Raw genomic sequence first — 144,179 nt, 5'->3', positions numbered from 1 at the left:
ATCAGCAGAAAGATTGCAACTCACTTTATTGCAAGACTCACTTTATTGTGGGGGATCTGAAACCAAACCCATAGTATCTCTGGAGTATGCCCACACAGGGAATTGGATGCTTACAACATCGGTGGAGGAGAGGACGGACTCCAGGCTGCCCCCCAGGAATGACACACAGACCAACACCCAGATGGTATCTCAGCTCCTGACTCCAGGCTCCTACGGCCTTAGCCGCTACTCAGGGTCAGGGAAATGCCATTACCAGCGCTGGCTCCGCATCCGGCAGACCTACATCAGCAACATGGTGTAGCAACAGGTGATCCCCACCTTCACACCCACTGAACTCGATTCGGTTTGAGCCTTCTGCAAGCACATCTGAATGGCAGACTCTGATCATTCCCATATCTATAAGGATGTTTGAGGAGTGGATTTTACATTTCCAGCCTCTGCAATTCAGGAAGGCAAGAGGAGGATGGAGGGACAGCTGTGGAATGAGTCATCCTACTCTGTCAGTCTGCCTTCCCAGGGGACAGACATCTGCTGGAGCTGAGAAGCCCCCTTCAGATGGAGCCAATGATCAAGTCCTACTCCATTAGCACTCTGCGTGTAGCTCATCTATTGCTTCTATCTGCTACACAGTATCCCGTTGTATGAATCCACCACTTTTTACCTGTCCTCTCTGTCACTAATGGAAAACCAAGCTGCCTTTTGGACCTCCTTAGAAACTTGCCTAAGACTATGCTTGAACACTATGGACTTTTGAGCTCATATCACCTGGTTTTATTTTTATTCACTATGAAATAATAAGATATATATATTATTTTATATGTATGTATATACATACACACACATACGAGGGTGGAGAGAGAGAGAATATAGAATAACAATAAGTAACATTTATGGAGCATTTTACCATGAGTCAGACACTCTTCTAAATCCTCATAGGATTTTCATGTGGATTAACTCAGGCAACATTATAAGTACTTGACACTTTATACCAGGGACATAGTGGTGCTCAGTAAGTGACAGTTCTTATCACCAAGCAGTCGGTCAAGAGCCAGACAGCCAGGTTCGGCCTCTGTCTGACATATTCCAGAAGGCACTTCCCAGCAAGGCACCTCAGTTTGCCTCTGTGAGTCCACCCTACAGCCTATGCCACTTTGAGTCTAGCCTCTTAAACACAGGTGGCACTGATTCCTTTATGTCTCTAACTCCCCACAGGATTAGGATGCCTTTGAGGGAGCGGGTAGGTCTTATTCTTTTTCATACTCTAAACCGAACACCTAGCACAATGGCTGGCACATGTAGCATTCAATCCATGACTGCTGGGTGAAGATATTAATGTATAGGGGAATTTATGACTGTGCCTGAACCTTGTAAAAGGAAGACCCTGGTGGACATAGACTGCACTAGAATTACAGGAATATGGGCACACTGGCCTCTGAAGGTCAAAAAAGGGATATTTTGAAATATGACAGAGAATGTCATTCCCTTGGGGGCTATAGGGAGATACCAAAATTCAGGGTGCTTTCCTACATGCCCAGCAGAAGCCTAGTTGGGGGTGGGTAACAAGGGGAGGGCAGTGATTCCACAATGCAAAGGCAGACCTGCTGTTCTCAGAAATGAACATTTCCTAAGGGGCTTCTTCACAAATCAGTTGGCTATTCTATATATGCAGCAAGTCAGCATCCCCCAGTGTCCTCTATCATTTTGCCAGAGATTGATGGGTTCAAGGTCAATAACACAATTCTGCCCACTTGGATCTATTGTGCTCACCTTGTGGGCGAGTCAACTGATCCCTCTGAGCTTCTGTTGCCTGCCAGGCACTGGCAGACACGTCTACCTACAGCATTAACTTTAATCCTCTTTAACCATCCTATGGGTGGGTACTGTTGCTACTCACACTTATAGATGAGGCAACTGAGGCTTGAAGAGCCCGGGAAACTTACTTAAGACCTCTCACCTGAGCAGCGGAGGAACTGAGCTTTGAACCTAAGGCTGTCTGGCCACAGGGCAACAGCTAGCATCTTGTCCTTGTCCTTTTATAGCACCTCTCACAAATCTACATCATCAGCCATGTCATTTTTAGGTTATTATCTGCCTCCCTGGCCAGACCACACGCCCCTGGAAGACCAGGACATGCCTGCAGTGTTCACTGCTGTGTCCTTAGCACCAGTGCATGATGGGCCTGGATATAACAGAAGTCTATTTATGGTCATTGAAGGAACGTTTCCCTGAGTGAGTAAAATTCACAAGCATAAATGACATAGATCCTGCTCTACAGCATGTGGGGATGGTCACATACTCAGCCCCTTGTTGGCTCTTGCCAACTGCTACAATAATGTCCTTATTGTCACCACATTTCTGTGCACTTCCCCATCCTCCATATGGGATCAGTGTGATCTTTCTTATGACACATATCAGAGCACATCATTGTCCTGCTGAAAGTCATCACTAGTGTCCCATTCCCTGCAGGATACAGCCCATGTGACTGCTATACTTCTATCATGGCATCTGTGATACCGAATCCCCCTGCTGGTACCATGCCAGTCCCCTTCCATTAGCTGTGAGTTCCTTGAGGGCTGAGAGCTCACTGCTATTCACCTTTATCTTTGCAGCACATGGCAGGTTCTTGCAAATGCATGCTGGATGCACATACAAGGTAATGATTATGTACCTGGCTCTGGGGCCTAACTGCCTGGATTCCAGTCCTGACTCTACTGCTTCCTAGCTGTGTGAACCTACACAAATGACTTAACCTCTCTGTGTCCTCATTGTGCAATGGTAATGATAGCAGAATCTGCGTCAAAAACCATTGAGGGTAAGACACTCAGAAAAGTGCCTGGCACATAGTAGTATCATACAATATTAACTTGATTGATTAATTATAAAATATTTATTATGATGGTAAATGTCCTTTACAATAGGGGATCAAAAATAACTCACTGATGGTGTATGGAGTAGTAACACATTAACACTGCTGGAGGTGATGTAACAAGGCTTCTTGGAGGAAGTAGGAATTGAGTTGGTCACTGAAAGCTGTGTGGGCACTCAGTGAGTAGATGTGAGGAGGCACTAAAAGGACCAAGGAAGGACATTAGCGACCCAGGGAATAAGACTTGAGCAGATACAGGTGGGAGAAGAAATGGTGAGCATATTGCAGAAGGCTGTGGCTGAAGTTGAGTGTGTAGAAGCTTGTTCAGCAGGACACAGGCCTGAAAAAGTAGCTTGGGACCAAGCCTCTGGTGTGTCTATAGGCAGTGTGGAACTACTAAATGTTTTTTAATATGAAAGTAGGCTAATGAGATCATGGTTTAGGAAGACAACTCAAGTGATCACAAGAGAATAGGTTGAAATGGGAAGAGACTGGGTAGTAGGCTTGCAAACTCAGATGCCTACAGAGAGGGCAGGCAAGAAATTTATATGAATGAGGAGGAGTAGAGAAGCAAAAGGAAGCTGGCCACCTGAACCACAGATGCCTCCTTCTCATCAGTGTAGCAGTGTTGCTCAGTATCAGCCACTGTTGCAATATAGGTTGTGTGTCCAGCGTTACCAAATTTTTCTGTTTTTCAAAGAATGCCAGATGATATAGATTTTATGTAATTCTAACTTTTAATATGAATTTGTAAGTTAAAATGGCCCTCTTTTGTGTTCTTTGAGGAAAGTATAAGTTGTAATTATTCAGGAAGAAGTGATCAAGTTTTTACCTGCAACAATGGTAATATGTACAGAAGGTGGGAATAGACAACTCAGATCTGGTTGCGGTAGGGTTTGCTGACTAATTAAATGTAGGCAATGAATAGGAGACATGGAAAAGACTGATGTCTCCAGCCTAAATGACATAGGGTACACTGATGGTGTTCATGAAATGGAACAAGAATGGCTCTTGAGTCAGAGGAAACTGGTTCAAACTCAGCCCCATCACTGTGTGACATGGAGCATGTTACTTAACCTCTCAGAGCCTCCAGTTCTTCTCTATTATATGGGGTAATATTAATATATATCATAGAGTTGATTATAAAGATTAAATGAGATTGTGCATGTAGAGTGCTTGACAGTCTGGCACATAATAAGAGCTCAAATGTTTGTCAAATTTATTGCTAACATCTTTTCACTCAACTTCCAGTAAAAGCCTCCAGATTTTTATTTGGTGGTGTTTGCCCCTTCTCTTCCCCTTCCCCATCCAGAAGTATCATGTGACCCAGTCCTGGCCAATGAAAACACTGCATTCCTCTGGTGATAGCGATCTGTTCAGGGACCAGGTCAGGCAGTCTGGAAAGGGAGTCAACACAGTAAGCAGAGTTGAGAGATGAAAGAGAAACAGAGTCCTTCTGGAGTATTTCATTTCTTGCATCATGCCATACCTGAAATCACCTCTACATCTAGACTTTTCGATTAATTCCTCTTTAGGCTGTGTCATTTGGATTAGATTTTCTGACGTGTGTCACCAAAAGAATCTTAACTGACTTTGTTACTACAACCACTGTTAATATGATTTTTTAACTTAGATTGCTAATAACAGCATATCTTCATGGAGTTTAAAGTTGACAACCCTTGGGAAGGTTCTCTCTAAGCCTGGTCTCCTATGGATGAAGTCCTGTTCTTGAATGTGTCTTCGTGAGAGGGTGAACATCACACGTATCCAAGGCACCCTGAGAGGGCATCCCAAAGTGGGAACCTACCCTGTCACAACTCAGCAGCACCCACTGCATTTAAAGTTCAGAATCCCAATTTGAGGGTGAGGTAATGAGCAGTAGGGGAACTGCCTCTGTGATTTATGGGGTCCTTGTCTGGTTCCTAGAGGACAATCTTAGGCTGGACACTAGCTGGGGAAGCAGAAGGTAGGTGAGACCTACAGACTGGAGAGAACCCTGGGTGTGTGGACAAAGGCCCTTCACCTTGGCCCTCCATGGATATGCTGCCTGGGCCTTTCCAGCTCTACTGTCACATCTGGGGGTCATGTGTGGGATGCTCCACGTGCAGCAGGGCTCTGACTGGCACTGGGGAGATAGGGGTTTAGCCCTGTCTCCAAAACACACAAACTATCTAACCTAGGACCTGTTACTTACCTCTTCCTCCTTACTTTCCTTATCAGTATAACTTGGAGAACTTTAATAAAATACACCTAAAGCACTTAGCAATGTCTGAAACATAGTTCACTATTATCTAGGCAATTTTTTCTCTCCTCTTAAGTCACTTATCTGTAGAGTGAAGCTAAACTCTAGATAATCCATGAGGTTCCTTTTAGCTTGCAAATATTCCAAAACATTCTGACTCTTTAGTTTATTTAAAGTGGTAAAAAAAAATACTACAGAACCATAACCCTTCATACAAAATATTTGGTGCCAAATGCAATTCATAATTATTCAGAAATCTTTGTTGAATTCTGTAGTCTGATAATACTGCTTCATATCATGTATATAACAGAACACTCATGGTAGCACTCCTGTCTTGGTTTTAAAACAGATCCACAAATTGTTTGATATTCCTTTCTTCAAGAGATGGAATCAAAATTTCCTCTTTTTGTGTGTGGACTGAACTTGGTGACTCTCTTCTAAGCAACGGGACAAAGCAGAAGTAACAGTGTGATGCTTTGGAATCCAGGTCATAAAAAATGTTAGGCTTCCTCCTGCCAACAGCCAAAAGAGTGAGCTGTCTTGCAAGGGACCCCCTCAGCCAAGTCAAGCCTTCAAATGACGGCGGCCCCAGAGATATTTCAACTGTAATTTTCTGAGTCAAATCTATCCAGTTAAGCCATTTCTGAATTTCTGACCCACAGAAGCTATGCCATAATAAATGCTTGTTGTTTTAAGCCATTAAATATTGGGGTAATTTGTAATGTAACTATAGATAATTAATACAACCTTAGATCAAGCATATTGAAAATTTTGCAGTACAATGTATAAATATTCATAGCAAGTAGTTTAAATGACACCTGCAAATAACTTTACTTCAGTTCACTCAGAGCTGACTGTGAAACAAGTTGCCACTAACTAAGGACTTCGGGTTATTTTATTTTATGGTATTATGGAATTGTAGGTGAGGAATTCTGAACTGGGATTACATAATGCAAAGCACTTAGAGGACATTTTTCAGCCCCAGTTGTGCCTGTTAGACAACGCCAAGAATGGAGTTAATTCTCTTATAAAATGTATTAACAACAGCAAACTGCCTTCTTTACTGAACTGTGTAACTCAGCATGTTCGGACCTATTTTCACAGACTTTGCAGCCAGGGGGAGCCATAGAGATGACTTTGTCCACAGTCTTCCAAGGTGCGGTGAGGAGGTCACCCTCACCAGACCTGGGAAGCTTGGGGAAGGTGCCGGTGCTGCAGCTCCTGAGGCCGTACCCAGGCCCAGTGAGTCAGAACCTCAACCATGACCCTCGGAATCATATTAGCGTCATGGTGTAAGGTAGGTCAGTTAAACTCTTTAAACCCGAGTTTCTGTATCTATAAAATGAGGATAATGATACTACCTGTTCGTTAAGATTGTGGGGAGTATCAAAGAAAATGATGTAGCAAAGTGTCCAACACAGTGCCTGATAAAAATGATTTCTGAATTCAAGGATATAATCAAGGCTATACCTTGACTCAGGGGAGACCAGCCCCCGGAGAATGCCTAACACCGCCTTTGCTGCCATCTGAGGTGTCAGGGTGTACAAGAGCCTAAGTGTGATGATGATAATAACAACAACAATAACAACAACATGATTGTTAAATGTTTATGTGCCAGGTACTGATATAAGCACTTAGTTAAGTTTAACTAATTAAATTCTCAACAACAATCCTGTGAGGCATGTGCTCTTTTAAGACCTATTTTACCAAAGAGAACACTGAAGAACAGAAGCACAGAGCAGTTAAGTAACATGTATAGTTATCATTTCTAGGCAACAAAGCCAGGCTTTAAACACAGAAAAATCTAAGTAATTTGTAACAGTGAGCTTTACCTAAGTCTGCTCACCCTAAAATAAAAGAGAGGGGACCCAAATCCCTAAGTGTCCTCCTTTACTGATAAGTATAGGCTAGCTTGTCTCAAAGCTATAGCTGAAGGCTCAGATCCCAGAGAAGCTGTGGATCCTGGCAAAGCTGGTTCTCCAGTTCCCACCAGGGTATGTTTAGATGAAAAAGCCAGAAGCACTGGAGGGCACTGGGCCTGGGGCAGGTGGCTACTTTCTGGAGAAGCAGTTCTGGCAGGGAGCCTGGAGGGCCTCCAAGAACAGCTAAGCTTATTTCAGTTTGCCTGTGTGACCTCAGCATTAGAGCTTTCACAGAATCCATTCCCTCTGCCTGGAATTCTCTCTTGGGCTTCTTTATGCCTTGTGACCACAACCCTTTAAGGCCAATCATTTACATGTTCAGAGAGGCATTCTCTGATTATTCCATTCAAACTAAATGTCCTGTCCCATCTGCAGTCTCAATTATCCTCTGTAATAACCCACACTTTATTTCCTACTGACGCTTACCACAATTTGCAAATATTTTGGTTGTCTGTTATGTTTTCTGATTTTTCCCATTGCTCCAGGAGGAGTGAGATGTGCCTCATTCTTGCCCCTGTCTCTCCCCTATTTTAGGAACCATGACTCTCTCGCTCACCACCGTAAATTCCAGGGCCTGATTGTTCACAAGGTCTGGCATATAACTGATTGCATCAGGGCTTGTTGAAAGAGGGTGAATATGCAGAAAAACATGAGTGGATATATTGGCCTATCCCTCTCCCACTCACTCTGGCACCCACTCATCATCACTTCACTCCGCACCTTTCCCTCGGAAGGGAATTACTGAATTAAAACCCTTGAGCAAGGGACATACCTGCTCTGCACCTGTCACTGTCCTCAGCAGGGGATTTCTCCCACTCTCCACCCCCATACTTTATCACAAAGCGCCCACACCTCTTGGGAGAAAGACTGGACCAAGCACACGTGAGGATTATGAACAGAGTGGAGATAATACTACTTTTGTGTTTTTAAATGGAATCAGCTTTGGAGCTCCATAGTCTTCATTTCTAGAAAGGAAAATAAAATGTAATTAAATGATTCATACTACAGGGGGCAACGGCTTTCTTCAAGCCAGGATCAACATTATTAGTCACTACCACAATCTCTTTAAACCAATCCTTTAAATGATACCCAGGATTTGAACCAATTAATCCATAGCTGAAATCACAGCTGGAGACAAGAGACGGCAGCAAGAAAGCAACAAGGTCCCATCTCACATCCTAGCTGTAGACAATCCATACTCCTGTTGACTTTGGCAAGAAAAAAGCTGAAACAGTTGGACACTGAGGAGTAACTTTCCTGCTGAATGTGCCTCCCCCCACCCTCCAGGGCCCTAAGAATGTAAAACCAATAACTTGGAAAGACTTCAAATTGGCAAATAGTGCAGTTCTGTCACAAAATTAGGGTTGTCCGATCATTAAAACAGCAGACTTTTCCAAAAGGAGATTCCTAGAAATAAAATGTTGAGCACAGCACGTCATCAAAAAGCCTCCAAAGCAAGAATTTCCAGCTTGACAGAAACCATCGCTTAGTGTTCAAAGAGGAAAAAAAAACAAAAACCAGCATTAACCCAATTCCTTCTACTGTGTTGTTTCTGAGACTTGGAATTAATTATTCAGCTAAATAATTGCTCTGAGATTCATTCAACATGTTTTAGCTCTGTGATCCTGAGTAAGCTATTTGACCTCTCTGGTTCCCTATATCCTATAGAATGAAAATAATTGTAGTACTTGCCTCATGTTGTGTAAATATTAAATAAATTATAATATATGTAAGTGCTTAGTACAGTGTCTGACACGTAGTAAATGCTGACACTTATAAAAGTATTGAAAAACAATTTTTTTGCACATTTTACACAGCAACAGCAAATATGCTCACAGTGAAGCTCGCACATACCTCCATCTCTTTGTAGCCTAATGCCAGTTTGTTTTTTCACTTCTGTTCTAGAGCAACCTAAGGGCAAGGACTTGATCTCTTTCTCTGTGTACACCAGTGTCAGCAAATTATCTGGAAAACAAAAAGCATTCAATAAGTATTTGTAATGAATAAATAAAGGTATATTGCTCTGAGGTTATAAAATGAATAACATACAGTCCCTGTCTTTACTGAACTCATAGTCCAGTGATGGAGAAAGACACTAAGTAAAACCCCATCGTGTGATTGATTAGACTCTAAAAGAGCTATGAAAACATTGCTGTTAAAATTTGTTTAGCTTGGGGGAGTAAGAGGAGGTGATATATAAGCCAATCTTAAAGAGGAGAGATTTCACCAGATAAAGGTTGGATGGAAGGAGATGGCCTCTGAACTGAGTTTTGAAGGATGAGTAGGAGTTGGCCGGAAGAAGAGGGCAGAGAGAAGGAAGATGAAGTAGCATGTGCACTGCAGGATCTTGCATGGGGAAGATGTGTGTACTGTTTACATGTAAAAGAGAGCTTTTACCATCAGACTGAATAGTTCTTTAGGACCAGGGTCAGTGAGATTTTCCTATAAAGGACTAAATAGTAAATATTTTCAGTTTTTTGTCACAATTACACACTTTTGTCAATGTAGCAGGAACTCAACTATAGACAACATGTAAACAAATAGTGCAGGCAAATTTAACCCGAGGAGGACTGGATTTGATCCACGGGCCCTAGAGGCCAACTCCTACTACAGAACAAGAAAACTGCTCTCCTGGCTTCACAACAATACAGTGCACAAAGGTATCCAGCCCACAGGGCTTATGCTAGGAAGCCTTCCCATGATCAGACTTGCTTTTTTGGATGGGTTTTAAATGGCCATGTTACAAATTATCACAAAACTTACTGGCTTATGTCATCAATATTAGCCACAGTCTCTGTAGATAAGGAAGAGTTTGACTGGGCAGTCCTAGCTCAGGATCTCCTAGGAAGTTGTAGTCAAGATATCAACCCAGTGTAGCCCTCCTGAGGGCTATACTGGGGATGAAGAATCTACTTTCAAGGTGGTTCACTCACTTGGCCGACAGATGGGTGCTGGCATTGACAGAAGGCTTCAGTTCCTCCCTGCCTGGGCCCCTCCACGTGGCTGCTGGAGTGTCAGCAGCAGCAACACGGAAGCAATATGGTGGCTTCACAACATGGTGGCTGGCTACCCCAGAGCAAACAGTCCAAGAGACCAAAGTGGAAGCCATGGCCTAGCCCAGGAAGTTATACTCTGTCACTTTTGCTATAGTTTGCTGGTCATACAGACAAAACACAGATTCAGTGTGGTCACAGACACTATGTAAGATGTATATACCAGGAGGCAAGGATTACTGGAGGCTATGTTGAGGATGGCTACCACACTCTGTCTTCATAATCATGGTGAGATGTGCCTCATTCTTGTCCCTATGTCTTCCCTATTTTAATCAAATATTATAGTAGAAACTTCAAGAGAATCTGAATGTCCCAAACCCCTCATATTAATCATAAAAGACAATAAGAAGAGCTCTTGGTTACTATAGACACATCAAAAAGTTAAACAAACCCTTGCTACCTATGCTCTCCTGAAAAGCATAAGAGAGACTGGAATACAAACACAGGAAGCTCATTTTTGAAATTCTCCCTCAAGGAATTGGACAGAGTTATTAGTCACTCCCCACCAATAAATCGACCCCAGGCTTCCCTATTCCAACTTCCTCACTTGCCTAAAAGTGAGCTGCACTAGATAGCCAGTTACTTCACTCATTACCTTCCATAAATGAAGTAGAATCTAGAAACTGCTAAAAACTTTACCTAAAAACAATAGCTTACTGTGTTACCCAATGGGAGCTATTTAAGGAATCAGGATGAACGAACTTTGTTCCTACCAAGCTATTTGAGACTTGGGATTCTAATATTTTAAAATTGAAGAGACCTTGCCATGCTTTCTCCAACTTGATCTAGCTCCCCTTCTCCCAAAATCCCTGACCAACAAATCTTCCTGTTTCTGGTCACAAGGATCACAGGTCCTTCTGGACTAGGCAGGGGCTAGGAAGAAGCTAGGTGACATCTTTACAGAGTATCTCTTCACCTGGTATGTGGAGGCTCTGTGTTTTGTAGCTGAGGCAAAAAGGGTTTTGTTTATTTTGGCTGTCCAAGTGACAGGAAACAGTTGAGAAAAAAGTAAAGGTGACAAAGAGGGATAGTATGTCACATGATCCAGTTCCAACTGTTGGACTATCTCAGAAACTCTATAACCCAGAAGATGAAGGCCAGTAGCTAAGAGATAGCTTGTTGTTGAGACATAGTGGACTCTGGCCAAAAGTATTATTTCTTGGGGTTTCAGATGACAAACTGTGACACAGATGTGGGACCATCCTCCACAACTCTGCTCAGAACCCTGCAGCACACAAGCATCCTGAGGTCTAGGAACTAGAGTGCATTGCGAAGAAGCCCCTTGGTGCAGACACAGGTGTTCTCACAGCTTAGTGCAATCGGCAGAGGCAGGGGTGAGGCTGCCTGAATGGTGTTGAGAGCTGAGATGTCCCTGAGAAGGACACATAGTGCAGGACAGGTGCCTGTACCTTATCCACTCAATTGTCAGTGTAGGTAGGCACTGCATGCAGACTTCTGGAAGCAACCCAGGCACTTCTGGGTGAGGAAAGTAAAGTCCCATAATTTGACATGTAGAGGCCTACAGTCACATCTTGGGATATTAACATAAATATAGCCTCACTATAGCGGTTAAGACTATGGATTTTGGAGTCAGGCTACTACTGAGGTTTAAATCACAATGTGGCCCTGGGTAAGTTAATGAACCTTTCTGAGCTTTATTTGTCTCATTGATAAATGAGAGATAATAATACACTTAACTTAGAAAGTTGTTGTGAGTGTTGCAATAACTATATGTAAAATACTGACAACAGTGCCATGCATATAATAAGCACCATATAATTATTGAAAAAAATTTTTTTGCACTCACAAGTTGAGGATACCTGAAAAAATCCTGTTACACACATTTTCTAAGATGAAACTCACCTTTTCAACTGTGGAGCCTTGTGCATGTTGGAAAATTCCAGTTATTAAAATTTCTTTCTGTTGTTAAGGCAATTTGCCTCCCTGCAACTTCTCCACAATGGTTCCAATTTTTCTCTGAAATAATCCAAAATAAAGCTTTCCCATGCTAACAGCTCATTGAGACAACTGTCAGAATGGTCCTGAGGTTTTTTTTTTTTTCCATCAGCTAGGCAGCTCCAGGTCCTTCAACTATTCCCCAGAGAGCTCTCATCCCAGATGTGCGTCTCTACATGCAGTGCAGATCGTCAGTGTTGGGGAGTGAGGTGGACTCCAGCGGACAGCCTGGGACTGTCTCCAGGAGACCTTGCCCCCTCAAATAAACACATGTTCCACTGAGGGAAAATGTCAGATTAACCCAACCGTTTCAAATTAATTTTGTTTGGGAGAGGCAAGAGAAAAGGGATTTCCAAAGTGGGCCAAGGACTTTGTCAAAGCTGTTCCTCTAAGATAGAGATGGACAACTGGCTGGCCTGGAGGGAGGCCAGCTGGGAAGTTTACCCCGCTCATGGCCTGGAGCCAGCACTGACTCCTACTCTTAGGAGGTAAGAAGGAAAAGCTGGTTTCCTCAGTAAAGATAAGCATACAGTATGTGGTCAGGGGAAAAAAATAAAACTTCTTCCTGTACCTGGCACGGGCCCTAACTCTTGCCCCCAACTGAGGCAGAGGCCTCCCTCATTCCACTTTCACTGTAGAAGCCCTGTCTTTCCCTCACCTCCAGGGCATGAGGCTGTCAGATGTAAGCACAGCACATTTCCGGGTTTCACTTGCTGGGCTTTCTGAATCATTTTCATTTCAGGGTGGAAGTAGGGGAGGCAGGAGAGAGTGGAAAATGTCATTTTTGGTTTCAATCAGACTTTGTTTTCTGTAGAATGACAATTGAAACTCTCTTCAGTTGCTTTCTGTTTGGCAATATTTAATAAGGTTTAGACTCAAGGAAACTATTTTGGAAGTAAGATTTCCTCACTTCATTCATTAAAAAAATTATCCCTACTAAAAAAATAAGGCTTGCCCATCAAACATCAACCAAAATCCAAAATCAACTTTCATTAACAGTTAGTGGATTTCTTAACAGAATTTGTCAGAACTTTTTCTTTCTTTTCCAAATAATTATAATTATAGTTTACAAATTCCAAATTAACCACCGTATTATAAACATTTCTTCCATTGATATATACTTTATTTTTAAAATATATTTTGTTGATTATGCTATTATTACATTTGTCCCAATTTTTCCCCTTTGCTCCCCTCCAGCCATTAGCCCCACTCCCTCCAGAAATCCCTCGCCTTAGTTCATGTCCATGAGTAATGAATATAAGTTCTTTAGTTTCCCCATTTCCTATATTGTTCCTAACACCCCCTGTCTATTCTGTACCTGCCAATTTGTATTTCTTAATCCCTGCATCTTTTCCCCCTTTCTCCCCAAGCCCCTCCCAGCTGATAATGCTCCAAATGATCTCCACATCTATGATTCTGTTTCTGTTCTGCTTCTTTGCTTAGCTTGTTTTTTAGACCCAGTTCTTGATAGCTGTGAATTTATTTCCATTTTAATATTCATAGTTTTGACCTTCTTTTTCTTAAATGAGTCCCTTTAACATTTCACATAATAATGGCTTGGTGATGATAAACTCCTTTAGCTTTACCTTGTCTGGGGAGCACTTTATCTGCCCTTCCCTTCTAAATGATACCTTTGCTGGATAGAGTAATCTAGGTTGTAGGTTCTTTCCTTTTGTCACTTTGAATACTTCTTGTCAGCCCCTTCTAGCCTGCAGTTTCTTTTGAGAAATCAGCTGACAGTCTTAGGGGCACACCTTTGTAGGTAACTATCTGCTTTTCTCTTCCTACTTTTAAGATTCTCTCTTTATCTTTAACCTTTGGCATTTTAATGATGACATATCTTGGAGTGGGCCTCTTTACATCCATCTTGTTTGGGACTCACTGTGCTTCTTGAATTTGCATGTCTATTTCCTTCACCTATTAGGGAAGTTTTCTTTCATTATTTTTTCAAATAAGTTTTCAATTTCTTGCTCTTTCTCTTCCCTTTCTGGCACCCCAATGACTCAAATATTGGTACATTTGAAGTTATTCGAGAGGCTCCTTAGCCTATCCTTGTTTTTTTGGATTCTTTTTTTTCCTTCCTGTTCTGATTGAATGTTTTTTTTTCCCTTATGTTTCATATCATTGATTTGATTCTCAGCTTCATTCATTAATGTTGTTTCCTTGTAGATGGTTCTTTATTTCCATTAGTGCATGCTTTGATTCTGAGTGGATATTTTTTATGTTGTTGAGGTCCTCACTAAGTTTCTTGAGCATCCATCCTTATAATCAATGTTTTGAATTCTGCATCCGATAGATTGCTTCTCTCCATCTTGTTTAGTTCTTTTTCTGGAGTTTTGTTCTGTTCTTTAATTTAGGCCATATTTCTTTGTTTCCTCATTTTGGCAGCCTCCCTGTATTTGTTTCTATGTATTAGGTAGAGCTGCTTTGACTCCCTATCTTAGTAATGTGGCTTATTATAGAAAAGCACACCTGTAAGTTGAATGGAGTGGAGCCTTAGGTAATCAACAAGGTGGGACAACCCATGTGAACCAGGTTGATGGAGTCTCAGATATAGTGTTGCCACTCTGTGGATCTGTGTAGGGGAGGGCTCAGAAAGGGGAAAATGCTTCTGCCTAGCCTCTGGAGTTTTGGCTAGGAGGAAGCTGTCCCCTGGCACTCACCCTCATGCCAGATACTTCAATTTCTCCCCTCTGCCCTTTTAGCTGCTGCCCCAGTGCTGGAGCCCAGAAGCAGTGAGTCTGCATAAGTCCTAAGTTCATTGTGGGCCCTTTAAAAGGAGACTCCTGAGAATCCCTCAGTTTCTTCTGCCACCCCAACCCCCACTAGTTTTTACAGCTGGAAGTTATGGGGACTTATCTTTCTGATACTGGAACCCTGGACTGGGTGGTCTGGTGTGGGGCTGAGACTGCTCATTCCCAAGGTATCCCTCCCAATTTTTATTAAACACATGTGGGACCACCTATTTCACATCCCTATAACTCCGTGCATCTCTCCCCTTCCTACCCATCTGGATGAATGTGATTTCTTTAATTCCTTTGTTATTAGACTTCCATACAGCTCAGTTTTCTGACAATTCTGGATGATAGTTGTTTTGCAGTTTACTTGTAATTTTTGCTGTGGTTGTGCAAGGAGGCAAGCTGTGTTTACCTACATCATCTTGACCAGAGGTCCCATCAATATATACTTTATACAAATGTATTTTTAGCAGTTTTGTTAAGATATAATTCACATACTATAGAATGTACCTATTTAAAGTATAGAATTCAGTGGTGGTTTTTTTAGCATATACAGAGTTATGCAACCATCACCAATATCAATTTGAGAACATTTTCATATCCCAAAAAGAAATTTGTACCTTCTAGCAGTCACACTTCATCCCCATCCCAACCCTACTGCAGCCCTAGGGATCTACTAATTTACATTTTGTCTCTATAGAGTGGCCAATTCTGAATATTTCCTATAAATTGAATTATTACACAATATATGGGTTTTTTGTGACAGGTTTTTTTCACTTAGCAAAATAGTTTTAGGGCTCACTTATGTTATAATATTATCAATACTTTATTCTTTTTTATTGCCAAATAATATTCTGTTATATGGATATACTGCATTTTATTTATCAGTTTGTCAGTTGACAGACATTTGTGCTGTTCCCACTTTTTATGTATTTATGAATAATGTTGCTGTGAACATATGTGCAATTATATACCTAGGAGTGGAATTGCTGGATCATTATGATAACTCTATGTTTAACTTTTTGTAGAACTGCTATGCCATTTCCCAAATATGGCTGCACCATTTTACATCCCCTCCAGCAGCATATGAGGGTTCTAATTTCTCCACATCCTTGTCAGTATTTATTATTATCTGTCTTTTTGAGTATAACAATCTTAGGGGATATAAAATGATATCTCATTATGTTTTTGATTTGCATTTCCTTAATGGTTCATGATGTCAAGCATGTTCTTATATGTTTATTGGGCACCCTTACTCCTGCTTTGGGGAAATGTCTATTCAGAACCTTTGTCCATGTTTTAATTATATTACTTTTCTTTTTATTTTTTAAGTCAATATAAGTTCCTTATGTTTGAAAATTTTTACTCTTATTTTGTAGATTATCTTTTCACTGTTTTGATGGTGTTCCTTAAAGCAGAAAAGTTTGTAAATTTTATGAAGTCCCATTTGTCCATTTTTTCCTTTTGTTGCATGTGCTTTCAGTTTCATATCAAGTAGGCTTTGCCTAACTCAAGGTCAAAATATTTATTCTTATATATTCTTCTAAGAGCTCTAGAATTTTAGCTTTTACAGTTCAGCCTGTGGTGCATTTTGAGTTAATTTGGTGTATGGTATGAGGAAGGAGTCCAAATTTGTTCTTTTGCCTGTGGATATATATGTCTTTTTTAATGGTTGCAAAATATGCCTATTATTTGAAACTATTTTAATCTTTCTAATTTGGACCTGCTATAATAAATTCTATGAAAACTCTACATGTAGAATTAATTTTTTCAAATTAATAAAACCTAGAAAACTCTATATGTGGGTATGTAACAATCTAGAAATGGAATTATCAAGTCAAAGGGAATAAGCATTGATCTATGTCACTACATTGCTTTTTCAAATGTTTTTATTGATTTATACCCCTTCCAGCAGTATATAAGAAAGTCCCTCCTCCACCTTTTGCCATAATTGCAAAGAAATTATAACCACTTTTTAAATCCTTGCTAACTAGATTGGCAAATATTTTCCTTGCTAACTTTTTTCTAGTTGTATGTCTTACTCTGTTTTGTCCTATCCCACATTTATCTGTTTTTCTTGGCGTTTTGTTTAAACTTCTATGACCCTTTCTCAATTTTTGGCTCTTTATTATCCATCATCCTCCAGCACACTGATCAAAAATTTTTGCTGGATCATTTGAATCTTCTACATGCATGGTGAGAACTTACAAAATTTAAGTTAGATTTTTAAAAATGTTTTATCATATTTTTACCCATTGTTCCCACTGCTAGACGTGCTTGTCCTGAAAAACTTCTTATGACTGGCTCCTTCTTGTCATTTAGGCTCAATTCAAACTCAGACCACCCAAACTAAAAGAAAAGATCCTCCTCCCTCCAATTCATGCTGGTTACATGGCTTGGCTTTATAATCTCTCAGCTCTTGTCCATGTCTGAAATTCCCATGCTTCCTTATCAGTTTACTTGTCTCTCTTTCGCCTAAAGTAGATGCTACCTAAGTGTATGGACATTACCTGTCACATTCATTTTTGTGTCCCCAGTGCTTGGCACAGGAAATGTTCAATAAATATTTTTAAAATGACTAAACAAAGAAAAATTACATGATAAATAAAACATAGTCATAGATATTTGTTCCTCACGTTATGTAATAAATACATAAAGTTGAGTTTAAGTAGAATTTTTAAAAATTAAATTGAATCACCTATTCTATGATGAATGTAGTAGAGAAGTGTTTTTAGAATACCCACAATAAAGATCTCTCTAAGGATTCTTTAAAAATTAAATTGTAAGAGAAAAACTAAGCCATATTCCTTATGCTCTAGGGCTATGCTGTCCAATATGGTAGACACTATCCAACTGTGGCTATAGAACATGTCAAATGTGGCTAATTCAAATGGCTGTATTATGTAAGATTTTGAAAACTTTGTATGTAAAATATATTATTAATATTTTTTATATTTATTACATGTTAAAAGGATAAAATTTTGTATATATTGGATTAAATAAAATATTTTATTAAAGTTAATTTCACCTGTTTCTTTTTACTTCTTTAAATTGGCTACTAAAAAATGTTTAAAACATATTTGGCTTGCATTATATATCGAACAAACAGCTCTTCTCCAAGGTAACAGACAATTTAAAAGAAGTTCTATTGTAACTCTTTTTGACAATCAAATCTCTACCTATTAATTTACTTTTGGGGTGGGGGCAGAGTAAGAGGGTGGAACGAACACTGGCTTAGAAATAAGGCAGGATGGGTTTGGTCCCTGCTGTGCCAGACACTGTCAGTGTGACCAAGAGCAAGCCTCTTAGCTTCTCTGGACAGAAAGCTCCTCAGCTGCTCAAGGAAGGGTTGGAAATAAATGAGCTTTAAAGGCTCTCAGCACCAACGATTCATTCTTAACCTGTCTTAACTAATTTCTTTATCAGATTGGCTTAAAGCAAGGTGCAGCTACATAGCATAGATAGAGACCATCTTTCTTCAGAGAATCAAAGGCCTGGTACCATACCCAGGTTGCTTAAGTATGAAGACAGTATTTTGCCAGACAGGGTCTCTGGCAAAATGGAGAAGCAGGCAGAACATGTCTTTGTTGTTTTTTCAATACCCTTTCTGTCTTCCCCTCTTTGTCTTAAACTAAAAGAGAGGCTTTTTTCTCTTTTTCAAGGTACTGTTGACACTTAAACAACAGGGGTTTGAACTGCATTGGTTCACTTAAACACAGATTTTTTTTCCAAAAAATTCTGCACATGTATTTCCTCTTCTAGTTTTCTTATAACATTTTATGTTTTCTAGTTTACTTTATTATAAGAATACAGTATACAATACAGATAACATGCAAAATATGGGTTTTTTTAAATGAATTCAGCTTTATTTGTTCCCCATCAGCTAGTCCCTTTTTAAATTATTTTTATTGATTGATTTTGAGAGAGAGCGGGAGGGAGAGAGAAACACTGATTTGTTGTTCCATTTAATGATGTCTTCAATGGTTGCTTCTTGTATGTGCCCTGACGGGATCAAACCTGTCACCTTGGCATGTCAGAAACAACACTTTAACCAACTGAACTACGCAGAAAGGGCAAAATATGTGTTAAGCAACTGTTTAGGTCAACAGTGGGCTATTAGTAAAGTTTTTAGGGAAGTCAAAAGTTATATGTGGCTTTCAACCACACATTTTTTGAAGGTCAGCTGTACTTATGACTTCTACTTGGTACCTGCTTTTTCTGAGCACCATACCATTTTTGGCCCTTTGCTTTCTTCTGAAAACTTACCAGTCCTGGCTTCCACCCCTTCAAAGCTCTTCTGGTTGGCTCATAATTAACTTAAATGTGCAAATAATGTAGTTATGTCAGATAAAACATTATGTATGCATTACCTGGTTTTTTTAGTTCACATAAGTGCTGAGAGATAGTTATCAGTATCATCCATGAGATGGGAAACCCGAGGCACAGAGAGGTTAAGTACCTTGCCCAAAGCCAAATATTTAGAAATGATTGAGCTGGACTTTGACCCCAGGCCATCATACCCTAGAGCCACTAGAGTAGCTGGCTAATTTTGCTGGTCCATAAATCACAATGAAGTGAAATTGGGTGAATAGGGCCCAATGTTACTATTCTAATTTAAAAAGTGCACTTTAATAGTGACCTCAACCAAAAGTTGTGACTATTTCTGGGTACCATGACATGACTGGTATAAGGCAGAGAAACTCTTTTCTGAATCAGATGTCATTGCTTTCCCTTCCTCAAAGCCTGCTATTTCATTTTATATTGTATCTTGGCTAAACCTGTACAGACACAGAGTAAGTGCTCAAGAAATGTTGGTTTTCTTTCCCTGTTTCCCTGGGCCCCAGACAGATGTTCTTCCCTCATCAGTGTAGAACCTTAGCAATGGTCTATCAATTTCCTAATAGTATAATAATAACAGCTACCTCATGAGTCTACTGCCAGGCATTCAGCTGAGCAATTCACATACACTGCCTCATAAATTTATGTCAGTCTAACCACATGCCTGAGAAGTCAATCCTTAACACATAGTCAAATCTGGAAAGTTGATCCTTTTCACATATATCAGATCATGTTACTACTCTCCTGCTTAAACCCCCCAGTGGCTTCAAAACTATTTAGAGTAAAATGTAATGGCTTTATATGGGATATTGTTCCAGCCAACTTGATTTTTTTTACTGTTCTTTAAATAGGCACTTAAAGTATACCTCCCCACCTTAGGGTCCTTGCATCTGCTATTCCCCCCGCCCCCCACCTGGAATCTTCTTCTTCTTTTTAATCATCACCCAAGGATATTCTTATTGACTTTAGAGAGAGATGGAGTTGGGGGGGGGGGAAATATTGATGTGAGAAAGAAATATCGATGGGTTCCTTCCCTTATGTGTCCCAGCTGGGGCACCTGCAACCTAGGTATGTGCCCTGACCAGGAATCAAACCTGTAACCTTTTGGTGTACAAGTTGATGCTCTACCAAATGAGCCACACTGGCAAAAGTCATGCCTTTTCCTGTACACCAAAAGGGTGGCTGTTCCATTCCCTGTTAGAGCACATACTTAGGCTGTATACTCAATCCCAGCTGGGGCATGTATGGGAGGCAACCAATCGATGTTTCTCTCACCCCGCCCCGCTAAAATAAATAAATTTGTGTTTTTTAAAAAGGCATGGAAGAATACGTTTGTCTGTGACATAGTGTGGTCATTATAAATGCCTGGGAACGAGGTTCATCTAAAAGGCCATTATCCAGGCATTTTCTCAGAATGCTTACTGGGTCTTTTTATTTAGTCCAAGGTAACATAATCTTTTAGACATCCAGTATCTTGATCAACTGTAAGGCATTTGGGAAATTGAAGGCTGGATATTATCCTTTTTCATTCTTTTTAGCTTATAGTAAACAGAAAATGAAATACAATGTCCAAAATACATAAACCAGAAAGTACAAGTGCTAGAAAGCCCTTTAGGGAGCATCTGGTCTACCCCCTCATTTTCCAGCTAAGGAATGCAAGTCCCAGGGAGATGAATTTCTACGTATATAATAATTATGTTTGACATTTGGTTTCAAATTTAGCATGGAGATATGCCAAATGAGCCAAAAAGTCAAGAATATACAGCCAAAAAATTCCATATGTTTCCTTAGGAACTCAGAATCATGACATCAGTTTTCTTCTCAAGTCTCTAAAATCTGAGTCTCACTAAAAATGATCTCACACCTCAACAGGGAATAAATTTGTGGGACTGTTAACCTCACAGTGGCCAAATATTGGTACTTTTTGTGTATCTTAGACCGTATTTGAGTCAACCCGCTAATATTTGTTAAGCTGACCATGCACTACAGACATGAAGTCTTGGTCTTTAACTATGCAAGAATTCAAGTCCAAGGATGGTCCATGTGACTGCAGTGAGATCCTCTGCACAGAAACTTATTAACTTAGATGACCAGAGACAAGTCTAAACAATTTCTTTTCTTCTTTTTTTTTCCTATTCCATTGTTGCTTTATTCCCCACTGTTCTTTCGTTTCTTCCTTCCAGATAGTAAAATAAATATATATCTGAAGTGAAACAAAAAAACCTGGCCAGGTGGGACTCCATGGTTGCGGGTTTGATCCCCAGTCAGGGCACATACCTAGGTTGTGGTTTCATTCCTCGGCCAGGATAAGGATGGGAGGCAACCAATCATTGTTTCTCTCTCCCTCCCTCACTCTCCTCCCTACCCCCATCCATTTCCTCTCTCTTCCTCCCCATTTCTCTCTAAAACCAATAAACATACCCTTGGGTGAGGATTAAATAAATAAATAAATAAATATCTGGATAGAACAGTTAAGTATTGTCAACGTTACATCTATAATTCTAAATATCGGCAACACTTCCATGTGTGGTACTTAAAAGTCCATGGAGAACACAAGGTTTTTTTGTGAGAAATTTGGAACCTTAGATTGATCATCCACCAGAACCTTCTTCACATTTTCCCAGAGACCATACTGAGAAAGAATCTTAGTGTAGATAGCCAAAACCATAGTGCGGTAATTTGGGAATTGAGATCCTAAAAGTAAACTGCATCAGAATTTCACCTTGAGAGTGAAATCATGGTGAGGAAGGCACAAAGCTTTGGTACACATGTAATGGAAAAGCTCCTTGAGGCTTTGGAACCTGGCTACCTGGGTTAGAATCCTGTCTTTGTTACTTTAAGCAATCAGGTTACTCAAACTTCAGAGTCTCCTCTATAAAAATGGAAATAAAGATTCCTCCTCTGTAGGAAGATGATGAGGATCTTATAAAGATGGGGTAGAGGTCTTAGCATAGAGCCAGGCACATAGTGTGTCCTCGCTCAGCATAAGGCACGCTTGCCTGATGGCTTCCAACGCAATGCCACGGCAACCAGAACTAAAGAAGGAGTCAGAAAAAGTGGACCCTCTGTACTGAATCATCCACAGTCAGAGGGGCTCTGCTGGTAACCTCATGATAGGCTATTAACGGAACCCAGTCTGGGGCAAGGCACAGCCTGTGCACTGCTCTGGGCTAGGGAAGGTAGGACAGTGGCTGTCAGGATGCAAAGACACCTCTGTGGGCTGCCCTTACCCAGGCCACCCCCTCCTTCACCCCAGCATGTTGTCCAAGTGAAATCTGGTGAAAATGAGGAGTCTGGACCACCAAAGGAACAGGAGGAATGGAAGCCACAGGGGAGCAACCTGAAGTCTAAGGAGGGGGTTGTGTGGAGCCAGAGAAGTGATTCCTACATCCATTGCCCTAGTGTTGGGGGCAGGAAAGGAAAATGAAGCCAGAGCTGGTTCCTATGACAGGAAAGGGAACTCCCCAAGCTAGAGCCCTGGGGAAATCAGCTTAGGAAATTATGCAGGGCTTAATTTGTTAAACTGTTAGAAAAATAGAGATACTGGGATAGGAGTTCCAGGTACCTTGGGAGGGGATACAGTGGGAGGCACATCCTCTGCAAGGAGAGATTCAAACAAATACACTCCTTCTGTTGTCTGTTTTTCAGTGAAAAGGAAACACACACACACCCTCTGCTCCATAATAAGAGGTTTGGTCTGTGCCTCTCTTTGACTTCCTCACAAACAACCACAGGGAGCAGACAGACTCCTCAGATTACTCTTGACCTTGAGAGTTGACCCTAGAAATGCATTCTACTTCAAGATCTGTAAAAACAAAAAAACAAGGCAAGCCCAACAGTCTCTTGTGAAAGATGGTTTATTTCTGCTGGGGCCCCTGTTTTCCCCTCTCTAATTTATTGCCACTCCACAGTTAAGATAACTTTAATAAACACACACACACCACACGCCACACACACACACACACACAGACACACACATCAGATCATCCCTCTTTTAATTAAAACCTTTCACAGCTTCCCACTGTCCCAAGATTACAAGCCAAACAGCAAACTGTGGACAATAATGTCTCACATGAGCCAGCCTTGCCCACAACTCAGATCTCATCCCACACCATTCTCTGGTTGTTCATTACATTCTAGGTAACCTGGCCTCGTTCTTCTTCCAGGCTTGTTCCCACTTAGGGTCTTTGCATCAACTGTTCTCTCTGTTTGAAATGCTCTTCCTTCTGATTTCCACATGGCTGACTCCTTCTTGCCTTTCATGACCCACCCAAATGTCACTGTTTCAAGAAGACCTTCCTGATCCACTCAGTCTGAAGTAGCCTCCCCATCACTTGTCAGCACTTACCACTTTCTGGCATTTTTCTTGTGTACTCAGCAATTGATTGTTGTTGTTTGTCATTCCTAGAGGAATATAAGCTCCATAATCACAAGGCTTTAGCTGTCCTGTTCACCATGGTGTCCACAGAATCTAAAATCTTGCCTAACACATAGCAGAGATGAATACCTATTTGTAGAATCTTTTATCTCCCTCCTTTTATCATGGCTAAGAACAGAGGGTTGCTATCATTCCAGTGACTACAGCTTAAGGTTTTTTTTTTCCCTGAGGATTAAATGACGTCAGCATCACGCCTGGCACATTAAAAACACTCAAGCAATGTTATCCCAGTCTCATTACTATCACTATCATAATTAAAATTTCTTCTTTGCCTCTGCCTCCTGCCCTTTTCTTCTTACCCTCCCGTTTCACTCCCATCTGATTAGTTTTACTCTCCTTGCTTCATTTATATGAGGTGAAGTTGGAAGCTTGCCAGGTCTTACCGGGGGTAGTACAGAGTTCCGACTGGATAGAACCAGCTCAGTGCAAGTTGGAGAGGAGCTGAGAGCTTTGCAGGCTGCCTGGGGACCTTGCACACCAGCCTGTTGGCTTTGGGCTCTGACTGCTGTCCACTGGTGAACCTCTAAAGCTATTGAGGGCAGGTGACAGCTCAGAGGTGAAACCCTGACCTGGATGGGTTTCAGTGATACCCACCTGTGCTTTTATTTATTAGATGCTTAAGATGCCAGATTTTATTTTGGTCGTCATCAACTCAGGGTTTACTATAATCCCTTCGGTTTTTTAGTTTTCTCATTCAAGGTCTCAGGCATCCAGAGAGGCAATCCCTGGAAAGGATCACGAGTAAGTCTTGGCCTGGTTCCCTGTGTGGAAGATGTGTGGAGTGAGCGTAAACAGAGGAAGCTGCCTAGGTCCTCTAACTATGGTTCTGCAACCCAGACAAACTGATATTATGAGACCTTTTCCTTGCTTCTCCTCAGATATATCTCAGGCCCCAGTTGTGGGGAATTTTTATCTGAAGAAATCCAATTTATTTCAGGATGATTAATGCCAATCACATACCAGATTCTCAAATATTTGCTGGAAGAATTTATGAGTGACTGAATGAAGGAACTTAGAAATGGATATGACTAGAGCCCTTGCTGCTATGAGAGATGGGCATGTCTGGAATAACCAGAGTAACTTTATAAAGTCACTATGCCAGACACTGTACTAGATGCTGAGGATACAGGGATGAGCAAGGCAGGCCCGGTTCCTGCTCTCTTGGAGCTCAAAGTCAGTGTACAGGTGAGGATGAGGCAGTGTGATAGGCACTGCAGCCAGAGGGAAAATACAGGGTGATTGATCTGGAAGCACATGGGAGAGGACTCTTAACCCAGACCTGAAGCACCAGGCTTGGAGAGGATTTCTTGTAGGACAACATGATGCCCCAGGTGAGGCTTGAAGGGCAAGTGAGTCAGCCAGGTGTCAGGAAGGGAGTCAAGGTTAAAGTATATCAGGCAAAGCCAGGAGCATGTGCAAAAGATAAAAGATGGGAGAGGGCACAGTGCTCTGCAGGAACTGAAGAGCAGTTGGGTAGGGCTCCATTGCCAGAGGTTCTGATTTAATTGGCATTGGATAGAGTCCAGCCTTGGGTATATTTTAAAAGCTTCCCAGGTGACTTTAATGTGTAGCCAGGGGTAAAAGCCACTGGACCAGAATATGGGATGAAAGGGAGGGAGTGGTAAGAGGTAAGGCTAGAGATGTGAGCTCAGCGAGATCACTCAGAGCCTGGAAGATGGTGTCAAGGAACTTGAGTTTTCTTCTCTGAGCCCTGGGAAGCTATTTAAACACTTAAGCAAGGGAACAAGTGGCATGTTCAGGCTTGCAGACTTCAGAGCACCTCTGTTTTGGAACAGGGGGCAGGAACAGAAGTAAGAAAACCAGTTGGAAGGCTCTTGCAATAATTCAGGCAAAAAGATAATCACAGCCTGAAGTAGGCAAGTGACAGCAGGAATGGAGAGAAGTAGATGAATTTAGGAGATATTTAGAAAGGAGAACTGCTAGAGCTTAAAGAAAGGTTGGAGGTGGGGAGGAGATGTCAGGGACCATCCCTTTGTTTTCGAATTTTAGACATTTGGGTGGCTGGAGTGTCATTGACACTTTCCCTGGAGGGGAAGCCAGGAGAGGAGCAGCTGGTTTGTGGATTCATGGGTGAGGACAACCTGGCACCTGTTGAGTTGGAGGTGCCAGTGGGACATTCAAGTGAGATGAGCCATAAACAGGTGGTAGCTTAAACCTAAGGTACATCATCTATGTTGAAGATAGAGATTTAAAAGTCATCAGAAAAGAATGGGCATGAATGATATATCACAGAGGAGAGTGTGGAGTGCAAAGATGAAAATTTATTCACAAAATTTTGAAGGTTCTTCTCTTCCTCCAGGTAGGCAGCCTTAAACCCATTAAGCGTAATTAGACTAAATGGTGATATGACTGACCTAGCTAGTCAAATATGTGAGCTGGCTCACCCTACTCAACATGAACTACTGCTACAGACCTATATTCAGCCTGTCGCTCTCAGTGCAATTATATCAAGTCGATCTGCAATGAGAAGAGGCTGGCAGTTGTGCCTTGCACCTATGGAGCTCGGCTGCAGGAAGCAGCTCCAAATTCTAGGCTCTGCTCAGAGGTTTCTAAATCAAGTGGTAGTTATGTGTTAGACATCCTGAGGTATTTTAAAGAAAGTAAGTCTGCATCATCTAAGGATGGGAACATTCAACAACTAATTCAACACAAAAGTCTGGGAAGAATTTGCTGTGAAGGAAAGCATGGGTAGGTAGCCAGAAATGCTCTTATTCTAGGTGCTGGGCAATTATGATTCTGTTTTAGGATTTCAGTCTGCATGGATCTAAGTTGCCCTGTTGTGCCCTCAGATTCTAGAATCAACCTTTGTTGTATTGTAAATAATAACAACAAAGCACTTTGACATTAACAGTTTACTCCTTGCAACAAGCCTATAAAGTAAATAAGGCAAACATTAACCCCATTTTAGAGATGAGGAAACTGAGACTGTAGCTAATTAGCTTGCTCATGTTGCAGAAAATATAAATGGGGCTGAGGGGCTAATGCAGTTTCTCACTCCAAATCTACTCGAACTCCCCAAACCTTTCCAGTGCTCCACCTCTTTTAAAAAGGCCTTTCAAACCCCCTCCAGAGAAGAGGGGCTAGGAAGAGGATTTGAAAAGAAGTTTAGTAAGTACCTTCTGTGATTACTGTGTTTGTGACTTTTTCCTTGGCTCTTAATCTCATCCAAACATAAATTGCACATGACCAATATGAAAAAGTTTAAAGAAAGTTGTCATGAGTGAGCAGAGCAGTCAGGGAACCCAATTCCAGATGAATTATAGACCCTTAGAACTGGAAGGGACCAATGGGTCATCTACTTTAACTCCTAAATTTACAGATGGGAGAAAGTGAGGGCACGAGGGGAATGTAACTCATGCATGCTTACCTGGCCAACAGCGGCAAACGGGAGACCAGGTCCTAGCCTGCTGATGGACACCTAAATGGCAGTGTAAGATAACCTTAGACTCAGAGCACTAAAACAAACAAACAAAACCACAAATATCTGGGGAATAAAGAGCTGGCCTAAACAAAACCATACACACTCTGCTCTGTATTGCCCTTTTCTTTTTTTCTTTCTTTTTTTAAAGATTTCATTCGTTTATTTTTAGAGAGAGGGGAAGTGGGGGAAAAGAGAGGGAGAGAAACATCTCTTGGTTGCTTCTCCCACGCCCCCAACCAGGGACCTGGCCTGCAACCCAGGCACATGCCGTGATTGGGAATTGAACTGGCAACCTTTCAATTTGTGGAACGATGCCCAACCCACTGAGCCATACCAGTCAGGGCTCCCTTTTTCTTATGAATACATTTTTCATAGGACCTGATTGAGGCAGTTAATTAGGAAAATTATTACTCTCTTTCTCTTGTCTTTTACTAAAGTTATGGATGTAGGTGGAAGTGCATAGAATATAAAGTAGATAACACTGGGAAATTGCTTTATAAGATTCAGGTTGGTGACAATGGGGTTGTTGGTTTTACCAGCATATTATTCAGTAGTCACTAGAATTAACTATAATAATAGCTTGCATTTGTACAGTAAATTCTAATTTACAAAGGGCTTTTATGACATTATCTCATTTGATCCCACTGACAACCCTGTATGGTAAGCAAGGCAGGTACAATTATCCCATTTTATGGATGAGAAAACTGAGAGTTGGAGAAGTAAAATGACTTGACCAAGCAATTCAGTTATAAAAGCCTGGACTAGAAACCAGGTGTTCCTACTTAGAGAACTTTGCAAAGGTCACACAGTTAAGTAAGACTTGAATCCCAGTGAAGCATCCAGCACTTATGCTTTTGACCACCATGTTCTACTATTCGTTCAACAGACATTTAATGAGAGAGAGTGTCTTGTTTTCTTAGTTCCCTGCTCATTATAAATATAATCCACGTGCTCTTGCTGAGTCAGGCACTCATTAATGAAAGCATGCTCAGTAAAGGCTTCCAAAACCCTCTCCATACATCAGTAAACACAAGCCTGTGGCCTAATTCCAGAGTCCCCATAAGCACTAATCGCAGGGAAGATGAACCAAGAGGAACCTGACACGTAGTCCCAAGACAAACTCAGCCTTCAGGCTTTGGGCTCATGAGAAACTGGTGTGCTACATTTCCAGCCTGGGTCGAACTGGAAGCGAGGAAGCCAGATAAAGACTCTTTTCCTCAGGAGTCTTCTGTGTTGTCTTCTATCTTCCCCTTTTAGCATTTTTTTTTTTCCCTTAAAAACTATTAGCAGCTGTTGGCTAGTCTTGACATTGCCCAGCCTTAGGAGAGCATGTCACAAAGTACAAAAGGCCTCCTTGGGGCTGAACCCTGGGACAGGCAGCTCATCCAGACGGCTCCATAAATAGCACTAGTGATACGTGAAAGGGAGGTAGGTCAGGAAAACACGCTGACTCTCCTTGGTGATTGTAAACTAGTGAGTCTAAATGATGAGTCTTAGAAAAAAGAAAATTCCTATTATAAACGCGCAGGTCTAACACCGAGGAGTTAAAGAAAAAAATTGGTTCATGAATTGTTTAGGGCTTTCTGTTCCTTGTTCCTTCATTCCTGTTTCTTTCTGTCAGTCCTTGACTAACATGCCTTTTCCATCCTGTCTATCAGATGATATTGTATAAGCATTCAGACTGAGTTTTTCTAACTATTTATAGAAGGCAGTTTTGCTGCTTTAGCTGCTGCAAGAACTAAAGTTTTGTTCCGGGTTATGTTAAGCATGAAAAACTTAAAAAATGTCCTTGTTCTCCAATGTTCCTACCCCTCTCCTGTCCCACCATGTCAAAGAAGCCTCTCTGAGTAAGAGTTCCTTCTTCTATGTCTTTTTGTAATTAAACAATTTTTTTTAATTGCAAAATCAGTTCATATCAGATACAAGTTTCAAACCGTATACCTAGAAATGTACAGCTAGAAATGTAAAAGTACCTCGAAGTCTTTAGCCCAAGATAACAACTGTTAACAGTTACTGCATTTTTTAGTTTGGCGGCTTTTGCAATGATTCATGGGAAAGGTAGATTACTGAGAGTAGGTCTGTATGGAAAAGAGGAAAAAAACATACAAAAGTGTTTCAAAGCAAAATCACCAGGAGGTGGGAAAAAAGGAAGGTGAAGAAAATTAACCCATCTTTCAGCCTGAATGATTAGAATGAAGGCATCTCACTGAATAACCCAACGGACTCAGTCTGAAGAAAAGAAAGAGCAAAGATGTTTAGTCTGTTAGGCCTGGTGGTCATCTTATGTCAATTATTATCATCATTCTAGGAGCGGCAGTTATACATGCTTAGAAGCCTACAGTTAGCATTCCAGATGTGCTCTTTAGTATACCCAGCTCAGACCACTGCAGCATCTTAACAGGAATTAAAAGCTAAGGAGGGAGGAGAAAAGACTGACTCATCTATTTGAGGAAGCTAACATTTTCAGTTATCACCTCCAAGCAGTTGCACAGAACATTTTAGCTCTGGAGTTCAAATTTTCTGTAAACATACCCATAATCTTCTCAAATTTAAACACTCTCTAATTAATGCAAAATTAGCTTCAACAAAATATAACGTGAGCCAAACAAACATCTTAAGGCTCAGGGTAAGATGTAGACTGTTTCTAAGTTAGAAATGTGAGTCCTGCCGGCCTACTTTGGGAATACATTATCTAATAATTAACTGTAGACCCAGTCAAGCTTTTGATCTTGTCACTCTTGCCATTGTTAATGGTGCTGATACTAAATGTTGTGTTATAACCAGGAAAATTCCCATTTTAGGACCTTGACAAACAGATCTCATTTGTGTTTCCCTTCTTAACCCAGTATCCTGACAGCATACATTATTAAGTAGGCCGTACGTACTAATACCAGTTCTTATGAACCTTCAATGAGGCCAACGAGGACAGTCAGCCTTTAGCCCTGCTGACTTCAGAGTGGAAGGGTAATTGTAGCTGTCCTGCAGCTTTAGTCTCAGAAGCTCCTCCTCCCTGGGATTGCCCCTCCAGTGAGGTTTTCCCAGGGAGTGATGATTGCTGCATCTGTACTTCTTTTTCATTATCAGAAAAGAAATGTAAGAGTGCAGAGATAATATTGTTGCTGCTACTTCATTATTTTATTTAATTTTACCTACCGTTTTAGGTATTTAATGTTGTTTTAGCTAAAACAAGGCTTAAATTTTCTCAGCATAGCCCCAAGGGATAGAATAAGCATGGAGGAAAGTTAAAGAAAAAGAAAAGGGGGCAAGTTTTAGCATTTCTAAAGGCACCAAGCAAAGACTGAAAAAGTAGCCTCAGGACTACTCTGTTCCCTGTCTCTAACAGGAGCCCAGAGGCCAGCCCAGCCGCAGCAGCTCCCAGTCAGCCCCTGTATTACGATAATAAATAACTCATATTCTGCAGAGTACTGTTGCCAGTGTTTGGGGGATATTGTGTTCTGAATAAGCTGCAGAGAAACTAAGTTAAGCTATGATGTTCTGTGGGTTAGGTATATTAAATGTGTTTTTGACTTACAATATTTTCAACTTACAATGGGGGGTTATTGGGCCATTGTAAATCCAAGGAGAATTTGAGTAGCATGATGTTGTGTTAGGATGTTGTCATCTGAATGGAAAGGCCTGAGGTAAAGTCAGTTGTGACTTAGGCAACTCTAGCTAGTTGACCATCTAGAGAGTTTACTTACCAGACAGTGGAATTAATTAGGTATAGTCAACAAGATTTCCAGGAACAGTTATAATTGAACTACAAGTATATCAAGATATGGTCAACCACTAAGAGACTAACTTACCAAGCTCATGAGAGACATACACACATACACTGAAGAGCCACTTACTCTTTCCATTGAGAAATATAACTAGACAGAAATATAATTAGACAGCATATTGGATATGTCGACCAGTCAACTGTACTATCAATTGTGAAGAAAAAGAACAAGATTTAAACATATCTATAAATCCTGGAAATATATTGTCAAGACACTATAGTTAAGGATTTTATCCTACTTTTAGTTTTATAGGAATAAACCCAGCCTTATCGCATATAAGATTTTTACATATTATGTAAGAGTTTAGCATACTCACCCTTTGGAACATGTTTCCAACTTTTGGCTTTAACTAGTTTTCAAAACTAGGTATGACTTGATGTGGTTAGTAGATATGCTTGTTTCAGAAGGGGCAAACTTACAGGCTCTCTTACATCATTTCCTTATTTACTGAGATTATGCCTTACATTTTGTTTCTCAATAATGTTCTCAGAGTTCTGAGTTGAGTCAATTGTGGGAAAAACTGGCAGCTCACTCCTGCACTGACTAAAGCGTATCCAGTTATTGAATGGAAAGCTGTACTACGTGACCTTTATGGTCCTTCTGAACTCTGGTTTTATGGTACTATGAATCTATTAATAGGGGAATAAAGAAAGGGGTGGGAAAAGTTGGATAGTTGAGGCAGAGGAATAAGGAGAGGACTGATTTTAATTAACTAAAGAAATTGTTTTTGCTGAGTGCAGAGATATGAAATTATGTGTGTTGAATTTTCTCTACTTTCATTTTCATAAACAAATACCATTTTCATTTTTAGAAATTTATTTAAAAGTACTTAAAAAAGGTAGTTTGAGAAAAGGTATTTAGACGTTTTACATGTAATATAATTAACATGTGAGGTAATAGTTTGCTATTTTTAAGAAGTTTTCTGTGTGTTCTGTTTTGTTTCTGTTTCTGTTTTCTTTTTATGCCTTCTTTGAGTTACTTCACAATTTTTGAGAATTCCATTTTGATTATTTGCAGTGTTTTTGAGTATAATTTTTTGTATAGCATTTCAGTGCTTAAGATATATAACATATCTACTGGTTTCATCACCTTACCAATTTGAATTATATGAGTGATTGAATTTTAAATGAAATTCTTTTCAAAGTCTTTAACATTTAACTATAAGACATCACCTCTGGTACTTGAGAACCTCTTGATGTCATTCAGGTCTAGATTTCAGACCTTCTTCATGTCTCCAGAGGTGCCTGCCTGTGAAATCCAGGCTGTCGCTGCCATAAGAAAAAGAGTTCACTAAAATGTTTACCTAAAAATTTACCAATTGTCCATGCTGATGAGCAAAGGGATAGACTAGATTATTAAAATCCAAATTGAATTTTAAAAATTCCAAATTTTAGGTATATATGCTAAACTTTCAAGAGTTAAACCTGTTAAACTTTCAAGAGCAAAAATTAAAAATAGTAAAATTGCATTATTCAAATTTCAACTGATGATTTTCTTCTTTTGCTAATATTTAATATAAAGGGAGAAATGGGTCATAAATAACTCACATTGGGTTATCAGGCTGTGGGTACTTTGAGTGAGGCAATATGAATTGGCAGTTTGGCCTTGTAGATGTCAAGACTTAGATATCAAGTGGAGACGTAGGATTGAATCCCAACTTTACTGCCATGTGACATTAAATAAACTACTTAACTTTTTGAATACCTTATTTTTTAATTTATAAAACATGGTCAATCACTTTTCCTGCAAAAGATTGTCATGAGGATTAATAACATGTAATATATGTAAAGTCCTAGCCTAGAGAAGGTGATCAAAAAAATGAGTTTCCTTGCTATGTTTCTGTTGATTTTCACAGAGAAAAACCAAACAATTGTACTTAAGTACATTAGTTTCCTAACTAGGCCTTGCTCGTCAAACAATGTTTGTATTTGTTGATATCATTTTGACATCTAAGCACAAGGTGACTATCAGAGAACAGGAAGGTATGCTAGATTATTAATATTTTGGCAGCATTAATGAAGGTCTTTCTTAGAGAGCTTTAACCAAAACATTTATTGATCACTGACTTATGTGATGAGTGGGGAGTGGGCACTTTGACATCTGAGATCATGGCTTCCTTTCACAGCACTCACCATGCTATGTCTGAGATCCACAGAGATGAAGAGTCAGGGAAAAAGAGAGCTGACCTGAAAATTTATTCTGGGATTCAGATTGGAGTTGTCTAGGTAACTTATTAACCTTGAAGAATTTACTTAGCTTCTTTATACCTCAGTTTCCTCATCTATTAAATGGAACTAGACCAGTCTTTAGGAAGTTGTGAGGGTGAATTAGGTCATGCCCATAAAACACTTGAAATCTCTGAAAGGAAAGCTTTTACAAACCTATAAATGACATAATTAAATGTCATTATCACCATTATTATGGAAACTTCAGAGTTGGGAATATGTATTTGTTACAAAGAATGTGAATCTGAAGACTTCTATGGGGCATATCCTTACCTACTTCCACAGAAGTACTTTTGCTTGTAGAACTGGCATTTTATTGCCAGCAAAAAAAAAAAAAAAAAAGTGTATCTGGGAAGTCCCCTGAACCATCACCCCTCTTTTTCAAAATGATTAGGGGTCCCATGGGAGTGTCTTGAGTGGAACTAGAAAGATTTTCACCTACCTATATCTTTCACTGTAACACAATACTTTCTTTAATAATATGAAAGACTAATGGTAATAGCAGTACCCAGTGTATCCCAGGTACTGTGCTAAGAGGCTAAGAGTTTATCTATATTATCATGCCATTTAAATCTTACAACAACATAACATACTTCGTTCTTATATTTTCTTTAGTCTCTACTCAAATGGCACCTACTTAGGGAAGCTTTTTAGACTGCCCTATATCAAAGAGTTACCTGCTCCCTCACCCCAAGTCCTTTTACCTGGCTTCATTTTTCTCCATAGTCAACCATTTGACTAGTCATCACCTGACACAATTATGTTTCTTGGTATATTCTCTCTCTCTCCCAATAGAATGCAAAGTGTGTAAGGGCAGGATTTTGTTATCTATCCCCAACATCTAATACAGTGCCTGGCACAAGGATGGGTGCTCAAAAAATATTTGTGAGCAAATTAATGACTCCATGGGTTAGGTAAGATTATACCATTTTACTGATGATGAAATAGAAGCTTCTTGATTTGCCCATGGCCACAATAAATGACAGAGCCAGGACTGGAAACAAAGTCTATGTGAGTCTAGTGTGATCGCTAACCATTGACCTACCCCACTGCCTTTGGGGACTATCACAAAGATGATACATTATTTCTGTGGCATGTTTCTGTCAGAAGAGTCATGAGGGCAATAGAAACAAAATAAAGGCAAGGGATGTGTCTAAAGTATCAGGTAAGCTGGGGTAAATAATTAGATTCTAGTAAATTGTCTGTTTCTCCCTTTTTAACACCCTACATGTCTAAAAAAGATACATAAATCAACTTCCTCAGGTCTAACTAAGAAGGCCTATAGTTTCAGGGGCCTCACATGTCTCCCCTCCTTTGTCTACCTTCTATAACCTCTCCATCAGTTTGCTGGAGCCACAAGTTCCTAAAAGAAAAAGAGAAATAACATTTATTAAGCATTTAAAATGCATTGCCACTGCTTTAGGCATGCTACGTTCTTTGTTTGTACTACACACCGATTTATAGGCAGTGCGTATTTTAAATCGACATTTTATAGATGAGAAAACTGAGATGAGAAACATTTTAGGCTCAAGGAGGCTAAATACCTTCTCCAAGGTGTCTCAGCATGACTTCCAAGTCCATGTTCTCTATTTGTATGGATTAATGAAGACAGAAACTAGGATAAACCCACTGGGATTTTCTGACTAAGATCTCATTTAATCTACTTGGACATTAATAGCAAATACCAGTTACTGAGTATGATGAATAATTAAGATTGCAGGGATTGCAACCTCAGTGCAAAATGACAAGATCGGTACCTCCAGACTTGTTATGTCCTCATTGTCCTCTATACTTGTCCTCTGTTGTCCTCTATACTTGATCCTTGGATACTCTTTGTGAGAAAGACCAGGGTCTGGGGCTGGACCTTCTATACTCTTGAGCCTTTACTCTTTCCAGGTAGATGCTCATGACTAGGATAGAAGATGTTGGTTAAAAATAGGTTATACTAGGAGTATGGTGGAGTCAGCCTGTGAGAAAATGGCTCTGAATCTGGAAGACAAAAGGGAAGAAATGTTGAGGGAAGGCAGCCCTGAAGAAGGAGCCAGGGACAGGACTGGAATTGGACCTTACACTTTCCTCCCCACTCTCTACTTTCTTCCCCATCTCTTCTCTTAATCCCTTCCTCCCCCATTCCCTTGACCACCACCTCATATACTTTTTGTACCACCCTCTACCCAACTCCCACCATTCCCACTGCCCACTTACCTCTCTATCCCCTACCTTTCCTTGTAAAAGTACACCCTCAAACAGGAACAGGCTCTGGGGGAAGTACAAATGCCAAATAAACATAGGAAAACCTGCCAACCTTTCTGGAAACTTGGGAAATGGAAATTGAAAACAAAGCTAACAAACTTGGAACAGATTTTAAACAGAGGAGGGGATATGGTCAGAACATTTTTTTTGAACACATATCTTTGTTTGACTGGATATTTTAATGCAATGTGTAATTCTTTGAATACACCTCCCAAACAACAGAATTTAAAACCTGAAAGTTTTTTTTAAATATACCAACAAACAGACTGATGTTTTGGTATTTTAAAATAACATGATATCCTTGTATATGGAAAACTAGTTTTGCAATTACCAGCTAGCTTTCTTTTTTCCTTATTTGAAGGATTTCTTTGACTTTGGCATCTTATAGAAGGAAAAAAAATGAAACGATCAATGATGAAAAAGCAAAGGGCAAGGTACATTCTAACACAAATGACTTATAGTTTGTTAAGAATTATTGGAACATATTTATATATGCATAAATTTCATTTAATATGAAGACATACCTTTAGAGTGGTTCTGTGGTTAACTACATAGCTCAGAAATCTTTTGAAAAGTTCTACACGATAAAAGTTGGTGTGTTTTGTTTTGTTTCGCAACTCATTCCTGGTAAGACCTAACCTGACCTGAATTCATTTAGTGGCAAAACCTGAACTGAACTCACATGTTATGTGACTATTTATAGTCTTTATTTCCCACTTAGTATGAATATTCATACATTTTGCTTTAGAAATAATGTTTAATTACAATTAGGGGCCTGCTGTATACCCCACCAAAATGTTATATAATATATTTTATATGCACTTATTATTATTCTTAAATATGAAAAGTCCTGAATTCTGAAAACCTCTGGTTCCAAAGGTTTGGAATAAAGAATTGAGTACCACTTTTCTTGAGGCCGGTATAAATAGCTGTATTAAAAAGGTTTATCTTAGAGTCATTGAGTCCAACATCTTCCTCTTTTAAAAGGTGAAAACTCCTGTCTATAGAGGAAGTTCTTCCAAACATACAAATAATACCTCATAAAGCTAGGCCCAGCATAGCCAAATTGTATTCTCTGTTTCTGGAGAAATTCAGCCAGGGAGTGGCACTTATGCTCTCCTGGACTAAACCGTCTATTTTCTCTGTCATGACTCTGAATCTGGCTTTCATCTACCTTCTCTCAGAGGCTGAGAGAAGCACAAGCCATGTATGGTTTTTGAGAATCTTGGTATTTTTAAAAAATGTTTAAATAGGGTTACAAAAATTGTGGTTATGCTTATGTTAAGAGGTTTTTAGTAAGAGTGTTGTTAATGTATGATAAAAGCAATATATTTTTGCTATACACAAAATAATTACAGGATTGTCTTACTAATTTATTAATATTATTAAAAATACTAATTGATAAAACATTACAGGTAGTATTGTTCAGGAGTGAAAAGCACATTTAGAAGTGTGTAATGAACATGACCTCCACTCAAGTCTGTAAGTCTATCTCTAAGACATCCAACTATATAAAATTACTTGGAGATAACATCAAAAGTCTTCACTGGAGGGCTTTAAACAGGAGGCCTAGGACCTGTGTTAGGTCTCCTGGACTGTCCTTGAATTGTATACTTTTATGTTGTAAAGCTCATCTGCCAACTGCACAGAACTCTCAGGCTTTGAAGCTGCTCAAAGTTGGGTCTTTCAAGCATGGATTTTCCCTGAAAGTATATATTTCTGTTGCTGAATTTATATTATTCTTATGTTTTGTTTCTGTACCTAATAGTTATAGAAAAGACCCACATACATCAGGAACAATGACTCTCCCTTCAGTTAAAACCCCTCTGAAGGCTCTAGAATGTCAGCTACTCTTCTCAGTCCTATGGTGAAAGGACAGGCTAGTAGGGGTCCATGTGTCTAAATAAAGCCTCTTGAAAAAAGGCTGTCTTCTGAGCCAAGAACTGCCCGGAAGACTCTCCTCTTACTCAAAAACCTTTTCCTCTTTGGTTGTTTCCTGCCTCTCACTGTAATTGTCTCCCTGGTGGAGGAACCACCTGCTCTGGTTCTCTGGGGGATGGACAGAATCAACTGACCTGGGTTTTTCTCTTTAAATACTTGAAGCCTATTCTATATGGGTTATTATTCACTCTCTGCAAGCAAGGAGACCGAGGTTGAGGGAAGTTATATAATTTGCCCAAGGTCTCATTGCTAACAAATAACACAGCAATGACATCAAAATCTATACTTTATTCCACTATATTAGATAGGCCAGGTGGCCTATTCCTTCTGACTTGCATGAGGAGTTTGCACCAATTGTTGAATCAGTTACAAATTACTCAACTCCACTATTCTGTCACCCACATTTCTCTCCCTTTCCCTCAAAGAATTCATGAAATGCTTTTCTAAATGTCTTGAATTCTTAATAAAATTTATGGTAATTCCATAAAAATATGATTAATTCATAACACAAGTATTTCTGGATTACCCTGCTGTGTACCTAGCAAGCCCTCCGTCTACCATGATTTATTCCAAGTGAATTAATATGGGAGCCTAGTGATCAATTCTTCTTCTCAATAACTCATAAACTATTCCTTTAACTTGCTATTCTAAGAATCTAGCCCAGGATGCACATTGAAGTAACTAAGTTTGTAGAATCCAACTTTTTCACTTTTTTAGAAAATCAAACTATACACCTCCCAGAAAACTTTCTCATTCTCCTTGAGACCTCAGAGAGATAACCAAAGTGGTTCAGCTCCCTCACTTTTAACATCTTTTTATTGCTCCAACAAATCTAATTGCAGAATACAACTTTATGCATATTTTGTTTGACTTTTTTTTCCTTAATGGTAGTGCCTCTTTTCTTAGCTATTACTGAGGCAGCTATACCAATTGCCTTCTGCCAGAGTTTGCCCAAATGAGAAAAATCTCTCTGACCGCAGCGAAGCCTTAATACTGGATCTGGTATTTACATGTTTTATTGTATAAAACTAAGCTCCTGTGTGTATTTGAGCAGAGGGTCCTTTCATAGACTTGGCACCTTTAGCACTTTTCTGGTTAGGGTAACCTGCAGCTGTTTTGTGAAATTGTTCTATTTTCTATTGATGTAACAACAAACCACTCCATGGCTTAGTGAATTAAAATAATAATATAGCATTGTGTCTCATAGTTCTATGGGCTGATTAGGCTCAGTTGGGAAGTTCTCTCTTGGTAGTCTCTCAACTGTTGCATTGAGTCTACTATGGCCAAGGCAGTCTTCCTGGCATGTGTCCTGTGTGATCATGCAGGGCTCCATATTTAGAAGGGCCTCATACTTGGTTCAATACCTACTGTTGCTATCTTTAATCTCTTAATACTTTTTGAACTGGGAGCTCAAAATATTCATTTTGTTATGGGTCCTACAAATTATGGAGTTAGTCTTGGCTGAAGCTGTACTCAACTGAAGACTTTGACTATGCTCGATGTCCAAGATGCCTCACTCACAAAGCTGACATTTCATGTTGGCTGTTGATTGGGAGATCCACTGAGGATGTCACCTGGTGTCCCCACACATGACTTCTCTGTGTGTCCTGGGTTTCTCAGAGAATTTCAAGAGTGAGTGGTCCAACAGTCACAAGCAGAAGCTGAAATGTTTCTTATGACCTCACCTTGGAATACCCAGAATATCTTGTCACTTACAACACATTTGATTTATCAAGTTAGTCATTAGGACCAGCCTGGACTGAAGGGTAAGTGCAATGGACTCCACCTCTTGATGGGGAGTTGCAAGATCACATTGCAGAAGAGTGTGTGGGATGAGATATTGTTGTGTTAATCTATGGGAAATACATTCTGCCACAGAGCTATTTGGGACACATCATTGCTTTGCTTGGGTGCTCTCTCTCTCTCACGCTTCCCTGCAAGCTCTGCCCTGTTGGTAGGCATTCATTACCAAGTGTGGATAGACAAGACCGCTTGTGAGTTCTACCACTGTCTTTCAGTGTCTTTGTAAAATGATTAAAATGTGTCTTGCTCAGAGTCTCTTCACACCAAGCAAGTGTCTATGAGAAGTACGCTTAAGGAAGATTCTGATCTTAAGGTGGAGTAAGGGGTCATTGGGAGAAACTGCCTTTTGAGCTTTTGCACAGTTCATGTTGCATAAAAATATTGGGCTTTTCAAGATTACATTGCAAAATCTTGAAGCCTTCATATCCAAGACCTTAGAAGTGAAAGAAAAGAAGATTTAGTGTTTGATAATCCTGGAATAAATACCAATTCCACCCCTTACTAGGTAGGTAAACCTCTGAAAACTTCTGTTTCTCTTTATGTAGAAAGTGGGGCTAATGATACTCCTATAGGGACTATTGTGATAATTAAGTAGGACAATGTACTAGGTGTTCAAATAGGTACTGTCATTAATATCATTTGTCTTTGATTCAAGCCAACCCCTTTTAGGTTTCCTTTGCCCTGGACACTCAAGGTTGAGTTCTTAGACCCAGCCAGATCCTATGGGGTGCCTTACTGGTATAAACATAATGAAAACAACCTAAGAACGGCATGGCTCTACAGCCTCTGTACTAGAAGGTGTAATGTGAAGTGTTGGTTTCCACCTGTCAGTGTTGAGGGCTGGCGAAACTAGTAGTGGTGATAATTAACATTTACTGAGCAGGGTACTTAAATGTGTTAGAAACTTTAAATTTAATCCTTACTACAGCCCTGTGAGGTGGGGATTATTTTATTCCTAATATTAAGGATGAAGAAATAGTAATTTGGCAAGAATAAGCAATTTGTGCAAAATCATCAGGGTGGCACATAGCGGGATCCAAACTGAGGTCTCTCTGGCTTTAGTGTGCTTCGCAATTCTGCTATATAGCCTCCCAGTTTAAAGCATTCATATGTCTGAATTTCTTGCATGTGGCCTGAGATCCTAGGTTCTTGCTTAGTGACTGACCGATTTGGCAGCTTAAAATCCTAATATTTTACTAAATCTGGTTGTAAGACCTCTTGGAGAAGTTTCTAAAGTCATCCAATTTTTAGGCTGTTGGTATAAATTCCCTTGAAGGATTATTATCTTGTGGTGGCCCAATCCCTCATGCTTGTGGTTGGGTAACTTTGAGCAAGGCCTATGCCATTTGGCACTTTTGTTGGCAGGCAGCCAAAGGGATTATTCCTCTGTTTTTGTTTTTCTTGTTTATTTTATTTTATTTTATTTTTTTTACTTTCATTATTAACCATTTCCTCTCAACATAAACAAAAAAGAACTCAGGTATTTTACTAGTGGAAATGCATTTCAAAAAGCTTCTGTGGGGGGAAATGTGTAATTAGAGTGAGAAGGGGAAAAGATGATTGAGGGAAAGGAGGAAGCAGGGCTCTTAAAATTATTAACAGAATTTAAAAACCCCTTGAGCTAGAAAGGTTCTAATTTTAAAAGCTGCTTAAATTTGTCAAAAGAGAGGTGTTCTCTAAGAATAAATATACGGTCAGGAACCTCTTAGTGAGCCATGGGAAATCGCTAAGGTGATTATTTATTTGTATTGTGTTCCCAACATTTTCCTTTAACAAACATTTACAATGGCCTTCTCTTTCCTAACATTTAATTCCTAAACTTGATGAAAAGTGGCAGAATTGGTTTAAGTTTGGATCCTTTCACTTCCCTCTTCTACTCATTTAGAAAAGGTGCTGGTAGCTCTTCACAAATCACTGCAATAGTTACTTGGCTTTAGTGACCCTCCCGAAAGGAAACTCTTTCTTTCCTTCCTTCCCTCCCTCCCCCCATTGCTTCCTTCCTTCCTTCCTTCCTTCCTTCCTTCCTTCCTTCCTTCCTTCCTTCCTTCCTTCCTTCCTTCCTTCCTTTTCCCTCCTTCCCTCCTTCCCTTCTTCCCTCCCTCCCTCCCTTCCTTCCTTTCATTTTGGAGCACTTAACTACATGCCCTGCTTTGTTTTAAGAGTTTTACATGTATGAACTCATTCAATCCTTATAACCCTAAAAGATCCCTAACAATTACATCCCTATTTAACAGATAAGCAAACAGGCTTACAGAGGTTAAGAAGCCCAGATCACTCGGTTATTAAATGGGTTGGTGGTTTGGTGGGGCGGCAGAGTGGGGAGCTTTATTCCCTATCAGCCCAATGGAGTCAATTTCACACAGCCAGGGATCAAGACCTGGCTCTGCCACCCCCTAAATCACAATTGCTTATGCTGCCTGCAGTATGCCTGAAGTTCTCACAGTTTGTATTTCAACTAATCCTAATGAAATCTATAACCTTATGCCCATGAGAAATTAAGCATGTTCCAGGCCCTAGTGCACTTTCTACCTCACTCTTTCAATAGGCTCAGAGGTCCTGGGCTTTTACTCCTGCACAGGTTGGAAGGGATTATATTTATTCATTCCCTCATTTGACAGACACACAGGCAATATGGCATAGTGTCAGAGTGCAGAAACTGGAACCAGACTTTGAATTGTAGCTTTGCATTTACATCAAGGTCACACAGTTTGTTACTGAAACTTTGTGTGCTTCAGTTTCCTTATGTAAAATGGGTTAATGATAACATTGACCTAACACAGTTTTTGTTTTAAATGAATATTAAATACTTAGAACTGTGTCTGGCACACAGTAAATGCTCAGTAAGCATGAAGTGTCATTAAACAGATATTTAGAAAATAGAAGTATGCTAGGCATTGGAAATAAAAAGACCTGTAATGTAGTGGGAAATATGAGGTACAGTCCCTCGATAGATCCATCTGTGTGCTAAGCAGCAGGCACTGGGGTCATGACAGCTAAACAAAATACCCTTACTTCAAATATTTACAAATTACTAAAATTACTACGCAAACTGACAATTCAGTGTGATAAGTACTGCAAATGGGGTAGAAATTGGTAATAGGCACATAAGGGGACAGAGGGCATGATGTTTGAGAGTCAGAGGGGGCTTCTATAGGAAGTGAACTCAAGATAATACCTGGTGGATGAGAAGGGATTTGCAACATGAATTACTAGAACAAGATTATAAGGTGTATGAAGGACATGGATTATGTGCACGTGCATGGGGTAGAGTGAATAGTCCTACATGGCTTCAGGGTTAGGGTGCATAGGGTGGGAAACAGGAAGGAGGCTGGAAAGAAGATGGCACCAGCTCATGTAATGGAGAGCCATGATAAACTGTCATATCTACCAGTAATATAATCAGATAATCCAGACCAGATGAGATTTTAAGTAAGGGCCAACCATTACAGTGATACTCCTAGAAAAAAATGAAGGCCTGCATTGGAGCACTAGCCATGGGAGTCCAGAACAGGAGATGTTTGGGAGAGAAAAGGAAGAATTGTTAGAATGTAAGGACTGATTAGGGGAGAATGAAAGAGCACTAATATCCTACATTGCCCTGAAAAGTGTTATCCTTATAGCTATTATGGGTACTTAGTTGGAAAAGTCTGAGAAGTACTGGTGGCATAAATGGGAAGAATGTGACTTTTTGGAGCTGAGTGAAATTGAATTCAAATCCAGTCTCTATCATTTGTCAGTTTTATGTTTAATATGGATAATAATACTACCTCAAAGTTTGTTATATAATAATGTTACTAATACATGGGAAGTACCTACTTGTTGAGGAATTGGGTTTTTTTAGTATATTTTATTAATTGTTATTACAGTTGCACCATTTTTTCCCTCCCCTTTATCCCCCTCCACCCTGTACCCCCTTCCCTCCAGCATTTCCTGCGCCCCTTAGTTCATGACCATGGGACATTCATATAAGTTCTTTGGCTTCTCCATTTCCTATACTATTCTTAACTTCCCCATCTATGTTGTACCTACCATTTATGCTTCTTATTCCCTGTACCTTTTCCACCATTCTCCTCCTCTCCCTCCCCCCTGATAATCCTCCATGTAATCTCCATTTCTGTGATTTTGTTTCTGTTCTAGTTTGCTTAGTTTGTTTTTACTTTTGTTTAGGTTCAGTTGTTGATTGTTGTGAGTTTGTTGTCATTTTACTGTTCATAGTTTTGATCTTTTTCTTATACAAGTCCCTTTAACATTTCATAAAATAAGGGCTTGGTGATGATGAACTCCTTTAACTTTTATTTGGGAAACACTTTATCTGCCCCTCCCCCCCCCCCTGCATTTTAAGGGATAGCTTTGCTGGATAGAGTAATCTTGGATGTAGATCCTTGCTTTTCATGACTTTGAATACTTCTTTCCAGCCCCTTCTTGGCTGCAAGATTTCTTTTGAGAAATCATCTGATAGACTTATGGGAGCTCTTTTGTATGTAACTCTCTTCATTTCTCTTGCTGCTTTTAAGATCCTCTCCTTATCTTTAATCTTGGGTAATTTAATTGTGATGTGTGTTGGGTGTTCCCCCTTGGGTCCAATTTCTTTGGGACTCTGAGCTTCTTGGATTTGCATGTCTATTTCCTTCAACAGACTGGGGAAGTTTTCTTTCATTATTTTTTCAAATCAATTTTTCATTTCTTGCTCTTTCTCTTCTTCTTCTGACACCCCTATGATTCAGATATTGGAATGTTTAAAGTTGTCCTAGAGGCTCCTAAGCCTCTCCCCATCTTTTTGAATTCTTATTTCTTCATTGTGTTCCAGTCGAATGTTTATTCCTTCTGTTCCAAATCATTGATTTGAGTCCCAGTTTCCTTCCCTGAACCATTGGTTTCCTGTATATTTTTATTTCACTTTGTATAGCCTTCACTTCTTCCTTTACTTTGTATCCTTACTCAGTCATTTCTGTGGGCATCCTCATTACCAGTGTTTTGAACTCTACAGCTCATAGGTTGCCTATATCCTCATGACTTTGTTCTTTTTCTGGAGTTTTTGTCTGTTCTTTCATTTGGGCCATATTTCTTTCTTTGTCTTGGTGCACCTTTTACATTGTAAGGGGCAGAGCCTTAGGTATTCACCAGGGCAGTGCAACCTCCTTCTCGCTGGTGGTGCTGCATATGGGGGAGGGGTCAGAGAGGGAACAATGCTGCTTGCTTGGCTCTCACCCAGCTTTCAATCACTTTCCCCACTACCCACAAGTGGACTGTGCCTTTCTGGTGCTGATTCCTGGGTGGGTAGATTTTTATACATTCTAGGACCCCGTGGGCCCATCCAATGGACTCTCCTATGAGACTGTGAGTTTCTCCCGCTGCAACCCCCATAGGTTTTTACAGCTAGAGGTTCTAATGCTTTAGGCAGGGCTGGAACCCTGGGTTGTATGGTCTATCTCACTCCCCAGTTGTTTCTCCTGGTTTATCCACACACAAATGTGGTGGCTGAAGAATTCTTGGAAAAGGAAACTGGAAGCAACTTGAGAACACACACAGATTTAATTACCTTGTATTTACTACAGGATCTGCCTTCCATTTTGCCACCTTAATCTCATGCTCATTTAGCTACAGACACTCAGAAATTTTTGGTTTTGCTTTTGTTTATTGTCTTGGAATCTATAAGCTCCTTCCTATTTCATGGTTTCTTGCTAACTGTTTCTTCTGCTTTTTCTTCAAATCTTTACAAGGTTGCTTCCTTCTCATCATTCAGACTTCAGCTCAAAAGGCTTTCTGACCATACAATCCAAAAGAAAATTATCCCTCCCTCACATTGTGCTCTCATAGTACTTACCACTCTCTGAAAATGATCTTGGTGTTGTATTTATTTACTTGTTTACTCTTTGCTTCTTTTCATCAGTATGTTTTATTCACCACAGAACCCTCAGGGTTCAGAATAGTACCTGACATACAGGTGAATTTTCAATGGACAGTTGTTGAATTCAATGTTATTATCAAAATAGATGAATAGTATTAATAATTAATATATTTTCTGTTTTTACAGATGTTTATACATATACATTTGGAATTTCATTGGATACATTTAAACTGCTATTTATGAAGGGATCCAAAAAAAACCCAGAAATTTATTTATAAAAATTGTATTTTTATTCTTACATATTTAAACTTCAATCACTGTCAAAGTACTCTCCATTTGATGCAATACACCTATTAAGACTTTTTGCACTGGCCTAAAACAGTTTTTGAACTCATCGGTTTTAATGCCTTTTAGTACTTCTGCCATCTTTTGGTTTCATCTCTTTCAAATCAGCAAAATATTTCCCTTTGAGGACTTTCTTCATCCAGGGAAACAAAAAAATGTAGCTGGGGTGAGATCGAGTGAATAGTGAGGGTGGAGGAGGGTGATCATGCAGTTTTTGGCCAAAAATTCACTGGAGTCAAATGTAACCTCTCATAACACCATCAGCTGGTATGCTGATACAGATGGGTTCTTAGAACACTCACCTGGTAGGGGGAAGCCTGTACTATAAGAAACCCACCCTCCAGAAGATAATTCAATTTTGGGGGGTGTCCCCCACTATGGTAATGTCTAAGATAAAATATTTTTTAAAAAAGAATAATTTGAATTTGAGTAATAGCAGTATCTTTTTTTCTCTTCTAAAGTTTTTCTCTTTGGTTTGAATTCAAAATTAGTTTAAGTTAAAAGGAAGAGAAATAAATTGAACACAAAATTAATTTTAAATGGATTATAGGCCTAATGTAAGAGTTAAAACTATTTAAAAGTGTATAAAACTTTTTGAAGAAAACATCAAAGTAAATCTTTGTGACCTTGGGTTAGGCAAAACCTTGTTAGGTATGACAATAAAAGCACAAGTGACAAGAAAAATAGACAAACTGGACTTCATCACAAAAGACTACATCAAATTTAAAGTTTTTAGGCTGCATAGGATACCACCAAGAAAGTGAAAAATCAGCCTACAGAATGGGGTAAAATATTTGCAAATCATAAAACTGATAAGACACTTGAATGTAGAATATATAAAGAATTCTTACAATTCAACAATAAAAAAATAAATATACCAGTTAGAGAATAGCAAAGGATCTAAACAGACATTTTCCAAAGAAGATATAAAAATGGCCAATACCACATGAAAAGATACTCAACATGCTTAGCCATTAGGGAAATACAAATCAAAACTATAATGTGGTACCACTTCTCACCCACTAGAATGACTATGTTTAAAAAAAAAAAGAGATAACAACAAGCATTAGTGAGATGTAGAGAAGTTGGAACGCTTATAATTGTTGATGGGATTGTAAAATGCAGCTTCTTTAGAAAACAGTTTGGCTTCTCAAAATGTTAAGCCTAAAGTCACCATATGAACCAGAAATTTTCTTCCTAGATACACATACACACACACGAGAAATGAAGACATATGTCCATACAATCCCTGCAAACAATATTTCCTAACAGTCAAAAAGCAGAAATAACCCAAATACCTACTAACTGGTGATTGAATATAGTTTATACATATAATTGAAAATTATGCAGTCATAAAAAGGAATGAAGTACTAATACATGCTGCAATACGGATGAACCTAGGAATCATGCTGAATAAAAGAAGCCAGTAACAAAAGATCACATATTTAAAGATTCCATTTATAGGAAATGTCCAAACAGGCAAATCTATGAGACAGAAAGTAGATTATGAGATGTCTAGGACTGGAGTGGGAGAGAATAAGGAGTAGCTCTTAATGGGTATGGGTGTCCTTGGTTGCAGGGGCATGGGACATGGTGGTAGTGGTAAAGATGTTCTGAAATTAGATGATGGTGATAATTGTACAACTCTGTGAATATACTAAAAGCCTTTAAATAGTACCCTTTAGATGCATAAACTATATGTCATGTCAATTATATCTCAATAAAGCTGTTTAAGAATGCAATATAGGGAAAGAAGGGGAGGTTTAAATCAAGAGGATCAACCTTCAAAGTAAGTTTAAGGTGGCAAAACAGAGAGTGTAATATTTCTATATTTAGCTTTGATATTCTACCTTTAGCAAGAGCCCAGACTTGCAAGATTATACTTAGCATTCCATCCTCAGACATAGATTTGCCCTTTCTTCAACAAGAACCATCTTTATTGCTTTTGTTTTAAAAATGCATAATATATTGAGTACAAAGTTACATTAAAAATTAGTCTCATTAACATTTTATGCAGTGCCTATATTGTGTCCCCGAAGTGTTTTAACAGATTAATAGTTTTCTTTTGCTAAGTGGTAGCAATATGAGGATGGAGGACTTTGTTCCTTCTACCATGTCCCTCACAAGTATAGTAGTTGGGTGTCCAGACTGTGAGACAGACTGTCTAGACTCTTTCAGGAAATGCCAATTTGGGAGAGGTTCTTAATCTCAGTTTCTCTATCTGTAAAAGGAGAGTAAAGATAATGATACTACTTATTTCATGTTGTCTTGAGAATTAAAGAAAATAATGCATATGAGGTACCTAGCACAGTGTCAAGTGTTAATAAAGGTTTGAATTATAGTTGTTAATGATTATGATCATGATATAGCAAGAGTAATAGGGTATTGAGATTATTAAGAAATGGGTGACAAAAAGTTGTAATATTGTTAAGAACTGACTATTAGCATCTTAAAAGCAAGTGAGGCCTGTAAGGAGGTATTATATTGTTTCTCATTTTCATAAACATTAGGCAACCATATTGGATATTTAACTAAGAGATATGTGGATAGTTTTCAGCATTCATTGTTTAGAGAGCTTGCTACAGATAAGCCTGTGAAGTTGCATTTTTTCAGAGAACATTGTGTGATTCAAGCTTTTGCTACAGAGAGCTGATATTTTAGGCTACATTTCTAATCAGTGGTATCTTATAACTTGTCACTCTACAACTCATGCCTTTGAGTAACAGTATGCCAATAACTCTTTTTTCTCCCTCCCTTGAGGTATTTTATTAAAGATTTTATTTATTTTTATAGAGAGAGGAAGGGGGAAGAAAGAGAGAGAGAGAGAAACATCCGTTGGTTGGCTCTGTGAGCCCTGACCAGGGACTGAACTCGCAACCCAGGAATGTGCCCTGACCAGGAATTGAACTGGTGACCTTTAGCTTTGTGGGAAGATGCCCAGCCAACTAAGCTACACCAGTCAGAGCCCTCCCTTGAGGTTTATTTAGTAATATTTTTTCTATTGAGAATAGCAGGGGTTTTTTAATATTTTTAAAACTATTTTAACTTCTTAGGAGAAAGGAAAATAGTGAAAATAGTTGCTTCTAAGAAAATAATTGATTTGAAATGTAAAAGAATTACTATTTTGAGATTCGCATACTTTAAAAAAGTCTTTAAAACTTTCCTGGATTAACCAAAATTCCAGGAGAGAAGAAAGGGGGAGAAGGAAGTTGAAAGTGCTTACAACTTTTTCCCCTTCCCTCAAATGTTTATCATATTTTTATGCTATATTAATAGGTAAAATCTCTGAAGAGCATAAGTGAACCTCATGTACAATTCCCCAATGTATAGTTTGTCTTTAAATATTCTTATTGTAATAATGCTTGGTGATCATAAAAATCTGTTTGAAGAACCAGGGATCTGTACATAGGATAAAAATGATTAAGGACAGGTCAGCCGCACTCCCCAGATTATGGCAAGAGAAGGTAAATTACTTAGTCTCTTTGTGCTTCATTTTCCTCACCATAGGGATGAATAATACTTTTTCATAGAGTTAATGTGAGGATAAAATATCACACATGTAAAGTGCACCAGCACATAGTACAATATCATTTTAGCTCTTAATGTTGTTGTGGCAGTGGCCAGAAAAGAGGTCACTTGTAGCATGTGTTTCAAAGATGCAGGTATTAACAGCCCCTGGTAAAGAGGAAAGATTTTTAAAGCATGGAGACCTTCAAAATTGCACTTAAGCTATTGTCAAAGGGTCATGGAGAATATAGTCAAAAACTCCTGTATTTTGTCTTGGTAGGAGCCACAAGATCCAGAGCTTGTGGAAGGGGTGGGGGGAGAGAGAGAGATTGAGAGAGAGAGACAGAGAAAGAGAGAGAGAGAGAGAGAGAGAGAAAGAAATGGGGCAACACTGATATAGGTGACTTTGAGGAGTGGGGGCTGGATTTATAAAGGAGAAAACCACCAGGTTTGCTGCCACATGCCTATAATGTGACTCCGTCTCTTATTTTTCTCTGTTAAGGAATTGATTTAAAATCTGCCCGGAAATTAGTAAGATCACATTCAGTTACGTTACATAGTCTGCCTGAAATAAACAATATTTAAATCTTATTAAGGATTGGAAAGAGTTTGGATTAAAGAGTTGCTGTCAATACTCTCATAATAGAGCTAGAAGCTGGACTTAGCTCCTGGCAGTAGCACTTCAGAGGTGTGAACTTGGTAAGTCATTTCACCTCTGAAATGGTTTTCTTTAGGGAAAAGGGGAAAGTACCTACCTAAAAAGTTGTTCAGATTTAGGTTGTTTATAGCTCTTGGAACAGAGATGCATTTTATATTATACTGTTATGTTAATGGAGAAAAGTTTTAAAATTATAATGATATAAACAGTTACCAAATAAACATGCTTGAATGTATTAACACTCAATTGACGTTAACACTCAATTTACCTTAACAGACGTTAATATTCTCAATTAATATCAATACTGTTAGTAAATGACAATTCGCTGACATTTCCCTTCCCTCATTGTACTTCTCAGCACACCCATACACTCATATCCTCTAAAATATTATTTCTTGAGCACATTTTACTAACATCTAAACCTTGGCTTGCAGAGCATTAATGGACAAGTTGGTTAACTCTAAAAAGTGTTTCTACAAACACTGCCTTTTCGAGGCTTGCCCAGTGTGTAGCTGGTGCTGCACTGCCAGGAGTTAAGTTTTAATTAAAGTTGCTGTCGCAAAACCGTGTTTCCAACCCAGGAAAGGCGCGCAAAACTCCGATAGTTCAAGTTGTCCTTGTGATTAATTCTGCTATCCAAGTTTACGTCCCTGCGAGAGAAAGCGTATTCTGCCTCACGTTAAAGTGTCGATTCACTATTGAGGGTACAGGAGGGCGACCCCAGTAACTGAGAAGCGAGGGACTTAAAACAGGTCGGGTCCTGCCTAGGTGAGGCCAGTGCAGCACCTGGGCAACCTTCTTAGCCCCAGAAGTTTGAGTCTCCAGTTCCAAGACGTGGAAGTCACCTTGACCCTCCCGGAGAGGTGGGGAAAGTTAGCCCCGGACCGGAGACCGAGAGAGTAAAATCAAAGATAGTACTTTCTAGAGAAAAATAAGCCGTCACGTTTTCCTGTTTTCGGCAGAGCTCAAGACTCCTCTGAGTTTAAGGGCGGTTTGAGCAGGTGGCAAGACTCCGCCCACCACAGCGCTTCTCCTCCCTTTGCTCCCCTGTTCCACGCCCTCCGGGAGGTCCCGCCTCTCAGGCGCGCGCGAAGAGTTGTCGCGCCGTGCATCCTGGGAATTGTAGTCCTGACTCCGGGTGCCACTTTAGTAGAAGCGACTCTAGCCTACCTACCCCATGGTACCGTGCGGCGCTGGCCGCTCCCGGATGTGTGCCTGACGCCGGAAGAGAAGACGGCCCCCCTCTCTCAGCCCGGCCATCTTGTGGGAAGACCTGAAGCAGGCGCTCTTGGCTCGGCGCGGCCCGCTGCAATCCGTGGAGGAACGCGCCGCCGAGCCACCATCATGCCTGGGCATTTACAGGAGGGCTTCGGCTGCGTGGTCACCAACCGATTCGATCAGTTATTTGACGACGAATCGGACCCCTTCGAGGTGTTGAAGGCAGCAGAAAACAAGAAAAAAGAAGCCGGCGGGGGCGGCGTCGGGGGCCCTGCGGCCAAGAGCGCAGCTCAGGCCGCAGCCCAGACCAACTCCAATGCGGCAGGCAAACAGCTGCGTAAAGAGTCCCAGAAAGATCGCAAAAACCCGCTGCCGTCCAGCGTTGGCGTGGCTGACAAGAAAGAGGAGACGCAGCCGCCAGTGGCGCTTAAGAAAGAAGGTAAATCTGCTAGAAGGTGGGGGAGACCCGGGATGAGGTAAGGAGCGGGGTGGACTTTCAGCTACCACTTGTCTCTTGAGTTCTCAGCGTCCGCTGGAGGTTTGCCGCCGGTTTCCTCATGTTTCTCCCACATGACAAAAGCCAGGTCCTGCGAGCGTGAAAGCCCCAAGTTCAAATCATCGCCTGCAAGGTTCCTGGAGCCACCCTCTTCCCGCCTCAGGTTCTAAGCGGAGGAGCGTGGTCCGTAGATGAGCCGCTCCTCAGCGTGCTCGTGGTCCTGGGAGGTTGTTGCCTTCCCGCCGGATCCTTCAGGCGAGCGTACGGACTGAGGTTACCGGGGAGCAGAGGGTCCCCCAGCTTCTTCCTGCTCAGCTCTCCCTCAGAGTGCTGCTTTGAGGTGCTGTCGTCTGTTTTGAGCTTCTGTCCTGCCATCTTGTCCCATGATGGCGCGGAGTACCTCACTGAAAAGCTGGGGGTCGGAGTTTACCCCATGCCCCTTCTCCGAGGTTACTAGATATTATGGGAGTACAACTGCTGTTTGAGGTGCCGCATGCGCTTTATTGTCCTCCCCCCAAGCTATTTTAAACTTAGTTGCTAGAGTTCGTTAAGCTGTTGGAAAGGAGAGAGGCTTAGCTACGTACATTCAGTTAAGCAGAAACGGGCATTCTGAATGAATTTTGGTTATTTCAGGAAATCCACGACCCTTTGTCCGACCTCCCGCACTCCGTGTTTCTTGTGTGGCTTGGCCCGGACCGCGTGGTGAAATGAGTGCAGAGGCTGTCACGGTGGCCCAAGCAGAGAGCCCTTTTGAGTCTCTTGCTTTTTCTCCGCGTGTGCGGGAAGCATGGACAGGAGTTCATTGGCGGGTAATTGCTGCTTCCATGTCACACTGTAAACTTAAACAGGAGTGTTTTAAGCTTGAATTTTGCGTTCTCGCTCATTGCAGGTTTGTCTTTTGTGGTGAACGAAAAAGCAGAGACAGCTGGAGACGAGAAAAAGCAAATGTGATAAGTAACAAATAGGTGTAGGACCAAAGCTCCGAATCTTGGTTGGTGTTGCATGTTGAAAGTTGAAGTTTCGCTTTACTGCCACGTGCTCCGGAAAGGAGTTGTTTCTCATTAGCTTTAGTTGAACTCGTTAGCATTCAACCAAGTTAAAAAAAAAAAAAAATCCAAACAGTTGTGTTAGGTATTGGTGTAGGATTGGGTGTTTTTTTTGTTTTTTGTGTGTGTGTGTGTGTGTGTGTGGTTTTTTTAAATGGAACTCTGAGGCTTGGAATGAAGATCCGAGAGGGTGAATAAAACAAAAGAAGTCTTGTATTAAAATTACAGGTTGGGAGAAACACAAGTTGGGGTATTAGAAAGCATGTATACATTGCATAAGCCATATATCTATTTTGTCAACTAAGCTTTATAGCAACCTGTAGCACAACTGAATAAACCATTTAATTTCTGTGTTAAGGAACACTGGGGCCTTGCCTGGCTTGTGTAACTGCTCAACTTTATGTCTTTGATTCCAAGACTAATTCCAAGAAAGCACATGAAAAAAATTGAGTCTGAAGTGTAAATCTAGAATGCACAAGGTGTGTTCACCCATTTTGAATGTTCGAAGGATGAAGCATGTCTGAAATGCCTCAGTTGTTTTTGGTAATAAGGCCCATTTTTGAAGTAAACTCTTACCTGGAAACTGGTATTTTTAAGTTACAGAAACCTGGGGAATTATTTCATAAATTTGTAACTAGGACTGAGTTTGTCATTCTCTAGTTTTTCCTTGGGAAATCTCCCATATTAGCTATCAACATTTTGCTTACATCAGTATTTCAGAGCACTCTTTTGATTTAAATTGCATAAAACAGAAATCTATAAATGAAGCAAAAATACCTGTTTTAGGATCCTGCTGTCATTTGATGTTCTGGGTATTGGAGGAGGATAGACCTGTAAACAGTATCTGCCTCTTGCTGTAGGAAGGATTGTTACCCTGATTGGTTCTGTGCCTTTGAAGATAGGTCCTGGTCTCCAGTGCTGGACATGCCCTAGACGTTTATAAGAATTAGCTTTGTAGCTTGTCTTTTGTCCGTTTGAAGAATTTGAGAAGTGACACCACAGAGTATCACTTAGTGTAGACCAAGGTGGGTATTATAAAAAATATTAAAAGCCTGGAATCTAGTGAGAATCAAGTGAGCTTGCAAGTGCAGATAAATACATCAAGAGAAGCAGGCATTTTTAAATGTCAATTATTGGGTGAATATATTTGGTAAGCTTTTTAGATTCTGTAAGCCTAATACTGAATATTGGGTGGGGAAGCAAGCCATTGTTTATTGGGTGTGTTTGGCTTGGATATCATTATAAAAGACTGGTTCCATAGCTCCACCCCAATACACTATACCTCTGACGAAATTTATTTAAAACGCTTTAGTGTAAGGTCTAACAGTGTGGCCTATCCTGAGAGTTTATGTGGAATGGACTTTAAAATTTCATTGAAGAGTTTGATACTGTTTTTTTCTAGTTATAAGCACCTGAACGATTGGGTGAATTGTTCTTAGAACCAGAGTGAATCAACTTAAGATCTTGTTTTAAAAAACAATTCCTCAACTACTTTTTGATTTTGTCATAAATTGTATGGGAATTATAGCATATCTGAAATATTACAGCCATAAATTTAACCATCAGCCTACTTACTGTTAAGGTCACCAGTAATGCATATTGGTAGCCTTTGTGGGCATTAGACAGTAACAGGAAAAAAGAAATAGAGGAGGAAATCAGTAAAATGTACTGGTATGAGCAAACCAAAAGAAAGGCTCTCCATCCTTAATAGTAAAATAACAGGCACTTCGTAGTTGTTACATAAGTTTTTTCATTAGGTGTAGTGTGTATGTATACACAGACATATACACTAATAGAGAATGGTACTTTATTTGAAACTGTGGTGTAGTTCTAAATGCCATTTGTTTTCCTTTATATTTTGTAATTTCATAGAATTATCGGTCTTCTTATGTTATTGAGGTTTTTTTCCCCTCCAAATTATGTAAAACAAAACTGGCCTCTGTGCCTGCCTGCCCATCCCCTGCACCATCCCCCCCCACCCCACCCCCCGCCCCCGTCCCACCCATCCTTATCTGGGGGATATATGTGGATTTGCTTGGTTATTAATTATGACTGGCTACTGGTGTTGCCTTTGGTGTCTTTAAACCCAGGCTTTGTCATTTGCCTAAAATTTCTTTAAATTTAGAATTTTAAATTAAGACACTGGAATTTTGAAAAGTGAGAGGAATGATGGCTTCCTACCCAGATGACTTCAAGTCAGTTGCAGAGAATGCTTTGAGGGGGGATGACTTGGCAAACTAGATAGAAGTTTGAAACGTTATTGTCATTATATAGGAGTTTCTCTAAAGTACTTCATTCCACTTTAGAGATGCCCAATGTTTGCGTTTAAGTACTGGTTAGTGGACCCATTGATTAGCAACATTTCTTTTTCTTTGAAGTCTAGGCCTAAATTTTTTTGTGTTGCAAAAATAATTTGCTTATGCTGGTTATCATTTTAGGAATAAGACGTGTTGGAAGAAGACCTGATCAACAACTTCAGGGTGAAGGGAAAATAATTGATAGGAGACCAGAAAGGCGACCACCTCGTGAACGACGATTTGAAAAGCCACTTGAAGAAAAGGGTGAAGGAGGAGAATTTTCAGTTGATAGGCAAGATTTTTTTTTTTTTTTTAATTCATGTTTTGTCAGTTAATAGAGTTACATCTTAGCACAAAGATATAAATTGGTCGTTGTCGGGTGGCAGTGTGGCTGGTTATGTTTATTAGTTTTTCAAATGAACATCTGAATGTGTGCATTGTTATATTTCAGACTGCGATAATAGTTTTTAGTGTTCGACTTCAATATTTCTTGTAGTGAAACACTTGATTGAATTGATAGACAATTTCTTTTCCTTGCTATCTCCAGATGTGAACAGGAAGGTTCTGTTGGGTTGTTTTACAGCAAAACAGATTACTCATTATGCAGGTTAGATTTAATTGTTAAGAGTATTGGTGAGTAGCAATTTTACTGGATTATAATGTGAAATGAATAACAAAAAGTATATGCTCTAGCAATAAGTTTTAGGCAATGTAAAAATAATTCTTTTGTTTTGGGGGTAGCTTCTTAGTTGTTTGGATTTCCTTTATGTGTTTAAAAATAGACTTATTTTGAGTTTTTCTAAAATGTGTTTAACCATTGGCTTATGAGCCAATAAACGTATTCCTCTAATTTTGAGCCCTTTGAATTTCCCTGTTCTTTCCTCTGGAAACCTGGGACATATATAACGTTCTTTATTGTTGTAGACCGATTATCGACCGGCCTATGAGAGGCCGTGGTGGTCTTGGAAGAGGACGAGGAGGCCGTGGACGTGGAATGGGCCGAGGAGATGGATTTGATTCTCGTGGCAAACGAGAATTTGATAGGCATAGTGGAAGTGATAGATCGTAAGTCTTATATTGGTTATTATATTTTTAGATTTGAGTCTTCTTCTTTAATAAAACAAAATTTGAATTTCTAGAACTAAAGAGTATTATGTTAACTCAGTTTTGTTAGTTCTTTCTCACATTACAGTGGCCTGAAGCATGAGGACAAACGCGGAGGTAGCGGATCTCACAACTGGGGAACTGTCAAAGATGAATTAACGTTGGTATTCTGATTTTTAAAAATAATTTTAATAAAATTGATCCTATACCTTACTAGAAGTTCGCCTGTAACTGTTAAATTTTATTTGTCCCTGGGAAAAGAATGGAATAGCTCTCATCTTAGAGTTTTTTTCTGTACAAGATAATGTCTTGTTGGATATGTTTAGATTATAATGTAACAAGTGACTAGTTTTCTATATTTCAATACATGTGATGCCAGTTTTTCTTTTCATATGGGTACATAGATTTTCCTGAAACCCTACATTGAAGTTATTGGAGTATTCTGATTTTCTGTGACTTTAATAGTTTGTAGCTAATGACCCTTCTAGTCACTACAAAAATTTGATACGCCAGTGAGGATTTGTTTTAAAACTAACTGTCCTGTCCTACTACTTTTTGAGTAAAAGTACTATAACTTCAGTCAGTATACATTTTAAAACCATTTTATTTTAAAGGTTTATTGGAGTGTAAATTTAGTAGAAAAAGACTTTTAGGGAATGTATGGATTTTAAAATATTTTTATATACAGAATTCTTCAGCTACATGTAAATGGACCTAGATGCCTTTCTTTTTCTTTCTTTCCTTAGAGAGTCCCCAAAATACATTCAGAAACAAATATCTTATAATTGCAGTGACTTGGAGCAATCAAATGTGACTGAGGAAACACCTGAAGGTGAAGAACATCCAGTTGCGGACACTGAAAATAAGTAAGTGGTTTTATATATAATGATAATGCTTAATCACTGAAATCAGGTTTGTTTTTTTTTTTACCAAGAAACCCTGTATAGGTTTAATGCTGATGTTTGCTGGCTTTTGTAACAGGAGAAACTTTTATTGTACCCCAACCCCTCAAATAGTATCTATGTAGAGGAGTGTTTTGCATGTGTATAAAATGGGCTCTAATGGTTTAAAAAATAGATATGGTGATTTTTATTTCAAATTACCATTGTTGTCCTAAGGAAGATACATAGTAAAAGCTATTAGCCCTATGCACAAAAATTAACTATTTTAACCTCAAAATAGAGAAAAGGAATAAGATGCCATGCATTTTATTTTACCTCGCTAACCTTACTTGATAGAGATAATGAAAGTAGATATGTAACTAATGGATAATTCAAGTGGTAACTTTCCAGAGTCATCGAATAGGTGAGAACTAAAATCTGACATTGCAGGTGAGGGGGGTTTAAATTAGAGGAAATGGTTGAAATAAAAGTAGTAGTAGTTAGAACTCATAGTGTAAAGTACTTCGGACTCTTAACTATACAGATTTTAATCTTTTTCATTTTCTGAGATTTTTAGGTAGAAGACTTGATTTTAAAGTTTTTGTTTATTCAAGGGTAGGAGAGTTTTACAGCTTCAAGTTAAAGTGCCAGAAATAAGTTAATGCCTTCCTTTAGTTTCCACCAACTGAAGCAGAAATTATATGTCAGTCATTTCTTATAGTATTGTGGTATAAAGTCTTACATTATAGATTGTTTAGGTCAGTAATTTTTAACCAGGGCATATTTCAATCAATCAGGGGGGAGATGCTTTTCTAAACTTTGCTTTTTCTTCAGGGAGAATTGCTCTTACAGTGAACCACTGTTAATGACTGCAGTGTCATATTCCATGGGTTTGTCAGAATAAGGAATAAGAGATTTGCTATTGGAGAGAGTAGAAAAAAAATACGTAGTGTTAAGTGATGTGTTGAACTTAGGGTAATGTGATTCATTTATATGAAACTATATGGAATCATAATTTTGTTTGATAAACAGTGAAATTGTGGTGGATGAATTAAATGAGCCTTAGGTAATATTAAGTACTTCACAGTACTCAACACAACTGTTACTCCTTTAATAAAGAGCCCATGTTTAAATCGCCTAAGTGTGACCTGCAAAGATTATAAATGTCTACCAGAAGGAAGTCACATATTATTGAAAGCAAATCCTTAACTCAAGACCCAGGAATGAAATTGAGGGCATTTGGTATAATGAGAATGCTGATGACATTAGAACAGTCTGCAGAGTAGGGGAAAATCTGAACATAGTATCGTATCTTGTATATGGAAATACTAATTTAAGAAACAGTTTGGTTGGCTGTGACTCCCTTTTAATATATGGTTTCCAGACCTTTTGTTTTGCCTCACTTGATCCTTAACAAGTCCTTGAAGGTAGGTGTCATAGTTCCATGTGATACAGTGTGCCAAGTTACATTCTTGGCTGTGTCACAGCTTGTGAGAGTAATTGTTATAGTTTTCTCATTTGTAAACTGGTAGCTGGGCCTGATAGCCAGATCTCATCGATTCAATGTAAACTTGAAGTTTTAAGATAGGATTTATCAAACAGTACAGAGTAGCATGGAAGGGGGAGATATTTGAGCTCTAAAGGTAATTGAATCACCTGCTATCTTTGGAAAGAAGCAGAGCTCCCAAAATAGCATTACTTGTTTGGTGACTATTGGAAATTGAGATTAGACAAAAATAATGGATTTCTACGCCCACGCTTGCTTTCTGCAAAAAGGAGAAATGATAATATATAAGAGTAACCTGAAAATTATATTTGGAAATAGCTACTTTAGTATTAAGTATTGAAACCAATGTGTTTGTGGAGAGATTCATTTCTAGTGAAACCTCACTCTCCTGTCTACACACAGGTTGGTTTGAAACTTGGATTATGTAGAATCTAAAGTTTGTATAAACCTGGCTTTTAAAGTTTTTGTTTTGCCTTAAGTGTTGCTAAAATAAAGGATAGGGGAACAATTCTTCTGTATTCTAGAATATGGAGCTTGGTTTCACAGGCATCCTAGATGAGTACCTTCATACATGTTTTGAATTATGTATTATGGAAATTAGAAATGGTTTTTTAAGAGAAGCTAGGCCAAAGCTTTTAATTATGTAAGGATACGGTTTTAAAACAAAATGTGGTTTTAAGAGATGTGTTTTAGGTTTGGTGAAGTCAGTTCCCAGTTGTATTACTGATAGATGATCCTTTAAAAGTTTGCGAAGATGAGTTGTATTTTTCTCAGTTACCTGTACTTTCAGTAATTCAACAAGCATTGAGTTCCTGGTATCTACTAAATTACATGTTAGGCTTTGGGTTACAAAAATGATGATCCGTCACCTAAGTAATACAGATTTTTCTCAGCCATCTACTGGGTGTAAAATTTAAGCATCTTTTCACAGAGAAAACGAAGTTGAAGAAGTAAAGGAAGAGGGTCCAAAAGAAATGACTTTGGATGAGTGGAAGGCTATTCAAAATAAGGACCGGGCAAAAGTAGAATTTAATATCAGAAAACCAAATGAAGGTGCTGATGGGCAGTGGAAGAAGGGATTTGTTCTTCATAAGTCAAAGAGTGAAGAGGTAAGTTTTGTGGCACTTGAAAATTTTTAGAGTTACCTTGAATTGTATTTATCATTTTTGGTTTAAAATTTCTGTGTATAAAAAAAGAAAAGCTTTACTTGGGATAGAATCGTTTGGGACGGATTCGTTGCTCAAAACGGAAAATAAACTGCATTCCCATATATTCCAAGAAATTTAGTCTTCCTATCAATCCATAATTATAGTCAATGTGGTAGTTCTTCCCCCCCATAAAAAGCTGTCAGTCAGTTGTTTATCGTGCAATTACTATGCTTTAGAAATAGAGTGTTTTCAAAGTTGTGATATTTTTAAAAATCTTTCCTAACTGGTAATCATTCAAGGACTCGTATTAGATTGTAATTGTGTATTTGCGTTTTCATGTGGCTTAACCTAAAATAAAATGAGTGGCTTCATTTAGTGTTCAGTTTTTGAAACTGTCTCCCTGTATATAGAATGGTCAGGACTCTTCAATAGGAGGTAGTACCGTTCTTTATTTAGGAATGATGTAAAGATCAGATAATTGATTCATAGGTTTCCTTTACTTACAAAACATGGAAACTAATGAGAAAGACATATTGGTAGCTTTTGATTTGCCAGCTTCTATTTAAGCTTTGGGAGATACTCCTTTTTTTTTTTTTTTTTTTTTTTTAAAGACGTTATTTATTTTTAAGAGGGGAAAGGAGGGAGAAAGAGGGAGAGAAACATCAATGTGTGGTTGCCTCTCATATACCCCCTATTGGGGACCTGGCCCAAAACCCAGGCGTGTGCCCTGACTGGGAATTGAACCAGCAACCCTTTGGTTCACAGGCTGGTACTCAATCCAGTGAGCCAAACCAGGCAGGGCGCTTTGGGGTATATTCTTAGAGGAATGTCCCATTGCTATATCCTCTTAGGGCTTGTGTAAATACGAGATTTTAGTCATAAAGTCCAATTGAACTGTTACGACAACCTGTAATAAAAAGATTCAGTAGGGTCTTACTACATTTTAATTTTCTAAAAATGTAGCTGTGATACAAACGTGGAAACATTTTGAAATAGAACAGGTTAAAGAGACTTAAAATATTTTTCTAGTTTTAGAGGTGATTTTTAAAAATATTGAGTCTATAAAAATAGCATAGATGAGGACATTGTCTCCTAAGTGTCAAGTCCTCTAGGAAAAAAAATTGGGTTTCTTAAAACAACTTTTGGCTATTTTTTTAGTTTCTGCAGATGCAGTTGTTTTGTGTATCTCGTAAAACAAATAGGATTCCTGATTAAGGAACATTGAAAGTTCACCTTGGGGAGATTGTTCATTTGAACTAATTATTAAACTATTTAGATTAATATGAAAAAGATTTATTGGTCACCTTTGAGACGATTACTCTTAACTGTTTTTGGGATCCTGGCATAACTTTTCTCCAGAACAAGACATGTACAAAACTCTGATACAAGTTTAGGTGATTTGTTAGTACCCTGAAGCCTCTTCATGCGTTTTATAGACATCAGGTTAGGTATCCCAGTTTTAAGTAAGGTAATGTATGAGAAGTTTTTGAAAATTATAAAATGTGGAATTGGTTATGAATAACTTTGAAACCAGGACATGTCAAGCTACATTTATAAGCTTTGCCAGTTTAATCTTACTGGTTACCTTAAAGGTAAGAGATGTTTCCTGAATATCCAGACTTCCCTTTATGTTATTGTAGTAAAAGCTTTTAGGCTGTTTCAGTAGTATATCAACTTAGACTTTTTTTGCTTTTGTGTTCTAGGAACTTGTAAAAACTTTTGATGAATAAATTGCCATTGTTGTAGAATAGCAAACATATATAAATTAGACAACTAGTATATATAATTGACTGTAATTTGCTAGTGGTTTTTGTGGATTTACATTTATTTTTTAGGCTTCTTTAAAATGAAGAACTTTCTGTTGCTTTTAAATTAGGTTGATCTGACACTAATTTAATTCAGGTACTAGATGACATTTAATTCAGGTACTAGATGATTAAAGGGGTAAAAACATGGATATAAATACATTTATTTGTACTTTAAGGGTAGTTATTAATATCTATAAAATAGGATATTTAGAAAGAACATAGTAATATTTTTCTAGGTAATACGAAAATTAAAATGTGTGTAGAAACATGTATGTAAAATAAAATAGGAAAACATACTTTAATGTAGTATAAGAGAAGTTTCCAACCTGGAGATTAACTCATTTATTCCAGACATACATGAAGAAATAAGGCGTTAAGTAGTATAAAATTCTCTGGTCTTTTTGCAGACTGGGTCATGGGGCTTATTATATAAATACAAAATAGAATCTGGATTTCACAAACATGATTGCATTTTTAAGATGGTTCCTTTGGTGTGTGTAAGGCATGGTTTTGTTTGGGCACAGCTTTTCAAGGTTCCCTTATGTAAAGTTGTGATTCACTTGAATATGTAGCTCTCCAGTTTATGTGAAAGAACATATAAAAGTTGTGTATGATCAGAATAGCATTCTAAGAAGTTTATGTATTATTTCTTAACCCATGGTTGGAAGAATATAGAGCAAAAGTTTAATTTATAAAGTCATTCAGGATTATGCGCTCTGTCCATGTCTTTATCAGGGGGTCCAAATTAGGGGTATCCTAATCCCCTGTCAGATTCCTTTATGGGGAATCCTAAACTGAAAGGCTTATTAAATGTACTGCTAAAGATTATAATTCATTAGGTTTGAGATGGGCCCTGGCCACTTGAGTGGTTTGATTATATACCTCTAATTGAGACTTGCCCGTATCACGTGTAATTTCAAGATAGGGGAATAGAAAAGAGATAAAAGTTGAAAGGAATTCTTCCTCAAGATCACTATGGCTGATCCCATAGTTTGCTAATTGCCTGTAGTGGTGTTGATATGTTTGTTCACATAAAGTACAGGTTGGATTTTTGGTCTTTAAGAAGAAAGCTCATTTAGAAATTTGCAACATTACTTTTCTGGTAATCACCCAATGGCCTTTACTTAAATATTTAGGCTCATGCTGAAGATTCAGTTATGGATCATCATTTCCGGAAGCCAGCAAATGATATAACGTCTCAGCTGGAGATCAATTTTGGAGACCTTGGCCGCCCAGGACGTGGTGGCAGGGGAGGACGAGGTGGCCGTGGGCGTGGCGGACGTCCAAACCGTGGCAGCAGGACTGACAAGGTAAATTTTAAAGACTTCTTTTGCCCTTTTAAGTAATTGGATGACCTCCTGGTAAATTCACTGCTCCATGTCCTTTTGGGCTCATACGCAGAAGGAAAAAGGGGTAGACATATCTTTAAGAAACTACATTTTAGGACCTGGCCAGGTAGCTCAGTTGGTTAGACTAGAGCATCATCCTGATACGCCAAGGTTGTGGGTGTCATCCCTGGTCAAGGCACACACAAGTATCGACCAATGAATGCGTAAATAAGTAGAACAACAAATCAGTGTTTCTCTCCCCCTTCCACTTCTACCTCTCTCTAAAATGAATTAAAACGCGCGCGCGCACACGCACACACTACATTTTAGATTGTATTTTTGTTTCAAGCACTAAAACAACTGTTTGAATGGTACTGCCAGTAGAATGGAATTTATCACCCTTTATTTGGTGCTGTCATGGTGCTATGCTAGGCATCTTATGTGCTAAAATAAATCATTTGATTCTTTTTATTATGTTGACAACCCCATTTTACAGAAAAGGAATTTAGCTACAGGAACTCTGTAGCTGGGTCTGTATGTGTGGCAGGGTCTACCTGAAATGCCAACTACATCCTTTGCCTTGACTCATACTGCTTTTTAGGTCTCACCTTAAAATAGCCTTTGTGTCCATTGCATAATTGTGTGAAACCCACTAGATGATAGTGAAGAGAGCACTTTTTTAGTTCTTGAATTTTTTAAAAAATATTTTTTATATATATATATATATTTTTTTTTTTTTTTTTTTTTACTAGATTTGTCACGTAAGAGCTGGGGTTCATTTTTGGCCTAATTTTTGTAACCTTTGATGCCTTGCACAGTGTGTAACAATAAATTGTTATGAAACATTTTTATACAAGCCCTAGTAATTGATAGATTTGAGCTCTGATCTGTCTGATGCCAAAGTTCATGCTTTTAACATGTATTTATTACTAAAATAAATTATTAAAGGAAACCTTTTGGTTAGTTCACTATGGTATAATGTCCTCCTCAGTTCTCAACATCTCATAACAAATTGGGGGACCCACTTGATTGATTGGTTCTTCCAGTGTTTGGTAATAGTGGTAACGTCAATATTACAGATTTTATGGTCAACAGTATCAGTGTAGTGGTCTGGTTTGTTTCTGTTTCTTCCTCTGATATCAGGTGTTTTTAACAGCCAATGTGTATATATGATCCTTTTCAATACTTCTGCGGGGGGGGGGGGGTGTTATTTCTATGTTGTAAATAGCAGTTGGCAATTGGGTCCCATTCTAAATTCTAACATTGATGAATGTGTGCTGCTTAAATAATTGTTTCTTAGCCTGCCTTCAAATTGATATCCTCCTCATATAGCAAGTGAGGAAAATATAGAAATACTTAACAAAAAAGTAAGAATCTACATACATACCCTATATGAATTTACTTGTGTGATTTATTAGAAAAATAAAATAACCCATGCTGCTACTAGGGAATTTTCCTATGTCTTGATAGAAATTTAGGACAAGACTCACTGCAAGTATTTGTAGTGCTAGTCTGATCCAAAATTTTGCCTTTAAGTAAAAAGTTTGGCACATTTTAACTTCAAAGTTCTTTAGAGTTCTGTGTCTAAATGTAGACCCTGGCAAAGTTTGAGAATTACTAATTTTGGTTTTTTTCTTTTTCAGTCGAGTGCTTCTGCTCCTGATGTAGATGACCCAGAGGCTTTCCCAGCTCTGGCTTAACTGGATGCCATAAGACAACCATGGTTCCTTTGTGGACCCTACTTCTCTGAGGTTTTGCATGCTTAAGGATCCCAACCAACTAAGAAGTTTAAAAAAAAAAAAAAAGACTCATTCATACCATTCACACCTACAGACTGAATTTTATCTGGTTTGAAAATGAACTTCTCTCGCTACACAGAAGTAACAATATGGTAGTCAGTTTTGTATTTAGAAGTGTATTGGTAGCAGGGATGTTTTCATAATTTTCAGAGATTATGCATTCTTCATGAATATTTTGTATTGCTGCTTGCAAATATGCATTTCCAAACTTGAAATATAGGTGTGAACATGTGTACCAGTTTAAAGCTTTCACTTCATTTGTGTTTTTTAATTAAGAATTTAATGTTCCCCCAGTTACAGACTGGTTTTAAATATTGGACATAATATCAGTTTTAGTACCTGCTTTGCATTTACACACATGGTCATCCGGGACATGTAAACTCTTGATTGTTAAAATTTATGCTGTGTGGAATACTAATGACTATGTATTTTAACTTAGTTTTAATATTTTCATTTCTGGGGAAATCTTTTTTCACTTCTCATGATCGCTGTTATATGCTGAATCTTTATATACAGAAATATGACTTGAACAAATTCAAAGCACATTGTTTATTAATCCTTCCTTGCATGGTTCATTAGGTTCAAATTATAATTGACAATTGGAACTATATTTTAAAATGTGTGAATTTCCCATTTTAAAAACCAAACTAGACTTCTTATTGTCTAGTAGTAAGATGTTTAAGCTACTTATTGTTGACGAACAAACACATCCTGTCAGGTGAAGTAGTTTTATGAGTGTTGGGCTTTTTGCTCTCCAGCAGGGTGGGTGTAACAAAGTTGATTTGGCTAAAGCATAATACTTAAACTGCGTCTGTCCATCGGTATGATTTGTGTGTATGAAAGGTCCCAAATCAAAATTGTACACCCATAATCAATGACCCTTTAACCCTTCCTGTTCTAAAGAAACCAAAGGGCACTGGTTAGTATGGTAAGATGTGGAAATGTGTTAATTTTTGGAATTTGGAAAGCAGACAGCTTTACTTTATAAGGTTGGAACAGCAGCACCATCCATGAAATATAAACCAAAAATCTTACTGTTTCTGAATTTCCTGTATTGCTATTAATTTTGGACTGTGCTACAGAAGGTGATAAGTTTCTTTTACCTCTTCCTCTATTAGAAAAATAGGTTAATGATGGATTCCTGAATGGGAGCGGCAGTGCACTTAGTAAAACATATATAGAGAGAATGATCAATAAACAGGTTTTCTAGGATTTTATTTTAGTCTGCCATATTTATTGATAAGCAGTAAAAAGGAATTTTACTTAGAGTTAAAAAAAAATTGTCACTAATTAATTTTCAGTAATTTTCTCCCTATGTGCAGTAATGTCCAGTTTTTTAAATATTGAAAATCTTAAATCATTAAATGTCTGCTGTTTGCTGATTAGTTCTTTCAATATACTTCTAAAAGAGAAATTGTACAGTACAAAAGTTAATCAGTTGAATTAGATTTATTAATCTAGTTATCTGCTAGTTTGATATCTTAGGAAGGAGGTAATTGATTTTAAATGATGAATAACTTGTGCTGGTGTTTTGGATCTTATGATGCTAAGCATGTTCTGTACTGGTGCTAATGTCTAATATGATTTTCTATTTACAAACATACCTGCTACCCAGAGGCAAGTATTAATTTAGTCCACATGGACTTTTGACCCCTCCTAATAGGTTAGTATGTTTGGACTTTTAAGTATCTTAACTCATTTCTGGATGTGTAACATGTTTATAAACCTTGATTTCTAGCAACATATAGAAAACACCTGTTAAACACTTCACAAGTTCCACTCACTGTCAGCCATTGCTGGCATTCTGTCACTAGAGTACACAGCAAGATCTGATATGTTGCAAGCTTTCCAGATAGCTTGAACTTTAAAAAGTTGGTCCATTAGTTGTATCTGGTGGATGTAAATTTGCCTCCTAGTTCACTTTGTGTCAAGAGCTTAAAACTGTGAACCTAACTTTCTTTTATTGGTGGGTAATGACTGAAAATAAAGATTTTATTTTCATGCTCACTTCTTAAAAGTCATAAAAACAATCAAATAGGAGCCCATTTATCGTTACGTGTTTTCTGACCTGGGTGTGCACCCCAAAAATAATGCTCACATTTCATTTTTCCTCTTACGCTTAGGGTTTGTTTATGTGGATGTGTAGGTTTTTGTTAAACCATGCTGTCTAATCTCATTTGGGAAGGATACCTGTTTTAATGAGTATTAGAGTTAGAAAGTTTAATTCTTACAAAATGAATTTCAAGGACTGGCCTTAAAAGTAGCAGTATTCTTAGCAGGTCACATTTTGAGTGCTGAGGTTCATGACACTGAATACCACGGTTTTCGGATTGGGGGGACACTAAAACAGTATAATACTCTAAAGAAAAACCCCTTAATGGATACAGATCTATAAATAATAATAGTGTCTCATTGAATGTTTTAATGAACTTTTATCTTGATGCTTTTAAGTGGGAATAATGCCAGAATTTCTTAAGATATTTTCAACTTGCATTGAAATGATTGGGATATGGTTTCTTTTTAGTTAAATACTATTTTGAGATCTGTGTGGAGTTGTGAAATATTTAAAAATGTGTCACTAGGTACTGTACATCTAGTTACTTCACTCATTTTTATTTTAAAAGTGGAAGTAGGGCACATCATCTCCAGGGTTGTAGACATATTTGGGGCTTAATTTTTGGCATGGCTTTGAAGGAAGTACATTAGGTATTCTGATTATTTTTCTAATTGCTAGAGAAGGATGCACTGAAATAGAAAATTGTTGTATTACTAGGGAGTTGCATACGAAAGTCCAAATATATATTGGACCAACAAGTATAAAAGGTTAAAAAAATCAGGAGAAATGTGAATCTGCTAGAACCTAGGCATATTTACTCAGTATTTAAGTAACTGGTATAACAAATTCGAAGCTCTCAGGTGCATGTAATTCTGCTTTTTAAAGAAAGTAACCAGAGGCTTTGAAGATAAATTCTAACCCACATATTTGTTAATTCTGCTGAAATTAACATGTAAATTAGTGTTTATGGAGCCTGGACCTTGAAAGTCAGATCTCCAAGTTAACTTTAGAAAATCCAGAACTTGATTACCATTATGCTTTGTAGAATATATCTAGTGACTGGACAGTAGTAAAATGGTCTCTAATCAAACCTCAGACCTAATAGTTGGTGAAGTAATTTTAACAACATATGTGAAATTGTCAGGTTTTATTGAGGTATACACTTAAGTGTCAGCTTTCAGGAGTTTGGGTTGTTACTTTTTGCTCAGTCTGGGTTAAACCTTGGACATGTTCTCTGGATTTGAGAAACTTGATTTTGAAGGTAGAAAAATGGGAAGTTTATATGAGAAGTGATTGGAACAACTTTCAGCCTGAGAAGGGATTCGCTAAATCAAAGAACGTAGTGAAAGAAAGATTGTAGTTTAAAGGATTGGAAGCTTAATTTCAGAAAGTAATATATAAAGCTATATTATTATTAAACCCATCAAGATTGTTGCCACATGAGAAAGTAGTAGAGTGGAAATGAGTGTCATTTAAGTGCTATAGCTAAGCCAGGGGTCAGCAGGTTTTCAGCTGTGGCTTGTTTCTGTACAGAGCATGAGCTAAGAATAGCTTCTAGATTTTTAAAGGGTTGAAAACAGAATTACAAAGATATATGTAGCCCACCAAGCTTAAAACATCTGGCCCTTTACAGAAAATGTTTACTGAATCTTGATCTAAGCTATTGCTCTTAGGTCAACATGAGCTCTTTTTAAAGTAAAAGTTGTACTTTAGATACAATCTAAATCATCCTACCCCATGGGAAGTTGTAAAATCAGAAGTATTTTAAAGCAAATTTTTGGCCTCTTCTATACTGAGAATAAGGGCCAAATATCTGGTAGCCACCTAGTAAAGATGGGCATGTTATTTTAGGGAAAGATTATGTAGCTTGTAACTTAAATATGTTCTCAGGAAGGCTGTTAAGGAAAGTATAAATTGGCAATAAAAACTTAATGTTCTGATTATAGTTGAATGATTCCTGGTTGGTGGCACTTCTCATCACTTAGTGCTAAAATTTTTCTATTGTGATTAATTTTTCCATGAGATGAGAATCTGAACATTTTGTAGGTGTAAGAAAACATGCCTGATGAGTAACTCCATAGGTTAAGCTGGGACAAGAGTGAATGGCTTCTGAGGACTACATTCCTTAGAGCTTTGTTAGGAGATCATCCATTTGGGCAGAGTTTAGCTTTTGTGCTGTTGATTACTTCTGTATTGAGTAACTGGGAGTCAGTTGTTCACTTCTAAATGGAAAGAAAGAAAAGATGAGCAATGGCCTCCACAAGTTAGAAAATAATTGACCAAATTGTTTTTGTTTGAGGTGTGTAGGAACTTAGTGTTTTAAATCAGTCAGCTTTGATCTTTTTGCTGCCCACTTGGGAGGGTGAGGCAGTTCCTGGTGCTGCTTGTATGTGTGTTCTAAAACCTTGTGTATGAAAGACAAAAGATACCTGGTGATAAAAAATGTCAGACAATTTTGTTTCATTATGGATTTTTAGAAACCTATTTAGGAGTAATTGATTCATATCAGGTAATGAGATTTTGCTTTGAACTGATCCTGCTGTGGCTTTCCTTGCTTAAATAGCTGTATTACTGGTATGGAAATGTGAGAAGTGAAAGGTTAATTAATATTCAGGACTTTGATATTTGTTCTTTGGTAAACTGAGTAGGGGAAATGGGAAGGAGCTTATTTTTAGGCATTACTGTTCAGGAACTTATAATTTGAAGAAATGTCATTGGTTTTCATCTACCTGGAATGAAGATTCCATATAAAGTGTCCAGTTGAACTCGGTTCTTCACATTTGACTGTTTAGAATTTTGTCCTATTGGACTGATTTTTTTGCTGAATCTAAGAAATTTAGGGAACTTTGCATGTTGGAATTCCTTGTTTCACACCTTGGGTGTCATAACCCATAGCGAAATGTTCCTTTGTTTGGCAGTCACACTGTGACAATAATAGACAAGAACATTTAAACATTTTGTGATTAGACTGCCAGGGTCTGTTTTGGGTATTGCGGACTTAAATTAAAGAAGTTGGTAGATAACACCACCTTCCTCCAATTTTATGGCTGAAAATGCTTAGGATTTAATAATTGGTGGATTAAACCTTTTCAGAGATAGATAATTTGGTTTTAACTTGATTTTGTGTAAGTGTACACCTACACAAAAGTACAAGTCTTCACTTAGGTGCTAAACTCTGAGGAATGCATGGGAAAACTGGATTGGATAAAGCTACTTTTAAGACAAGTGTTTGCTGATGTCTAGTTGTAGGGAAGAAATCGTATACTTAGCAGGTACAGAGTACTGTATTTTGTTCATAACAGTATCTCTTAAAGATTGAGTGGCACTTTGTCACTCTTAACACATCAAGTAGATCAAAGTGTTTTCAACAATTGGACTGACCTCCCTGCTTGAGATCGAAAGGTAGAACTGAAAGTAATGTTGACTGATGTAGAGAAGTGCTTTGGTGCTGCGTAAAGCTAAGTGAAAATACTTAGATCATCTGAGAAAGAAATTCTCTTAAGGAAAAATGGGTAAAGTTTTTTTGTTTTTTTGTTTTTTTTTTTAAGAATGCTACTCTGCCCTTGATTGAGGAAGGTAACTAGCACTTCCCAGTTACAGGAGAACAATAATGCCCCTTCCGGCCCCTTTTCCAGGATCATAACCCTTGCTAGTTAGAGTTACTAAAGTGGAGTTTTCTGGGGTTTTTTAAATACTAAACTGCAATTAAAACTACCCTGCCATATGCCAGAAAGGGTAAAACTTACAAAGGGAGTGTTTATATGAATGCAAAGGAATCCTGTCAAGTTTTACGTTAAGAGAAAAACAGTAAGAAAGATGTATTTCTATAGTCTTGTGAAAAGAAGGCAAATGGCCTTTTACTACCCTTGTGATGGAATAAAATAAGATTTCTATTTCTAAGTCTAGTGGTGTCCCCTTTTCACCTTCAGAGGTTTTTTTTGACTGGTGAGGGAAGGGGGCAGGTCTTCCAGTCGTTGGTTTGGACAGCACAAGAACAGGATCCCCGTTAACACAGGCCACGGTCTCAGCTAATATGCGGAGACATATAATACATTTTTAGCAAGTGAACTGAGATATTTGTAAAAGAAGAAGTGTTTTTTTGTTACTAATTTTCATTGTATTTTGAGAATATTTTTGTAGCTTTTTAAATACAGTGAAAATTTCCTGCTTATGGGTGGACCTGCTTTTCAAAGTTAAAATTTAGAGCCTTGCAGAACAGTTTATTCTCTGAGAATCTCATAGTAGCTTTTATAGCATTTCCTTGGGTTCTGTTACCTATAGGTGGTAAAATGTCTGAAATTGGCAAATGGGGAGAAAGTAATTTCAACTTCACCTATTGGCAAGGCCAGGCTCTTAAGGAATAATTGCTTAAAGTTGTGGAAATTCAGAAGTGATAATAGGTTTGTATGTTTCTTAGAGATGTGATTGAAATCTCAGCAGAACCAACTTAACTACCTACAAATGACCACTAGCAAAATGTGCAGCCTTACCATAAAGGCAAGACATTTAGGTTTCAACAATAACGAGCAACAACATTAAGTCATGCAGCCCTAGTTACTATTTCCTTAGGAAATAATAGCCTTCAAGTTGGAAAAAAATTAAGTAGGTAAAGCAAATGAGGTTATAGCACAGTTGCTCTGCTTGCTTGTTTTTCTATTTAAAAGGCTTAATTTTTTTAAAGCTTTGAATACTCTATCAATTTCCTTAAAATAACAGTCTTTTGGGAGGAGTGTTCTCTTCTTTTCTGTGGCCTACCTGTGCCTTGTAGGATTTAGATTAGCTGGGTAGATAAATTAGCAAATCCAGGAGTACCAGATTTGTCATTTTAAAGTTTATTTTTTTGTCTTTTTTTAAAGGTAGATTTCTTAGGAGCCAAGAAAGATCTAGGATTTCAGAAGTATGGAAATGCCAGGGTTTTGTTATTTAGTAAAAACAGCTCCAAAGGTTTTTATGGCATCAGTCTTAGTCAACTATAGTTTGAACCCAAATTGATGTAAGTTTGTAGAGCAGTAATTTGCATAGAAAGGAATTTGTATAGTTGAAAGATGCTCTGAAACTAGACTGTCCAATATTAGGTACCAATAGTGTGACTTTGGTTAACTTGTATTTCAGTTTTCCTTTTCTCTATAGTGGAGATAACACCTACCTTAAACCAGTCATGGTGAGAACTGAGTTACAGATCTTCAAATCATCATGTACTATAAGTACATTGCCCTCTGTATCCACAGTTATAAATCCACAGATTCATCTGAGGATTAAAATATTCCAAAATGATATTGTTGGTGACATGTATTATGTAGTTAGGCCTACTGTGAACATGTATAGCCATTTCCTGTCATTATGCCTTAAGCATTACAGTACAGCTATTTATGGTGTATTAGGTATAATCTAGAGGTTTTAAATATATGAAAGGATGTGCATGTATAGTATGAAAATCCGCCATTTTATGAGAGACTGAGCATCTGAGGATTTTGATGGCGGGGGCGGGGGGGGGGTTGGTCCTGGAACCAAACCACAGAGGAAACTGAGGGATGAATGCATTGTGTTATATATTGAATGGGAATTTTGCAAAATTAGGCTTGTTATATCAACTTGGTACTTCAGAGATCCATTGCTCTGGTGGTTATCCTAACGTCCCCAACCCCACCCTCACTTAAGAGTGTCATTTTACTTTTCTACCAACTGACAGGAGTAGTAGGGTTGGTGAAAGTGTCAGGTGGAAGATGAAAGAGACATGAGCCATACAAAGAGACATGGTCATGTGTCTGAAGACCTGTTGTGTCAGGCTTTTGGGGGGAAAATTGGTTATATTTTATTGACTATCCAATTATATGAATAAGGAGTATTTATAATGAAAAGAATGTGGAAATAGAATTTAAAAACCTATGGCTAGAGGAAACCACTGTTAGTATTTTTGTGTCTATTTCAAAAACTACTTATGGTGATGTAATTCTGTTCATTCTTTTGTAATTGACCATTTCCATATCAAATATTGCTATGCTTTTTGAAAGACTGCATATTGTGCCTTTCATCAATTCTAAGATCCATCCCGATTCCCCAGTTTCAGGCTTTTTTAAAGCGGGGGAGGGGATTGTGTACCCTAGAAATCAATGGCGCATTACAGGTTTAACAGTTTTGTTTTTTTCCCAATTCAGAACGTAATGTAATGGGGGTGTTCTGAAATTTGTAGTCTTAGATTGCATGATACTGTTTTGTTGTATAGATTAACCAAGTTCCTGCTAAAGGGCATTTAGACTCCTTTTCCTGTTTTAATCAATGCAGTGATAACTTGTTTATACTGTTCTTAAGTTTGCATTGTTAGGAATGGAGTTACTAAAATTTTTAAAAAATAACTGCTCACCTGCCTCCAGAAGGGAGCCATCTAGCATACCTGGTTGCAAACACCATCTCTGATTAATAATGGGTAATTTTTTCTTTAATTTTTCTAATTTGGTAAGTGAAAAGTAGTGTTTAATTTTATTCCTTTGATTACAGGCAGTTGTTTTCTTCATGCTTATTGAGCATTTAAAATCTTTTCATTGAATTTATTGGTGACACTGTTACTGAACATATAATGTTTTGTGTTTCTCAGTCCGTTTTTTGAAATGTTGGCATTTTTCATTTTGATCTGTAAGAATGCCTTATTAAGTTATTTTGGGCATATATTGCAAATATTTTTACCTAACTTGATGTGTGTGCGTTTTGCAAATTTTTAATTGAAAATTTATTTCAGTATAGGCTGATGAGAAGATCTGAGTTTCTTTCAGTTGTCAATTAGCCAATTGATTGAATTGTTTATCTCTTTTAGGAGGAAGAAGAGACCTTTCTGATCTTTTATTCTAGAAAGTAGTTTACGTGAGGATTCACCTATCAGTCATCCTTCTATAAGATTGGATAATGTGAACATCCTTGAGTCCTGCATATCAGGAAGAGAAAAATGGGGCTCCTTTGGAGGGTGACAGCAGTGATATTGGGACACATGACAGTTGTGACATGTGAAAGGAAAAGCTTCAAAAAAAAAGAAAACACAGACATTGGGACACTGACTAGGGTAGAATGCCTAGTTTGGCTTGGCATCTCTTTCACTGGCTTCAGGGCACCAGTGAGTTGCAGCTGTAGGATATTAGTGGAAGCTGAGAAATTGGGACAGGGTGGAAGGGGAAAGGCACTAAAAGAAAAGAACTAGTAACACTGGTTTGACTCTCCTGTTGTGTCTATAAGGAAGACAGAAGCCCAGGAAATAGAATATCTGGCTTCTGGGAAAGAGGACCCTTTCAAGTAACAATTGAAAGTGAGGATTTCTACACAAAAATTAATGAAGTTGCCATATATCCAGTAAGCATGAACTTGGACTTTAGGCCCCAGAGAATTAAGGAATTTAAATGTGTTTGAACAGAGCAGAGGTTTCTGGGTTGGCTTTGGATGTGAGGGTGAGGATTTAAATCACTGCTAATTTTCTTGAGGAATGAAAGTCCGGCAGTATAAATATCGGTAAGCCTCACTTAGTCCTGGTTAACTGGGCAACCTGGTTTGAAATTTTGTATGTGGCAGGAAGTGTGTGTGTGAAAACTACTTAGGGTGAGGACAGAACAAGGTTACCCATTCTCGTGGAAAGGGGATATTTTATCAGGGAGGATAAAGGACAAATATCTTACTCAAGTATGTTTTTAAATACTGCTGCTTGTATTATAGCAGTGCTGGCAGTGAACAGTGGGGGTAGAGGAGGTTGGGAATAAAGAACAAATGCAAACAATTGTCCCAGTAAAGAGGAAGCATGCACAGCTGGACTAGCTTCAGGAACAGAAGGAACGGGATAAAAGCTGTGGCTGGTATCTATGTATTAGGTATGGTGCTGGAGAAACATTGCATGGTTCCTGTCTTCAAATTATTTACAGTCCAGTAGAGGAAGTTGTTGGTATGGGCGTCGTGCTAACAGAGCACCAAGGAAGCCTTTCCATCCTTAGAAGGAGCTTGTAGGAGTCGAGGAAGTCCCCCCCCCTTTTTTTTTAATTAAGTTTTTGGGTTTTTGTTTTTAACTCTTAGGGGGAGAAAAAGGGGGTTGCGGTTTTAAGGGAAAGGCTGTGGAGGAATGGAGGTGAAAAGACTGGGAGCTGGTATTTGGGGCCAAGTCGGGAAGAGAACAGTGGCTAGGATAGGTGATCAAAAGAAAACCAAGGATAGGAAAAACAGGTATTTCAAGAAAGAAAAGTTGGCTTCCATTGTCAAGAAGTGATTGGTTCAGCTTTAAAGGAGGTGACCTTGTCATGGCCTGTTGTAAACAAGGAACCCCATCCTGGGTGCAGATAAACCAGTGCTGAAGCTCTGAGATGCAAGGGACAGCGTGGTGATGGGGGGTGGGGGAGGGGGTTGCTGCACAGCAGCTGAAGAGGAAAATAGAGATGTATACAAGGAAAAGAAAATATAATTAAGTATGTCCTGGAATGGCAAGAGACATGGATGAAGAGTTAAAAGTGAACAAGCAGAACAATGTTACTTCAATTTCTAGAGCTTTGAGGGATGCCCGCCTCAGTTCCAGTTTGGGTGGGATGGGGATAGGAGGTAGGCCCCATGCCTGTTAGGGATTTAAGAAAAAAGTTCTTGGACTTTGGATCCTATTTTGGGGGGAAGGGTACTATTAGCAATTAAACCAGCTTAGCAGAAGTGCCTGCAGGTGACAGGATAGAGGCAGTGATGGGCATGGGGAGGGTGACAAGTCAGGGCCATAGCTCTAAATGAGTAAAGTAATGTATCATATCCCAAGTTCGTGCTGGGGAAAATACTATTCTAAGCTCAACTTGAGCTGTCTTGAGGACCAGCTTAGTTTTCTCCAGGAAGGCAGGCGGAGGGCACTTATGAATGCAGCAGTTTGGGTCTTAAACCCTGACAGCCTGAAGGCAGAAGGCAGCACCTGCTGAATCAGAAAGAAAACGAGGGGGCTGAGAGCCTTTGGCCCACTCCTTTTCATGACATCTGATTAAGACTGGTGGCTGCTTGCTCAAGATGGTAAGGTGGGTTTACAGGTAGCTTTTCCACAATATGCTCTTGGTTCACTGAAAGGCGAAAGCAAAATAAACCAGCAAAATTAGGGAAAGATACATCCTTAGGCTTCCACAAATAAGGACAGTCACCACCATCTTGGAAGTGCTTTTTATTTTGGTGTCCACCAGGGTCTTTTATGTCATTGGTAAAACTAGGATGATGTGTTTTGAAGGACCCTGGTAATTCTCACTAATGTATCCATCAACTCTAGCTCTGTTTAATACAGGAGCCACTAGCCACGTGTGACTTTCAATTACAATCAAAATTCAGTTCTTCAGTCATACTAGACACATTTCAAAGAGTCAACAGCCACCTGTTAGTGTCTATCATACTGATCAGTGCAGACAGGCCTACTGGACAGTACCGACCTCAACCTAAGATCTGCTATGTAGTAGCTGCTTTATAAACAATTGTGGGATTGGCTCTCATCGCCAGTAAGCGTTTTGGTTTCCACTCTCCCTAATTCCAGCCATCATAACCAAGAAAGTTGCAGGAATTTAGACTGGAGTTTCTAGGTCCGCACAGTGAAGGGTATAGAAGGCAAGATGAGGTATGGGCTTCAGCCGACTCAGTTCCCCATGATTCCCCTGAGCTGGCTTGACACCTCTAGCTGCAAACAGACCAAGTGGTAGCAGCCACAGGAGCGGACAGCTGGAACAGGGCTGGGTGGCTAGGCATGCTGTGCTGGTTGGGAGCACTTAGACTTGCCAAGTTTCAGCCCTCAAAGCATGAGGGAGCCACACCCCATCTTTAACCGATCCAAAGTCAGCTTCTCACCACAGGAGAAGGTGAGCGGGTGTAGGGAACTTGAGGGGAAAACAGAAAGAGAGATGTGCTGGGGCTCCAGTTCTTCCAGGGGCTCAGTTACAGGAGCCTCGTGTGAAGGGAGATAATCTATGTTGGAGGGTAAGTAGCCCTCATGGGTGGGAAGGTAGTCCACTGGGAGGACTGGCAAGGGGCTTACTGGGTTTCCTGGCTTTGAGTCAGGGCCCCTGCTCCCCAGCACCTTGTACAGATCCACTAGCTGTCCTGTCTCTGCTGTGAGAGTTCTTGGAGGTGGTGAGCCTGAGGCACTGTACCCTGTATCTTCCTTAGAGGAATAGTGACCTTGGACTCCTTTTCCCTTTTCTGGCCAGTTGTGGTGAACGAGATGTCTGGAGGCTGGGGTCACTTGATGAAGGACTTCACTGATGACCAGGGGCTCAGGTTCTTTTGGAGTGGGCCAGTCTGTTAGGATCCTGTCCAAGGGCAGCTGCATCTTCTCCTGAGCAAAGGGAAGGAAGAAGCTCATATGGTTATGTTAAGTGAGTAGCCTTGACAACTGATTTATCCAGCATTCCTAAGGGCCTCACAACCTGCACTTAGCTCGAGGCAAACTGTGGACCCTTGACTTTATGAGGCAACAGAAGCAGTTAAGTGGTCTGGGAGGCAGGAGCCATGGAGTCCTCTCAACCCCAGCCAGTGAGTGGTGATTCACTACCCTGCTCAGCCTTCAACCAGAGGGTCCTGTGAGGCAAACTACACTAGCTGTTTTTTCTCTAGGACAGGGGACACTGGGTGCAAAGGAAGGGCTGAGCTTGCCTCTGTCTGAGGGACATGGCAGGGAAGACTATAGAAGGGTCACACTACAGCTGAATCCTGAGGAGTATAATCTTTCAGATAAGGAGGTTATGGGCAAGGAGAACTGGTCTGTTCTGAAACCTGCTCGTTCTGACAGTAAACTGAGGCTTTGGAAAGAGGAAGAAGTCACATGATGAAGGGACTTTAGGGGATGCTAAGCAGTTTGCGTTTTCATACAGCTACTGAAAAGTTCTAGGGTAATTTGTTCATCAGTCCTGTTTTTAAGAAAGGTCCCTCTAGAATAACTTTTTTTTGGAAGAAAACTTTTCCCCCTGTATCTAATTTGGTCTGTTAACTTCTCTTGTTTACTTTGTCAACAGCACCGTTGGTTACCACCTCTTCAATGTCATCCTCTCTCTGATTTCCAAACCTGATGCTGATTCTGAGCCCAAGTCCAAGCGCTGTATTAACATTTCTTTGCTTTCTTGGGCTCTCCTCACATCCTGGAAACAATCTTTCACACTGACCGATCTTACTAAGGCAAAAAACTCCCAACACCTTTAAGGCCTGAGGTTTACGTAAGCAGTCAAGTTTTCAGCCCTTACCTTGGCAATCAGGTCCCTGCACTTGCCTCCACTTTCTCCATGTTTTTGTTCAGAAATTATTTTAGGCACACCATCCTGGTAAACACACTTTCTCTGTGCCAACACCATACTTTTGCTCCTACTGCCAGCCTCTGCCCGCTTCTGTTTGCTGTACCATACCCTGCTTGCCACGTTCCTCTTTCTTAAAGCCCCTAGTGACTGTTCCTCCGCTGAACTGTAGCAGTGAAGCAACTACCCGTTAGGTTCTTAGCACATGTGCTTTATAATGCCACCCTTTTTAAATGTGTCCATAAGCGATCTGTGAGCAGGGAGCTGTCTTAAGGGAGGTGTAGGATGACAAAAAATAGCCTTGGGACAGGGTAAACCCTCAGGACTAGTTCCAACTCTGACACTTTACAGCTTGAGAAAACAAGCTCTCTGGCCTTTGATTCCCTTGTCCGTCAAATGTCAGGTTGTACAAGAGTGATTTGGTCTGGATTGGCTCTGATGTCCCTTGCCTTTCCTCAAGCATGAGGAGTTTCCACAGAGTGTATGGTGGTGCCGTCTTGGGACAGCTTTCCGCAAAGGGCCCACAGGCTAGAGGAAGCTAAAGGATATGCGTGTGTCTCTCTTGGCAGCCAACTCTTCCTGATTGTTGCCCACATGTGAGTGTGTCTTGGAACATGGCTGGCAGCTCTGGGAAGCAGAACTGCCTGTGCTGCTATCACGGATGTGAGAGATTACACAGGGTGTGGAAACGGCTTGTTATCACAAGGTGAGATGTTCATTCTGCCTTCTTGAAAGCTTTGGCAGTACTGATAGAGGCTGTTCCTCAGAGCTTTTATAAAGTAGGCTCTCTGGCAGATAGGTCCTGGGACAAGGCCTCTTAGACCACTATTAGCTCATGTACCTCATGGACACTATTTTAAGCCTTTACAACATTCCGGTGTGCCCCTGCATAAGATGGCTTTTTCCACCAGAGCTTTAAGACACGTGATTTTTTTAGCCACATCTTACATGGGAGGTGCATATAAGGGCTAAGAACAGAAAACATTTTGTTGGAGTTGGAAGACAGACTATTGTAATTCTGATGTCTGCCCCAGCTTATCACCAGGAGAGCAGTGTGGGTCTAACACTGTCCTACTCACATCAATGGTCAAGCGACATGGGATTCTGAAGCTGCCTCAAGGCCTTCGTCTCAGATGCCACATTGGAGCTAAATGTTTTAAATTTTCTAATTCAGTCATTTTTGGGGGGAAAAAAAGATGCACATAAGTTTTTAAAGAAATTTTAAAAGTTTAAAGGAAATTTATAATGAAAATTAAATGGCCCTCATATCTCCAACCTCTTCCCTAACAATAACACTGATGATCACTTTCATATGTAGGCTTCCAGAAATATTCTGTGCACATGTGATGTGTGTGTGTGTGTGTGTGTGTGTGTGTATAAAATCTCCCTCCTTTTTATACAAATAAGAATCCACTTTAGAAACTTACAAACTTCCCTTTTTTACTTTTAAATACCTTAGCGATTTTTAGACATATACAGATTTAAAAATAATAGTTGCATAATATTCTGTTGTATGGGTATATTCAAAATGTTCAGCCTGACCTCCCAGTAGCAGGTTACACTATGCCCAATTTTTTGCTTCTCTATATAATGCTCTAATGAACATATTTCCACAACTTTGGGCATGTATGTGGAAATCTCTGTTACCTTTTCCCTGTATTTTCTCTAACACTGGCAGTGGCATCCTTACAGAGTGCATTCCCACAGGTCATTGCAATATTGCCATTAAGTGAGGGTCCTCTTTAGTTAGTTTATTTAGCTCGGAGGTGTGGACTTCGAGAGACTCCTCTTACACCCTGTGCTTCAAGATCTTTTAGAATGTATAGGATAATGGCAGACAGCACATCCTGCTTCTACGAATTCAGGATCCGCCATTTACTAGTTGACTAATGTTGGGCAACTTACTTAGTCCCCTGTGCCTCAGTTTCCTCATCTGAAAAATGAGGATAATAGTACAACTTCATAAAGCATATGGGTTAGATGTTAATGCATAAAAAAACTTTTTACAGTACCTGGCATATATATATGCATAGATGTATAATAAAATTATATACCATATATAATTATATATCATGCAGATATACAATATATGCAACACACATTGTGTGTGTGTGTGTGTGTGTGTGTGTGTGTTTCTATTGCTGTTATTACTGTTCTTGTTATTTTAACAATAACAAAACCCCTTAATAGATAGAGGGAGACATCAAGTATGAGTCTTCCTGGGAAGAAAGTGAATGATAACTTGCCTTGTATGAGCCATGTACTCTACATGTCATCTTTCTTAAACCTCACAACAGTATACATGGGAGATTTTAATTCCTATTTTACAGAGAATGAAACTCTGTAGTTGTCAGGGTGTAGATGTCAGGAGAGTTGCCCAAGGGTCACCTACATAGTAAGGGACAGGGTGGGGTTTGCTTCCAAGGTTTGTTTCAAAGGCACTGAGCTACAGGGACTTAAATTCCTGCTGAGGCAGACATGGCTGAGACCAGCTCTTTACCTGAGTAGTGGCTGGTATTGCTGGCTTCTGGCCTGAGGAAGGGTGTGAATAATAGAATGCACTGGGCATTTGAGGAGAAGAATCTTGGAGGAGAAGGGATATAAGGTGTGGTAAGGGAAGGTGGGCTGCCAATGACCTGGGCCTGGGAAAAATATTGGCATACCACTTCCCTGTGCTTTGCTTTCCATGAATGCACAGTCTTGCTCCATATTCAGATGCCTTCAGCTTCCAGACCTTCCACCAAAGGTGGACCATCTTGCCCACTGCGAGCTCTTCTAACCTCCTTAGACTGCACAGCAGCAGCTCTGCTTCCTTTACTCTCGCTCTCTCATCTGCCAGCTGAGCAACTTCTCTTTTAGAATTTTTTCCATACACAATGGGGTGGCTTACTGGCTTCCTGCCAAATCCAAAATAGTCTGGGTTCTATTTATCTGTTCCATGCTCAGATGGGGCTGGGAACATCATGGTAAAGCTTCAATTCTCTTGAATTTGAATGAGTCAGTACTCAGGCTAGGGCTCAGCAAATGGTAAAAATTCTTGCTTTTAAATTTCTTATAAAGTAAATTGAGGTAAGAAGGGAACATAAGGCATAGTGAGGAATGAAAAGCTATGAGTCTGAGTCTTTGGATCACAAGCTTCAGGAAATTCCTGTACGTGGGAGCAACTCCAATGGTGACCTAGCATCAATGACCTCACTTTATTAATAGGCTTTAAGTACCCAGGTTTCCTCCTAATCACAAGGGGAAACTTAGATGTGCTGATGTCTAGGACCCCATCAACTAACCATGAAGGCTTTATATCTTACCTCCACAATGAGATATTTCTTGGCCCAAGTGCTGTTTGCTGGGTCTGGAATTTGTCTGCTACAACACTGAGGTCTGAGGCCTGAAAGGAGGACAAATACCCTATAGATAAAGAAAAGAATGACATCTGGTTAAGTGAGTACATGGCGGCGTGGAAGCACAGGTTCCCAGTGCAGTGATTTCAGTGTAGAGGTTGTTCAGTGTAGGGGTATGCAAATGAGTAGGATGTAAACACTGAAGGAAAAAGATGACACATCATCAAAGGATGGACTAGTTTTTTGTGTAGATATATGATAAAGAGTGGTGATGCAATCACTTGGGGGTTGCTAAATAAACTATGGAACTTTTGATCAATGTAATGTTTAGCTGTCACCATCCAGCCATGCAACTACTCAACAAACATTCTCTAATGCATGGCCAGCACAGTGCTGGGGCAGAAAGTAAACAAGAAGACATGGCCCCTACCCTTGGGAGCTTACCATTTACTTAATTACAATGTTTATGAAGAGTTCGTAATGATAAGGAAATTATTGTGCTAAAAGCAAATACAAAACAAAACAAACAAACAAAAAAACCAGGGTACAAATGATATAAATAGCTTGACCATAAACCTTGCAAAAAAATGCCAAGAAAAAAATACCATAGAGAAACATTCAAACTGTTAACAGTACTTGTGTTTGGTGATCAGAGGAAATGTAGGTCTTTTTTTCCTACATCTCTATGTTTAAAAAAATATTTTAAAATGAGTTTATATTACTTTTATGTGGAAGAGAAAAACCCTAAAAAATGTTTCTTATACATGCATGTGGCTTAAATATTATCACTATATTTTAAAAATTCAAGACCAATATAAAACATCTTTAAAACTTTGGCTTTAATAAGCTTTCATGTTTAATAAGAGTGGAAAGCATGTGGAATGTGTTTAGCCCTTTGAAACAAGAGAGGTGTCCATGCAACTGGTTTTTCTCCAAAGAATTGTGAGCCGAGGTACCTGCAACCTCATAGATCATGCAGATGAGGACAGTGCCCAAAGGATGGTGGACCAATAAAGTGGAATAAAACCAGGTTCCTAAATGACTGTGTGGAGCAGAGCTGCCAACCAACCTGGATGACTTAACCTCTCATATGGGAGAGAAATAAACCTCTTTTATTAAAGCCGCTGCTTTTGGGTCATTTTTTCTTTTTGTTTTTCTTTTAACAGCAGAAGCCTTGACCCTAACTGATACTATTTCCCTGAAGAGGATGTATGTGATCCTAGTTAACTTTTTCTTAGGCTAACTTCAAAATCGACCTAAAGAAAGCTCTGCTTTGAAGTACCTATCACACATGGGAGCTTCAATAAATGTAAAGCCTTTCAGACAAGTTCAGTGGTCAGTAGAATGACTTTGAGCTTGATTTATTTTTACCTCTTCTCTTACTTTACACAATATCTAAAGGAAACTTTGTGTTGAAATACTGCTTCATTTAAAAAAAATTCCCTCATTAAATAATGCATGTTTTAAAATTTTTAGAAAGTACAATTAAATAGAAAGCACTAAAATCACCTATGATTTTATCCTCTGATAGAACCACCATTAATCTTTTGGTGTACATCCTTGGAGCAAAAAGTGTTAATTGCTACCCAATACCTGTTTTCTTCCCACCCTAAGGAAGAGCACCCTAGTTTATTGGGACAATCATGAACCCAGCTAGAAAGCCACAATTTTAAACCTCTGCACCTCACCAAGTTCTGGCCAATGAGATCTAACCAACAGTATCTTGCATGACTTCATGTAACGTCTTCTGCAAAGGGAGGTGTGGGTGCCTTCTTTGTCCCTGTGGTTGTAAACTGCAGGCATGATGGTTATAATTCCTGCAGCCACTGGACTGTGAGAGGACACTGACAGAAGCCAGTGTCAGCAGAGCAGGAAGATGCAAGGAACCCAGGTCGCAATAACTACGGAGCTAACGCCAGGCCTTGCTTAGTTTACTTTGCTTACTTGGATGAGAAACCGTTTGCTAGTTTAGGTCACATTATTTTGGCTATAAAACTTATACAACCAAATTTAATGATGACTGATAATATCTTGTATATGTGCTTGTGCATGCGTGTATGTACTATTTTTTTAAAAATGGAAGTACATATTGTTTTGCAAGCTCCTTTTTAAAATGTAATATAGCAAATATTCATGATTTAATTTTATTCTACATTTTTAACAGATGCATGATATTGCTATATAGCATAAGATATATCATGATTTAGTTAATCCCATATCATTGGGCATTTATGTTGTTTCAAATTTTTTTTTATGAACAACATTTTAGTGAACGTATTTGCCACTAAATCCCTGCATACCCCTATGATATACTTAGAATAAATTTCTAAATAGGAATTGCTATGGTCAAATATTTTTAAAAATTCAACATATATTGTCACTCCAAAATGTTGAATAAATTTGGTCTGCCACCAGCAATGTATGAGAGTGTCCATTTCTTGGACTAAGAGCAGCAACAGCGATTATCATTTAAAAAACCATTTAACAAAATTGGCAGGTGTACCCAACTCACTTTTGCCGGAAATAACTCATTGAGAAAATGCCCACCATGATGACAGCAGTACAGATGCTTGGTACCACAAATGTGCTCCAGTTGGCTTTTCCTGAAAAGAGAGTAAACCCTGTGACTGAGTTAGCTTCAACGAACATTTAAAAATGTTATTGTTGTGAGCCCTCTGGGCCTTTCCCGTCACTCCTGGGTAGCTGGGCCCAGGAACAGCCAGCTCATTTTTATCCAGCCCTCTAAGGAGAAGGGGCCCTCAGGGAGCCAATTCTGTGGTTCTGAGAGGAGCTCTAGCTCTGCAAGGGCTCCTTCCTCTAATGGGTGGAAGGAAAAGAGCTACAACACACAGAGCACTAGTCATAAGCTGGGAGTCCCAAATTCTGCTACTGAATCTTCCGCGGACTGATATGTGATCTGTGGGCCTATTCTTGATCTATAAATGGCAAATGATGATGTGTACCTGCAAGTTGCTGTGAAGATTAGAAATAGTGTATTTAAAGCACAAGGCAATGTATCTATCTGGACATGGCAGGCCCTCAAGAAATAGTAGCTAGTAATTTTACCAAACCATTGGATAAACCCTCTATCTAACTAGGGTTTTAACATAGGATTTCTTCCTGTGGACATATATTTTGCCATGTGTCAGAATTATTCATTAATTCATCCAGTATTCATTATTAACCACGTACCAGGACCAATTAGGTACTGAGACGCGAAGATGAATAGGGCATGGGCTCTGCTGTCTTCAGAAGTCATGAATGTAGCCCACATAAACAACTGTAAAAACAAGCACATATAAGGTAGCAGAGAACAGTGTGGGATGTGGCCTTATTTACAGCTCAGGGAGCTTTCTCAAAAGGCATGATGTCCAAAGTGTAGAGCTGGATGGACAGGAGTTGGCTAAGCGGACAAAGGAGGGAAACACAGACTAGAGGGAGAACTATGCCAAGGAATGGGAAGAGGAAACAGCACAGCACTTCCAGGTGACTACAGGTAGTCCGGTCTTAAGCTTTTGAGTACAAATGATGAGTGTGCGGCAGAGGATGAAGCAGATGGGTGAACAGGACCAGATCATGCAGGGCCTGGTATCAAAGCAGTGTGAATTTGAGCTTGAAGCCCTTGGGGAACCACCGATGGATTGCAACAAGAAGTGGAATGTCAGCACCGGGGGTCTTGCAGAGAGATTCTTCTGACAGAATGAAGGACGGGCTGGGAGGGAGGGTAAACAGGGGGAACTAGGGACCAGTGAGAGGTGTGTTTTCAGGGCTGAATGGGGGCGTTAACGCAGGCAGCCTTGTTACCATCCCATACAATGAGCACAGTCTGACATTTTTTCAGCATCTGCCTGTGCCGTTGGGACAGTCTAGAGTACCAGAGGAGAAGGATACTGAGTTCTTAATCTAATTAACTGCTCACAGGTTAACTTTCACAGGAGTAGCTGGGAGAGGAAAAGAGGGCTTTTCAGTTTCCTCAGTGGAGAATTACCTGGCATAGAACAACAAAGTACTGAATGATCAACTTGATACTTCACGTCACAAAGCCAGAACGGCTTGTTCTATTCTTGGAGCAAATGCAAACTAGTGCTGCCAGAGAACAGCGTATCTTAAGTAACTCAAAACTGAATTTGATTTGTAGTTTTGCTATTTGCTCCTTCAATGACCTTGGGTAATTTTTCTGTGCCTGACACTTGTAAAAAAGCATTCTAACCCCTCATTCCTTTATTCCATGTTGAGTGTCTGATAGTGTGACCAGGTGTAATCATACATAGCAGGCACTTTACATGGTTTGGGCAAGAGTAAATGAGTAAAAGTATGTATTACGTAGGTTGAATTGTGTCCTCTCACCTCCGGAATTAATATGTTGAAGCCCTAACCTTCAATATCTCAAAAAGTGACCTGGTTTGGAAATAGGGTCATTGCAGATATAATTGGTTAAGATGAGGCCAAACTGTAGTACAGTGACCTCTCCTCCAATATGACTGGTGTTCTCATAAAAAGGGGAAATTTGAACACGGACACACATACAAGGAAACTCAATGTGAAGATGAAGGTAGAGATCCACAAGCATAGGAACACCAAAGATTGCCCTCAGACTCAAGGGGAGAGGCCTAAAATAGGTTTGTTCATAGCCCTTGGAAGAAACTAACTCTGCTGACACTTTGATCTTGGACTTTCAACCTCCAAACTGTGAGAAAATAAATTTCTATTTTTTACCGCCCCCCCCGCCCCCGATTTGTGGTACTTGGTTACAGGAGCCTCAGCAAACTAACACAAGGGGGACTCCAAAAAACGCAGAATTTTTAAATAAAACATTGTTTATTTATTCTTACTTGTTTAAACTTAAATCCCCTTCAAAGTACTCTCCATTTGATGCAATACACCTATTGAGACTTTTCCCCACTGCCCAAAACAGTTTTTGAACTCATCAATTTTAATGCATTTTAGTGCTTCTGCTGTTTTTTGGTTTCACCTCTTCCACATCAGCACAATGTTTCCTTTCGAGGACTTTCTTCACCCAGGGAAACAAAAAGATGTTGCTTCAGGCAAGACCAGGTAAGTACGGAGGGTGTGGCATGGAGGTCGTGGTGTTTTGGGTCAAAAACTGCTGAACACTCAGCATGGTGTGGGCAGGTGCACTTTAAATCACCCAGCATGAAATGGGCAAACATGCTGAAAGATTCTTCAATAAAAATTCACTGAAGCCAAACACAGCCTCTCACAACAACACTTGCTGGTGCACCAGTACAGATGGGTTCCTAGAACACTCAGCTTGTGCAGGAGGAGACCTGTACTACAAGAGACCGACACTCCAGATGATAATTCAGAGATTTTTGGGGTCTCCCCTCCTATATTGTAAAAGCACATAATGTAATGACTGGTGCATGACTATCTGATTGCAACAGCTGCTATTGTTATTGTTGAGATTACTCTCATCATTCATTGAACAGATATTCAGTGAACAAGTGCTATGTGTTGGGCACCATTTTAGACCTTGAAGACAGACAGAAACAGATACCAGTCCCTGTCGGTTGGACTTAAAGTCTTGAATATGTGTCAAGGTAGTGCATTGTGAAGTGCATTTGGGAATGCTGCCTAGAGGAGGAAACACTTCCACTGAGTTTTGGAAAATGAGTAGACACTGTCTGCAAGTAGACAGTGACATGGCAGGGCAGTCCATTCAGAGGAAGAGCAAGTGCAAAGGTGTAGCAGTAAGAAAGTTATGAGCAAATGAAAGACTATCTGATTATCTTCATGCCAGAGGTAGTGGGACCGGACACCTGTGTGGAGATCCAGGGTGGGCTCTTCGTCTCTAAAGTTGTGTCTTACCTTGCAGACAAAATTCCATCTCATTTCCTTGGGGGCCTTCGCCAGCGGCCGTCAGCGCTGTCATCCACAGGACGTATGTCACTCCGGGCTGCAGGCCGCTTATTGGGTGGGAATTTGGAGAGACCCCACAGGGGATTTCTGAGAGGAAGATAAAGATTAAAAAAAAGAAAGAAAGCAAGCTACATAGTAAAGGAAATGTTTTAATCTGGGCTTTTACTCATTTTTATTTGTTAATTCTTCATTTAAATAGAAAGAAAAAAAGCACATTTGTATTTTAAAAGTCTTAGTTAGTTAATACTTAATACTTTTGTGGGCCCCAGACACTGTCATCTATAGAGGCCTCACTTCACAGCACATCAAAAGAATTAAATATTTTTTCCTGTGGTAAAACCTTTTGAGAAAATTTTTATCATTTTGCTTTTGAAAGTATTTAGCTGTAGTTAACTCATTTTTATTTCCTATAATGTTTCTGGCATTTGCCTGGTATATTTGAGAATTCTTGGGGAGGAAATTAAATGTATAAATTGTTTTCAATGGAATTTTAAAGAAAGGTAAGCTTACCAATTAATAAAACGGATATTTAAACAACATTTATTAATTTTGACTTTGTACCTTTTTTTCCTAGGCTCTGAGTACTGGGCTTAGTGGGTTTAATATGACCATCTGCTACAATTTCATGTAAAAATCTAAAACCTACAGCAATGATACTCAAGACTAGACTTATTTTGGCAGTTTAAGCCAAAACCATCAGTTCCTTATGCTCTCAACAGCACTGCAGATTTTCAGCAAAGAAGATGTTGTTTTTTGAGCACAATGCCCTGATGCTGTTTTTCTCCAAGAAACATTGAGTGTTGGGAGCCTTTGGTGAACAGGAAACTTCTCCTCCAGCAGTCTTCTGGGTGTGAGTTTGGACTCAAAAGCTGGGCTGGGGGCTGGGGGTATTATAAAATTAAGGCCAGAACCTCAGCAGGAGCAGCCCACTGGCTTGCTCAGCAGACTTGTGCCTGCGCTGGTGACCAAAGTGGAAACTAGAACCTAGCGCCTTGTGCCTCAGCATCACTTACTGGCTCACCAACACAAGGGCAAGTCAGATGGTAACCCTATTTGCTGAAATTATTGATATTTCAGCAGTCACAAATACTTATTGAGTGTCTGCTCTGGACAAAGCATCAAGTATACAAAGGCACAGTATCTGCCTCAAAGAATTTACCATCTAGTGGGGAAAACAGACCCCTTACACTTCCCACCCCTGCTTACTATGGGTGACCAGCAAGATGGAGCCCTGTAATATTACATCCACTTCACCCAGAGGGGCTGAGGTTGGGGCAGATTACGTAAGAGCTGTGGCTATCAGAGCAACTTCTGTATTTTACATCTTGTTGAGAAAAAGTACCATGTGGAAAATTCCCAAGCCTACTCTAACCTGATGAAATTGCTTGCACAGACTTAAGCTATATGACTCAACTAGAAAAATCTCTTTTGTATTCCTATATCAGGGGGATTCAAAATTTTGGAGCAACGTCCTGCTTTCTTGCTGCAGCAAAGCATCAGCAAGCATCAGGGAGTCAACGGCTGGACTATGTGAGGGCGTCCTTTGCTCTGGGAGTGAAATGAGACAGAAGAGATTTGAATGGTGTGCTGGGCCAAACAATTTATATCCAGACACACATACACATATGTGTATTTGAAGAATAAAAATAGAAACTTTATGGCGTGGGGAACAGTAAGGAGGATGAAACATCCTTGATTTGGTTGGCAAAATAGGTTGAGTTGAGTAATGGCAAAAAGAAATCGTGCAGGAAATACCAGTTCTGCTGCCTGAGTCTGGGCTGTGATCTCAGGCACAGATAAAGGGGCCATTAAATCCTTGGCCCTCTGAAACTTGAGGCTCAGGGTGGTTAAAGGACACAGTTGCCAATATTCAAACAGGCAGTAGATAAGAAGGTCAAGTGGTATCAGGAAAAACAGCTACATTGTTACTGAAAATTAGCTTTCCCCTAACAATCTACATTGGTTTAACAAAGTGTAAGGTGGTAATCACCTATTTGTTACTCAACAAATACTGCTTTTATTAAGAACCTACTCTATGCCTGGCTGCATTGTAAGTACGCTGGAGACAGTGGTGAGCAAATTGCCATGGTGTCTGTCTTCATGATGCTTAGAGTCTGTGGGCAAAAACAACCAAGTGGTAACAAAGCATAATGTGTGCACCAGTAGAGAAGGCACTTGACACGGGTGCGCGCGGCAGTATCAACAAACTTGCAGAGGAGAGGCCGGACACCAGAATCACCTATGGAATGTACTAAGAGGCAGATGCCTGAGCCTCATTCCAGTTCCACACCCCTCCTCTCCTGCCCGGGCAAGGCGAAGTGCTCCCACTGCACTCTGTATGTGCTGTCCACCTGGGGCCTGGCGGGCAGCGCCGCAGGACGCATATGGCAGGGCCCCTCCCTCCCTAGAACTCCATTCCGCTTTTGCAGTATGGTGTCTCTCTCCTGGTGTCTTTCTCCTTCAGCCTAACGCTCTCCGTCTCTCTCTAGAAGCTGCACCTGCGAATTCACCTGGGATTTCTGGTTATCAGATGCAATAGCTAGTTGTCAGTCCTTGATTATAGCAGTTACATCACTTTTGTGTACTTTTCCATCTCCTTCAATAGACTGTGAACTCTGTGAAGACAGGCATTGGGTCTTATTCATCAATAAGTGCTTAATGAATAATAGGAAAATTTAATATAAACCAGGTTAAAATAGGACTTTGAATCTGGGCATCCTCCCCTTTTGACATATTTTAAAATACCCTTATATAGACTTTAGATTCATCACATTTGTGGCAAACTAAAGTAGGTATTTTCTTCCACATCTCTAAGAGCAGCTTTAAGAACTAAATAACCGTGTTAATCTCTCTGGCTGTAAATAGGCATCCCAGTTTAAACTCTGCCAAAATGAAAATTCAGAGATGGAGGGGAGCAAATGCCACATGACCAATTTAAAATGGCTCAGGCAGAGGTCAGTTGATTCATCACCTTTTGGGGTGTTTTTCAGAACTGACTTACCCTGATAGGCCCAGTGGGATGCAGTTCTGTTCAATGATACATTCTGTTTATCAATGGTGAATATTAAGTGAATGATTGTAAAGTCTTATAATGGAATACTAGCGAGTTGTTAAAGAGAATGAGGGGAATCCATATGGGCTGATGTGGAAAGATCTCCAGTATTTATTATTGAGAAATAAAAGCATGGTGAAGATCAAGAATAGAGATGATTATTTCAAACACATGCTTGTATATGTATTAAATTTTTTCTGGATGAACACACAAAGAACTGCTAACAGCTTAATTATAAAGGGAAGGATAATTTCAATTTCATGTCTTACAAAACTATTTGAATGTTTTTTATCACATGCAGTATTATTTATATAGTAAAAAATTAACTAGCTTCAAAAGTCATAACTTAGAAAAGCAACACTGCACGTCTTCTAAAGTCCACAGACAGAGCCAACTCCTAAAGTTTCCCACACAAAAATCAGTCCTGTAGGCAGTGCTCTAGCATCTACATCTCAGGGGGTTTTTATCACATTCTTCTTGGACCACTAGCTCCCATGAAGGAACAAAAATGTTGCTTCTTTATGATAAATTCTCCTGAAAGAAAGCAGGCTGCTTATGAAATAAAAAGAAGGGCAAGCCGGGGGTGGGGAGGGTGGTGGTGGTGGAGAAAACTCTGAATAAATCAAAGTTAGAAAACCAAATCCATCAGTACCTTGGAGCTACTATGAATGAGTGATCCATGAAGCCATTTGAGATAACACTCCAGCCAGAATTTTCTTTAATTGCTTTAGTCTTATAGTTATAGAATAATTATAGGTAATAAGGAATTACTTAAACTGTATTGTATTTTATCCATTTTGAGAAGAAAATAATATGCCATGATGGTATTTGCAATTATGGGGACTTGAAAGTTCTCCAAATGCATTCCTTACAAACCTCAAGGGTCTATATAGTCCTACCAAAGTGCCTTTATTGCTTTTTGAAATGCTGTCTCCTCACATAAGTAAACTCCTTAAGAGCCTCATCCATTATCTTCATATCTTTAATTTGCTTGGCACATAACATATATTCAGTAACTCTGTATATGTGTTTAGATATCTTTTATTTTCCTTTATTCAGTTAATTTCACAATATTGATTGAGCATCTCCTAAGTACCAGGAACCGTTCTTGTATGTTGTGTACGTATGTTCCTGCATACGCTTGTGTTCTCCCGGCATATAAAGAAGAAGGGCCCCATGGCATTTGTTTCTCACACATACCACAAAGTTGAGGCGGGGAACTGGAGTCCCGTTCCTTCCAGTATATCCTGTAACGGAGGATGCAGCCCATTTGTTCCTGGGCTGGAATTTCATCCCATGAAATTAAAATGGTCCCCTTTTCCTCTGTGATGGTATTAATGTGAGGGCCACTCAGTGGTGCTGTAAAGTAGAGCACAAGAGACGTTTGTCACCCTCCAAATCCAAATCGTTAAACTAAAGCAAAATTTGGCAAAAGGTGCCAAGGCTCACCTTTATGCTTAGAGTTACCCCGGACGGAGCTGCATCCTTTTTGGTCCCCCGAGAGTGCATGCACGCGGATCTCGTAACAGATGTAGGGTTTTATGTTCTCTGCAAAGAAAAGGGAGTTCTTATAACATGTGACTCACTAAAGGAGCTGCTTTAATCTCTGATACAGATGCATTCAAGGCATTTCTTGCCTCTTCTTAGTTTGAAGATGGTTCAAGTATAATTTGAACTGAGGGTGACGGAACAACCTAAGTTACAAAATCTCAGCATCTTATTTTTCGTGGCACTGGCTCCTGGAAGCCACAGCGCTCATGTCCCAAATTCACCTCGTAGTGAATAAATTAGCAAACTTGAGTTTCTTTACAAGGTCATCATGATTAAGGAGACAAAAGCTAGCCCAGCTCCAACAAGGATTTAAATATAACCACACGGACAACTTTTGAAACAAAACTTTCCTTCAAGAAAAAACCCTTTGACTTCTACAAATAAATCATTTGCCGTTTACCAAAAAGTGAGTGTGGGTTTCGCAGGCATAGAGCCTAGAAGGCCTTTCTAGTTCCTTAGATGATCATCAGGATCTGAGAGGGCAGCTCCAGATGACACATCTGGGTGTGATGAACCAGGGTACACTCAGTGCAATCCAACCCATTGTTCCTTCTCCTCTCTCTCTCCCCAGCATGTGCCAGTTACACCTCAGTTGCTTCACAGCCTGGAATATTTGGAAGGTATCTGGGAATGTTAATGCTCCTTTTGAACATTTTTTTTTAATTTTTATTTTTTTAAAGATTTTATTTATTTATTTTTAGAGGAGAAGGGAAGAGGGAAAGAGAGGGAGAGAAACATTGATGTGTGGTTGCCTCTTACGTGCCCCCTACTGGGGACCTGGCCTGCAACCCAGGCACGTACCCTGACTGGGAATCAAACATGACCCTTTGGTTCACAGGCTGGCACTCAATGCATGGAGCACACCAGCCAGAGTGCTTTTATTTTATTTTTAAATGATTAAACAAATAATTTTAGAGAGAGAGGATAGGGGGACAAAGAGACAGAGAGAAAGATAACAATTGGTTGCCTCTCAAATGCACCCCAACTAACCACAGTTATCAGACAAGAAGAAGAAATAAAAGGCATCCAAATTGGAAAAGAGCAAGTAAAACTGTCATTATTTGCAGATGACATGAGTGTGTACATAGAAAACCCTACAGGCTCTACCAGAAAACTACTCGACCTAATAATTGAATTCAGTAAAGTAGCAGGATATAACATCAATATTCAGAAATTGATGGCATTCTTGTACACCATTAATGAACTATCAGAAAGATAAACTAAGAAAAAAATCCCATTTACTATAGCAACAAAAAAATCAATAGATAAAGAGCCTAGAAATAAATTTAACCGAGGAGGTAAAAGACCCATACTTGGAAAACTATAGAACACTGAAGAAAGAAATGGAGGACTATGCAAATAAATGGAAGTATATACTATGTTGATGAATTGGAAGAATTAATATCGTTAAAACGTCTGTGCTGCCCAAAGAAATCTATAGATTCAATGCAATTCCTATTAAAATACCAATGGCATATTTCACAGATCTAGAACAAATATTCCAAAAATTTATATGGAACCAAAAAAGACCCCAAATATCCTTCTCAATCTTGAGAAAGAAGAAGAAAGTTGGAAGGATTACAATGTCAGATATCAAATTATACTACAAGGCCACTGTAACCAAAACAGTCTGGTACTGGCACAAGAGCAGACACCTAGATCAATGGAACAGAATAGAGAGCCCAGAAATAAACCCGTCTCTATGGTCAATTATTATTTGACAAAGGGGGCAGGAGCATACAATGGAGTAAAGACAGTCCCTTCAATAAACAGTGTTGGGAGAACTGGACTAGTACATGCAAAAAAAAAAAAAAAAAAAATGACCCTAGACCACCAACTTATACCATACACCAGAATAAACTCAAAATGGATAAAAGACTTAAACATAAGTTGTGATACCATAAAAATCCTAGCAGAAAACATAGGCAGTAAAATTCAGATATCTCACATTGCAATACTTTTGCCAATATATCTCCTAGGGCAAAGGAAATAAAGGAAAAAAAATAAACAAATGGGACTACATCAAATTAAAAAGCTTCTGCATGGCTAAAGAAACCATCATCAAAATGAAAAGGAAATCAACTGTATGGGAGAACATATTTGCCAATGATACATAGGACAAAGGTTTAATCTACAAAATAAATAAAGAACTCATACAAACCAGCATCAGGAAGACAAACAACCCATTTAAAAAATGGTCCAAAGGACCTAAATAGACATGGGCTGCATGCCTCCAACAAGGGCATACAGAGGGCCCAGAGACATATGAAAAGATGTTCAACATCACTAGCCACCAGAGAGATGCAAATTAAAACCATAATGAGATACCACCTCACACCTACCAAAATGGTTATCATTAATAAGTCAACAAAGAACAAGTGCTGGTAAGGATGTGGAGAAAAGGGGACCCTGGTGTACTCTTGGGGGAAATGCAAGCTGGTGTAGCCACTGTGGAAAACAATATGGAATTTCCTCAAAAAAACTAAAAATGGAACTACCTTTTGACCCAGTGATTCCATTGCTGGGAATATGCTCTAAGAATCCTGAAACACTAATTCAAAAGAATGTATGCACTCACATGTTCATGGCAGCACTGTTTATAATAGCCAAGACTTGGGAACAGCCTAAGTGCTCGTCAGTAGATGAGTGGGTTAAAAAACTGTGTTACATTTACACAATGGAATACTACATAGCAGATAAAAAGAAGGGGTTCCTACCTTTTGCGACAGCATGAATGGTACTGGAGACTATCAGTCTAAGGGAAATAAGCCAGTTGGTGAAAGACAAATACCATATGATCTCACTTATACGAGGAATCTAATGAACAAAATAAACTAATGAGAAAAATAGAACCAGAAGCATAGAAGCATGGAATAGGCTGATGGCAGTAAGAAGAGAGGAAGGAGCTGGGGACTATTTTAAAGAAGGTGAGGGATTAGTCAAAGAACATGTATAAAGGACCCATGGACATGGACAACAATGTGGGGATTGACTATGGAAGTAGGGGGCAGGCTGGGGAGAGGGGGGTGAAGGGGAGAAAATTGGGACCACTATAACAGCATAAACAATAATATATTTTCTTAACTGTTAAAAAAAACACAACCCTGCAACTTTTCGATGCACAGGATGATGCCCCAATCAACTGAACCACTGGCCAGGGCTCCTTCCTGGTTTTAAAGGGCCACAATATGCAATGTTTTATCAGCCATTAAGTTTATTGGCAAGTTTCTCTTTCCTGCCCAAGCTCCTTTTTTCCATATTTTCTATTATAAAGAAAAGGCCCTTCTCAGAGATACTGCCCATAACATACCTTTAAATCTTTAATGAAAATTTAAAGGAAAAAGAAAGAGAATCCCTAGGAGGTAACTACAATATCATGTGGTCAAAACAGGGACTCCCTTACATGTTGCTTAATGCCCTGCTGTAGGTAGATATGATCCTCTACCACTCGCAATTAATTAGGATTTAACATTTCTTTTTGAGGGGAAGAAGAATTTTATATCCCAGAATAATTTACTAGAAAGTGTGTTTTATATGAAAACCTATTGACCCTTAAATATTCCAGCAAATAAGTGGCATATAAAGTTCAAACCCACAACCAGTTCTGTCAGAGTGACCAGGAAGAGAAAAAACTAACTGCACACGTGAGTTGCCATTTGTATTCTCAAACTAAATGAAGTGGAGAAAAAGACGTAGTCAGCTTAGTCCAGTAACCCAGAGATTCTTCGCGGGTGGCATCCAGACCCTAAAGCCTCAAGGGCAACAATGGAATATGGACTCACATTTCATTTGCAAGGGGCTCGTGCCTGGCTGTTCTGCTACTAGTGGTAGAAGGTGCCAACCAACCACTGTGCCCTGTAGAGGCTTGGCAGTTCCAGGTGAGCCCATTAGGCAAATGCTTTTGGTGCATTTTGCCATGCAAAATGTGAGTTCAGGTTAGGAGCCTTGGGAACAGCTGCATCAGAAGCTATGGCTTCTTCTTGTGACTAACCTACCTTAGGGGAGGACAGAAGAAAATGTGACACCTTAACTCAGGTGACATTTCCCTTTCCATAAAGTGTAGAGCCCTAGCAAACTTGCTCCCTGGTTCTGACCTTGAGGACTCCTGTTTTACTGGCTAATTCTTACACAAACAGCCCTTAATCATGTCTGCTCCCCACCTCAAAAAGTTCGTCAGCCCTGCTGCCCAGTGTCTGGAGCCCACAATGTTAAAATTTTCATCTTTCTTCATTCTGGCCCCAACTACAGACTCTTTTTCTCATACTCCCATGCATACATATATGCCTGGCAACCTTGGGCAAAGGCTCTGTTTTGATATTTACAACTAATCTCTTAGGTGGATTTTCTGCAGATAGCTAATTTCACCTATTAAGTATGGGAGAAGGCAAACACTACATGATCAATAATGTGGAAAAATCCTAGAGGAAGTATGAGGGAGCGTGCAGAAGGGGGACCCAAATAGCCTAGGTATGAGGGAAGGTTTTCTAGATATGGTGTTGTCTACATACTTGTAAAAGGAGTGGCTCTGTATGGCCCAAACCATTTTTATCCAGAAAGAACAGGACTGATGATCTCTAGTCTAGATCTCATGAACCTCTAACCCAGGAGCTGGACTGCATTCTGGCCCCCTCCAAACAACCCACTCTGTCCCAGCCAGCAGCTGAGGATGCAAGAGCCGTGAGTCATATCACTGACTGCACAGGACCATTTTGAAATCATGGTAACTGTGAATTACTTAATTTTTTAGGAGTTTATTTTCATAATGTAACAGCAAGACAAACTAATAGTTAACCAAGTGTTTTCAAGTAGGAGAACAATGTCATTTCACCATATTGATCTTATGTAAATAAATATTTCTAAAATGCTTAAAAACATTTTAATTTCCTAAATATGGAAAGCATTCTTTTATTCATCTATTTTATGGTATTTGTATAGATTTATAAAAGGAAGGAATTGTAGGGGCTATATGATTCAAACTATCCTGCAGGGGTAAATCCTAATACAGTTTATACTGAGCATTTAAATTTTGTAGCAGTTTAGAGTTCACTAAATGCCTTTCTTTATACAATCTTTTACCTGATTTGATGGGCATAACAGCCCTAATGAAAAAGTGGTTCTACTGCAACAACTCCAGGGACAATTAACTATCCTATTAGAGACCATGACAGGTAAGGAAAGTTCCTTCTCAACATAGCGCTGGCATCTGCCTTCTTATAATTTCCATAGAGAGGCCTTAGTTTTAGCTTCCAAAACAATAAGAGACATGTACTTTTTTTCATGTACACATCAAAGCCAGCAACAGCCATCAAACCACCCCACCGCCATCTATAATTTTCAGTTTCCACGTTAGAAGTTCCAGAACCCCAGTGACTTGCTCATCTTCCTCTGTCGCTTACTGGGCAGCATTCTCTTTAAGTGTAGTGATTAAAATTGAACACAACCCACTAAAAATCTGAGCAGCTAGACTATAAAAGAGGCACACAGTTAAGGACCGTCTCTGGTAATTATCATGCAGTGTATAAATCTTGTTTCCTTAAGCAGGGCGTGCGTTTCCTCCTGAGCAGGTGCAATGGTTGTCATGGAGTAATGATAGTATTATGGGATTTAGAGCTTGAAAACCTATTAAAATCCTAGCTCTATTACATATAATAATAATGATGATGATGGTTAAATTATTAAGCACTTAAAATGTGTTAGGCACTGCTCAAAACATTTTCTCTATATTAATTTAGTTAGTCATCACAATAATACAACAGCCCCCATTTTACAGATAAGGAAACTGGGGCACAGAGAAGTTAACCAGTTTGCCCTAGAATATGCAACACTGTAAGTGACAGAGCCAGGACTCAAATATAGATTGTTTGTGAACTTAACACTTAAAAATGGCATTGCCTAAGTTCTGTTCCATCATTTTAATATGCTCTCGGTCACTTGATTAGGAATGAAAGGTCTCCTCGTATCCTCACCTGTATCATAGGAATGATAACTCTAGTTGCACATGATTTTTCCAAGATGTAAATGAAGTCCCAAATGTCAGGTGCCCACCACACTGACTGGTTACTACTTAGCTCTCAGCCATGCTCCTCTGGTTTAAGTATTCGTTTATTGTATAATGGCACTTGTCAGACACGAGCATTTTCCATAAATACCAGAGCTTTTAGTCAACCAGCTGGCCTTATAGAGCTGCAGTGGTGTGTTCTGAGGTGCTGTCCTGAAGGACCCTAGGTCATCACTGTCCCTCTTTCTCACGTAGCGACCTGTAATTGAAGTCAGGGTTTTGGTTTCCTACCTGCAATTTTCTCAAACAAATGTGAATTTAGTAACCTCTTGAAGGAAGGTGAACAGTTAAGTACCTGAAATCGAAGCAGACACGTTGTAGGGGGAAGTCCGTAGCCAGTTTAGAGGGGGCCACACGTCGCCCCCTGGATGCAGCTCCCTCCATTGCACCACGTACTCGTGCACAGCAGAGGCAGCTTTCTCAGGAGGTTCCCATGCCACCATAATGGTGTCCGTGCCCTCTGAGTTTGCAGAGACCTGGCCAGGAGCCAACAACGCTTTATGGGGGAAAATGAGGAGGGACAAAAACCAAAATCACTGTAGATGAAGATAGAAAACACAGCAAATTCTAGTAATGCTTTAGGAAGAACAATTTCTTTTTAAGGTCTTCAGGTTCACAGGTTCATCCTACTTCTCTCTCAGTTCTTGGAGAACTGGCATCATCAGTCTGGACAAGCGCCCTGTGTAGTGTTATTTGTAGAATTATCTTGCCTTCATCTTCCATTTCGCTTTCCATTTCCAATGGTACCAGCTCTCATGAATGTAACAACATGCATCCTTTTAATTCACCTTATATGTTTATTTAGACATATGTGTATCCTTGAAAATTAGTGTTGCTTTGTACTTGTGAATTGTTATTTCATAAACCGTATTGCGAGTGGATCTAATGCTTTTTCTAATTTTTTTTTCACTCAACATTATGTTTCTGGGATGTATCCATCCTGCTCCTATGTGTAAATTTAGCTCATTCCATTAGACTGCTGCTTCAACCACTTCTTTGTCCAGTCTCCAAGTGACAAGCAGGAGGTTCCCGCCAACTCTTAACTAATGTAGACAAAAAAGGGTGCTGTAATATATCATAAATTCCTAACTGGGCAGGCCATGGTGGGTAGTCACACCCCAGGCCTCTAACTTCTTAAGGGAAAATTTTTTAAACAAGGCCTGTCCATCGTTCTTATGCATCTAGGTTAACAGACCTTTGAGATGCCAGAAGTCATACCCTCTGCAGGCACAGCCACCCTGAAGAAAGCACATAATCTTCTCACCCAACCCTTGTTTTGCTTTCTCCCACCTTCATGTAATCTTCTTTATGTCCCTTCTACAATTTCAAATGCATAAAAGAAACTGCAAAACTGTTATTCTCTAGAGCATTTGAGATCTTTATGTCCAGCATATGCCATTGTTTTCACTCAAACTCTTATAAAAATTCTCTACAGGTTTGGATCTTATTACATCGGCATAAACACAAACACATCCTCATGTGGGCCTGTGTGAGTGTCTCTGGATGTATATGCACAGAATTGCTCCATGACAGAGTGAATTTACACATTTCATTAAATATGGACATGCTGATCTCTAACATAGCCCATCAGTTGTACTCAAGAAAAGCTTCGAGAGCTCTCATTCCCCCCACAACGCTTTCTGTTTTCTGACTTTCTAATTTTTGTGAATCTGGTACATGTGAAGTGGTATTTAATTGTGGTTTTATTTTCATTTTCTGATTTCTTATGAGACTGAACTTCTCTTCATGCAGTACTAATCACCTGACTTTTTCCCCTTATGTGAATAGCCTGTTCATATACTTTGCTTATTTTTTCTGAGTTCCCCGTCTTCCCTCTGATTTGCAGGAATAGCTTTTATATTCTAGATCTTAATCATTTGTCAGTTTTCAACACTAAAAATATCTTGCTCCAGTCTTTCAGATCTCTGATAACATTATGATGTGTTTGTTGCACATAAATATTTACTTTGATGGAGGTAAATCTACCTATGGTTTGAGCATTTTGACTCTTGTTTATGAAACCCTTCCATCCTGGGGTCACAAAGGTACTCAACCACATTTTCACCTATTGACTTTTGGTTTTCCCTTTCACTTTCAAGTTTTTATCCAAATCTAGCTGAAAAGAATTTTTTAAGGAATAAATTTTATTATTTTTCCATAGAGTGAGTCATTTTTTCCAAATGCGATACCATTCCTAACACACACCAAGTTCTATGTATTATTGGGCCTGTGTCAGGTCAGTTTCTTCACCAGAACATACAGTTTATATTACTAGGCTTTGTAATGTCTGACTATTTGGTTTATAAACTCCCCTTCTCTGGAAAAGAAGAGAATTTTGCTCTTCTTTTTTCAAAATGGTCTTGGTTATTCATTTAACCTTATTCTTCCATGCAGCTTTTAGAATCAGTTTATCAGAGTCCCCAAATTCTGTTGTTGTTTTTACTGGACTTAAGCTAAATATATAGTTTAATTCAGGGAAAACTGATGCTGTTACAATGTTAAATGGTTCCATTCATAAATATGCTGTTTCATTGAAATTACTCCACTCCCCTTTTCTATCTTTCAATGGAGTTTTAAAAATTCTTCCTTAAAGTTTTCAAGAGTTTTTGTTAGATTAATTCCTAGACACTTTTTACTTTTAGCTTACTATATAAATGGCATCTTCTACTTTTTGAAAAGAATTTATTTATTTATTTTTTTAGAGAGAGGGTAAGGAAGAGAGAAAGAGAAGGAGAGAAACATTGATGTGGGAGAGAGACATCAGTCAGTTGCCTCTCACACTCTCTGGTTAGGGCAACCTAGGCATATGCCCTGACCAGGAATTGAATCAGGGAACTTTCTTTGTGGGACGATGCTCAACCAACTAAGTCACACTGGTCAGGGGTTATTTTTCTACTTTTTCTACTATTAATTTGTGTGTGTTATTCTTATTTCTGGCAAATCTGCTAAATTCTCTAATTAATTGTAATAATTTATCTCTTGCCCTCGTTGAATTTTCCATATCATAATCTTATTAGCTGAATACTTAAAATATCTGTCTTCCAATCTTTATATCAAACTCTTATTTCCTTTTATTGTTCTTATCTCATTGCTAATTTTAAAGAGATTGTGCCCATATATCTTTATTATGATAAAATACTATTTGCTGCATGTTTTTGGTAGAAAATCTTAAAAAAACTGAAAAGTTTTCTTTTATTCTTAGTTTTTATATAGGTTTTAAAACTAATACATCATTTACTAAAAATTATTTCTAACTACTTTTCTGCATCTGTTAAGAACATATCCTTTTTTTCTCTCCCAGTATTAATGTGATAGATTACATTGTTATATTTTTCCCATACTGCTCTATCTTTATATTCATAGGATCAACCCTGCCTCATAATTCTTCACTACATTTTGCAGAGACTTTAAAAAATACAGATAATTTTTTAGAGAAATTTTAAGTTTATAGCAAAATGAGCAGAAGGTTCAGAGATTTTCCATATATCCCCTGTTTCTCACACATATATAGTCTCTCCTACTATTGACATTCTGTAAGATTCTGGATAAACATTTTCAAGGGTTTCTTCCTTTTCATTTACTTTTTCTCTCTCACTGTGACTCCTTTTAAGTGGTCATTATAACCTCTCTTTCGGCTCTTTTAGTGTTTTAAGTTTTGTCATTTTTTTCAACTTCTTTCCCGTTTTTGATGACTTTTAGAAGAGTTTCTTATCCAGTCTTCCACACATTCAATCTTCTGACAAGTCCTTTCTGCTATCTAACTCATTGGCTCAGTTCTTTATTTCAACCATCTAGTCTTTCCATGTTGCCAGGAACCAGCGTGGATTCCCACGCCGCTCCTGATGTCTGCTGGGGCTTGTTCTCTCCCTCAGATCTCTGCGCACACTCACCTCTCTGTGACCTTTCAGAGCTATTCCTTTCACCTCAATCATTCAACTTCCCATCTCCATTTTTACTGAGAGCTTCTCAACAGAGTTATGAAGTTCAGAATATATTTGGAAAAGTGCCCATCTGAGAGACAGGTGGCCTGGTTTTTCTGTCCAGCTCTGTGACTAACTGAATGTATGATCTTGGCTAAGATACTTCACCTCCTGGGGCCTAAGTGTCTGACATCTGTGTGGGTCTGGTTATGACTCTAATGGCTTCTGATTCTTCTAGTTTCAAGCATTCTTGAGCACAGGGGCTGGACTGAAATGTGAAATATATTTTACTTGTTGGCTGTGGGTTTGGCACACTCAATTTTCATCAAATCCACAAAATCATTCTTGTGCTTCTTGATATGCCATTCTGTGGCAGGTGCCTTATATAAAAGTTGTCCCTACTTTTCTCAAAATCAACATAATTCTGCCTGTTGCACCATTATTTTTCTCTCCCTAAAAGGAAAGTTATCTACGTGAGTAGTGTGAACATATACTGAAAGAGAGGGAGACAAAATTATGGCACACCTTTTCTACAGATAATTCAGAATATGCGTGAGACAAGAGCCATCAAGGATGGGATTATGTGATTTGCCAATTTGCCCTCCATAGGTCAACCCTGAGCTGCACAACAGCTTGTATTGGATAGGTCAGGCTTGATCTTAGGTGATGCAGAAGGTTCTTGAGAATCCAAGATTTCCAGGGCCAGGACCCTCTTAGCCACAGCTCAGTTGTGCAGAGCTATTTCAGTGCCCCGCCTCACCTTCTCTACACGTTTATCCTTAATGGCTTCATCCTTACTTAACACTTGTATATTCTTAGAGGAAGAAGTGTTCCTTTAACTCTTTCTGTCACTGGATCCCATCATCTTCCATTTCCCCAAGGACTTCCCTCCATCAGTTATCCCCTCTCTTCCTTTATCTTCAACTCCTCCCTACCTCTGATCTACTCAGATTCCACATTAAAAAAACCATCAGGCCTGCACACCACACTCCCTCACCTGGCTAATACCAACTTGCCCCTCCATACCCTGTTCACATGCTGCCTCCTCTCCAAGCCCATACCTTGGTTTTTGTCTGTTCCTAGAGCTACCTGTGCATACCTCTAACCTTGCACTTATTATACCGTACTACAGCTTACTTGTTTATATGTCTGCCATCTCACTTGACTAAATATAAGTGGAGGACCTCAACAGTATTTCTTAACCTATTGCTGGATTGCAGTTGACTTAGTAGATGCTCAATAAAGGACTACTGAATGAATAAAGTAGAGGCCAACTCTAAAATAATGAATGTGTCATTTTGAGAAGTTACTATCAAATCTAAACTAAAAGCTTAGAATGGGCACAGAAAATTCATGAAACTTATATCTCCAAGGCTCACCTGCAGTGGAGTTTGAAGAAGTAAGATGTTCTGACATTGCATTTTAACAACACCAGGATACTAAACAGTGTTATGAGTACAATTTCCCCCACAGAATTCACTTTAAAAATTATATATGTGGTTCTTATATTTTTGAAGAAGAACTTTAAAAATATAAAAAGCACAAGGGAAGAAAAATCACCTATAATCCCATAGTACAATAATGACCTCTGTTAACATTTCCATATATATATTCCACTAAATTGTTTTTAATATTCAAAAAATATATACTCATTTAAATAGATATTTTAAGTGGCATCACCCCATATGCACTATTGAAAGCCTGCCTTTTTACTCATGTGCATTTTTCCATGGGAATACACACATAGCTACAACATCACTTTAGTGCTACTGTGGAATTAATGCTGGTGAGAGTCAGGATATATTAAAACAGTTCATCTCTATTATTTTATATTTAGGTAGTTTATGCTATTTCACTATAGTTTTTTCAACAAAACCTTTTTTGCCTGTATATTTTAAGCACTTATTATTTGCTGAGGATACAGTCCTAATGTTCAAATATCTTGGTAAAAAGATATGTTTATATTTAAAATTTGTTACATATGGCCAAATTGTTCTTTAGAAAATTGAACCAGTTTACACACCGACTAGCAGGGTACAAGAATACTTTTCTCCATACGCTCACCAACGTGAACTATACTAATTCTGCTTACTCTTTCTCAGGCTGATTTGGTCCTTCATGCTCTTTCAAAATTTGCTTCTCATTGATTGCTAATTAGGCTGAAATATTTTCAAATCTTATTGTTCTTTTTAAATCTATTAGCTGAGTTGTCTGTTCATATCCCCAATCTCTTATTAATTTAAAGAAGTTAGACAGACAATCCTCTTTTTGCCAAAAATGTGAGATATATGTATATATATATATATACTTTTCTTAAATTGCTATTTATACACCTGAAACGAATATAAAATAATACTGAATGTAAACTATAATTCAAAAAATAATATTTTTTTAATTTTAAAAAAATAAAGGAAAAAATCTATCAAAATGTTAACATTTGTTAGATCTGAAAGTGGAAACATGGTTTTATTATGTTACTCCCTGAAAAAAATCGCTACATTTTTAAAGTTTTATTTTTGGTGTTTTAAAAAGATTTTAATTTTACTGTGCAGAAAGAGTAAGGTTTTTCCTGCACAGTTAGTCCATTTTTCCTTCAGGTTTCTGCCTTAGGTACCTGTCCCACATGAGCAGAGATTACCAGTTGCCTACCAGATGCCCTCTTTTCTTCCTCTTTAGCAAGGCAACACTGCTGCCTGAAATATATTTCTGTGACTCCTTTGCAGCTGGGTCTGGCCCGGTGACGAATTAGAGTCAATGAGTACAAAGTGTGTTGTGTGGCCTGGGACGAAGCTCCTCAAGAGTGAGGGGTGAGCCTTTCTCTCTTTCTTCTGTTCTGCTGCCTAGATGGAAAGAGCTAGAGCTCCGGCAGCCATCCTGGACCATTTCCATCTTGAGGATGAAAGCCAGCTTGGCAGAAGGAACAGAAAGGAGCCTGGAGTCCTGATGATGTCACAAAGCTGTCACACCAGCCCTGGGCGGTTTACCTCTGACTTCTTTAATGTGTGAGAGTAAATAAATCACCATAGTCAGGCCTCTGGTAAGAGCAACTATTACGCCTAAGAGCAATTCCTAACTCATATATCGACACAAGGTTATGTCAATATTTACTTGTATTCTCCTCTAGTTATTTTCATTACTTTATTATTTCTATGTTTATAGATATGTGACTGAAATGATACATAACCAAGATTTAACAGTGTATATAGAGTAATCATGTTATAGCAGAACCTTCTCCAAAACGATGATTGCTAGACTCTCATGTAGATAAAATTATTACACTGAATTTTAAGGAAGGATGTAATTAGAATTTTATTCTATGAGGCAATTTTGGAAAAAGTTAGGCCTTTTTATAGCACGGATCTTGAGGAATAGCATTAGCATCCATTTTCTTGACTAATTATAAGCTTTTATCCAGAGAAGTTAGTTTTCAGAGAATGCAACCATAAAATGTGTGTAGCTGTTCGGGAGGTTTTCAATGTAGATAATTGAATACATATCTAAATTTGTAGAATAAAGAGCTTTAGTATAGAAACATTTTACAATAGTTTCATTACAGCCAGAATATCATTTTAATACCATTGGTTTTAAAATGTTTTCACTATCAGTGTAAAATGTTTTCTTCTAGAATTTGACAGCACATTCTATTCTTGCTTCTGGAATAATTTACCAGATATTAGTGTTCAAGTTAATGTAACTAATGTTTCCTTAACTAACATTTATTAAGTATCTGCTATGTATTAGTTTTTGTACTTAATCTTATGGTGACCTGCAAAGTAAATGATGTAATCCCTGCTTTAAGGAGTGGGAAAGTGAAGCTCAGAGGTGTGTTAATTCAGTTGTCCAAGGCCACTCATAATCTGAGAGGAAAAGACAGCCCCTGCACGCTGTTGACTCTAAAATCTAAATTCAAGTGCTAGTCATGCCAGGCCCTGAGCTGAGCCTGTGGAAGATAAGAGATGAGTAAGACAGTTTCCCACAGATAATATAAAAGATAAGTTGGTACTTACCTGCCCCACACAGGTCCGTTATGTTAATACGAGTGGGCAGGGAACTGCCCTTTGAGTTAGCTGCAGACACTGCCACAGCCCAGTTCTTCGTTCTGGGAATGACCCAGGTCCAGGAGGTATGTTCTGTGATGTTCTGTAGTGTGGCTTTCTCCCCTGCCGCCTCCAGCAAAGTCACCTGGTAGTGGAGGATTTTTCCTCTTGCCTCCGATACACTCAGATTCTGCAACAAAACACATCCACTTACTGTGTCTGCTCAGACAAGGCCACTGGATGCTCTATGCCTGGACCTCATAGCCCCCTACAGCAGGCGGCTACATCTGAGTGACCTTTCTATTTATACCTTCTCTTCTTCTCTTCTGTACACTTTATGCTTCTGCCCACCCACACTATTTAGAGAAAAATATCACTTAACATGTTTTAAGGCTAATTCTTAGAAATGCATTGATTTGCCTTTCTTGCTTCCAAGTCAAACTTAATAGTAGAAAATTCAGTTACATCCAATGGAACAAGAATAGAATCTGAACCCAGAAGACCTGGGTTTGAGTTCTAGCTCTACCAATCACTAGCTGTTGGCCCAGGGCAAGGCACTCAGCTCCTCTGAACCCCCTTTCTAAATTTGTGACATATCCCTTGCCACACACGTGTAACTTTTTAAATAGAAAGTGCAGTACTGCTTATGAAATCAAAACAGGATTTTCAAGAACTAAACTAGTAAATCCATACTTGGTGAATTGGATTAGCCATCTGTGCTAGGAAACTAAGACACTGTTTATAAATGTGTGCCTAACCAGTTTTTGGAACTGCAAACATTCCAGTTGAGATCATTTGGGAACAATCCCAGAAAGTAAGCAGAAAACTAATTATTTGTATTGTAACCCTGTCTGGATAAGGACCATGGGAAACAGAAGCCATGAAAATGGATAGCTGCCAAGGTCAGCATTAGCAGTGCCCGTTCATGCCTACTGCAGAGAGGGGAAGGCTTAGCTCACCAGATTCAAGCGTTACAGTTTTCTTGGCAAAGCTATTCCTTCCATGGGGTATGGGATTGCCTCAAGCTGATGAGAGACACACCTTAAAATTGTCATATACACTTTTCTCTGATTCCCTACTCCCAAAGCAATTGTTTAATAAGCTGGTTTCCTATATACGTTATCTGTCAGGAGAGGCTGGGCTAACCAGAACATCTGGTTCACTTAAAATTTGTGTTTTTCACTTTAAGTGAGTAAATTGCCCCTCTGATTTTAATTTGGCTTCTGAAATAATCAGCATACTGAGAAAGAATGTTCCTATCTGCTGACTCAAGCCTTCTGGTTTGCCCAACAGCTGTATTTTTCACAATAAATTAATCATGAACATCCAGCTTTTTATTATATTTTAGTCTCTAAGAGCTTGATTAATGCAGGTGCTGTCCTACATAGGACACATCCTCTCTGGACCCACAAGGCCCAAGACAGGATCTTAAACCATGGTCAATACACCAGGTAAATACCATATTCCTGAGGACCCTTTTGGGTACACATTCAGCCTTCCCCTAGAAGCCATCTTTATGTACTGGCAAGAACCAAAAAAATGTATGTCATTCCAAATGTCCATCGTAGCTGTTCTCATAGGCCTGTTGTATGAATTAAAATGAGTGCTCTTGAAATTGTGGTGTTCTAAACTTATTAATAAACATGCCCTTTGTCATAGAGGAAAAAAACAGGATAAATTAAAACAAAAGCCTCAGCTACCTCTCACTCTGTCCTTCCTTATCCATTTCCTCTGGAAGTCTAGTGGTAGGACTACTATCCCACTCCCAGCCCATGCATCCCCACACTAAGGCACCCCTCATAGTTAACCAAGTTCACCAAGCTCTCCATTCTTGCCACGAACACAAGAGGCTTCAGTCCCACTCTGACAAATAAGCAAACAGAGCTCTAACTGGGAAAACACCTTGCAGATCAGCCTTTATTGTATCTCTCTTTCATTGTCCTTCATGGCTCCCTCAGCAAGCTTACTCAATCCTATGGTAAAGTGCTGAAAGAAGGGGGAAATGTCAAGTCATCTTAGATCCAACGAACTTGCCTAGTGACTGCTATGAAAATCTAGCTGATTACAGTGATCCAGTACACAGAGGTGTGGATCTGAAAGATGAGTGATGGTTCCTAGAATTGAAAATATCAATGAGAAGGTGAGGTTGAGGTTGAGGTAGTTAGATAAATAAATATGGTATCCCGTGAGTTATGCTCATATAAAATGCCAAGCTCAAGTTTTGGGATAAAGGTTACCCTTTTTCAGATAATTGATCTCCTTAACAAAATTCAAAAACTGGCCTAACTTGTTCAACAGAGTCCTTGGAACAAAAAATTCAATGAGCCAATGGGAAAAAAAGTATTTATCCTGCTGAGCTGGTAGCAACTGGAGCAATAGAAAGTCATATAATTAGCTTGTTTTTTTTAAAAAAAATAGCAACATAAAGTGTGCAAAAAATGTATATTACCCATTACCCCTGAATTACACTTGGCCCTGATGGAAGGGAATATCATCACAGAACAGGAAGGGATTCTACAGATTAACAACTATTTCACCATTTCCTTTTATCAATGGGGAAACTAAGCCCCAGGGAGAGGAAGTGACTTGCGTAAGCCATTCAAGGGATGGATGGATGGAGGAGGTGAGAGTGGAATCCTGGGCTCCTGAGTTCTAGACTAGTGACCCTTCTAATCTGATGTCTGCTCCATATACTGGCAAGCCTGAGACAACGAATGGGTAAGTATGGGCCACCATGTTTTATAGCTGGACTCTCTAGTCACCCTTCTGCCCAAAGTTGCAGATCAGCTTCTCTAATTGTGAGGCTGCGGTACATTCTGACATAGGGCATCAACAGTGGACATGCTGTCAGGAATTCGGGGAAGGTGGAGATCCAGAATTCTTTTTTTCCAAAGACAATGGCCCTGAGTCACAAGGAGAAAAGCTGTGAACCCAGAACTGTGACCTGCAGAGCCAGCTGAGTCTTTCCAGATGAACTTATTTTTGTTTCAGTATTTATTTTGGTGAGTGATAAGGGAGAAACTATCACTTATTGGACCATACCATGAGTCAGGAGCTTTACATCCTTTGCTCCATTTAGATCTTGTAACTCCCCACTCTAATGAGGGTGCTGAAGCTTGGAGCAGTTAAGAAACTGATCAAGTAGTCACCACAAGAGAGTGATGTGAGATTTTAGTGCACCCCCTGGTGGATGTGGAAGAGGAAGGAATGCCTGCGCCATTTCTGGCATCCCTGGGAGTGTCTGCAAGACCTGGTACTTCTTGTACCTTCTTCTTCTTCTTTTAAAAAAAAAAATCCTAACTGGAGGACATTTTTTTCATTGCTTTTTAGAGAGAAAGGAAGGGAGAGAGGAAGGGGAGAGAAAGCAACTTTGATATGAGAGAGAAAAGCATCGACTGGTTGCCACCCGTATGTGCCCCGGGCCAGAAATTGTATACATCTAGACTGGGGATCAAACCGGCAACCTAGGTGTATGCCCCAGCCAGGAATTGAACCTGCAACCTTTCAGTTATGGGACGACACCCCAACCAAGTCACACTGGCCAGGGCTTCTTATACCTCCTTGGGCAATGCTGAAGCTGATCTCAAGCCAGTGTCTCTATTGTCACTGTCACCTTCTCCTATTGGTAAGAGTAAGCTCAAAAAGGAAAAGCTGTCCTACTGCCTCTCTCTTTCAGTTTTCTTTCTGCTTTATCCAGTGGGAAGTGATTTAAAGTAGTAAATTGAGCCTCTCGGACTTAGGTTTGTCTGAGGAACAAAGAGTGAACAGCTTCCTCATAAACCTATTACAGGAGTTCTGCTGCCTGAAAAGGCAGCGTCAAAAATAACTCCATGCATGTAATCCATGACAGGACAAAATCTAACATGTCAGAATTCAGGGCTGCTGTTTTTTGTTTTGTTTCATTTTAAAATATATTAGAGGAAGCCTATTTCTGTGGATTTAGAAATCATTTCTTAAGACTTAAAAAACTACTTGAGGATTTGTTGTTGTTTTGGGCAGATCCTTTGCTTTTTTGCTACACCACATAGCAGCTGGGTGACCTTGGGCAAGTTATTTTACTTCTCTGAGGTTCAATTTTCTGATGTGTTAAAATGAGGACAATTCTATGACAGCATAGGCTTATTGGAGGATGCAATGGGCTAAGAGAAGTGAACTGTTTTAAAGAGTGCTTGGTGCATGACAGCTGTTAAGACACTGGGTAAGTTTCCCTCTCTCACTTATTCTAATATAAAAATCATAATTGGCACTTTTCACACCATAGTTGTATGACTCTTCTGTCAATCTCTGGAGAGCCAAGCCATTGTGACGTGGCTTACACCACAGCTTTATAAGGAAGCCTCATTAATGTCATACAGTTGGTTACAAAGAACATTATAATTTGTGGCTTAAAGTCTGAGTACCTTGACTTCAGAACTCATGACTACCTTCAGCAACCCTAGTCCAGGTAAAGGAGGGTCTCAAAGACATCTCCCATCTGGAAATTTTCAAAATCACTCTGTTGAAATGATTTATCTATGCATCTATATTCCCACTAGCCCATTAGCTCATCTTTACATGCTGGGTCATGCAGCATATTTGCTTCCTAACCATGGCTTAGAAAGTCCTTTTCACAATTCTCATTAATCTATAAGTAAAAATACTATTATTTATTGTTGGGAAACGCCCTGTCTGGTTTCAGGAACTGTAACCCTGCTGACAGGCTGGAGGGCCCCAAGGCTGGAAATAATCAGGGAGGCCTTGGAGAAACAGGTCCCTGAGGAGACATAACCTGTGCCCCCTGGCAGGGGTGTAGCTTCTGCCTCTGCTTTGCCCTGTGATGATCTGTAATCCATGACAGGTAAGTTATCTCATGCAGAGATGACAACCTAAGACAGATATCTGCTGGTATGGGAGGCAGACAAGAAATGGGGGGGCATGGAGAAAGGGCACAAAGGCCCGCACCCCTCAGCTCGGCTTGGCCATGGCCGGAGTCCTCATTCTGTCTGAAAGAAGGCTCCTTGTCTCTTGGCGGCTCCCTCCCCTAACCTCGCTCAGGCTCTAAACAATACCTGAGACAGTCCTAAACCAGATCTGGCAGTTCCCAGGGAAATCAGGCCTAAAAGTAAATTCTTTAAAGTGTGCTTTGTTCTTCCCTCAAAAGCTCTAGCCAGCTCATGCTGGGAAGGAAATTTACATTATTCACAGACCCTAACCCTATACCTTTAGGCACTCTTTTGTTTAACACTGAGTGCCTCTCAGACCCATGTAAATAGGTGTGTTCCTGCCGTTTGTTTTCTTCAAAGCATCACCCAGTCTCTGTGAACATTAACATATGGATATAATGAGATACCCTGTGCATTCCTGTTACCAAGCCCCACTGAAAACCTTTTCAATAAAAGCCTTTGGAAAAAGGGGCTGGGGGGCTTCTTGACTAAGAGGGAAGTGCCCATGTCCCCTCTCCTGGCAAACAGAGAAGTGTTTGCGATGACTCTTATTCCCCCCATCTGTGACACCCCCAGGACAGGCGCTGAGGGATTCAGAGCCCTGCTCCTGTCTCAGCTGGCCCTGGGTGGTAACGCTCAGATCCCAGAGCACTGTGCTCCCTGGGATGCACTCTGTCCCTCCACATTATAACTTATTTTACTTTTGAGGGAAATAAGGCACAGAGAGGGTAAGCACCTTGCTCAAGAACACATAGCCATTAAGTGGTAAAGCTAGGACCTGAACTCAGGTAGCATAGCTCTATCTAGAGGGTGAGCTCTTAACTGCTGTGATGCTAGCACTGAGTAGACATTCCCCAGGTGCTGTGCTACACTGAAATGATTTAATTTCTAGTCATACCTCATGGTAGTCACCTCCATATAATTTCTATCCTGTTTTGCTGCTAGAAAAACAGCGAAGTAATGGAAATTTTTATAAGAGCAAAACTTCAACTCCCCTTCCACTTCTGTTTTCTATCTTCTGTTAATTCTCTGCTACCTATTCTCTTACCCTTTGCCACTGACTCCATTCTGCTGTGCAACCAACAATCCCTGTGTCACAGCTGGTGTAATACGTGTGACTAGGAAGCAATGGAAAGCAACTTCTTCTGTCTGAAAATACCTTCTGAAATGCTGTGCCAGCCTGTGATGGGACGAGGTTTGGGAAAAAGGAGATAAACTTGAATATTGTGACAAACTACTGACATCTTCCCCTCTGCTGCTTCTGTATTTAAATATTGATTCTGAGGTTGTATACATTCTATAACTACATAAGACCCTCCGGCTCCTGATGGCCAGCCTTCCCTGGGGACTTACACTAGGCCCTTGTCCTACATCGATATGAATCAGTTTACAGATAATACTGTCTACTTTTACTGAATCTCTTTCATACGTAGAAGCCAAAAAATTCATCCCTTCTGTGTAATGTGATAGAGGTTGTAATATTCTTCCTACAATATAGAGAAATACAGAGGAAAGAGACAAAGTGAATGTACTGAATAAGCTGCCCCTGGTTCCAATAGTCTTTCTGAGGCTGGGCTTTTTATTTTCTCTTTCTTCTGGCCTTGTGTCGTTTGAGGGTCGCTGTTTATTGAAATGAATTACTTCATGTAACGAATGAATAAAAAAAAAATCACCAAATCTTTTCTCCACTATTAGAACCAAGAGTTTCCCTAACTCTCTCTGGTGCTGCGTGGCAAAGGCCTGGAGCTGCACGGTCCTCTGCGGGAGGGGCCCCGAGCAGCAGGGAGAAGCCGCGGAGCCAGGCAGTGTGGCCAGCCTGAACTGTAGGGTGGACACTCAGTTGCTGCACTGGACTGATGCTTAGTAGACACTCCAGTTTTCAAAGACTTAGTAGGGAAAAAAATGTAAAATAGCTCACTAATAATTAAAAAATATTGGTTAACATGTTGAAATGAAACTATTCCAGATATATTTGGGTTAGGCATCTTTTTAAAATTAATTCCACCTGGATCTTTTTAACTTTTTAAAATGTGATTACAAGAAAATTTTAAATTACCCATGATTGGCTCACATTTGCGGTTTGCTTGGCATTCCTGTGAGACAGCACTTCCCCGAAGAGAGCCCTGCTTTTCATGCTGAATCCATAGTCCCCACAAACGAGCTCCCTCCCTTGTCCTGGCTCACCTGTTCTTCTGGGGTCTGACTCCTTACCCACTTCCCTGTCCTACTGGGTGAGCCTGACCATTGTCCCCTCAGCGGAGTCTTGAACTCCACTTTAGTGCCTGAGTGCCCTCATCATCCCCACTCCTATTCCTGCCCTCCTGCGGGACTGTGAGTTCAAGGGCACGGGGAAGGGATTTGTCTCGTTTACTTTCATATCCCTGGCATGAGGCACACACAGTGCCCAGTACTAAAGACTGGCTTTAATGTATTTGTTTGTATGAAGGAATGGAGTGAATTCAGCTTCATTTACACACAGGTATTTCTCTTCCAGATCTACGGCCTTAACCATAATTTCAGAAAGTTTCTGATTTGCTATGATCAAGATAGTGAAAGAACTCCGAAGACACTAACAGAGGACCTGGAAAGGTTAATGTGGCTTTATCCATTGTCATGTCTTTTCATACATTATATATCTATATCTATATCTATACCATCTGTATCTATATCTATATTGATGTATATACAAGGTGATTTTCTTCTTAAAGGATACATGTTGTATTAACTGGATTGTTTCAGTTAATCTTTAGATTAAGCAGAGGAAGCAACAACAAACTCTGCACAGAAGATGATAGAGCCTGAGGGATAGGATTTCTAAAAGCTCCCTGTGAAGGCCTCTAACACAAAACGGTCTGTTTGTAACAGAGAAAACAGTTTCTAAATGTTATTGTGTTTATTGTTTTAACAATACCCAGTATTTCTATTGTATTTCATGGATTAGGTTGTACTCTTTGGCTTCAGCAAAGAAAATACTTTTTCTCTTAAAAATAACTATGGCAAAAAATAGTACAGGATATTTTTGAGGAAATACAGCTTTTAGGAGAAAGCAAGGGGTGGGAAAATGAGTAACTATGTAGGAACCAGAGCAACAAAGCAAAGGTCTCCTTCACTCTCACACACCCACACACTCACATTCGTGTAGATACACACTGATATTCACACACATTCACACCCACACGCATATCCACATGCACACCTTCTGCACACACTTATTCACTGCCATGGCCTGAATGTTTGTGTGTCCTCCAGGTTCACTTAGTGGAATCCTAACGCCCAATGTGATGGTGTCAGGAGGTGGGGCCTCTGGGAGGGGATTATGTCAGGAGGATAGAGCCCTCCTGAATGGGATTAATGATCTATCAAAAAGACCCCACAGAGCGCCCTGGCCCTCCCACTACTTGAGGATACAGCATGAAGTCTGCAACCCAGAAGATGCCCTTCATCTGACCAACCTAGCACCCTGAGCTTGGCATTTCAGACTCCAGAACTTTTAGATAATAGATTTCTGTTGTTCATTAGCCACCCAGTCCATGGTATTTTGTTAAAGCAGCCCACATGGACTAAGGCATTCACATACATGCACTTACACTCACACACATATTCATATATACATATGCACACCTACACCCACACTCACTCATAGTCCTCACCCATATGAAAGACACACGCATTAACACACATTGCCACATACCCTCTGAAGTCAAACACTTATGCAACACACATGCACATGTGCACACATCACTCACATACACACTCACATGTACTCACACTTGCACACATTCATTCCCACACTCACAGGAACTATGCCCATTCAGCACCTGGTTGTTCTCCTCCGATGTAAACATCCTGCAAAAATGAAAGGTCATCTCACATTTCCCCAACTGCAAGAGAACTGCACTCACTTTGTTCACAGGTGAATGGGGTTTTACTTGGGGCTTCCTTTTGTGACACCACCTGAAATTCCCCTTTCTGCCAGGTGGGATGTACCCTTATTGGGTTTCCCAGTACTAACCAGCGTTTAAAAGAAAAAAAAAAACAAACCCCACCGCATGCATGCCTTTGCTTCCTTTCCCCAATGAGATCTAATTTGGGCCCCACCACAAAGCTCTTGATGTTGCTGCAGCGTTTCTTTCTAATCTGGCATTCAGATGAGTGACTTTTGTTATGGCACCATTCTGTTAAACTCCCGAGCCTGCCTGAGAGCAGCACGAGGAATCCCAGGTTAGACAAGTGGGTCAGAAGTGAGTGCTTCCAAACAGAAGTGACTTCGGCCCAGGAAAGGCTCCCAGGAACAAGCACCATATTAGCTCTCATTGGAAATGACTTTGCCTTTCTAGACCTGTTTCCGCATTTGTAAAATGGGCGGGGGGGGGGGGGGGGGAACCGCCTGATGGTTAAATTCCCTCCCTAGTGGCCTGTGATCCTGTGGGTCCGTGGTCCAAAGCAGGCCTGCTCACCTCCGTAACTCTGGCCGGTGTTTTATTCCCACTTCCCGGTGAGTGACCTGTCTGGGGCCACTGAATAAGCCCAGGATCTGGCTGAAAAGGACCTAATTCTGTAATGGCCCAGGAAAACTGAGGACTAGACCCAACTTCCCTTAAGGAGTCTCTCCGGCTGGACAGTCCCTGAAGGCTTTGAAGGAACCCTGTCATCGCCACTACCAAGTTACAGCAGCTTCTAGTATTTGCATTTTTGAGTTCTTATTCAAGCCAGTTCCAGGTCAAGCATCTACAACTCTGGCTGCACATAAGGCAAGGACTTCTAACAATAAGAGATGCCCACGGTGGCATGGACTGCCTACAAAGTGGGATTCTCCCTGTCTCAGAAGGTCCTAGCCGAGACTTCCGTCTGTGCTGGTTAATGCAGAAGCAATGTTTATGAGAGGAAGGATGGGTTGGAAGAGGAAGAGGATTAAAATCCTTTTGAATTCCAAAACCTCACTTTATAATCTAAGTTTTGTGAGGATTAGGGGCAAGATCAAAATGAGAAGCAGAGTAGAATTTGCACATGCATGTTTTCTAAGTATTACCGGTGGCCAACAACTGTTTATCCCAATTTAGCTCTGACCCTTGTGTCAGAGTACCACGATCGCACTTGTGCTAACCTCTGTTGCAGTGAGAAGCTCACAGGCATGGCACCGGGTGCGTGTTGCTTTCGCCGATAGGATAACAATTCATAATGTACTTCCATTCCGTTTTTCTAGGTTTTTGTCTTCTCATTTATAAATCCCCACAATGGTCTTGCCAGTTACACAGATACCAGTATTATTACTCTCATTCTACAGGGAGAAACCCTGGAGCAGAGGGGAATAAAATGGGTCTGAAAAACAGTGTATCTTTTCAGGTCATTATTTTGGACATTTTGGGAGGAGAAATCTTTATGGAAGGAGGAATTTTGGTTTTAACCAGTAACTTGTGAAAATGAACACCAAGAACCAAGAATTGAGCTGGGTTCTTCTATAATATTCACAAGTATGGCTGCTCCAAATGTCTTGCTTTAGAATTGTCTTGCTAGTATAAATGACTTTATTTTAACATAAATTTTAAGCTGTGGTTTTAGTTTCAAAGTAAAGAGCTTGATTATGACTCACCAAGCTATTTAGAGTAGTCTCCTCCTATACCAGACATTTTGTGTGTGAGAGAAAAAGGAAAAAAGGGAGAAAGAGCTCATTTGTTGCCTGGCTCATTTTTTAAATACAAGGACGACTGCAACTATCAAAATTTATCATGCCAGCCCCACCAGAGGACTATATATTCATTATTCTGACCCTTCTGGTTTTGTGCTCACTGCTTCATAATTCCAAAATTGTTTATTTATCCTTAGCTGGAAGGGGTGTAGTGAGAGGTTTTGGGAAATGGGGAGAGTGTAGCTCACCCAGAAACCTCTTATTATGAGCATGCCAATTGGTAGCTCAATTCAAATAGCATTTTCTTTGAACAAAGATGAGTCACGATGTAGCAGAAAGAGTTCTGGATCTGGTTTCAGCCCAAGCTCTGTACTCAGTAGCTAGGTGACTTTGGGAAGAACTTCCTCTCTCTGACCCTCAGCTTCTGTATTTGTTAAGTGGGGAATGCCTAGCACCTACCTCACAGGGTTCTGGTGAGGATTAAATGAAACAAGAGTGCCAGAGTTCAGCACTGTGTGAAACTTTCACATCCTGTAATTACATAAGGCGGCACTGTTTCCTGGAAGGCTGTTCGATTTACTACTGTTTTACTACTACTCCTGAGAAAGAGCTGTTTCCATTCCCACTTATATTATTTTTTGTTATTGTTTGTGTTCCTGTGGTGGGGCAGCTTTCCCTCTCCCTTTTCAATGATTGTAGAAAATATATTCCTAAATATCCACATCCACAGATTTCCCATTTCTAATTTCCCAAAAAGTGCATGGTCACTGCTGGACACATTATATGTGGAGAGAGGAGTGGGCAGAGAGGGGACAGGAGTCAGAAGAGATGATGTAGTGGGGCCAGCGGGTGGGGGTGCTTGGGGATGGGAAGGGACCTTGATAAGGGGAAGATGAGGAAGTGGATGACGGCAAGATGTGATTGTGTGGAGGAAGGAATTCAGTCAGAGCTGTCACCCTTATCTGGCAAAAGTAAATGACATTGAGCCAAGTATGAGATCTGGCTTAGAAAACAAGCTCCAACAAAATCTCTAAAATCTCATATGAAAGACTATCAAAGAAAGCTCTTTTACCATCTTTGAAATGAATTGTTCAAATATGTAATTTGTCAACTATATCTCAATAAATACACAATGAAACAAAAACACAAATATATAATTCTCCTGAATTTTAAGTTGACACTGAAAACTTACCTTCCAGAAAACAGAAACCTGTTGTTTACTGTAGTCAATGTTCTGTTTCACGTACCAGACATCTAATGTTCCAGTAGGCTCTGATTCAAAGAAGAAAGAACATATTTTCATATATACATTTATATATTTATATATATACACATACACGCACAAACATAAAACCTTTAAAAGTCAGTGGGTTATTTGATAATTTTGGGAAAGTAGGATTATAAGATACTTTCACTTTTCTTTGTGCCCCAGTATTTTTCTTTTTCTTTTGCTAAACAATGAACATGTATATCTCTGGCCATAGAAAGCTCACAGTTACCTTAAAAATAAAATTTTAAAAATGATGAGGAGGAAATTAGATTCCTAACTTACTCTTAAAACATATTAATAAAATAACTTAAAGAGTATGTGGTTCTTTCATTTTTACTAGAATGCATACAGAATTCTCAGTCAAAATTAAAGATGGGAATCATAAGGAAAACATTTTTTGATCCTGTAAAAGTACAAAATACAAATAATAAACTTTGTGTTCATCTCCATTCCCAACCTAGTATTGTAGTACAATTATATGGTTTTATGATCATTAGACAATGACCTACTTGAAAGGAAGGCCTATCTCATGCATCTTAATATTTTTCTACCTAGCACCATGCTTAGAATATAATAGGCTCTCAGTAACTCTTTGTTAAACGATGAATGAAAAAATCAGGCAACATCATCTACTTGATGCTAAAACACCATCTGAACTTTTAGAAGAAATAACTACCAATTTATAAGACAATGATCAAATATGACCTAATTTAATATGAGAAATTCAATCAAACATGCTTGAAAAGAAACTAAATCAACTCCTGTGTGTAAAAGTGTGTGCGCAAATGTGCGTATAAGTGGGTGAAGTAGTTTTATTTCTCCCACTATCAGATTTGTTCTGATTTATAGCCAGGGGGATTAATATAAGCAACCCCTCGAAACAGGCTTCCACTGCACTAACTTAACTTATTTAACAATGACAGTGTGAGTATATTTGAGGTGACACTATAATGGGGCTCAGTCTGTAGTGGCAAGTTCCATTTAAGCAGATGGAGATTTCCGGAAAACTAAGTTTCACCCTGATAACAGAAGACAAGCAACCAGGGGGAGGAAAAAAGAACAGGAGAAAGGGAGGGAGCACATGTACCAGAACATGCAAGGGCAGCCCCTTGTGTGCCCATTCACAGACAGCTCATGTTCTCCCCACCACTGTGACGTCCACAGCTTTAGTGCAGTGGTTAAAGTGTGAGCTCCAGAGCCAGACCATCTACGGGTAAATCCCAGCTCTGTGATCTTGAACAAATGGTAACCACATCCTTAAGCCGGTTTCCTCAACTTTCAAGTGAGGATCATAATTCTGTATATCACATGGGGCTGTCATGAGAATTTAAATAGAAGAGTGCTGATACATGCCAAACACAGTAAATTTAGCTGTTGTTTTCTTCATTTGAAAACTGAAATGATGAGAGATAAAGGAATTGTTCAAGGTCTCAAAACTAATACTCAGAGAATCTAGGCTTTGAACACGGGTCTGTTTAACTTCATGGTCTTCACTCTGCACCATGGAGCTGCTTGGTTCTGAGACGGCTAATGATTTCTCTATAGTTCCCCAGTAGGTGCACATCTTTTGTGTCCAGTTTCTTCTTCTGTTACTTCCTCTTCCTGCCTCTCTTGTCCTCTTTTCTTTTTTCTAAACATTCACTTCTTTTATTCCTCCTCTCTGTCCATCAGTGATAGTATTTATTTACCTTTGCAGTGAGGAGTTAGCAGTAAGAAATACATCCCGAAAACCTCAATCCTTTAGGATTATGAAGAGCAACCCAGGAGTCAAGTCAGGGCGTTTTTCCTGCTATCCAAATGCAAAAAAGGAAAACGTACAGGCAGCAGAAGGAAAGGGAACCTGACATGTATTAATCATTTATTATGTACCAGGTAATAGTTGGACACTTTATACACATTATCTCACTTAATCCTCATACATTACAGGGGGTGCATGTGATTATACCTGGTTTACAGCTGCAAAAGTTAAATGATTTACAAAACATACAGCTGGTAAATGGCAAAACTGAGAGCTGGGCCTATGTCTCCAAAGATCCTGCTCTTCCATTACAGTTCATTATGTTGAACAAAGATCTGAACACTTCACAAACCTGATAATCCAAACGCTGACACATAATCAGGATATGGAAACTTGGGTATGCTCAATGTCAAAGCCAGTTGACTTGTTCCTTAGAGCTAAATGTTTTCAGTTAATTACATATTGGTAAGAAATTTAAAGAAAATATTTACAGCATTATTAAAGATCTATAACTTACCATTTTATTATAGAACTAAAAATCAAATTCTAGAATCATACTCTCTTCAAAGAAATTGCAAGTGAAATAAATTTTAATGGTGCTCACTTGTAGTGTAAGCCACTATGGGAGAGAAATCATTAGCTGAATCTGTACGAGTTTCAAAAGTGTAGAATTTTATGACCAGGGGTGTCAAACCACTGCTGCTTAACACAATTTAAGGGCTAAAATTAAACAGAAACTTTGACATTCTGCTGTTATGAAATCACTTAAAGTTCTTACCACAATGTTATGTAGCAAAAGGCAGACTAAATCTATTATAGGCAGGTAGGAAAAGGAAACTCAAATGCTCATATGTCAAAGTGATTACAAAACAAATGGGCACCAATGATTAAATGTATAAACATTGTAAAATGGAAGTTGGCTCTTCTGAGATGAAACTAGCTTCTATGAAGGGGGAAAAATTGTAGGGTTAACTAGAGTCACCAATGTGGGGGTGGGGGTGGGGAAAGAGAGAAAAGATACTGAATTAAGCAAGATACTGGCCTATCTGACTTAAATGTCCTTGAGGATTCTTTCAACTCTAAAATCCCAAGATTCCAGGATTCCATGAAACTGTATGTGTGCCAAGCAAATGAGAACCAAACAATGTGTTGCTCCTGAGATTAGCATTCCCATCTGAAACCCAGGTAGCATGGGGCTGTGGACAAGAGCAACTGAATCAGGGTATAAAGCCATCCCTCCACAGTGGTTTCAGCAGGCAGTGAGGAGAAGAATAAAGATCTCTAAGAACAATGAAACTGGAGAACTTAACAAAAAAGTAAATATGGAAAAGTCATATTTTGAGAAGCTTCAGGTAGTGGACTAAGTGCAATGCACAGATTATTTTTTTATTTTTTATTTTTGTCCAAGTCATGCTATTGGCAGGGCAAGAAAGAGAGAAGTCATTCACTGCCTTGATTCCTTGGTGTTCACTCTTTAGGCTATGATATATTTATCTAAAATCTAGTTTCAGGACTTCTGATCAAGATGGAGGTGTAGGTAAACATGGTTTGCCTCCTCTCACAAGCACATAAAAATTACAACTAAACTATAGATAAACAACCATCACTCAGAACTGTTAGAAATCAAGATGAATGGAAGTTTTACAATGATGGAATTAAAGAAACCACATCCATCCAGAGAGGAGGAACAGAGATATGGAGACATGGAATGGCCTGGTCCCACACCCTTGTGTGGTAGATAAAAATCAGGAGGGGTATCTCAGGAGTGAGGGGTCTCAGCCCCACACTGAGCCTCACCAGTCCAGTGTTCCAGTACCAGGAAGATAACGTCCCATAAGTTCTGGTTGTAAAAACCAGCAGAGGTTGAATCAGTGAGAGAAACTGCTGGATTCCCAAGCAGTTCCTCTTAAAGGGCCTGCATACAGACTTACTCAGACTCCCCTCAAAATTCCAGCACTGGGGTAGCAGCTTGAAAGGCACCAGTGGTATATGGAGAGGAACTAAAGTGAAAAAAGGAATCCAAAAAACAAGGACAGGCTAAGGAGCTTCTAGGACAACCTCAAGCGTACCAACATTCCTATTACAGGGGTGCCAGAAGAAGAAGAGAAAGAGCAAGAATCGGAAATCTGTCTGAAAAAGTAATGAAAGAAAACTCACCTAATTTGGGCACAGAAATAGGCATGCAAGTCCAGGAAGCACAGAGAGTCCCAAATAAGATGGATGCAAAATGGCCCACACCACGACACATCGTAATTAAAATGCCAATGGTTAAAGACAAAGAGAGAATCTTAAAAGCAGCACGGGAAAAGCAGTTAGTTTCCTACAGGGAAGTTCCCATAAGACTGTCAGCTGATTTCTCAAAAGAAACTTTGCAGGCTAGAAGGGATTGGCAAGAAATATTCTAAGTCATGAAAAGCAGGGACCTATAGCCAAGATTGCTCTACCCAGCAAAAGTATCATTCAGAATTGAAGGGCAGATAAAAAGCTTCCCAGAGAAGGAAAAATGGAAGGAGTTCATCATCACCAAGCCATTATTACATGAAATGCTAAAGGGATTTATTTAAGAAAAAGAAGATCAAAACTATGAATAATGAAATAGCAATAAATACATATCTATCAACAAACGAATTTAAAAAACAAACTAAGCAAACAGGAGAACAGAGACAGAATCATGGCTATGGGGAGTGTTTTGATGGTTGTCAACGGAAGAGGGTTTGGAGAAATGGGTGAAGAGGTGAGGGGATTAAGAAGTACAAATTGGTAGTTATAAAATAGCTATGGGGTGTAAAGTACAGAGGAAATGGAGTAGCCAAAGGACTTTTATGCATGACCCATGGACACAAACAATGGTGTGGGGATTGCCTGAGGGAGTGGGAAGTATTGGGTAGAGGGAAGCAAAGGGGGAAAAGCTGGCAAAACTAAAAGCATAATCAATAAAATATAATTTTAAAAAAATCTAGTTTCAAATGATTCAATTTAAATAGATCTCAGAAACAGCTACTTGATTAAACAAGTTTTTGGTGGTTGGTTCTTGCCTTCAGATGTTATCTTCTGTGCCTCCTTGGGAAGACCTAAATAGATTCCTCCATCCCTCCTCTTTGATTTATGACTTTTAACACTTGAGTTTGGCTCTCTTTTCTTCTCTTTCTGACACTATTCTTGATAGCCTATCATCCACATGGATGTTCCTTCTCAAAGGCTGTCCTGTCAGTCTTTCCACCTACCCACAATCAATAATCATTTCTCTCAACTGATGTCTTTGCCTAAACCTCACAGAGCAAAATGAAGCATATGGGCCAGAATTCCCTCATCTTTCCACCATGAAAACTTTCAAACTTCACCATCTATTTCCTAACACAGCACCCTCACTGATTTTACTATGGATGAATCATCTCCATCAAATTTAAATTCTTTAACCTGAGTTCTGAATCCCATCCTCTCTTGCTTTACCAAGAATCTCTCTTCCACTTTTCCTGTATCATCGACTTCTCTCTCTCTCTCTCTCTCTCTCTCTCTCTCTCTCCTGGGCCCTTATTATTGCTTTATAAATATACTATATTATTTCTGATCCTAAAAACAGAAACAAAGAGACAAAGAATTTCCTAATACTACATCCTGTTCCAGCTACTGCTCTGTATCTCTATTGTCCTTCACAGAACTTCTTGAAGAGTTGTGAACTGTCACTGTCCTTATTTCCTCACCTCACACTCACTCTCAACCCATCCCAGCTGAGATTTTGTGCCCACCACTATTGGTTGGCAGTCAACTCTGTGTTGCCAAATTTAATGGTCACTTCTTTCTTCTTATTTTGTTGGCCTTCTCAGCAGCATTTCAAATATTTGAGTACTCCCTCTATCATTCTTTTTTTTTTTTAAAGAAACATAACCTTTCATCATCCAGATTGCAAGTGAAAAGCAAGCTTCTTTTTTCATAGAAACAGGGATGCTTCATCCATGCTAAAATCAATGGAGGCATTGTGTTAGAGTGTTGTAGTGTTCACAGAAAAGTGAGTTACAAAAGACTGCATATAAAATATAATTTTGATCATGTTCAAAAAACAAGCAAAACTAATAATTGTTTAGAGATTTCTGAAAGCTATGAGGAAAGTATGAGGATGATAAACATACAATCCATGTTAATGATTACTTCTGAGGAGGCATAACAGGGGTAAAAACATGTTGGTAATTTTGTAGTATTTAAGTTGAATGGTGTGTTCCTAAGTGTTCATAGTGTTCATTTTGTTATGCTTTTTTTAAAAAGGTTTTATTTATTTATTTTTAGACAGAGGGGAAAGGAAGGAGAAAGGGAGGGAGAGAAACATGAATATGTAGTTGCCTCTCGTGCACCTCCTACTGGGCGCTGGGCTCTCAACCCAGGCATGTCCTATGACTGGGAATCAAACCAGTGATCTTTGGGTTCACAGGTCAGTGCTCAGTCGACTGAGCCACATCAACCATGGCTGTTGTTATGCTTTTTAATGAGAGAGTAGCTTAAGCTAGGACAATCATAGTGGCCATGGAAGTAATGAACAGATTTTGAATATATTCAGGAGATTGAGTCAATTGTTGATATCAGGAAATGGAGGAAAAAGAAAATTTAAGAATAATGTCTCAATTTTTGACTTGAGTATCTAGGATGATAGTGGTGCCATTTACTGAGATAGAAAAGTGTGGAATAGCAGTATTTTGGGAACATTTTGTTTTGGAGAAAAATGAAAAGTTTTGGTTTAGGCTACGTGAGGTTTAGGATGCCTGTTGACACCTAAGTGAAGATATGAAATAGGGAATGGAAACATAAACCTGAAGTTCTGGAGAGGGTCCAGGGCTGAAACTGTATGTTACCAAGGCTTGGCTAAGAAGATAGAATAAAAACTAGAAATATAGTCAATGGAACAGAACAGAGAACCCAGAAATAAACCCACTGCTTTATTGTCAACTAATATTTGACAAAGGAGGCAAGAATATACAATGGGGTAAAGACATTCAATAGATGGTGTTGGGAAAACTGGACAGATATATGCAAAAAAAAAAGAAAGAAAGAAATTAGACCACATTCTTACACCACACACAAGCATAACTCAAAATGGATTAAAGACTTAAATGTAAAACTTGAAACCATAAAAGTCCTAAAGAAAAACATCAGCAGTAAGATCTCAGACATTTCTTGTAGCAATATTTATTTTTTATTATGCCTTCTTGGGCAAGGGAAACAAAAGGAAAAAAATAAACAAATGGGACTACATCAAATTAAAAAGTATTTTCACAGCAAAGGAAGCCATCGACACAATGAAAAGACTAACTTTGCGACAGCATGGATGGAACTGGAGAGCATCATGCTAAGTGAAATAAGCCAGGGGGCGAAAGACAAATACCATATGATCTCACCTATAAGCGGAACCTAACCAACAATGCAAAGAAGCAAGGAAAATATGACCAGCAACACTGAAAGGAAAAGAAATCAACAGAGACAAGAGGGAAGGCGGGGGCAGGGAAAGGGAAGGGAAGGGGAAAGTCAAGGAACATATAGCAAGGACTCATGGACAAACCCAAAGGGGAAGAGCTGAGGGAGGGAAGGTGGGAGGGGGCAAGGGAAAGAGGTGGGGGGAAGGCAGAGACAAATGTATTTAAAAAGTAAATAAATTAATTAAAAAAAAAAAAGACAACCCTCTGAATGGGAGAACATATTTGCTAATGATACATCTGATAAGGGGTTAACATCCAAAATTTGTAAAGAACTTAGACAACACAACACCAAAAAAAATCCAATTAGAAAATGGGCAAAGGACCTGAAGAGACACTTGTCTAAAGAGGACATACAGATGGCCAAAAGACGTATGAAAAAATCCTTGACATCACTAATCATCAGAGAAATGCAAATTAAAACCACAATGAGATATTACCTCACACCTGTCAGCATGGCTGTCATTAATAAATCAACAAAGAACAAATGTTGGTGAGGCTGTGGAGGAAAGGGAACCATTGTGCACTGCTGGTGAGAATGCAGACTGGTGCAGACACTGTGGAATGCGGTATGGAGTTACCTAAAAAAATTTAAAAATGGAACTGCCTGATGACAAAAAGATTCCACTTTTGGGATTATATCTAAGGAAACCTGGAACACTGATTTGAAAGAATATATACACTCCCATGTTCATTGCAGCATTATTTATAATAACCAAGATTTGGAAGTGGCCCAAGTGCCCATCAGTAGATGAGTGGAAAAGGAAGCTATGGTACATTTACATAATGAAATATTACTTGACTGTAAAAAAAAATAAGGAAATCTTACCTTTTATAATAAGCATGGATGGGCCTGGAAAGCATTATAGTAAGTGAAATAAGCCAGTCAGAGAAAGACAGGTACTGCATGATTTTACTTATATGTGGAATCTAATGAACAAAATAAACAAACAAAATAGAAACAGACTCACAGATACAGAGAACAGACTGAAAGCTGTTAGAGGGGAGAGGGGTTAGGGGACTGGGTGAAAAAGGTGAAGGGATTAAGCCAAAAAATGAAAAAAAAAAGACAAAAAAGCTCATAGACAACAGTATAGTGATGGAAAGCAGGGTGAGTGGGGTAGATGAGTGTAAATGTGGAACAAGTAAAAGGAAAAAAACCCTCAGGAATGTGAAATTTCAAAGAATTCAAGAGAATCAAGTACTTCAAGGACGAAATAGCTCTTTTCCCCTACTACAATAACCATGGAGGCCATATGTTCCAGAAGGAGGAAAGCTATAAGATTCCATTTGGACGTCACATTTCTTCTTGGTTCCTCTCCTCCACGAATCTTTTCCTGATGTTCCAAGATAGACCCCTGAGTCTGAGGAATGACTAGTTATTACTGTGTCTCAGCACCTGGCATAGTTCCTGATACAGACATTCCCCACAGACCATCCAGAGAAGCATATTTTTCCATTGGTTTCTGACTGGAAGGGGCTTCATGGAAAACATTTCTTCCTATTGTCAAATAATTAACCTTCGGCATTTACTTCTTTTGGGGTGCATGTTGGGTTTAAAGGGGACCAAAAGGAGAAAAGAGGGTAGGGACCGACACTAGATCTGAAAAATAACATTTGCTTTCTAATGAAAATGTTTGCATGTAAGTCCCTTTAGAAGGGTAAAGAGCCATTTATTCTCATTTCCTCAAGCCTCAAGCAAAAAGGCTTATGTATGATACTTTCAAGTTAAGCTAGTTTAGGAGTCAGCAAACTATAGCCCATGGATCAAATCTGGCACATTCTCTGTTTTTGTACAGCCTGTGAACTAATAATGGTTTTTAAATTTTTACTTTCATTTTTTTAATAAATAAAATTTTATTTATTTCCAGAGACAAGTAAAGAGAGGGAGACAGAGAGGGAGAGGCACATCGATGTATGGGAGCTACATCAATATGTTGCCTCTTACATGCCCCCAGCTGGGGACCTGGCTCGCCAAGCCAGACATATGCCCTGACTGGGAATCTAACTGGTAACCTTTCAGTTTCCAGGCTGGCACTCAATCCACTGAGCCACACCAGCCAGGGCAGTACTAATAGTTTTTACATTTTTAAATGATTATAAAAAAATCAAAGAAGAATTATTTTTCGTGACATGTGAAAATTATAAAATTCAAATTTCAGTGTTTTATTGAAACACTGAATAAATGAAGTTTTTTTGAAACACATTAAGTTTTATTGAAACACAGCTTTGTCTAAGTATTGATATATTGTCAATGGCTGCTTGCACATTACAGTAGCAAATTTTAGTAGTTGAGACAGGTTATATATTCCACAAAGCCAAAAATATATGCTATCTGGACCTTTCTAGGAACATTTATAGGAAATGTTTGCTGACCTCTAAGTTCTATTGTTATGAAATGCTTCCTAACCAAGATGGTAAAAATAACTTGTAGTACTTATTTGTTCTTACCTAACCAATTTTAGTAATATTTTAAAGTTACAAGTGAATGAAGGAATTGCCTAGCTTCTCCATGTGAGGAGGGGTGGCTGCAGCTGGTAACTCTGCATTTCCTCCGTCTCTGTGGATCTCTCACTAACCACCCATGCCATCCCCACAATGCGGAAAGGCCCCTCCTTCATTGCTCTGGCACAAGCATGAGAATATAACACCTCCTTTAGTAAGTGTCCGCAGTAGAGTTTAGCAAGACCAAACCTTGAAAATAAGACGTTTAAAAATGTTGAATAAACAGACAAAATCATCAAATTGATAATTCAGTTTTAAAGAATAGCTCACTCATCTTTATTTTGGAATCTCCACCTAGGTGTTCTAAGTGGTGAGGGATCGCCTTCTTCCAACACCTGAGAACATTCTTAGGCATGTCTGAACACCAGGCAACCCAAACTCAAGAGTGTTTTCCCACCAGAAGCAAAATGTGCTTGCTCTATTCCCAGTATGAAGTCCGCCTTTGATGGAAACTGATTGTGGGACTGTCCTAAACGCAGAAAGAGGTTTTTTCCCTCCTATCTGATACTTAGTGGTCATTTAAAAACTGTTTCTCATGGAGGACCATTACTGCAGTTAAATTTAATGGCACAGGAAAAGGCTATATGGAGTAAATAATGGCCTCATTTTCACCGACATGATATAAATAACTACGCCTAATTCACCAAGAGACAACATACTGCTCTCAGTTTTGTTAGCAAAGGATCGTTCAGTTTGAGTAACTAAAAAAAAAGAAAGAAAAAAAGCTTACTAGTAATTTTTTTAAATGCCAAGTTACATATGAGTACATATTTAAAGGGTTTAAAAGAAGAAGTGTTAAAAAAAATTCACACCTTTTAGGTTTACATCAGTTGGTATTTCATAAAGAAACTGATGACAGAAATAGTGGTAAGAGGCGAAAACCATGCAGCAGCTTAGGGCAAGAGAAAAGAAATCCTACAACCCACAGAAAGATCAAACACCAAAAAGGGAGATTCAGACTTTGAAAGGAAACCAACAGAGCTTGGAACCATGGTATACTCAGAGTACGGGTTTCTCTCTTTATAAATGTCTGCAATTAGTCTGAATAAACCAGCTTCCTTGGTTCAATTCACAACCATCCAGGAGATCCTAACCATCACAAGTTGTTGTACTCATTGTTATGATGATGGTTTATTTTATAGAATATGAGAAAGTTACTGTCCCACCTTGAAGGGTTTTTAATTCAACAGATAAACACTTAGAAGAGAAAACATTTTTCACACATCTCTAAACAGGCCATTGCCAACAATTCATAAGCTCACTGTTTCCCTTGTTTATAGTTTAGCCTAATATGACATAACAAGTATTTCTCAGCTTATTTACTACCTTAAAAGTAAATATAAAATACGGTCCATTTTCAAGAATTTTATCTGCATTATGTATCCATAAAATCTAATCCATGAAGTACCTTTTAAAAATATATTACTTTGACTATGTGTAATAAAAGGATCATAAGAATAAGCTCTGGATTATAAAAATGGCAAGCACACAAGCAGAGAGCAAGTGGCTCAACATAAATTTAATGAGAGAAAATAAATTCTAATTTGTTGGATAAATTAGTTTTTAAACTTTTTTTAAAATAGAGAAATGCAATTCATACAAGGAAAAGGGAAGAATATACAATTATCCTACAATTTATCTATCAGAAATTATAGTTTATTAATAGGTCCTTTAGGTGCTTGAATGTCATTGAGGCATTATTGATGTGTCATCAATTACCAAAAGTCATTATTAGCTCACAGAAAATAAATGTAACTTAATCACAAGGCTAGTCCATATGCACATATATCCATGAGTTTCACAAACTAGGCATTAATATTACAAAATCCCCAGATAATAAAGCAATGGATTATATGCTAATCATTTTTACTCTGAGCCAAATTACACAAATTATGAAAAGCCTATCACTAATTGAGAGCTTTTGAAAACTAACATTCAGATGGTTATTTCTTGTGTCTCCAAAGATTTGTTAATACTGGCATAATGTTCATATAAACATTCTTTGCTTTAATAAAATATTTGATTACACTTCAGTAAAATTATCTTCCCGTAAGTACCAAAAAGAAAAGCCCATAGACTGAAAAATGTATTTGATATCCTTTTCATAGCTATGGGCTGTCTGTTGGCACTCATCTGGGCAGCAAGTCAAATCTGTGAAGTGCAATGCTGCAATATTTGAGGAGAAAGATTGCTGGATGTTAAGTTTTACTTTAAAATGGTATGTCTCCAGAGTTTTCCTTCTTTCAAGCTTTTAGCAGCTTATAAAGCCAAATTAATTTTCATAGAATAGAAAAGGTAAAATGTATCAAGGTTTAATTAACTATGAAAGAATGAAATTAATTACTGTTTTAGCTTTGTGGCATGAGAGAGTTACTGAGATAGCAAGTGAAATAGAGATAGTAAGTGCAATAGAAATAAGAGTTACAACCAAACATTACTGAGGCATAGTTTTGTCACCAACATGAAACATGTGGCAAACAGGAGTAGGACTTACCTAATGTTAGAAATTTCTTAGTAATATAAACATATCTCTCTGGACAGTTTCAGAACTTAAATTAATGTGAAAATTGTTAATTAATACAATCACATCTTTTGATTCAGTATCAGTACTTCAGAGATTCCATTCCAAGAAAATCACTGCATCTTCCCCTTGCCCTCATTCCTTCTCCCTGCCCACAAATCCTGCTTTTTTTCTTTTTTTGACACTTACCTTCTTCTGGTGTTTGTATTCTTAATGATTCACTCCAGTCACTCCAACTACCTTTATAAAGATGTAGCTTAGAAGAAACCTGAAATTCATATTCAGTAACTGGTTCCAGATCCAACAAATCATGTCTTCCTTTGGCATTTGTAACATTAACCTTCAATCAGACAGGGTTTTTAAAGATGAATATTAATACTATATTAATTTAAAGAATTTTAACATAAAGGTAAAATAAACTAGACCAGATAACCCTTTTTATTTTTTCAGATATGTCATTCATTGAAAAGAAATATCAATGGCTGGATTATTGCATACATATGATGTTAATATGAAATAACAGTGTTTCAAAAACAAAACAAAAAAACTCCTGAGATTAAAAACTTATCTATATGAGTTCCAGGGGGGACCTAAAACTAGCTGAAAAAGAAGTAAATGTTGAAAACTACCAATTTTGGAAAAGGCCTTGGAGAAGTTTCTACACGAGAGGTTATTTTTTTATTTGGTTATAATTAGAATGTGATGCATGTTTCAACCCTTATACAAACATAGAACTGGGTTCGAACAGAACACTTTAATTATATAAGAATAATTAGATAAGAAAAGTGTAGTTATTATTCCTCTCTTGAGTATCAGCTTATATGTGACACTTATCCTTTGTCATTATATGACATTATATTTTATAAAAATACTGGAAGGAATTATAATCCTATATTTTTATTGTAAAAAAATTAATGCCTAATAATCAAAGTGTGGAGCTTTATCTTTGAAATATTAAATTCCATATAAGCTTCTATGGACATTCCCTAATACTTCTCTTTCCAGTATATTAAAAAAAATTACTAAAATGTAATATGGGACAGGGGATAGAAAAACAAGGAGAAATGAGCCCTTTACTAGAGATGAAATATAGAAAATTAATACCAGTTTACAGAAGCTTGAAACTTAAAAGATTTCAAAATCAATGAGAATTAAAGATATTTCTTAATAAATAGAGGTGCCTCTGACTTTCTGTTTTATCTCAAGTGTGCACTTCTGGGCATTATTTTTAAATTACATATTTTGCTGGTATGAAAAGACAGAGGTCTGTGTAGCAATTCTAAGAAGACCTCTCTGATTTTCCCCTTCACTCTATAGACCATTACCATATTCCAGGACCTGCTGTTATTGGGCCGATATCTGAGCCGGTTAAGCAGCACCATCCCCTCATCTCTCCACCAAAGAGTGCATCTGCTCACAGAAGCATTTATAAATTTGATTCTGATGTCCCACGGAGGAAGAGGCTTCACTGGTAATCAGGACAAACAAAAAAGTGTAATTCAGGCTCCACAACCAGAAATTGCCTTATACATTGACATGAGCTATAAAGAGTTGAACAAAATTCATCTCTAAGATCATGACCCCCAAATTTGGTGAAATAAACAAGAGAGAAGTCCCTGGATTTTAGAAAAAAAGAAAAAGTTTTATTTGCTTCTAAATTATTAAAATAATTCCCCTTAATCTACCCTCATTTTTATCAAATAAACTACCACCAACATTAGTAATAGCACTGATTCCATTCAATCCCACGATTAAAAAAAATAAAACAAAACCCAATGTGCCCAACCTGAGAATTCCAGTGGCTGAGAAGGCAAAGGTCAGTAGTGATGATCATGCCAGGAGGAGAAAAAATGTTGGTAGAAAAGTCACAGGAAGGGGCATAGGAGCAGAGGAACAGAAGAAAAGAATTAGGGGGAAGAAGGTAGCTTAGAGATGTCTATGTAAAGAGATGGAATGTAGGATGGGGAGAAGTGTGATAGGAAAATGCATAGCAAATGCCTATGTTCAGACTTACGGTTAGCAGTGTGTATGCAAAGAGGTGCTGTGGAAAGAGAGAAGAGAAACACATCGTGTGAAGCTGGAACTTGAGGTAGGCCAAAAACCCAGTCCTACCTGGGATGGGCAGAAGGTCTGAGATTGGTCTTGGACGCTACTGGGCCAATTATATTTGCTCAGAAATGTGCTGGGACTGGTTCATTTTGGCAACCAAGAAGAGAGGAGTGGAGGTAAGCATTCTCAGAGCAAGGTGCATATAAACCTTGATACATTTTATTTATGGTTTGTGCCGGCTGCTCTAGGCCCAGCTCAAAACAGTGGAGTAGCCATGGGGGTAAACAGGCACCTCTGCTATGAAGGGCCTGCACTGAGCTTCTTGAATAATTTCCCTCTCAGTCAGAGGGTATTCTGGAAGCTGGCACTTTCATGGCTTTTGAAGCTAGGAGCTCCTGTTTGTCCAATATAGAGAATAATGCTCAATATCCCATTTTATACAACCATCTCAATGCAGCTCTAGGATCATGCACCCTTTTACTTGCATCAAAGCAGTATTTATCCCCCACCAGTGCCTGCTGGTCACTTTCCATCAGTCACTGCCTCTTTCAAAACAATCACATATAGAACATTTGAGTGATTTACCAAATAATGTTCATGTGCCAATGTATGACACCTATAAAAAGTGAATTAAAAGGTACCTATGTCCAAGAATGTGAATGTAGTTGGAAATGAAGAAGCACTTCCAAGACGATTGACAGCAATAACCCTGGCTGTGTAACTGAATTCAGATGATTCAGGAATTAGGTTGATTCCAAGGTCCAAATGGTCACAATTATCATTGCATTGCTTCTGCCAAGTTAAATTGTTTGGTCCATTTAGCCTGTAAATAAAAGGCAATTGTGTTTAGCAAGATACTTTATGTGCTACTTTCTTCTTTTAGTTCAAAAGAACAAAATTTTGAAATGCTTGAAATTCTAGACATATTTTTAAGGTCAGCCTTATTACTAGAAGGTACACTGTGGACATATTTGTATTCTATGGTAATAAATAGGACCATACTTCCTCCATCCCTTTATTTGGTAGTACTGAGACATTTTTGACATTTGTAGAGGTGAATATCGAAACCTACACTGCCTAAATTCCCCAAATCCTGCTAGACCTTTTGGCTCCTTAGGTCAGATTCAAAGGGTCCATGACTACTTTGGTACAATATTTACTTCACAGAAGTGCCAGTTCCTATTACGGAATGAACTGCAAGGAACTGAATTTCCCCGGGTCTCTCTCTCTGTAGTCTCTCAGGTCAGGTAAAGGTAGTTTGAAAATAAACTCCTCCCAGGCTAATGGAAAGCTCCCACAAGGAAGAGTCTGTTTTGTATATCATGACCACAAGAGTCTACATCTGCAAAAAAGGGAAGAGCTATAATAGAGCCAGATTAGCCCTGCTAAAGCAGGGGAGAACATCCATAAGATGGGCGTTGGATGCCCTGAAGAGACTCTTGAGTTAGACCTCAGACCCAAGACATCAGTTCTTACCCTTTAAATGAATAAACCAGTTTTAATTGATGGACACTATAACTTTTTTAAAGCATCTTATTATCTAGAGCTGTCTATTGCTTTTTCTCACTGGTAAAACTACAACTATTAGATAATTTTAAATGTCATCTTACAGACAACCTACAAAAAGGCTACAAAACCACTCTCTCACTCACTGTAAAGTGTACGCAGTATATAGGTGGGTGTCTCGTCCTCTGTCCCAGGTACAGGCCACAGTCCCATGTTCTCCCTTCTGTGTACAAGACAAGTTTTGGGGCTGCTCTGGAACAACTTTAAAATAATGAACAAAATCATATATTTTAAATGCCATGTAAATGATATTTCAGTCACATTGTTATTATTTCTCAACAAGGTAATAATGATTTCTCTATATGCCCCATGCCCAGACAAGGTGATATTTATTTTAGGTCCCATCAAGTTCAAATTTGCCTCCAAGGCATGAATTTCTTCTACTAACAACAGCTACTAATAATAGTGACTATGGATCAAACACTTACTCTATGCCAAATCCTATGTTAAATGTTTTATGTGTGGTTTTTCTCAGTTAGACATCACAGCAGCTACATTATGTACATACAATTATTATCCTCACTTTATTGAAGAGGAAACTAAGCCTTAGAGGTTGAGTGTCTTGCCAAAGACTGCGAAACTACAAAGTGGCAGAAGCAGCGCTCAAGTCCAGGTGCGGCTGACTTGAGTCCAAGCCTTTCACCACCATATTCTATGATTCTCCCTGGAAGGTGAGTACCCAGTGCTAACTCCATTACCCCAGTGATGATGAGTTTACCTTTTCAGAATAAAGTCCACTCAAATATTAGAAACCTTTAAAAATTAGGGGCTCGCCCTGGCCAGTGTGGCTTACTTTGCGGGAGCATTGTCCTGTGAACCAAAAGGCTGTGGGTTTGATTCCCAGTCAGGACACATGTGGGAAGCAACCAATTAATGTTTCTCTTTCTTTCTCTCTCCTTCCCTTCCCCCTCTCTAAAATCAGTAAGTATGTCCTCAGGCGAGGAAAAAAAAACTAAACTAAAACTAAAATGAAAAATTAGGGCCTCTCTTTTCTCCATTGACCTGAAATTTGTTGCCAAGATATTTCTATCCACCGGCTCCACTCATGTTCTTCTGGGCTGTACCAACTAAATCTAATTTCTGTAGCATCACTTGGAGTACTTTATGAACATTTATAAATTAATTATTCATATACATTGAGTAGCTTCCATGGGTAGGCAAAGTGCTAACTGTGGAAATATGAAGGTGTACAAGGCAGACATTGTCCCTTCTTTGTAAGGCATTTTTATTTTTTTAATTTTTAAAAATTTTTAAAAATTGTTTAATTATAGTTTTCCTCATTTTCCCCCATTCCTCTCCCCTGTCCTACCAATCCCCCTTAAATGAAGCCATTTTATAATCAAAGGCCGAACCCAAAGCTAAGAGTTTCTCACATATAACAGTCATCATATTTTACCCTCACATTGAGACCCACATGTAGATAAATATTTCCTTTGGGTGATATTAAATAAGTATACCACTGAAACCCTTGATATCATCCTCAGCACACACCACAGACCAGGCATAGTAACTGCCCACTGTTTGACTTTGGCCAAGTTAACATCTCAGAGATCCAGCTTCTTTATCTATAAGATGGGTATAAAATATATAACTTATATAATTTAGTTTAATGGAATAAACTTTTCCGAGAATAATAGATCCTTCCTTGTATATACATATGTTTTTCACATATATGTATATTTATATATTCATTTTGTACACCTATATATACTATATCTGACTGAGGCACTTAAAGTACAATACTATATTAACTTCTCATTTTATGTACAACTTTTTGTTTATCTTGTAGTTAATTATCTTGTTTTTACATTTGTTCAGATTTTATTATTAATATAGTTCCAAACTCTTAAGCCAATTATCTGAATCACTGTTCACCATATTCAGATGCACTGAGAAATCTATCAGATTCATCTGCTTGAAGACCTCTTTCTTGGAGAACTCTGAGCTTTCCAATATGACTGGTTTGCCTCTATGCCTGGCACACAGCTGCCATTCTGGAATTGCTTATTTTCTGTACCCTGCAAATTCTTTCTTCCTTTTCCTGTGTTGGAGCTCCTGTTTCTTAGATCCAATGCTTTCTTCTTTCTTGATTTAATTATGTGTTGGTGGAGGACATCCTCCAGTAGTTACCTGGGAAGCAGTGCAAGGATAGAAATATTTAAAACATAGCTTAAAATATCTTTATTCTATCCTCACACTTGACTAATACCTTGGCTGAGTAGGTTGAAAAGCATTTTCATTCAGGATTCTGAAGGTCGTGTTCTGTTGTCTTTTACATTTTAGGTTGTTGTTTGGAAGGCCAAGTCCATTCGGATTCTTGAGCCATTGCTATGGTCTATTTTTTTCTCTTCAGAAGATTGTAGAATCTTCTTTGTCCCATGACTCTGAATTTTCACAAAGATACGCTTAATGAGGGTCTATTTTCTTTTACTCTTACTGATTCTCAAAGAGTTCATACATTCTGTGAACTTTGTCCTTTAGTTTGAGAAACATTCTTGATTTATTTCTCTGAGATTCTCTCCTTTCTGTTTTTTCTTCCTAAAAATCTCTAGTTTCCATAGATTGGACTTTCCCCTAATTTTATATTTTAACCCCTGTATTTTAAAACTCTTGGTCTCTTTGCTCTAGTATGAGGAAAAAATTTCCTCAGTTTATATTTCTACCCTTCTATTGAGCGTTTAATCTCTGCTTATTTTTGGGGGGTGGGGGAGAATATTTTCTGTTCTCTGAATATTTTTATAGCATCCTATTTTTTGTTCTGTATGCAATATTTTTTCTTAATTCTCTAAAGGTATCAAGGAAAGTTCTTTGTTTTTTGACATTTCTTTTCCATGCTTTGTTCCATGTGTTTGTTTTGGTTCCTGTCTTTCATGCTAGACATTTTCCTCAGATCCTTGTATTTTTACTCATATATAGGAGTGGGGCACTGAATTAGAGACTGGAGCTCTGTGTGTATATCAGTTGAGGGACCTTTGCCAACTCTGGGTTTCCCTCCAGGGTGATCTGGTTAGGTTTTCTGTGGCTCCTCTGCTGTCAATTTTAGATATTTCTTCCTGGCATAGCCAGATTATCCAGAAAAGGATTTTCAAAACTGCCTAGAGGAGGGTACAAGCCTGAGGGAGCTGTATGTAAATGTTTCTTCAATTCCTCTGTTTTTCAGTGTGGTACTACCAATCTCAACCAAACTGGCTGAAACTAACTCAGCGACCCTCTAATACCAAGCCTCCATCCAGCCTTAAACCAGTGCAGTGGAGCAGTGACTGGCTGCATAGGATTGGGAAAGGAATCTAAAATCTGTTTATATTTAAAAAGATTTTCAATCAGCTTCCTCATTTTTAGCTTCACTTTTACTCTCACACCCAGAAGTATATGGTATCGTCAATTTCTGAGTCTTTCTGAGGTAGAAGTTTCTGCATGAAATCAGTTGCATCTTAACTTTCCCCACTGTCAGCTGTAGGCTAAGCCAGTTATCACTGGTCTACCTGCTTTCCAGCTTCCAAAATGTGGTTGATGTATCTCCTCTCCTATTCTTTTTGTCTTTTAGTGCTTGTGCCACTAGAAAACTTTCTTTACTGCATGTTGGCTTTATTTCAGGGGGAATGAGAATAAATGTGTTTAAACCACCATTTTTACCCTAACTCTTCATAGGGTCTTTTGATAACCAAATGAGATATGAAATACCCAACACTCTTAAATAATGAAAAAGTCCTCGTCCTCACCTTTACTCCTAAACATTGCAGAAATTCTGATCTTTAACTCACAGATCATCTTTCTCGATGTGAGTTCCCTGGACCAGGAGATCCAAGTGTCTATTTCATCCCAGGACTTGGTTTTGGGAGATACTATCTGTCCCTGGAGAAACCAGACCTAATTCTCCTCAATACAAATACATAATAGTTGATTTCTGAAAAAGGACAGAAATCAAAGCCTATAAAAATTAAAATAGCTTGTAATACAATAAATTGTTATGAGCATTATAATTGTTACTGTTTTTAAAAGCCCTGTATATTATGGGCAATGAAAAGTTTAGAAAAATGGTTTTCAGAAATAATCAATGGCAAAACATATATTGAAAACAACTCAACAAAAAACCCGTTGTCTTTCATTTATTGCCTTGAATGTCTAAATAGTTTGTGGAACAATCCTATGAGGTTAAACTAAAGCACTGATTGCTTAGTTACTACACAATCAGGAAGAGCTCTGGATAGCAGAGCAGCACAAGGCCACACAATGGCAGGGAATAAAAGGTTAAAGGCCATTTACCTGTTTCCCATTCTAAAGAACCAGCCAACTCTACACAGGACCTCTCAGGATATGCAATGGCACTACGGGCTGCCACTTATCACAAAAAAGAAAATGGGCCGTTATTCTCTCACTAGATAGGATTAAGCTTACTGTACTGGTGAAACCAACATTCATTGTGTCTTTTCTTGGAATGACTAGCCATATTCAGAAAAAGGTGTTGCTTCCAGTTAGTCCTTCACCTCAAAGGTGCTAAACTTGTTCAAAGAGCAGCCATTTCATGGTGTGGTTACAACCTGAGCATGTTGCACAAGCAATGTTCAGGCAAGCAGCTCCACTCAACTGAACTGCACCATGGCAGACATGCCTCACCATCTCCCTAGATCTTCTGAGGCTGCAAGATCACAAATGCGCCTGCATACTCTCTGTGGAAAAGTAAAAAATGAAAAGGAGTTGCAGCACTCTAATTTATCTGAAATGAAACAGAACGGCTAAAGACATCTGCAAGGATACTGACTTCCAAGGCTATCGTCAGCCTACTGAAAAAACAAAACACCAGCAGCACTGTGGGCACCTGGAACTGACATCCCAGGGCTGGGAATGTCTAATGCAAATATGTGATGTTGGTCTGGTAAGATGGCAAATTACCTGCGTGAAATATTCAGGTATTCTGAGGTCAAGGGAGGTGAGGACCATTGGCGTTTTTTAGAAAATATTTCATTTTGTCTATAACCAATGCTTATACTTTAAGGGAAGCATGTTCAGCTACCCAGCACACTGGACACGCGAAGAAAAGAATAACACTGCACAGAAGTGCAATCTTAGCTCTCATGACCTATGTATCTCCTGTGTGTCTGGTGCTAGATTAAGAACTTTGCAGAGAAGGTGTCGTCTAATCACAGCAACCATCTTATGAGGTAGATGTTAGTATCTTCATAACAAAGATGGAGAAAATGAGGCTGAGAGAATTGAAACTGTCTAAGGATACATTGCTAGTTGCAGGGTTGGAATTCAAAGCTCCCGCTCCTCCTGCAACACCACAGCCTGTCAGAGCTGAAAGTACACAACCCGTAAGTGGTATGAACAGGAGACTGGACCTAGTTTATGTCTCTTTACCCCTAGTGGCTTCCTTGGCCATTGCTTGGTGCTCTGCTCAATGCTTCTGGTGACCCTCCAGAAACACTGCCTGGCAACAACCATATCCTTATAGGTCACAGAGAAGAGGTTTGCATCTTTCCTGAAAGGAGCGTCACTGAGCTCTACATTACTGTTTTCACTGCAGAGACCCTGTCCTTACATGTTGGTCAGCCTGCTGTAACAATTTCTCCTACTCTCCTCATGCCTCTCATCTGCTACTTGGGAGCTTCCCTGGAAGCTCAGAAGCACAGAGTACCATGGGATCTCTCAGGGATCATGCATGTTCACTGGTTTGTCTGGCTGGGACTTTAAGGCTGTGGCTTCAGGCAGGTATTCTGTTAGCTTACCCTGTGCATTGTTACTTAGGCTGCCTATGCCAACCCTTTCATTTTAGTTCTTACTCCTAGCAGCTGCTGGAAGGGACCAGCAGTGTAAGCAGCAGTATGGGGGAGTTGATGCCCTGTGGGTGAACTTTGACCAATGGCAGACAGGCTCTCTCTTTCCCATCATTGCATTTCCATATGTTGTTTCTGGGGATGTCTCCAGTGACCATGGAACTAGCTGTGTTTTTGGTTGACTCTGTGACCAGCTCAGTAATTGAACCACCTTGCGCTTTGCTACTTTCCTGGCTCATTCTTATTTCCCTGGAACTAAATAACTCTCTTCCCCCAAGGAGTGTTAACATGTCAGTTTTGCCCCAGTTTTCTAGAAAACCCAAGAAAAGATAGCATGTATGACAATAGTTTTCTTTTAATCTCTGCTAAGTATGATAACCAATGGTCAGGAGTGGATGGAAGAACTATTTTTTGTACATTAAGTTAGAGAGGGGAGAAGTGCGCAGCCTTGGGTAGTCAGCCTGGGCAACATAAGTCAAAAAAGACATCTCTTTCTTCTTCTTAGGAGGTTGTAGCTTTGAACAGATTCTCTTAAGTCAAGAAGATATGAAGACTCACCTGCAGAGATCCATTTTCCTGACATTGGAGCCCAAGGACAACAAGTAAATGATGTTAATGGCCAAAAAGAAGAGGGAGGTTTGGGAGGAAGGCAACGAGGGAGAGAGAAAGAGGGAAGGAGGGAGGGTTGGAGAGAGAGAGAGGGAGAGAGACAGAGACAGAGACAGAGAGACAGAGAGAAATGAGAGAATAGAGACTTACCCAATGAGACCCAAATTGTACTGCTATCCGGACTTCTCACATTGAGGTGTTCACGTTGCTTTCAAGATAAAATATACCCAAGTGGTGGCAGAAGAAAGAACCCTGTCCCATATCAGGATTTCTGCTTAACACACAACAAATACCAACAAATCACCAATTTTTAGGAATTCAGAATGGAATGCTCACCGCCAACTGAGATCTCTGCCCCACATATTCGAATCTCCTCACGACTGCTACAGGCCAGTTTGCAGACAAACAGTGTTGTACCCAGAGGAAGATCTGAGACCTGAAAACTGAGGGACTGGGCCTGAGCAAACTTGATCCTTTGGTGGACTTTGTAGAGGATTAGCTTGTTAAAACTGGAATATCGAGAGCAGCCTTGTTTGGGCTTCAGAGAGCATGAAATACTGACAGCTGATCCAAACAAAATCACATGGGAGGGCTCCACAGTCACATCACCCCTCTTGCACACATCTGCAGTAAGACACAAATGGAGTGCTCAGTTGGCATGTAAGAAACCCATTCCAGAATGGAGGGTTTGTGTAAGTCTCAAAGGCAGGGTAAAACCAGCCCCATCAAATAGCAGAAATGCCAATAACCTCTGCTTCCCTGGCTGTACTGGTGATGTACACTGAGAACAGAAGGTAACCATATTAAAGTCTAACTGAATTAAACATTAATTCTTCTCAAAACACTAATACTATCATCAGAACTATAAATAGGAAGCTGGTGAGAAAACAGGGTTGGAAGAACATTCAAGAACTCAGTTCCAGGAAAAGCCAATCCCTCTAATATGTAAATTATTCACCAGACTACTAAAAAGTACTTCCCAGAATAAATCACATTTGTTTCCATCCCCATTTATAATTTATAATGCTCACTTCAATACTCATACCCAAAAGAAAAAAAAAAGACAGTTTTAAAAGGCTATTAGAAAATTTAGGGGCAGACTTGGGAATAGATCCCTCTTTTGCTATATTAGTCTTACAAAGTAGGTGTAATCTATTACATTACTTTATCACAGAAAATATTCAGGGGCTCTGGTGTGTCTGTAGTTGGCAACAAGGATGGAAATTAGGCCTTACCATGCCATATACTGATATTCCTTCAAGATGGGATACCCTGGGCTAGCTGAACCATTACCCAATACAGCTAATATAAAATTACATGAATGCATTCTTCTTTTAAAAAGAGTTCTCCATATTACTTACTATATGTCAGTTACCACATTAAACTCTTATTTAAAATTCTTCTTACCACTAAAGTTTTTGTATAAATAATTAGAACAACTATTCAGAATTATCAGTTTTTGGTGGTATTTAATAAGTGCCAATGAAAGAACCTCAGAATTATAGATTCACCCTGAACTTTTAGATGTGATATAAACCCTTCGCTGAAAGTCTTTTTTGGGTAATTGTAAGATTGCCTGGATCAACTCCCATCAATAGAAATTGACTTTTTAAAAAGTTATTTAAATCAAAAAAAGGAAGCACTGAAAATTCATTTAAAATAAAAGTTCTCACTTCTATTTGCAGAACTAAAACTAAGTTTCTTTTTCTCATCTTACTTATGTTTGCTTTCTGCTTCTTTGATCTGCTTTGACCCTAATGGGCCAGGAAGTCAAAAATAAGCTCCCAATAGAAAAAGCAAAGAAAACGCCAGTCATTACTTTTTTTTTTAAATAGCTAAATTCACCTGTTAATACCCTCTATTAAAATGCATTATAATGTAAGACATTCGTTCATGATGCTGAGCTTGGCTACCTAGCCATTCTCTAACAGCAAAAGATATCATTGAACTCTTATTTTAATCATTAGTATAAATTAAATAAAATACGTATTAGTTACATACATAGACCAGACATATTCACTTAAATGGCAGGTGAATGACTACAAGAGACCAACTACCAGAACATTTACCGCAAATGCATATTGCACCTGTAACTGAGAATTTAAACAGCAAATCTTTCCACAGGTTAGATTACAGAGATATCCTACCTATTTTTGCTTTAACCAACAGCAACATGATGACAGAAGTAAGTGCCAAATAGCACGCTGTAACTGTATGTGCCATGAACTGTCACCTCTGGAATATACCTCTATATTTTTCCTTGTAAAAGAAAACAGATCCATCATGTTAAACACATGCAGAATATACAGAATCGCCAGCATTCAGAAGCACTTACAATGCCCCTATAATTTTCTCCATATTGTTAATATTTTGTTTATTATTTTCAAATAATGACATGTACTTTTAAAACAGCGAAATTGAAAATCTTAGCCATCTCTAACCTCCATGTCACTTAAGATCCTTGGGGTCAGCAAAGGGTGGGAGAAGAGACTTGGCTTTGGAGTTCATTAGAACTGGGTTTAAATATCTTGAGACTATTGACAAGTTATTCAACTTTCTAAGCCTCACTACTACACAATTTTTTTCTTCCAAATAGGTTTCATCATTACAGTCAAGCACAGTAGTGTGGAATTCCAAGACTAATGAGAATTTTTGATTTAGCCACCTGTTTCTGGAAGTAACAGGAGATTGAAGAGCAGCTCATAACTCTCCCCTGCTCCCAGAACTTGTTAAAAAAAAAAGTTCTCTTTGGCAGTAGGAGAAGAATTCCAAGTGTTCCAAAGAGGGTTGTTTGGATTTTCTATATGAATTCAATTTTACTTGTGTGTTTGTTTGTTTATTTATTATTTTACCAACTATTTTCATCTTGAATGGTTTGGAAAATGCAAGTGGTGATTTCTGATTGTTTCCAAATTTAAACAAGCTAAGGAATGGCTCGACTAATCATTAACAAATTCTCTAAATTCTATTAAAGGTGGGCCAAAAATTCATAAAGATGGAAAGTTCTCTGATGTGAGGCCACTGGGAACCAGCCAATGCAAATGTTCACTTTTTCTTATCATACCTAGAAATGGGCCAGAATGTACTGAAGAGCCTCAGAAAAATTAGCTTATTCACTTAGTTATTGAGGACTACTTTTCATGTGCCAAGCACAATGTTAAGTACTAGACACAACAGTCTTGCCCTAGAGGGCTCCCAAGGAAGTACCCGCTTGCTTCTTTGACTCCTCTACCTCTGGCCTACTCATCACTTTGAGTAGCCCGAAATAATAACATTTTTTTAAAAGTCCTTGGTTGCCAATCCTTCCTCTCCTGATGTTTAATTCTTGGAGTATCTCAATTCACTCAATGCACTATTTTTTTTTTCTATTTCTACTTTCTTCTGAGAGATTTCATCTGATTACCTGGCTCTAGATATCATCTGTATGCTAACGACTCTCAGGTGCATATCTTCAACTCAGACTTCTCCCTGAGCTCTAGTCTCACATATCTGTCTCCTTAGCATCACTTCATGGATATCTGGCTCAATATTAACATGTTCAGTTAGAATTTTAGGTCTCCCTTCTCCAAATTGGTTCTTTCTCCAGCCTGTTCTATTCCAGCGAATAACACTTTTATCCCTTAAGTTGCTCAACAACTTAGAAGTCATCCTTGCTTCCACACTGTAACCATCACTAAGTCCTATAAATTTTACCTCCAAAATACATTACAGATCATTCCACTTTTTTTTTCTATCATCCTCACCCATTGTCATAACCATTGTCATTTCTCCCATAGGCGACTAAAGTAGCCCCTTAAAGTGTCTCTACAATCCATCTTTGCCCTTTCTAAGTCAGTTTCGCTACCTTTTAAAAACATAAATCAGATTATGTTACATCCTCACACCACCACTATTTAAAACCCTTACATGGGTCCCCATGTTAGAATAAAATCCGAAGTCCTTACCACACACGATCTCTCAGCCAGTGCATGGGCTCACCTCTGCCATCTTACCACCAACATCTGCTTTGCATTTTTGCCCTGCTCACTCTACTCCATTCACACTGGCCTTCAGATTGTTTGTTAACAAGATATGCCCTTTGCTGCCTGGAGGGGCGGTTGGCGATTCTCTGCACTTTCCATTTCCTCTGCTAGAATTTTCTTCCCCTGCTCTCAGTGGCTGGCTGACTTACATTCTTCAGATCTCATATCATGTGTCACTTCCTCAGAAAGCCTCTCCCTGACCACCTAGCCAAAGATGTCTTGCTCAGCTAGCAACTTTCTACTCATTGCCTTATTTATTGCCTTCGCAGTACAATCTGAAACTACCTTGTTTATTTACTTGATTGCTTGTTTGCCATCTATCTTTGTGCTAAAATTTAAGCCACCACGAGAGCAGAAATATTGACTGTCTTGCTCCCTGCTGTATGCCAGCACTTAGCATTGGGAAAGGATACTCAGTAAATGGTTATTCAAAGAAAGCAGGGAGAGAGTGAGGGAAGAAGGAAAGGAGGGAGGAGGAGAGAAGGGATATGAGCTATATGGATAACTCCCTAAACATCTTTGTGGTAGGCAGAATAATAGTCCATGTGAGATGTCTAGGCCCGAATCCCCAGAACCCATGAATATATTACAGTACATGATAAAGAGACTTTGGAGATGTGATTAAAATTAAGGACCTTGAGATGGGGAAATTATCTTGGATTATCCAAATGGGCCCGATCTAACCACATGAGTCTGTAAAAGTGGGTAAGGAAGGCAGAGAGCTGTGATGCATGAAGGACTAGACCTGCCTCTGCCCTCTTTGAAGACAGAGAAAGGGGACCATGAGCCAAGAAATATGGTGGCTTCTAAAGTCTGGGGATGGATCTCGATTTACAGGTAATATAAAATGTTTTTTTTTTCCTGGGTGTTCATTACAAATGTGTGAGAAGCACTGATCTAGATAGAAATCCAACAGTGTTCCTCTCTCTAAACCATTAAGTCCAAGGCCATGGCTTACAATGGCCTCTGGGAGATAATTCCTATC

At 39.2% G+C, this 144,179-nt stretch overlaps 2 protein-coding genes across 7 annotated transcripts; one reads left to right on the top strand and one right to left on the bottom strand.

Annotated features, from left to right (window-relative positions):
* The first annotated feature begins 50,582 nt into the window (after positions 1–50,582).
* Positions 50,583–65,996, top strand: SERBP1 (SERPINE1 mRNA binding protein 1). Of its 4 annotated transcripts, none has more exons than XM_054574488.1 (8): positions 50,583–51,014; positions 54,556–54,706; positions 55,339–55,479; positions 55,607–55,678; positions 56,265–56,384; positions 58,838–59,015; positions 61,999–62,172; positions 63,834–65,996. In XM_054574488.1, exons 1-8 carry the CDS (start codon positions 50,702–50,704, stop codon positions 63,888–63,890), a joined length of 1,206 nt encoding a protein of 401 aa, XP_054430463.1. In that variant the 5' UTR covers positions 50,583–50,701; the 3' UTR covers positions 63,891–65,996. The 4 variants fall into 4 exon arrangements, with proteins under 4 accessions (XP_054430463.1, XP_054430475.1, XP_054430470.1 ...); XM_054574500.1 differs by having other exon boundaries at positions 50,584–51,014; positions 56,310–56,384; XM_054574495.1 differs by having other exon boundaries at positions 50,584–51,014; positions 55,589–55,678; positions 56,310–56,384.
* A 9,809-nt stretch (positions 65,997–75,805) lies between these two features.
* Positions 75,806–141,395, bottom strand: IL12RB2 (interleukin 12 receptor subunit beta 2). Of its 3 annotated transcripts, XM_054574453.1 has the most exons (15): positions 141,320–141,395; positions 139,509–139,796; positions 132,876–132,990; positions 131,865–132,046; positions 130,500–130,642; positions 129,364–129,514; positions 116,874–116,953; positions 105,104–105,323; positions 97,472–97,672; positions 91,017–91,115; positions 90,768–90,926; positions 86,465–86,602; positions 83,148–83,238; positions 80,603–80,702; positions 75,806–76,348 (listed from the first exon to the last, which is right to left on the bottom strand). In XM_054574453.1, exons 1-15 carry the CDS (start codon positions 141,393–141,395, stop codon positions 75,806–75,808), a joined length of 2,586 nt encoding a protein of 861 aa, XP_054430428.1. The 3 variants fall into 3 exon arrangements, with proteins under 3 accessions (XP_054430428.1, XP_054430439.1, XP_054430448.1); XM_054574473.1 differs by lacking the exon at positions 80,603–80,702 and having other exon boundaries at positions 76,259–76,348; XM_054574464.1 differs by lacking the exons at positions 90,768–90,926; positions 91,017–91,115.
* Between the last annotated feature and the right edge of the window lie 2,784 nt (positions 141,396–144,179).

Source organism: Pteronotus mesoamericanus, unplaced genomic scaffold, assembly GCF_021234165.1.
Source record: "Pteronotus mesoamericanus isolate MK-2021 breed Mesoamerican mustached bat unplaced genomic scaffold, CSHL_Meso_final contig_105, whole genome shotgun sequence".
Lineage (NCBI taxonomy): Eukaryota > Metazoa > Chordata > Mammalia > Chiroptera > Mormoopidae > Pteronotus > Pteronotus mesoamericanus.
This window is presented reverse-complemented; position numbering and strand designations above follow the sequence as displayed.

Excerpts from the sequence above, each read along its gene's own strand:
- SERBP1 (XM_054574481.1), top strand. The coding sequence starts at position 50,702 with ATGCCTGGGCATTTACAGGAGGGCTTCGGCTGCGTGGTCACCAACCGA. Across the intron at positions 51,015-54,555 it reads AGTGGCGCTTAAGAAAGAAG|GAATAAGACGTGTTGGAAGA; the intron begins GTAAATCTGCTA and ends TTATCATTTTAG. Across the intron at positions 55,480-55,588 it reads CATAGTGGAAGTGATAGATC|TTCTTTCTCACATTACAGTG; the intron begins GTAAGTCTTATA and ends CAGTTTTGTTAG.
- IL12RB2 (XM_054574453.1), bottom strand. The coding sequence starts at position 141,395 with ATGGCACATACAGTTACAGCGTGCTATTTGGCACTTACTTCTGTCATC. Across the intron at positions 97,673-105,103 it reads AACGGACCTGTGTGGGGCAG|CGTTGTTGGCTCCTGGCCAG; the intron begins GTAAGTACCAAC and ends TCCCCCATAAAG. Across the intron at positions 91,116-97,471 it reads CGTGTCTGCTTCGATTTCAG|AGAACATAAAACCCTACATC; the intron begins GTACTTAACTGT and ends TTTTCTTTGCAG.